General features: G+C 42.5%; 4 protein-coding genes across 6 annotated transcripts; 3 read left to right on the top strand and 1 right to left on the bottom strand.

Annotated features, from left to right (window-relative positions):
* Positions 1 to 1424: 1424 nt before the first annotated feature.
* On the top strand, positions 1425 to 52764 carry ddr2l (discoidin domain receptor family, member 2, like). Of its 2 annotated transcripts, none has more exons than XM_061730620.1 (19): positions 1425 to 1800; positions 30827 to 30928; positions 31009 to 31111; positions 31442 to 31517; positions 33480 to 33632; positions 35051 to 35198; positions 36402 to 36507; positions 36590 to 36779; positions 38675 to 38915; positions 38996 to 39088; positions 39229 to 39371; positions 39987 to 40098; positions 40920 to 41036; positions 44071 to 44315; positions 44399 to 44526; positions 46767 to 46964; positions 47044 to 47278; positions 47394 to 47543; positions 49946 to 52764. In XM_061730620.1, the coding sequence occupies exons 2-19, from the start codon at positions 30865 to 30867 to the stop codon at positions 50078 to 50080; spliced, it is 2637 nt and encodes an 878-aa protein (XP_061586604.1). In that variant the 5' UTR covers positions 1425 to 1800; positions 30827 to 30864; the 3' UTR covers positions 50081 to 52764. The 2 variants fall into 2 exon arrangements, with proteins under 2 accessions (XP_061586604.1, XP_061586605.1); XM_061730621.1 differs by having other exon boundaries at positions 1426 to 1800; positions 38999 to 39088.
* Positions 52765 to 73277: 20513 nt separating this feature from the next.
* On the top strand, positions 73278 to 84558 carry LOC133450973 (protein-lysine 6-oxidase-like). Its single transcript, XM_061729883.1, has 7 exons — positions 73278 to 73813; positions 79858 to 79966; positions 80342 to 80473; positions 80835 to 80991; positions 82250 to 82345; positions 82745 to 82860; positions 83866 to 84558. Exons 1-7 carry the CDS (start codon positions 73303 to 73305, stop codon positions 83870 to 83872), a joined length of 1128 nt encoding a protein of 375 aa, XP_061585867.1. The 5' UTR covers positions 73278 to 73302; the 3' UTR covers positions 83873 to 84558.
* A 3475-nt stretch (positions 84559 to 88033) lies between these two features.
* LOC133451243 (fructose-1,6-bisphosphatase isozyme 2-like) lies at positions 88034 to 115517 on the top strand. The gene is made up of 7 exons (XM_061730213.1): positions 88034 to 88356; positions 88880 to 89042; positions 93775 to 93867; positions 106194 to 106334; positions 109104 to 109241; positions 112964 to 113083; positions 115153 to 115517. Exons 1-7 carry the CDS (start codon positions 88034 to 88036, stop codon positions 115330 to 115332), a joined length of 1158 nt encoding a protein of 385 aa, XP_061586197.1. The 3' UTR covers positions 115333 to 115517.
* A 4274-nt stretch (positions 115518 to 119791) lies between these two features.
* On the bottom strand, positions 119792 to 125321 carry ctsla (cathepsin La). Of its 2 annotated transcripts, none has more exons than XM_061730618.1 (8): positions 125199 to 125321; positions 124116 to 124253; positions 123914 to 124036; positions 123573 to 123725; positions 121826 to 122050; positions 121548 to 121716; positions 121308 to 121425; positions 119792 to 120234 (listed from the first exon to the last, which is right to left on the bottom strand). In XM_061730618.1, exons 2-8 carry the CDS (start codon positions 124236 to 124238, stop codon positions 120135 to 120137), a joined length of 1011 nt encoding a protein of 336 aa, XP_061586602.1. In that variant the 5' UTR covers positions 124239 to 124253; positions 125199 to 125321; the 3' UTR covers positions 119792 to 120134. The 2 variants fall into 2 exon arrangements, with proteins under 2 accessions (XP_061586602.1, XP_061586603.1); XM_061730619.1 differs by having other exon boundaries at positions 124116 to 124250; positions 125199 to 125282.
* Positions 125322 to 127097: the final 1776 nt, after the last annotated feature.

Here is a 127097-nt window from a genome sequence, read left to right as displayed (position 1 = left end):
TTTTTCCAGTGATGAGTCTTGTTTTAAGTGTAATGAGATTTTGTTTTACTAAAATGAGACATTTTAACTAGAAATAAGACAAATATTCTTGTTAAGATTTTGAGTTTTTCCATTTTACTTATCCTGTGAAGGACAGAGGCATATTGATAAGTTCAGAAAGCTGTTTTTTATTTTTGTGTTTTGATGTATTTGATGTAAGCCCAGTGGATATCTAAAGCTTACAGAAGGCTGCATTTAACTGCTGCTATGTCATTCCTGCAGTATTTCTGCAGGTGTTTTGGTCAGTGCTATTATTTGTAATATATTATATTATTTGTAATCAGCACAAATTATCTGTCCTCATATGATAAAATCCACCATCCCCCCTGAATTCTTTTTACAACTCGAGTACTGTATATATTATATATATATATGTATATATATGTATATATATATATATGTATATATATGTATATATATATATATATGTATATATATGTATATATATATATGTATATATATGTGTGTATATATATATATGTATATATATATATATATATTTATATATATATATATATATATAGCCTATATATATATATATATATATATATATATATATATATATATATATATATATATATATATGTGTATACTTACGTACGTGCATATGTGTGTGTGTGTGTGTGTGTGTGTGTGTGAATAAAGTCTAATAAACCCATATTTTATTCCCAGTAGAATATAAACACCATATCAGATGTTGAAACTGAGGCATGTTGCAATTTCATCAGAAATATTAGCTCGTTGTGAATTTGATGGCAGCAACAAATTAAAGAAAGTTGGAACAGGGTGAAGTTTGTTCTTTTGCCTGTAAATGTTTGGGAAGTGAGGAGTTGCTGGTGTTTTTTAGAACAGTAAATAAACTTAGGCTGAATTATGGTTCTGCGTTAAATCAATGCATGTGTCGCTGCGCAAACTAACTTAAAATGTTGCAGTTACCTTTTTCAACCGGTGGGGGTCGCTGTTTCGACCTTTGTGGGACGTGTTGCTGCCATCAAAGTCAAATTGAGCTAATATTTTCCATGAAATGTCTCCGTTCCAACATGTGGCGTGTTGTCTGCGCACTGTTGCAGATAACATTTGGGTTCATGACATCTGCAAAAGCATTGCCTTGTTTTAATTTACACCCGACAGAGAGCATTGCAACGAAGTTGGGAGTCGAGGACGTTTTAAATGACGGACTGAAAGTTGGTTTTATGGTGTTTAAATACTTTAGAGGGCTGTTTGATTCAGGAGGAAAGACTTTCACTTTAACCCTGAGATAGTTTGAGGAGGCGGACACCGCCTCCTGCCCTCCATAGGTCCCTTTCTTATGGCTCTTCTGCACAGATTTCCTCCAAGTTCTCAGATGTCACCGGTCTCATGTTGCGTCCTCCTCCTCCTCCTCCTCCTCCTCCTCCTCCTCCTGGTCGGAAACGGGATGTGATGTAAATACACAGAAACTTTTTTCCCCCTGTCCCAGGTCTTTGGAGAGTGTGTGGATCTTCTTCCACCAGCAGGGTCCCGAGCTGCGACCACAGTCGGACTAATAGAACCAGGAGACATCAGGATAAAGGATAATAAAGCCTCTTTATTCCCTCAGCCATGATCCTGTGAGCTCCAACCACCCGACAACTTACCAGAAACTCGAGCTGCCGCACTGAGAGACTCCGGAGAGGGGGGGGAAGGAAAAGAGAGAGGGAGAGAGGGAGAGGGAAGAAGAAAAAAACGGGTCGGACCGGGCCGAAGCGCGCTGCTGTTGGATCCGGGGGAAACTGCGGACAGGTAAGCGCATAAATCGACGCAGAGCCTACGGCGTAGGGTACGCGGCGACACGCACCGTACCGTGCGCGTCGCCGCGTACCTTACGCCGTAGGCTCTGCGTTGGTGTCAGCCTTGAGGCCTGCAGGACAGCAGACATGGGGACATCTCCGCTGTTTTGCAGGAGCCTGCACGCACTTTTCTTTGTTACGTGGAGGAAAATACACGCTCTTTAGGACCCCCCCCCCCCCCAAAAAAAAATGCGACCAGGAGTGTTTTAGAAAAGAAAGGTGGGGGCCTGGTAGGGCTGCACGATTGAGATCAGAGATTGTGAGATCACGATTCTCTCACGATTTTTTTCCAATATACAATTTATTGCACTCATTACTTTAACTTTGCAACAGCTGAACAAAAATATAATAACAATAAACATCTCTTGTCTTCTTTACACAAACCTTTGAATAATTTAAACAATAATAACAATTTTGAACAATATTTGTTCCTCCCTGAGTTGAACACCCTTTCAGAAAGGGGACTTGTAACAGATCCTGTAGTTCTGGGGCAACAAATTATTCCTCTGGCTGGGATGAACCCCCCATTGCCTTTTGCTGCTATTAAGAAGCTGCCGATACAAAAGGTAAACGTTACAAAAAATATGATGGTGCCTGATAAAAGACTGGCATCAACTTTGTAACAGCTGACATTGAACATAAAAATAATAAACATCCAAAAAAAAAAAAAAATTTAAATCGTCGTCATTTGGAAATGAGATTGCGTTCAAGCATGAATCGAGATCGCGATTTCTTTAACGATTAATCGTGCAGCCCTAGGGCCTGGCCGGATTAACAGGACGTCTGTGTGGAGAGTCAATGAAATGTTGTCAAATAAGATGCAAACGGAGCCCGTGACGTCATTTTATGAGTTTATTTTTCATTTTTTCTGTTTCACATGGAACAGTTTAGTTTAGTTTAGTTTATTTTCGGTCATGACACAAAAAAATAAATAAATAAAAAACCAAGAATAAAACTGACAACAAGAAAACGTTCAATTGTTCAAAGAAAACATAACAAAGAAGTTTCCAGGATACAAATAAACAAATAACATCTAGACCGAAAAAGGGGTAGGCTGAAGCAAAGCTTATTATTTGCCTACCCTCAAAAAGATTAATTAAATTAATAAAATTTAATTAAAAAGGCAAAAAGTAAGAGAAAGACTGCCCGTAAAACAAATTGCCTCTGTAGGGATAACAAACATTCCTCAAAAAATAAAAAAGATTTTTAAAATAAAGGTGCAGTCTACATGTTACCTTCATCCTTAAAAAATCAAAGCAAATCACCAATTAAATAAATACCCAACTCAACATCAAGCCACTCATTAATTTAATATAAGGAAATCATCCTTCTTTTCAATGTTTTTTTAAATAAAGTTAAAGTTCTACATAATTTCAAATCTATATCTAATTTATTCCATACATCTCAGTTTAGACAGTTTGAACATACCGTCCTTAAAAACCCCAAGTTCAAACCTCCTCTTTTAATCCTTTGATTAATTTGAATTATTTTTATTTTACTTTAAACAAAATTAAAATAAAAAAGTGCCATTATTTAATAAAATGGGAAAAAAATGATCATGTGGGCACTTCCGAGTAAGGCTTCCTGCTTCCTCGAGATTTAGGAGCGTAAGGTGCTTTGAGGTGCTAACATCAGCAGACCTCTGGGAAAACAGATGTTTTATCAGTAGTTGGCTGCTCAGCACGTACAGATGTGTCAACACAACGCCAAAAGGGACAGACACAAGCAGTGGAGGAGTTTTGTCACGACTGAAGTTTGCAAAACTGCATCTGAACAGAATCACAAGACCTCTGGAGCAAAGTCGTCCGGATGGATGACAAAGAGTTGTAGGGCCTCAATGACCAGCGCCGGGTTTGGTGAAAGTGTGAAACGGCGTTTCGACAGGTACACCTGAAAATTTACATCTTATGAGCGGAAAAATAAAAGAAATAAAAGAAATTAAAAAGAGTGGACCAAAGTCCTTCAGAACCATGACAAACAGAGATAAAGTACAGGATGAGACCACTTAAGGCTTCTCTTCTGGACTCATTTTTGTCCAATAAACAAAGACCTAGTAAAAAACAAAGAAAATATTAAAGCCTCCTGCTACCGAGGGATTCTTTATTTAAATTTTTTTTTTCATGTTTCTACACACACAAGCCATTCAGGGAAATAATTATGTTCGCCCTGAAGCGGTGATATTTGACATCACAACCACCTCAACCTGTTTTCCCACCACTGACGAGGATCTTTGGGTTTTCAATGCTGGGAGGACAGAAAAAGACTCTTTTTTTTATAGTTGCCGACTCTGGAAACCGTTTTTAATTGGAGGATCCAGAAACAGTAACTCATGATCCGTACCGTACGCGTGTTTCTCAGCTGGGAACCGTTATTGTCTTTATAAGATCGGCCTGTGCTATAAATGAGAAACACAGAGTGGCTTTTATGTCGAAATCACTGACATAAGACACCGTAGATGTTTTAAATTAGGTTAAAGATCTCCTTTTAAACCACCTTGGTTTGGGTCGGTTGACCTGAATCCCTGTGCAGACATCAGCGGGGAGTTTAGAGGTGAACTGCTGGGCTCCAGGACCGAGTGATGATGCGTGTGTTTCTAATCTGGAGACGAGTCCTCCGTCTGGAGTCGTGATGCTGTGGATTATGGGTCATGGTTACGTGGTTGGCACCTTCACATCTCCATCACGAGGACACATTCACAGCTCTAACACTGTTTAATGGATCTGTTCCCCCCAGTTTGGTTTGTTTTGAGATTTTTCTGAACTTCTTTTGCACTTTTTTTTGTTTTTTCGTGGCTGTCAGATTTCATCACATCCAGCTCTTTTACTGTCTACGATGATGCAGCATTCCAGTATCCATCAGTTGAGAAACACTTTTTTGAAGTTTCCCAACAAAAACATCTGCTGATGATTCTCACAGCTTCTTCTGAGCGATGGATGTTTGTTTTGGTGTGAGTCTGTTAAGCTGTTCCCCGTTTCTCCGAGTTGATGTTGGGAACTGGAACCGAGAGGTGCAAATTACACGGTTTGTTCAGTTAATTTCAGCTCAGGTTGATTTTAGTTTGTTAAAGCTTATGTGACAGTATAAACAGGGTTGTTTCTAGACCCCCTGGGGGCCCTGGGCAGGAGAGACCATGGGGCCCCCGAGAATTATAATTAATGAAGTCCAAGACCACAGATTAGCAACAAAATATTTTATTAAACAATTAAGATATACAAATCAATGTAAAATAAATAACAAACTTTACATACATACTAACTTATTATGGGGCTATCAATGTCATTGCAGCGTCTAAGGGTGTTTCAAGTTGTGTCACTGATATGGAGTGATATAGGCCGTCTGTCGGGGCCCCCCCTATTATCAACTAGCCAGTGACAGCTTGGGAAGGGCCCCATGAGGGGCCTTTCTGATGTGTTATTGTTGCAGCGTCTAAAGCAGTTCCATTGTTGTGTATCATTGCTGAGTATCATTTATGAGCACGTGCAGGTATATAATACTGAGTTAATGAGGGGACGGTTCGTCTCGTAATACCACTTTAGCCCACTAGGTGTTTTTTACGGCCGGTGCTGACTCATGGACCGTGTTTAAACTTCGTGTTTAAACATACGCAGTAGGGCTGTTCGATTTTGCCCAAAAATAAAATCTCGATTTTTTTCTCTCAAAATCCGATTTTCGATTACGATTACGATTATTTTGTGAATTGACAAAAGGCAAAGAAATGATTTCAAATATGCTGTTTTTTTATTGAACATTTGCCCCATTGGGCTTTAAGTGCAAACTTTGCTCTTATTAAACCAAAAATGAATGTGTGAAGTGCAAAACTCTGTAAAATAAGTTGAAAAAAAGTTTTAAAAAATATAATAAAATATAAAGTTTTATCTCTGAAAAAAAAATCAGCAAATCAGCACTTGCAAACATACAGTATGTTATATTTCCAATTAAATAAAACAAGACATTTTCTAATTAAACTAAACTGGGTCTTTGCATGCTAAATAATAATGCAACCCATGAAGGAGGTAGAGGTGTGTAATGTCAGTCATTACATTTGCTATTCACATTTGCAAGTTTTTTGCAAGGAACATGAGCCGGTCTACGGCATCTGGCTTGAGGGATGCCCAGTGGCATGTTACAACGCCTCCTGCTACACTAAAGAGCCTCTCTGATGGGGCACTTGTCGCAGGTATTGAGAGGTATTTCCATCAATCATTAATATGTGTGCAGACAAGGTTAAAAAAAAAAAAAAAAAAGTGAAAAATCGATTTTACGATTTTCACGTTTTAACATCGTTCTAATTACATAATCGCGATTACGATTTAAAATCGATTAATCGAACAGCCCTAGTACGCAGTGACCTTATGTACGAATGCCGTCCCGTTTGTGGTCTCCCCGTAAACGACGACCCCGACCTTCGTCCTTCGGCTGTTTCACTCACCGCTTCCTACGGGATAGTGGAGGGTTTTATGCAGCCAGGTGCTGCTCTGGAGGATTCACCTGTGGGTGTTAATTCAGTGCTAAGAAGGAAAGACATAAGCATAAGTGTTAGAGAAGAAAATTGAGAAAAATGATTCATAGGAGAAGGAAACGTTCAAGACTGTCGTCGATCTTCTCATGACACGTTACAGCAGATTAACTACGAGGTCAGACTTTACAACCTTCAAAGAAATATGACAGAAAACCAGCGCGCTACATCTCAAGGTTAAAGGTTCACAAATATGACAGCACAATCGGAGGAAAAAGAAATGGTTTGCTACAAAGAGTTTGTTTTGTATTTGTTTGGTGTCTATAAGACCCACTATGTCCAGATTTGATTGATTGAGATTGATTGATGTCTTTAATTTCGAACATAAGCACAAATAAATAAATGAATAAAACAGCAGCACAATAAATCAATAACATAAAAAAGAACAATAATAATAAATTTTAGATGATTTTAGATGATAAGTAGTAGATTATTTTTCAAATTATGTTTTAACACAAAAGAAACCAGAACATAACTCAGGATTAAAAGAGAGGGGGAACTTAATTTTCAACGATCGTACAGGGTGACAGAGCGTCTGCATAAATCCAGGGATTTGAATTCCAGCCAATGAGGCTCCGGAGGATAAATTACCGGTAATTATGATAAGTGGTTAATTGTGGAAATTACTTTGCAACCAAGAATGTGAAGCCATCTCCAGCTCCAGCTCTGATAAATATGCTGGTTCATGTCACGGTGCAGCAATGTTTGGGGAGCGGTGGGTCATCGCGCTGCTCGGCGGGGGGTCCTGATGCTGCCCGGCTTGATGCTTGGAGTGAATCCAAAGCAAAGAAGAAGTCGTTCCCGAGACCCTGTAGCAGAGTCGGGCCCCTGCAGGTACATCTGAACAGCTTCATGTTTGAGATGTGAGGTGGTCAAAAACAGCTCTATTGTCTCTGGAAGAGACTGAGAGAGACTGAGAGAGCAGCCTCGGAGCCTCCGGGGGATTTCACAACAGCAGCTGAGTGACCGGGTCGTCTCCAGCGCTCGGTTCACTCACCAAACAAAACCGTGGACGTCATGTCGTCTCACCGCTGCCACCCAGCTCTGGGTTTCAGGTCAAACCCACAGCCTCTCAACAATGCAATACAGGACTGTTTCAGAAAATTAGAATATTGTGATTTTCTGTAATGCAATTACAAAAACAAAAATGTCATACATTCTGGATTCATTACAAATCAAGCCTGTTATTATTTTAATATTGCTGATCATGGCTTACAGCTTAAGAAAACTCAAATATCCTATCTCAAAAAATTTGAATATTCTGGGAATCGTAATCTTAAACTGTAAGCCATAATCAGCAATATTAAAATAATAAAAGGCTTGCAATATTTAAGTTGATTTGTAATGAATCCAGAATGTATGACATTTTTGTTTTTTTAATTGCATTACAGAAAATAAAGAACTTTATCACAATATTCTAATTTTCTGAGACAGTCCCGTATATGCATATTATCACCAGAAGCGTAGATTGCATTTGTCTGTGACTGGGTGACGAAAAAGCCGTTGGCATCCAGAACCAGGACTTCCTGCTGCTGCTTGGTTTTAAATTTCTGGACACGATCACATGATGTCCCTTGTTCTCGTCAAGACATTGATTTCTGTTAGTCTTTGAACCCCAAACCAAAGCAACAGCTCAACTCCTCGGCTCTCAGTGAGAAAACAGGGTTACGACTCATTTATTCAGATACACAAACTCCAGCTATCTGCATCGAGACTAAAAAAGGTGGATTGGTGCATCGTCAGTATCGAGTGTGCAGACTGAAAGGAAACATTTGCCGTCAGCTGATTGGTTGACAAAGGATTGTCTCTTCAGAGTGACATGGAGATAAAGAGATGCTCCATGTTGGAGACTTTCTCTCACAAAGCTCAACTTCTTCTGGCTGGATTTCTTACAGTGCGTTGGTCTTTGATAGGGGTGCAACGATTGGTCGACGTCCACAAAAATCAGTGATAAAAATAGTCACCGACGACTTGAATTGTCGACTATTGTCAGCAAAAAATATAATAATTAAGAATAAGGCATCTTCATCTTCATATCTGCTGAGAATTGCATATGCAATTGTCACCACGCAGGTTTTTCAACAGAGTGAGGCATCTTCCTGCCTTTCTATCTCTGCTGAGAGTTGCACATGCGCAATAGAGTACAGCGCCAGGTAGACAATACCACGGCGACTGTTCATTAAAAGATGTATTTTTGAATGAAGAGTCCATCTTTAATGTCTTTAGTTTATAATTAGCACATCGTTTAAACAACCTTGTGCAAAATGTAAAAGCTGGGAGCTAAATAAGAGCCATTTCATAATTTTGAGAGTCATAATCCGATTAGTCGACTAATCGACTATCAGAATAGTCATTAGTTGCAGACCTAATCTTTGATTTTGCACTGTCAGGTAGCAGACGTCCTTAGAGCCGGTAGTTTTAGTGTGTTCCTGCGATGCAAAGACGTGGCACAAATTCAGATATTTCTGTTATCATAGCCAACTTTTAAATACAGTAGGTATCCGATCTAGTATTATATGATGAAGTAACACAATTCTGATCAGAAAATCTGAACTCACATTCAGGTTTCTATGTTCACATGGCCCTGGAAGAAAAAGAAAACGTAAAAACAGGTACGAGTCAGCTCTACGGCAGGTAATGTCTGGCAGGTATCCTCCATGTAGTCTTGTTAAACACATTTCAGCACAAAATGCATAAAAATATGCTCACAAATGTTATGACTCATTATTTCTGCAGTTTTGACTTGACTTCATGAGTAACACATCTGTGGGTTAATCCCTCTATGAAGCAATTTCCTAATATTTGGAGTCCGTCCAATTGTTAAAGACAGGTTTATCAAGCAGCAGATTTACGGCAAGATCAAACCGTGCAACGCTCCGAAAAAAGCTAAACCAAGACAGGATTCAGATGGAGTACAGTCTAATTATATTTTCTGAAAGAAAGTACAATCATAAAAGTCTTTTTTTGCTTCTGATTTAATAATGTTTTTAAGGGCTGCCAGAAGAAAACCTCTTCTCTCTTCTCTCCCCAATGTTAAGCACGGTGGTGGAGGGGTGATAATGTGGGGGGGGGGTGTTGGAGCCTCGGGACCTGAGCACCTTTTTAGGCTGAGGCAAAAAGCCCAAGGGGTTATACGAGGCCTCTACCTATGTAAAATATAGCAAAAAATTGTACAAAGATTTAAACTATGCAGAATACATGATTGCAGTCTAAAAACAAAGACAAAGCAAAAAAAAACCAGCAGCATGAAAAGAATACATGGTATCTACATGATTAAAGAAAAAAATAACAAATCTAGAAATATCAATATTTAAAGGACGTTGTTAGTGATAATGAAATATCTGTTTATAGAAAGGAAAATCCACTTAATAGTAGGTCTAATAATGGTATTTTAAGCCTTTTAAGCCTTCCGATCACGTGATGGTGTGGACATCGTCCCCACAGAGGAACCAAGGTCATTTCAACTCTGTATGTGAACAGAAAATGCATAAAAAGGACTGTTTGTTGTGGCTCGTATCAAACTGGATATTGATGACAAAACAAGGAAGTGATTGAGGCGGAGACCATGGGCAGCGGTCGGTTGTCCGCTCGCGCTGACGTGTAACGAGGTGGCGGCGATCGCGTTTGGGATACAGCATGGGCTCTAACTAACGATGCACTCATACCCCTTTTCCAGCAAGGGCTGGTTCTGGGCCAGAGCCGGTGCTGGTTCACGACTCGTTCAACTTGCGAACTAGCTGAGAACCGGTTTGCTTCTCCGTTGCCTGGGTGCTAAGGGGAGCCACATCAGTTACGTCACTGTAAACGTCAGTTACGTTGTTGCAAACGCCAACGCTCTAATACGGACTTGGTCCATGTAGCACCCTCCGTGGACCATATCGGTAAAAGACATGTTGTTTCCTCCTCAGACCACGGTTGCTTCACTGCATCCTTATTAATTTGTCGCTTATTTGAAAATGTTGTCATTAAAAAAAAAAAAAAGAAAATGTCTCTGTCTCCCAGTCTTGCTATTGCCGTTGGTCTTAATAACTCCGCCCCCTCCACTTACGTAAGCGGTTCTTTCCTCTAGCCCAGCAAAGAGTTGGTGCTACTTGGAACCGGCTTTTCTAGCCCGTAGCCAGTTCTTTGTCAGTGGAAACAGAAAGCCCGGTTCCAGACCCAGCACTGGCCCAGGACCAGCCTGGAACCGCTTTGGTGGAAAAGGGATTTCAGACCTTCTCTCCTCTGGGTCTGCGTCGTTCATGACGTCTGTCGTCTTTACTATGCTAATGAGCACCTTCGGCAGTGTGGACGGAAATCAGAAAACAGCCATTTCACAGCTGCATAGTCTCTTATTTTACTGATGCCGTGAGCTCGACGAGACCGGGCTCGGAGGGGTGAAAGCTGACGGGAGGATGTTGGTCTGTCTTTAAGAAACTTAATGAGCAGTTCCCTGATGGGAGTGTGCACACTATTAGATCCAGAAACCCTCTTAAACATATCCACCTCTATCTGGAGCTAATAAAGGCATCTGTCGGCCGGCTTTCTTTCTTTCTGTCTTTCTTTCTTTCTTTCTTTCAGCCGAAGAAGGAATTATTCAAGAGAAAGTATAATGCATTTACAGCAGACGTGCAGGAAGACCTGAAAATTCAACCTCCTTCCTGCAAAATCCTTCTGAAGTTAGAAGAATGTCTCCAAACAGATTTCACCTCGGGTCATTAAGTCACCACATTGAAGTGTTTGATCCTCCTTATCATACATTTGTGAGATGTGAAGCTCCCATGATGCTTCTTGGTATAAACACGCCTTTCAGTTAAGGAAAAACACTTGCGGGAAACAGTCAAAATGGCTCCTGAGTGAGTATGTGCAGATAGTAGCTGTGGTCGGAGGGGAAGGAGTTGATCGCAGATGAGCTTAAATGAGCGAGTGTGTCGAGTTTCCATCCACAGCCTCATTAAACCTTTAAGAAACCACATGGAGCATCTGTTAGAGTCGATCTGTTGGAGGCATGTGAGGCGGAGAGGACGGCTGCTGAACATGGCTGCCGCTGCTGAGTGAAGGCAGGAGTCGTCGCAGACTTTTGCTTTAACGTGAGCGAGATGAGTTCTGGGCAGTTTGGGCCGGACCTTTTCACAGATCCAGACTACAGCCAAAGCCACATCTTTACAAGTCAAGAAATCTTTTTTACGTGCTTGAAAAGTGCAAACTTAATGTTTGGATGCGTGTCGTGTCTTGAATGCTTTCCAGCTCTGAATATATCCGTTGTACTGTATAAGGTTTAACTCCAAACTGTTTGGATATGGTTTCATAATCATTTTCAGATTGATGTGGAGCAGTAACTGCTTGTTTATTTCTTTATTTCTTTATTTCTTTAACCTTTTATTTAATCAGATGAGAACAAAATTGTCATTAATAATGAAAATGTGGCCAACAAGAAGCACAAGAGACGGAGACGGGACATTAATGACATGAAGGAAAAGAAAACAAACAGTTTTACAACATATCTGAAGAAAGTATTGTGGACAGTAAATATAGGAACATCTTTTAAATAAAAATCACTGCAAACAACTGCTACGGTCGGTCATGAGTCTCTGAGGTGGTGAGGGGAACAAACGAGCTGAGATTTGGGGTCTGTTGCAGATGATTCCAGTTGTTTCCAGCAGAAAACTGAACAGAAGAGCAACCGAAGGAAGTACGGGGTTCGGGATCAGGAGATTAGTGAATTACTGGAACGTAAACTGCAACTTCACTGATGTGAGACTTGAGAAGTGACTGTAGATATGACCGGGTTTTGTAAATGAACAGCAACCAGTGAGTCCGTCCACGTGAAGGGAGTGAGGGCCAGTTCACTGCGGTAAATAACAGCCAGTTTTGGACGTAGACCTGTAGACTACATCACCAAAATACAAAACTGGGAACAGCTGTCACTTTATGCAGAAGTTGCTTTGCAGAATATGTCAAGTAGGATTTTTAATGGTGGCATTGTGGTAGCACACAGTGTTTATAGAGGTCTGCACACGATTAGCTGCACCACCGTATCCTCATGCCCTACGGAAGATAGATTTTTTTACTCCAGTTAGCAACACAGGAATTCATAAATGCTCACCGTCCGGTTTGTTGGGTACACCTGGTGCACCTGGTGCACCCGGTGTACCTAGTGCACCTAAGATAGTGATAGGTGCACTCTCTTTGCTCGTAATTCACAGCTCAGATGTAAAGTTAACAGAAAATGAGCTTAGCCGCTAGGTGATGACAGGAAGCCGTGAAACTGCCCCTCGGTGCAGTCGTTGTGGAAGTGAAATCCGTTTTTTAACCCAAACTGTAAATATATATTTATTTCAGCTGTGAATTTGGGCATTTTAACTTGGATCTTAATGGAGACCGACTCACTTTTGTGGTAATTTGAGGACCTGCTCGTTTCGGCACGTCCTGGACTCCGTCACTTTAGCAGGAAACGCTGGATGGTGTTTAAACAAAGCTCCTCCTTTGCATCAATTTTTGCAGTTTTTGTGCTGTTATCACGTTTACTAAACCACCGATGTTGCATGCATCAGTCTTGTGACAGACTTGTGATCTCAAGTGCATGCTGGGATGTTTTACAGATGGATGCATTCAGAAAATCAATCCCAGTCCTAATACCAACCGGCCACAGAATGTTTGCAAGCAGTTGGGTTCACTTGTTGCGTAAACCAAAGCTGATTGTTAATGCTGGATGTTGTCATGGACGATGTTCTCGGAGTGTCCTTGAGCCTCAGCGTGTGATAACTCAGTGAGCGTCAGAGACAGGGGAGCTGCTCTGCTTGCTCCAGCTCAACCCACTGCTTACTTGCTGGGATGTGCAATAAGCTGCAGGCCAGTAAAGATATACTGCCGTCTGAAGATGTGTGGAGAGGCCCCAGAGACGCCTGCCTGAGTCTTGAGGGGGGGCTTTGACGTCAGACCAGTTACCCGGAGTCTACCAGAAACAAGATGTGAATGAAATACGACAACAAATATAAACCGATTTCACAACCGTAGCTCCAGAGAAGTTGGGACGCCGTGTTAAGTATAAACAAAAACAGGATGCGATGAATCGCAAAACTCAAGTATTTTTTATTCAAAATAGAATATAGAAAACATAGATGGAAATAATTTTTGTTTGGATTTGTTTGCTGCAGACATCTTCTAACCATGATCCATGCAGGTCTGGGAACTGAGGACACCAGTTTCTGGAGCTAGACCTAGAGGAAGTTCATGGATGGCTGAAAACAGGGATTTCCAACAGTTCAGTTTGACGGCAATCTTGACCTCTCATGAGAAGTTCCTGGAGCATTTGTGGCAGTTAGCTGGAAATGTCATAACTTTTATCTTGAGTATTTCTTGCTCTGGTTTGCTGGTCTTGAGGATTCCCTCAATTTCAGACGATGTGGTTCTGTTGGTTTCGCGGAGCTGCGCTCTTCGGCTCTGACCGGCGAGGCTCCCGGCCAAGTGTGAAGCGGCGGGGATGAGGGTCAGCGCCTCCAGATCTGACAGCATGAGCCTCAGTCGGAAAGGGTGGAGATCCTTCTCCGGGGTGGGAGGGGAGGAGCTGTCTCAAACTGTAGAGTTCAAGTATTTTAGGGGGGGGGGGGGTTTGTTCACAAGTGTGTGAGGAATGGGCCGGGAGATTGACAGGGAGCCACAAGGCTTCACGTGTTCCTGATAACCCATGGTTATGACCTGTTGCTGATGACTGAAGGGATCAGATCCCCCTCTTGGAGACTAAGGTCCCGATTTACTAAGATCCTAAATAAAGAGTACTAAATTGCGTGTGCACTGAAAAAGTTTGCGCGTGCTGTTGTTGTGTGTTTTGCGGGTGATCAACTAAGATTGCGTGCGCAATTGTTAACAGGTGCAAACAGCAGTATTTAAATGAGGTGTTGCGTGTCTTACGGTTTGCGGCGCAAACTTTGCGCCATGGAGAGTGGATGGAAAGCAGGATATAGTCGCAAGCGCGCAAGCGAGTTGGAGTTATAGAGATATTAGTGGGGCAAATTGTTGTATTCAGCACCCCTGCCGTGAAAAGCACCCCCTCGTATATTCAATGATAAGTAGACCAAGAAAAAAAAACAACACACTGACACTTCAATATATTTATATATACACACTCACACAAACACATACTTAGGAGTTTATATTATATATATTTACAAATATTATGGAAGACAACACAGTAAGCAGGCTATTAATTAATGACATCAATAACCATTTACCCGATTTTTTTTTTTTTACCCGAATCCATGAGCGCATTTAAACATGAATCATTAACACAAAACTGGACGCTAAACAGAACATGGACAGAACACGGAATGAGAATATAATTTTTGTCAGACGAGGGGGTGCTTTTCACGGCAGGGGTGCTGAATACGGCACAACACCGGGGTATGACTGCAGAACAAGTATAGGCGCACAATAAGAAACACTTTTTTTATTTATTATCACAAATAAAAAAATGAATGTGCCTCCTGTGGCAACCTTTTGCTGAATAATACTCGATTTAACATTCAAATAAAATATTTCTCCTTTTGCATGTGGAGATTAGCACCTTCCTTTCGAACGTATTAAATACAGACGCAATCACAATACCCGCAAAAACTTTCAGGCTTGGTAAATCTCATTGCGCGTGGTAAATGGACCAATTGGCATTTTCCCCTCCCAGTATTTAGGATTTCTGGCGGGTACGCCCCATATTGATTATTCATCAGGGCAAAAGTACTAAATGGATTGCGTGTGCTATTTTGCTCATTTGAGAGACGCAGTCGTCTTTGCACGCTGTTGGTAGATCAGCTGGCACTTTGGTTTGCGGGTGCTGTCAAGTTTGCACACGTTTTTACACACGCAAACCTTTAGTAAATCGGGCCCTAAGAGTAAAGCCTCCTCTTCCACCTCAAGAGGAGCCAGATGAAGAGAAAACCTCCTGCTTGCTTACCTGGGGAGGTGCCTTGAACAACTGGGAGGAGACCCCGAGACAGAGATGATTCATATTTCAGACTTTCTGCAATGAATTCCTGTATATAAACCAACATTTGTGCCAACATCTTAAACAGGTTTAGCTCTTCTCCAGAGGCTATAACCTCGTCCTCCTTCAGTGAATCTGTTTGAGCTCCGAGTGCGATGGAGGTCCTGTCATAATCGGCCATAAATATCAAGCAGGGACATGGTTGCACTTTAGGTTCAGCTCTCATCCATTACCTGATGATTATAATCTGCTGCAGACCCTCCACAGGGGTCAAAGGAAGATACTCCATCCATTTTTTACTTTCCACTCCCCTCCACCTCGTCAGCCCTACGTGAAACCGGGCGACTCCTTGAAGCAGATGAATAAGAGCATTTCACGACCAGCTCCTTTACTAAGCTGCAGTAGTAAAAAGAAGGAAAATCCCCACCTTCACGCCATCGGGTGTGTTTGATTGCGTTTTCCTCCGTGACTCCTGTCAGGTCAGGGCTCTGCATGTCAAATCAAGCGCCTCGCATTCTTCACATGCCCGCGGCTGCTTTTTTTAAACCAGCTGCTTTTCGCTCCACTTCACGCTCGCGGCGGTCACCTGCTCTCCGGTTTCATCGGCACGTCAGCGTCCTGCTGATGCACTCGTGTGCTTTTAGCCAAAACTAAAAATGGCAGCTCGACTGTGAACATCCAGCTGAGAGCTTTGAGCTGAGGGAGGTTGGCAGAGACGTACTGTACCTGTCCAGTCTCCCGTTTTGGCCGGGAAACTACCGTATTTTACCCCTTTCTCTTCATCCTCCCGTATTAGTATTTTCCCGTAAATTTCCCATTTTATGATATAATAATTTTTAAACTGCAAACTGAATTGCCACTAACCTCGCGAGAACTGCCACCTGCAAGCTTAGTGGCAACAACGGCAGCAAATTTGGAACAACAAATCAGAGATGGATGGATGTAACGAGAGAGAAGATATTTCTGCCCAAAAAGCGAAGACTTCATGTAAATATCTCTAAAAATGGGATACCGAAGTTACTTTCCTAAAGATGAGCAGGATGGGGCTCAGTTACGAATTCTGAAAGATTTGTAACTGCGATGTTAGTGTCTCACGGGGGAAAGTCCGTCAGCAGCACCAGCGCTGTGTAACCCAGAGCCACATGAGTGAAAATGACAAATTAAAAGAAAATGTAAATGTTTCACTTGAAGACAACCAATGTGTATATAAACAAAAAATATTTAAAATAAATAAGTGTGCTTTAATTCCCCTTTGTGTTTTCATTTAGGCTGTATTATAGGAATTACACACATAGGAATGTCCACAGCATTTCAGTGTCAACAAAGGTAGAACTATCAGATTCTGAGCACATAATTGTAGATTGTAAGTGGTTGACAGGTAGTTATTTTGGATTTCTCGTAAATCTGTCTTAAAATGTAAGATACTGGACCTCGGTTGGGCTGGTGGGACAGTGTATTTTTAAATCCAAAACTTGACAGGTATGGGCAGAGATGCAGCAACAAAATAAAGCTGTAGGCCTGCAAGAGTCGTTGTTTGTGTGGGGCTTACAGCTCATCAGTGGGTCATAAACCCGGTCTTTACTCGTCCATCTAGGCATTTTTTTGAAGGTTTTCTCTAGTTGGCGGCTTAAGCCAACATTGGGTGTCGTATTGGGAGAAGCTGGCAGCTACGTTGTAAAACGCCGTTCAGAGGAAACACAAACTGGTGAAAAAATGCCTTCACGGTGAGCAAACATCTGGATTTGGTTTCTTACGCTCATGTGGTCGAGGGTTGATAAGGGAATCTGTTCATGTGTCTAATTATGGAAGTTTAATTCATGTTGCAGCCGGTCTGCCGTTTCGCTCGATAAGCAGCTGGAAGTCTTTATCATCCGACCGTGTTTTTACTTGAAACCGCGCTCGATCGCTGCATTTGCTTCTTAATTCGTCGTGTGTTTATAATCAGATGGGCAGAAAGGCGCCACATTGGTGCAGCTGATATGGAAGTTGTGTTCCTCTGCCACAGTATTACTGTTAAAGGCAGGGTAAGTGATTTCTGGATGATGTCATGTCACAGACGTGTGCACAAGCATGGATCGTCCCCTTGTCAGTGATTGGCAGGAGCAATGTTTGCTGTCATTTGGGGGGAAGGGAGCGGGGGCTGCGTCCCAAGACCATTTTAATGATGTTTGTTTTTGACTGATGAAATGGGAAGCTCGTGCACGGTGAGTGAGAAATCACACATACCTGCTTCCCAAACCTTTACAATAGGTCTGTAGCAACATTTCATGATATTACACTGTATTTCTTAATTCTAGTAAGATAGATAGGTAGAAGGATAGAGAGAGAGAGAGAGAGCTGGATAGAGAAATAGAGAGAGATAGAGAGAGATCTAAAGAGATTTTGTAGTCATAGAAGTCCGGTATAAATACAATAGAAAAATAGAATAAAAAAACAAGAAAATAATCAAAACTGAGGTTTGTGTTTGAAAAAATACAAAATAAATAAAGATAAATAAATAAAATAGGTACGGTGCTACGGCAGATTCAGTCCAGGGGCCTCATGTACAAAGAGTGCGTGGATTTCAACGTGAATCCGTGCGTGGAATTTTTGCGTACGCAAAAAAAAATTCAGATGTACAAAACTGTGCGTACGCCCGAATCCATGCAGGTTTCTTCAATCAGCGTGGATTTGACATGCGGGAGCACAACACTCCGCCCTGTCTCCTCCCTCAAATATATATATTTGAATATGATAATGAAGATAATTATCCATTAAAACACACTCATCCTAACAAGGAACTTGCAAAAACAAGTAAAACAAATTAAAAAAACATCGGCTGTGAGCTGGAAAAAATAATTTATTTGGGGGCATTTCTTCCGATTTAAGCTGCAATGCATTACAGGTAATGCTGTTCTTTGCTTTGTGTTGCATTCTGTGAAGAGTTGTGGTTTTATTATGATCGTAAGGATTTGTGAATGTTTATGGGCAGCGTTAGTGCATCATTACACTCTCCTTTTCTTGTTTGTATTTTAAGAACCGACACCAGAACTTAAGTTGGTGGATGAAAAACGGCTCCTCGTTCTTCTTTATTGTCACGCATATTATACTGACGGATTAAGCCCAATGTACACGTTTATTGAGTCTTACACATTGTGGATGTCCGGGATCACCTCTCTCATAAGTATAACAATGTGAACAATATACATTTATATTTAAAACATGAAGCATCACGATCTTATTCCTCCACTGCAGAAAGACAACTTATGGCGACGGGATTATCGAGATGCAAACGTGAGAAATAAAGAGCAAAGTTGCTGTAACTCGAGTGTTGCATCCGCAGAAGGAGAGACTGGTCTGGGTCCCGGTCCATCACCGGAGAAACACTTTCTGGATCCTGCAGCACCTGCAGCCGACTCCATATCAGACTCTGAAAGTTGCCTAAACATTCAATTAAAACTTCTTTCATTCAACTTCATTCATTCATTTCGGAGTCACATCAGTTCGTACCAACCAACCTTTCCGTGACATCTTAGTTTTATTTTAAAAGACAACTTTACAGAACCGGTTCTTCGCTGCAAAATGTATTTTAATGTTTTTCTGTCCAGACATAGTTATGGGATGTTTTAGGATCTGGCTTTAATCTCCAGTACTCGTCCCATACGGTCGTCATGGTGACAGAGATGTCCGACCTGAAAGGTTCATGTTGGTCTGAACCGGAGCAGCTGGTCCAGTTCAGGGCAGAGATCCAGAAGGATCCTCTTGGTGCCTAAACCAGCAGGTGGTCCAGCCTTAGTCCTGGACCAGCAGATCGGTGTGATCTGATCATCAGCAGGTTCCTCTAACGGAGCCAAAGCTCCATCAGGATTTGCAGGTTCCATCGTTGAGCTCCTGCCTTTAGTTGTTTGTTCAGAACATGTGGTTGATTGTGAGATTGTTGCAGCTCCACTCTTGTGTAAATTATCTGGTGATGTCGGGACTGTCGTGTCCTTCACGTGGTCGTGAACTTATTGCTGACGTCACGATTCCTCATATTCTGCACTTCACTGCATCACCAGTGAGAGTCTCAAATTTCTACGTTCAAATCATTCTTTGTATATCCGACCGTGAGCGTAGAAAGTGGCATACCACGTTTTTTGTGCGCCGCACGTTTTGTACATGAGGCCCCAGGTGTGTGATTGTGGTTCTGACAGGTGGATGAGTTGTAGAGTTTAATTGCAGCAGGTAGGAAGGATTTCCTGCATCGTTCCTTAGAGCGGCGAGGATGGATGAGTCTGTTGCTGAAGCTGCTCTTCAGCTTGTCCAACATCCTCTCCTCCACCACCTCTTCCAGGGTGACGAGCGTAGAGCCAACAACCTACTCTAAGGGTTGCAAAAAGGGTGGAAAAGTGTACTGAAAACTTTCCATGGAAAGTGAAGCTGGGAAATTTAGAAAGAGTGAGAACTTGGAATCAAATAACACGTGCGGTATTTCTTTAAAGCATGTGATGAGAAAACACACGCACAGGTGTGTGTATTCAGATAAAGAACAGGGCTCGGGAATGTACCTGGGAATGTCAGCCATGTTAGTGACAAAACCACAGTTTAGTACAGTTACAATTACAATTTAGTACAGTTACAATGCAGTATACAGGATGAACGGCCAGTTGCATTGTTTTCTGGGATATATGTTGAATTAAAATGTTCAAAATTTATTTCGACAAAGCTGTGAAGAAACATCCCACCCGGGGAGATGGTTTCTCTGCTGGTGACGATGCGGTAAACTGTCCACTTGTAACGCAGACACTATATTTCAACGCGCTTCGTGAGGTTTGACTCTTTAGACGCCAAGTAGATGGTCAAATTTAACATCTCGTCGCATCAGATTTCGTGGCAGCTAAATTATAAATATTTAGTCATAAAATTATGACTAAATATCGTCGTCAACAAAACTTTATCACCTGATGAAAACGAGACAAGACGAGACGCAACGAAAATGCTGGTCATGTGACGATAACGATAATTAAATATATAATGCAATATCGTAGACAAATAAAAAACGAGACTAACATGTAGATTACAAAATAAAAACTCTGCTAAAATGTGTCTTCATTTTCGTTGACCAAAACGAGACGAAATGTTCTAACAAAGATCCTTAATCTCCATGTTTTAAGTAGTTTCCTCTGGTTTAGTTCTGCTGCTGGGTGACGTCACGTCCTCAATCCCAGTCGCTGCAGCGGGGAATCAGATCCAGAAGATGCAGCTGCAGGTTAGAGGCTGATGCCGTTAACGCAGAGCTCTGGGTTCACGTCAATTAAAAACAAAGTTACATAGAGGAAGGGACCGATGGCCGGCCACGCGGGGATCTTCTCTGGGGCTGGGAGAAGAAGAAGAGAACATCTTTGGATACACTTTCCTACATAGACGTGGAAAAGAAAACCGAACGTGTCATCGAAAAAGAAAAAGATGGGGAGAAATGCGGAAAAATAAATATGTTGTAAACTCAAATTAGAGTCTTCTGTTTCTGGAATGAATGTATTCTTGAGTATATAAGGTAACAATAATATAATAATAAGATAACCTTGTTTGAATTGTAAAATGGGTTTGGCTAAATACAATCTTTCTAGACTAAAATCGTCCTGGACAATTCTGACTAAAATAAGACTAAAATGGTCAGACTTTTAGTCGACTGAAATTGACACGACTAAAAGGAGAATGAACGTGACTAAAACTAATAAAAACTAAAATGAGCTTGGCCCAAAGACTAGACTAAAACTAAAATTGAAACAGGCTGACAAAAACAACACTAGTGGCAGCCGTGATGCGTACATGTGCTTTCATAGCCACTTTAGTCGACTGCAAGTATATTCCAGGCCTGAGGTGTTGAAAATTAAATTTTCCGTTAATTCTGCGTTAATTGGGTAAAATTAAAGCGAAGAATTCTCTTTTTATGAACCAATTTAGCTCAGTGGTGGCGTTCACACTGGGGTTTTTGTTTCCCGCAGCTCAGAACCAGTGCAAGCGGTGCAAACTCATGCCAACTGGGTCACACGAGGTGAGGGACGATGGTCTGCTTGAAGTTTGGTTTAATCACTGGAAACGTCACGGAGGCGATTATAATTTTTATGGTCACCATTTGATGGGTAAGAGGCGACGACATTAGACCTCGTTTGCATGTTTGAACCTTCATAGCGGAGAACTTTCCCCCTTAGATTTATAATCGGTGTGTTCAAACATGATGGTTGATTTGGGTTTTGTGTTAAAAACAAATGTTTTTGCTTCTCCTCCGTTGATTTCATCCGTGTGCCGTGCAGCTCTTTTCTGTTTTGCTCTCATTGAACTTTGTCTCATTCACCCCGTCAACCAGAGAGCGAGGGACTTGCAGATTCCTGCAAGCAAAAGTCAGAGAGAGAGAGAGAGAGAGAGAGAGACAGATAGAGAGAGAGAGACAGAGAGAGAGAGAGAAAGAAAGTCGGACTGGGAAAAAGGCATGTGGATTCCTGTGTGTTTGCGCGAGCGAGAGACCTGGGCTCAGACGGGAGGAGAGAGAGCTACGGGTTGCGTTGAATGTTAGGAATGTTGAGGCTTCTGGCCGACGGAGGAGGAGGAGGAGAGAAAGAAGGAGGGTCAGAGGGAGAGGAAAAAGAAAACAGACAGAAGAGATGAGTAGAGAGTTTGAGAAGGAAAGGAAGGCCGAAATAAAGAAATCACTCGTGAAGGAGGAGAATTTAGAGGTGATAAAAGTCGCCGTTGCAATTGTTGCACCAATTAATGTCATATCTTTTCTTTTTCTTTTTTATTCCCTGTAAATGTCTCAAGACACAAACCAAGATGCTCTCACTGATGAAGCTCAAATGGCTCGTTATTTAAAACCCCAACGTCAAACAGCAGTTAAATCTTAAACCTTTTTATCCTCGTCCAAGCAGTATAAAACCGTCTACATTGTCTTCCTCATCTACCGATATCCTCCCACCACTTCTGAGCAGCGCTTTGATTTCAACACTCATACCCCCAAGAGCGGGGCTCAGGGATCAGTCCAGCTCTCAAGAGAGAGGACAACCCACTTTGTCTTTTGATCCACAGCTGGTGGGGGGGGGTAATCCAGGTACTTTCCCCTGTAAATCTAAATTACACCGAGAGGAACCAGGCGAGTTCTTTGTATCACAGATGGGGCTTTTCCACCAGCTCGAAGTCGGTGCCGGGGCCAGACCTACAAAGAACTGGTCTGCTTTTCCACTGGCCGGAGAACACCGCACACCCAGGACCCTGCGTCGTTTGTTACGTCACCAATGGGCAAACAGGAAATCCATAAAAAGAGCGTGAAACCGAAATATCTCAGAGAAAAACCTCTAATGGAAACGCCTCTAATTGGGAACTAGCGCCACTTATCGCAATAACCTTTTTTACGCTGTCATGGGGTGATCTTTCAGACATGTTGATGATTTAGTTTAGCACAAACGTGTAATGGAAACATTTTTTTTGCATTTCCACGTCTCTGGTAGCGCTGGATGCGACGTAGCTGGTCAATCTAAAGTCATCAAAATCTAGTTTCCAGCTGTTTGTGGCCTCATTAATACGATGTAGTTGTGCTGCAACGCGACTTAATCATTCTGGATAATCATTGGAGTGATCATCTGCTGCCGTTGTCTTCTATTTACTACTTTTGCACCACTGGTAGCAGCGATCACGATAATTTGTCTAAGAACTAAAGATGTTATTGTCCATCTTCTTCAAAGTTGAGATCTTTTTTTCGTTGTTTTGAAGAGAAGTCTCGCAGGACAAGATACGGAGAGAAAACTAGGAGAGTTTCCCTCATAAAAAAAAAAAGAAACACCCTTCAATGGAAACATCGATCCCCTGCAGCGGTTCCTTTATTTTTTTGTATGGAAAAGCGACTAATGGACGCTGAGCATCATGCAAGTTTCCAGTAATACGTCAACAGTGTTTGTTTGGGGAGTCTTTTAGGATATGATACCTCACCAGACAAGATCATTTTAGCCGTTGTTTGTCTATTTAAAGTGCACATGGCAGGATCTACTGACCCAGCAAACTTTCACTCCATACCATTTGGTTCACCAACCGACAATAAAATAAAAGTAGAAGACAGCAAAGAAGAACAGAAAAGGAAGAAAAACCAATTAGAACGATGAATGAACTTTGTAGGAGCTTAATGTCTGCTTTTATTTTCAGTGTTTGCATTCTCAGTATTGACAACTAGAAACAGTGAGTGGGATGAATAACGCCACCTCCTGCTGCTGGTAGACCCACTCATCATGCCTACTGGAGGTATAGGCCCATTTGTCTTCACTGAATCCCTTTATATTTGACTCTCCCTCCGTTTTTCCCCCTGCTTCGTTCCTTCTCTTTGCGGTCATGTGATTTTGCTGTAGAGATGAGCAACGGTGCAGGAATCTGATCTGCTGCCAACACATTACATAAAGCTCCCTCTCTGCCTTCCTCCCAAATCACTGCCAAGAAGAAAAAACTGAAAAAGACAAGAACCAGTTTTGCAGCCGAGGTGAATGAACTCACTTCCTGAAGCTCCAACAGAGTTTTACATCAGAAAAAAAGAAAGACGGATTGTTTCAAGGACCGACTGCATCCTCCAGTGTGCAGGCAGATTTTATGTGAGGAAAATGGTGTCACTTCGGCAGCTGCTGATTGTTCGCCCGATCCAAGAGCGTTCTTGTCAGCATTCCCGTCCGTCTATTCATTGGGATATTTCCCAGAGGCTCCCGGAGCTTTTAAGTTCAGATTTACAGTCGAGCACCAGATTTCTCCCGGAGAAATCCACACAACACCACAGCAGCTGTCGACAGTGTTTTCCTCAACGCCGAGATCCACAGTGACGTTGGGAAGCTCAGTCTTTGTCTGAAAAAAAATATCCATTTATGTGGTTTTGTGCATCTGTGTTGTTTGAGTTTCAGTACATAGAGAAACGTGTTGGAGGCCAGCGAAAGGTCAGAACTTGAGGTTTTGCCAGAAACCTGTGACTCGTTCTCGTCCCGCTTGTTCCTTACAGAGATGATGAGGAGTCTGGATGCTTTCAAAAATATAAAATGTAGGGCTGTAATCTCCCAGTCGACTGGTCGATTTAGTAGTCGATGCGGCCTGGCTCGACTAAACTAAATTCATTTAATTTAATTTCATTTCAAGTTCTGAAGGGGGTGTTTTCAGACCTCCTGTTTTTGGTATCTCTCCTTTGATATAAATAATATTGCTCCTATAAATTTTGAAGGCTGTAGTGTGTAAATAATTTAAGTACCAATCATTAGAACGATTTAATATATAGAAAATCAACGACGACGCCCCCCCCAAATAGCCTTTTAGTTGAAATTTTAGTCAAAACCAAGAATTTATTTGGTTCATTGCAGCCCCAATAAAATGTATTGTTTGCAGTGTTTTGTAACAGTGTTTTTCGGGTTATGCAAAAAAAAAAAAGAATATACGGACTGCAGGAGGTCGTGGAAATCACAATGTGCTTGTTTATTATGAAAAACAAACAGAAATGGTAACTTGAACCGTTCGCCGTCTGTGTCACACATGACGGCAAGCTCCAAACAACCCAAAAACAATGTTACTGAGGAAAAAAAAGAATAATGCACAAAATTAAAGCGCTCTCACAAAAATGCTGTTCCATACCTGCATGAGCCAGATGTAAGAGAGAGAGCTACGCGGCCGGCGCTGCCTGATGACATCACTCAGTCCCTGATTTCTGCAGCTGGAGTTGGGAGTTTAGTTCTGATTGATGCTTAGAACTACAAGAAGGTGCATATCCATCATGTGAGGCCGTCAGGGACGTGTCTGACTGCCGTGTGTAGGTATCTTAGGTACGTGGAGGAAGTAAACAAGCCGAAGTGGAAACACGGGTCTTCACATCAAACAGGTTGACGATGCCTGAACATAAATAGATTCACATTATTAGTAGTTGTTGGGCAGTTATCTTGGAGTTTGAGTTGATGCCATTTAATTTTAAAAGAACTATTTTTAATTTCTAATTTGTCAACGTCAGTCACATAACGTCATCAGCCATATTCATTTGCCTTCATCGCCAATGACGCTGGTTTTACCTTCGTGCTTGACATGTGGCGAGAAGATATCCAACAACAAAAAATGTAAAGTTGAAAGACACTCTGACAAGACCTCTGCATTTGCTGAAAACTACCCAACTGAACCAGAACTGCTACGAAAAGCTGAAGAAAGCAAACTATCTTGTGGATTACCTCCCCACGGTCGACTAGCACGGCTGGTTTTGCGGCGGCTCTGGAGGTCATAAAGAGGGAAGCCGTCCACAGACGGAGAATATATGAAATATTCGCTCGTACAAATATCAGAGCATCTATTCTTTTATTCATCTATTATTTTATATTTATTTTTAAAGCTGCAGCTACATTTTTACTTATGTTAAAGTTGGAGTAGTTTTTATTTTACTTTTATGCAAATATAGACTTAAATAGGCCTACAGTTCAGTTTAATTTATTTCAAAGTACGCCTATAAATGCACTGCTGTTGTTATATTTAGTGGTTGTTATGGCTAAAATAAATAAATGATGAAAACAATTTTTTTTGTAGAAGTGGGGGCAAAATGGCTCTTTTGATGATAAAGGCAGACACTCCTCTAAACTCTTCAATATAAATGCTCTACGCTCATAATGACAACACAACATCATCATCGCCTCGTGACTCCGGATGTTCTGGATTTTAAATATTTGGTTTTCTAAGAACAAGTTAGTTTGTACTTCATGTGTTTGTTTCCTTTTTCAAGCTCCAGGTTTCAGATCTTTAGCGTCTGTTGTTTATAGCATTTGCTCTGCGAAGAAAGAAAGGGAGTGACCTTTCCAGGCGTCCTTTAATGAGTTTTAAAAGTCCTAAAGTTTCACTCCATCGCTCTCTTCTTCCGTTCTTTGTTCTCTCCACCTTTCCTCTGTCTTTCCTCTCCATGTTTTCTCCCTCCCCCTCCTCTGTTTTCTCTCCCGTCCTCCTTATCAGCTTTCGGCCGGCAGCCTGCGTTCCTTCTTCCTCTCTTTGTCTTTCTCCTGCTCCATTTTCTCATCTCTCTCTCTCTCTCTCTTATTGCTTCTGCCCATCTATGTCTCTCCGTCACTTTGCCTTGCACGTCCAGCTGTTTTCTGCAGTCGACTTTCATTACTTCAAAGCCGAAACGCGACCGCTGACAAACCAAACAGAGTTAATGCTGGGAATAAAAGAGGAGGGATGGGTCACGGCAAATATTTTCATGTGTAGAACTTACACATTTGTTGTTTTTTTTGTGTGTGTAAAAACATAATAAAAATCCTTTAATCGTCTCAGTTAAACCTCAGATTAACAACGTTTCTTCGTGCCGTTCTGTGGAATAAAAAAAAGAAAAGAAAAATGTGGGCAATAAGCTCCCAGAGGAGTAAGATGGTCAGCCTTTGGTGAGTTGATCATCAGCAGGAGCGCCGGCCCTGATTGATGGTCTTTGTGTTAACACAGTGCAGAGGGAAAGACATACAGTAATGTTCTTAGAGAGACAAAAGTAGGACATTTCACAGCGAGAAAGGTTTAATCCGCATGTTGGAAACATTCCCAGACCTCACCGGGAACGTCAACTGTGCAAGTCCATGACAGCACAGTAAGGTTTGTTCGGAAGAGGTTTCCAGGACAAAGTGTCTTCTTTCTCAAAAGAACATGGAAGCAAGACTGAGGTTCTCAAAACTGCGTTTAAACAAACCGCCTCACACCAACTGTCAGGTACGGTGGCGGGGGTGATGATTTGGCCTCGACCTCAAACCTCTGTTACCCCTTTTCCCCCAAACTGGTTCCAGGGCTGGTTCTGGTTCAGTACTGAGTTTGGAACCGGGCTTTCTGTTCCCACTGACAAAGAACTGGCTCTGAGCCAGAAAAACTGGTTCCAAGGTAGCCAACTCTTTGCTGGTCTAGAGCAGGGGTCGGCAACCCGCGGCTCCAGAGCCGCATGCGGCTCTTTAGCGCCGCCCTAGTGGCTCCTGGAGCTTTTTTAAAAATGTTTCACCTTTTTTTTTTTTCTTCTTTTTTTCCTTTTTTCTCTTTTTCTCTTTTTTCCTTTTTTCTCTTTTTTTTTCTTTTTTTTCTTCTTTTTTTCTTTTTTTTCCTTTTTTTTCTCTTTTTTCTTCCTTTTTCCGTTCCTTTTTAATCTCGACACTTTTTTCTGAAATTTTGACTTTTTTCTCGACATTTCAACTTTTTTCTCGAGATTGTACTTCAACATTAATCTCGACATTTCAACTTTTTTCTCGACATTTCAACTTTTTTTCAACATTTCGACTTTTTTCTCAACATTTTGAATTTTTTCTCAACATTTCGACTTTTTCTCGAAGTGCATAATGAAAAAAAAATGTTCCCACAGTTATAACTAATAAAGAAACATGCAGCATGTGTTGCCTTCATCCTAAGGCTTATACAAGACTTTTAATTTTTTGCGACTCCAGACACGTTTGTTTTTTGTGTTTTTGGTCCAATATGGCTCTTTCAACATTTTGGGTTGCCGACCCCTGGTCTAGAGGAAAGAACCGCTTACGTAAGCGGAGGGGTCAGAGTTATTAAGACCAACAGCAATAGCGAGACTGCGAGACGGTGACATTTTCAAATAAGCAACTAATTAATTTGGATGCAGCAAAGCAGCAGTGGTCTGAGGAGGAGACAACCTGTCTTTTATTGACATGGTCCACGGTGGGTGCGACGTGGAGCAAGTCAGTATTAGAGCAAATATGTTGTTGTTGGTTCAACTTCTGCGCTAATCCAAAGCGTAACTAACGTTGGCAGTGGCGTAATGATGTGGCTCCCCTTAGCAACCGAGCTTTGGAAAAGTAAAATCAGTTCTCAGCTGGTTCGCAAGTTGAACGAGTTGTGAACCAGCACCAGCTCTGGCCCAGAACCAGCTCTGGAACCAGTTTGGTGGAAAAGGGGTATGAAAAGGGGCTTTTCAACCAACTTGAAATCAGTGCTAGTTCCTGGTACTGGTTCTGGAGCCAGTTCCAAACTGGCTCTACAAAGAACTTGCTTGCTTTCCCCTCTGGCCAGAGAGCAGCCGAGAGACGAGACCCTACGTCAACAAAGCGGGAAATCCCTCAGAACAACAACAAGTCGGTCGTGTCTGAGGTTCTTTAGCTTGTTTGTGATCTTGTTCCACGCTACGTTGGATCCTTGCCAGCGGCGAGTATTGGTTCTGTCCTGGTCGCCCCTTCAAGCCGAAGAACAAGGAGACGATCATTTCCACTTCTGCTTCAGTTTAGGTTCCACCGTTCTGCTCTTTGCTGCTAAACTCTGAGAAGTTGTTTAAATAAGCCGGTTGCTCTGGTTACAGTCGTCACCGTCCTGCCGTGACGCACCGGTTCTCGCATCTGGTCTAACGGGGTTTTTGGGCCTGGATCTGTCACCGGGTGAGTTCTGGTGCTGCTCTGGTGCTGCTCTGGTGGAAAAGCACTATTTAACAGGTAAAGTTTGGCACCAAACAGAACAATGATCCCAAACATCTTGGTTCTGGAAAGACTGAGGAGGGAAGTTTCAGAGAGATGCGTCCAAAAACCCCCATGAACTAAAGCCATGTTGTTCAGAACCAAAAACTCCTCCACAACCGGACTCTGATAAACTCTGGGATACGTGTCCTTCATAGCAAGATTAATCGTTCTCAGATAAACTTTTGTTCAATAATTCCACAGAAAAGGAAATAAAAAAGGTTAATGTTGTTTATCTGGGGTTATGTTTGTCACTACAATCACATGATTTTAATATGTTTATACAAAAACGGGGGAACTAGGGGTGTGTGTGTGTGTGTGTGTGTGTGTGTGTGTGTGTGTGTGTGTGTGTGTGTGTGTGTGTGTGTGTGTGTGTGTGTGTGTTACATAACTTGTGTGAGTGGGCTGCTGTTTGTGTCCAGTATTTATAAACTGCTCTGTTTCCTCGGCAATAACATTGTGAAATCACACAGACACACACACACACACACACACACACACACACACACACACTCTCATATGCACACACACACACACACACACACACACACACACACACACACACACACACACACACACACACACACACACACACAGCTGTATAGGTCGGAGACGGTTGACCTTCTACAGATGAGACGAGGATGTTTGTTTTCATAGCAGCAGATATCAGAATATTTGTGGGTCGTGACATGGGCTGCGTTTCTGTCCGCGCATCTTTAAACTCCTGTTGAACTTCGGTGTGGAGAGGTCCGAGCGTTGCTTCATCGGCAGGACGTTATCATCTCACAGCGGCCCAGTGACTGAATGTTCGAAGAACGCTGTGTCAGCTTTAGATGGGGGTTACAGGACAGTCAGCACCTTCTGACGGTGGTTTCTGCACCGCGGTGCATCGTGGTCCACGCAGGTTAACAAATAAAATTGAATTAAATTGGACTAAGTCAAGTTTTGTCACCATTCGGGGAAATTAACTCACTTTGATCATTATTCAGTGTTAAAACAATATAAGTCAACAAAGTAAATAATTCATTTCTGTTGATGGACAGAGAAGTTGTTGTTTTTTTTTGTTAAATTTTGGTGCAAAACTATCTTTTCTCAATTGTATTGAAAAAACATGACAACGTGGCTCTCTGAAGGGTTTTCAGCAGCAGGTTTCTTACGTGCACTGATCCGAAAACGTCCCAGTAAACCCGAACCTCCAGAGACTCTTCCTTCAGTGTTTCCTGAAAATTTCAAACCCTCTCAAGTTGCTGTATGACGCTCGTCTTTTACCTGCCTCATTTTAGATTCTCATGACTTCAGATTTCAACTGTACAGAAGAAAAAATAAAAATTCTGAGAAAAACATCAGAATTCTGACTTTTTTTGTTGTTTAATGAAAAAAAATTCTGCCTAAAATTTGTTTTGTTTTTAGGCCTCTGTAAAAAGTCAGAATTCTGAGAAAAAAAGATTTTTTTTTTCATTTCTAAAAAAAAAGTCTGAATTTTGACTATTTTTAGAAACAGAAAAAAAATCCTCTAAATTTTTTTGTTTTGTTTTTAAAGTCAGAATTCTGAGATTAACATCAGAATTATCACTTTTTTCTCAGAATTCTTCTTTTTTCTGCAGTGGTCCTAATCCTTCTCTGTAAAATTGATCTCCAGAAAATCTTATTATCTTCTCTGAGCAACAAAGACTGAGAATGACAAGGAGGCGGCACTTCCTGAAAACCAACAGATGTAACTCTGGTGTTTACTGATTGGTTGGTTTCCTGGAGCCTTCCCAGTGGGCGGGGCTTAATGGTCATGAACCAACATCAGGTATATATATACCGGATGTTCGGGGTCAGACAGGTTCCTTACAAAGCATGTTGATATGTTTTAGACCTCACATCCACAGAAAAACAACCTCATGATCGTGTCACCAAACTTATTTTTATTCCACAGTTGCTCATTTTTAAAGCTTTTTTCTTAAAAATGTGAGATTCTGCAGCTGAGGTCACTGTACCCACCATGCTCGCACTAAAATGCACAAACTCACACTCTAGATGATGATGATGATGATGATGATGATGATAATATTTCCCCCCTCTCTCTCAGAGATGTAGCGTGCGTGCTGGTGAGATCGGTGGACCATCATGCACCTCTTCCCGCTGCTGCTGATCCTTCAAGCTACAGCAGCTATCGGACAGATTGACCCAGGTACGATTACACTGAAGGGACTGAAGGGATGAAATTAGAAGTCAGAAAAGCAAACGAAGCAAAACCGTAACTGTTTTCAGGGCGCTGCCGTTACCCCTTGGGCATGGAGGATGGACGGATCAAGAATGAAGACATCTCAGCATCCAGTCAATGGTACGAGACCACGGGACCGCAGTACGCCAGGTCAGTACGGTGATCTCCGTTACCCGCTTTGGATCAAAGTCCTCTGAAGCAACGAGCCAGTCAGACCCGTTTACCTCTCAAGTATTTGAACGGACTGGTTCAGATGTGTTTACTTTAGTGAGGAACAAAAGGTCCGGGTCGCCGTATGGCTCCTCTCACACCCCCCACTCCCTCTGCTGCCTCGCCTGACCTTCAAATAAAAGCTAGTACTGCAAAACTTACAGAGGCGATGTAGGACACTTTTACTTGTACTAAACTGCGTTGTATCTGCATCTGTTACCAGGAAATTCTGGTTAAAGTTAACCATGTTGTTGGTTTGTATGTTTGCAGGTTGAATCGTGAGGAAGGAGACGGCGCCTGGTGTCCCAAAGGACAGCTGGAACCTTCAGACAGGCAGTACCTGCAGGTCCGTCCATGCTTAGAGCTTTACAGGAATAAAATAACCCTCTCCGGCAGGTTGTTAACCATTCAACGGTGTCAATGTTTAATAGGAGCTGCAGGAAGAAAACAGGAGACAGTTTCAGGGTATAATGTCTGTTACAACTTTTTCTGCAGGCTTTCAGAGCAACGAAGAACAATTTGATTTTATACATTATGGTGAAGATTTTTATTTTTTTTTATATTAAGACTTTATTAGTTTTCAACATCATCATAAGAGGACTGACAGATCCACAATATACATATCATACACGCCTCCCAGTGTTTCACACACACACAAAATTACGGGAAGAAGAGCATTAACACAAATAATAATAATAAAAAACACAAACAGAAGGAACAGAAAGAAAAGTAAATAAATACATAAAAAAGGGAGGGGGGGTACAGTACAGTGATGTAATATGCTTTCTTTGATTGTACATGGCATTTAACATGGTTCTATTACACAAGGTAGCAGGTAGCATGTAGGAGAGGTTATCAATATTACAAGATCATATTGGTGTAATGCTTGTTTTTGTCCATAAATGTCCGTACAGTGTCCCAATGTCCTTGAATGCCTTGGTCAAGGTCTAAGAGCAGATTGGTGGCACGTTCCATGTTTAAAATATCCAAGTAGTCTTTAAGCCATTCAGATAGAGCAAAGCATGTGGGTTGTGTAGCCTCCAGTTCATGAGGAGGATTCTCTTTGCAGAGAGGAAGCCAAGGTTCATAAGATAATGTGTAGAGTTAGATCTAACATGTTTAGGTATCTGTCCAGGAAGGCATCCAATAGGACAGATAGGTACTTGAACCTCAAGCATGTCAGTTAGGACCTTTGTTATACCGAGCCAGAATGACAGTCCCATAGGAGATGTAACAAGGATCCATGCCCCCCACAGTTATGCCAACATTGGTTGACAGCTCTTTATTTATTTTGGGGTCATATAGGCTATGCATAATATCTTGAATTGTATGATCCTGTATCGGACATTGTGACGAGTTACTATTAATTACCGTAATAACAGAGCTGAAGGAAGGAAGTCTGTGTGTAACTGCAAGTATCTCCATCTCGGTATCGGTAGCAGAAGAACTGATTACAGTCTGGATGCTGCTTTTCTTTTTTGTCCTTGAAGACACGGTGCTCCACATCCTCCTTAAACAGATCTTGAGTTCAGTTTGGTCATGTTTTCACTGAGCGACGGTCCCGTCGACGTCGGCTGTGGTCGGGGTCGAGCCGAAGCGTCAGGGTTGTATTGTGAAGTGGAGCTTGTACAACCTTCATTTTGGTTGTGTTGCAGGTCTGCAAGTATGAAATTAAGTTGACAAGAAAAAAAGGATGAAAGATGTTGGGTTTATAGTGTCCAATAAGCCCTTTCCTGTTTCATGGGTGTTGACAGTTTTTTTTCGTTTTTTTTAATAATATTTTTATTAGGGGGTAAGGCACAGTAGAACAGGAATTAGTGACACCATAAGAAATACTCTTTATGGGTTCAGAAAAAGAGATACGGTCTACCTCCTAGGATGTTTTTCTAAATTGATGGACAAAACATTACCGGTACACAATTCAACAAAAATAATATCAATAATAATGATAAATAAATAACTGAAAAATCTATAAGGTAATAATTAAGTATTAAAGTTACACAGTATAAATTAATAAATAAATAAATGAATGAATAAAAAACAAAAAAAAGAAAAACAGAATAAGTAAATCAATAAATAGAAAAGAAGAAGAAAGAGAGAGGGGCGTCCGTCAATCAGGGGGCAGGGACTGGTGAGAGTGGAGAAGAAAGGGAAGCCACTTATTATAACATTTATTAGAGCTTCCTTTCACTGAATATCTGATCTTTTCTAGCTTCACCGAGTGCTAGAGGAGCCTTAGTCGACTTCCAGTGGAGAAGAAGTGTTGGGGTGTTGACAGTTTGACGGGAACCTGTTGGTTGTTGTTCAGGTGGACCTGGGCAGACTCACCTTCCTGACGCTGGTCGGGACTCAGGGACGCTACGCCGGCAGCCTGGGGAAGGAGTTCGCCCGAGCGTACCGCCTCAACTACAGCCGAGACGGCCAGCAGTGGAAGTCGTGGAGGAACCGGCAGGAAAATGAGGCGAGTGACCCCCCCCAATAAATTAGTCAAAACAAAGCAGCGGTGGACTGGAGGCAGGAAGACGGTCCAGTCTGCAGAAAACCTGGAGAGGAAACGTATGACGGAATGATGGAGGGATGAATGAGAGGAAAAAAGAACATGATTTTATTTCCCTCTTCTTTCTCACTCTGAGTGCTTCTGGTCATTCTCAGTCGTATCGAAAGGAAACGACACTCACCAACCAGCTTCCTGTTTGCGTTTGAGCTCTCTGGTGACTATGGCAACCCTGCTGGGAAACGGTTGAACACCAGAATCATCCTTTTAGTCAAAGACCTTTACAGTTAAACTTAGTCGTTTCCAGATGTTTGCAGCTGGGGATTTAAAAAACATGCTAAAAATCTGTCTGAGAGAGAAGAAAAGTTATTTAGGGAGAATCGGACTCGATTTTTTAAAGTTAAACATATGTGCATGAAGGTAAACGTCAGCTAACACGACTGTTTCACCAACGTACATGTTTTGTCGCTCCACACTCTCACATCTCTCCCCATCCCAAACGTATCATACTGTAGGTACAAAATGACCGTATAACAACATGCCATTTAACTTGACAACCTTTATTAATAATAACAAATGTACTCTAAGTATAGATACAGTTTGACTATATGAGTCAAATAAAAATGTTAAAAAGTTCAACCTGAAATTAATAAATATTAAATTGAAAACTTCAACCTGAAATAAAAAAATATTGAATTAAAAAAAATCAATCTGAAATAATAAATAAAGATTAAATAAAAAACTGTTAAAACTGAAATAAAAAAACAAATAGCGATCAATTAATCATCAAAAGAAAATTACCTCCACCACCTCAGTCCCACAAAAACCTGAATGCAGATCTGAAATCAGAACTAAACATGCACGTGTGCCATTTATAGATGCACACATCTCTATTTTCTGGATGCAAAGTCATCAATGAGGTTGTGATGTCGTTTGAACGACATGTTGAAATCTCTCCCTTCTGCAGCTCTGCCAGGGCTGCACGCGCCCCTCTCTGATTGGTCAGAGGTCGAGTGCCGCACTTAGATTACAGGTCTCTTTTCCCTCCTCCGCCTCACAGTAGCGCATATGCGCATCTATTGCGCACATGCTTACGCGCCTCCGTCATACAGATAAGCATCCAACCAAACCTTGTGGTGACTACTAGTTAAAAATATAAAGTTTTAGCACAAAAGCCCTTAGATCTGGCTTTGGGGAGCACTTGAGGATGAGAGATACGGGATTAAGAGAACATTTCCAGAAAATCCATGTTTCAGGAATGTGGATATAAAGTTCCTGTCAGGTAAAAAAATAGTTCACATCATGACTCAGACGAAGCGTTTATTGACCAATATTGATGACTGACAGCAGCTGGTCTCATCTGTGCTCCTCTTATCTGCATGCAGGTGATTCCAGGCAACGACAACACCTACGCGATCGTCTACCGGGACCTTCATCCTCCCCTCATCGCCCGCTACGTCCGCCTGATGCCGGTCACCAAACCGTCCACCACCGTCTGCATGAGGGTGGAGCTGTACGGCTGTCCGTGGGACGGTAGGTTCAGTCCATGAAGAACAGCTTTACTTACATATACCGTATTTTCCGCACTATAAGGCGCACCGCATTATAAGGCGCACCTACAATGAATGACGTATTTTAAAACTTTTTCCATATATAAGGTGCACCGCATTATAAGGCGCTACAGTAGAGGCTGTGGTTACGTTATGCATCCATTAGACCAAGGGTCGGCTCTTTCATCCTTATACTGTGGCTCTGAGTGGCTTGGGAAAATAAATTACAAAAAAAAAACTAAGTATTTAATTGAAGTGTATTTTATTTGTGTTAGTTCTTTAATATTTTAGTTCTAAATTGGAAGATTATTGTGATCTTGACATATTAGAATAAATATATTTTATTGTTTTTCGTCGCTCAAAATAAACGTCATCCATTCGTCGCGACTTTCAACCCCAGCAAGGCCAAGTATGGAGAAATGTAAGGTACATTCAATGATGCCTGGGCAGATTCATTTGCATTTACCTCTGATGAGAATGGAGGATTTGGAACTGCTCGAAGTCGTTGGAGTTATTTCTGCACTTTCCCATCTTGACTGGATGTGCAGGGGAACCAATGAGGTCTTTGGAATCCGCCCACTGAGTTTGACGAGTGAAACTGACAGTTTTACATTTACATTTCATGATTAAGCAACACGAAATCATGAATTAAATGTGTCATTAATTAATTAAATCCAGTTTTACATTTCATGATTCACACGCAACACGAAATCATGTCATTAATTAATTAAATGCTGAGATAATAAATATATATTTTTACTTAAAATGAATTGTATTTTAATTAATTAATGACATATTTAATTCTAATTTTAATAAATTAATGACACATTTAATTAATTAATGATATATTTCATTCCCATTTTAATTAATTAATTATGTATTTATTTATTTAATTTTGGCACAAAAAATCCTCCATAAGTGGCCTACCAGTATGCCTAATTTGTGAAGAAAAACTGTCTAACAATAAAGGGTCAAATGTCGCAAGACATTTCAACCATACACACAGAGCCTTTGCTGAAAAATATCCTGATATATAAGGCGAACCGGATTATAAGGCGCATGGTCAGCTTTTGAAAAAATTGAAGGCTTTTAGGTGCGCCTTATAGTGCGGAAAATACGGTAGGTTTAAATCTAGCCCTCCAGTTCTGCTTAAACGTGGCGTCTAACCCGTCTTCTGCTCCCGCAGACGGCCTGATATCCTACAGCACGCCGGAGGGTCAGAACATGGTGCTGCCCGGCTATCCCGCCGCCAGCCTCAACGACTCCACGTATGACGGGGAGCGTGAACGGAGGCCAGTCTCTCCGACTCTCGCTTCATTCTTTACGCCGCCTTCGCCGGCTCTCCGTGGCTCACAGCCGTCTCTCGCCCGACAGGAAGCTGGTGCGTGGCCTGGGCCAGCTGACGGACGGAGAGACGGGCCAGGACGACTTCCTGATCACCCACCAGAAGAAGACGTGGCCGGGATACGACTACCTGGGCTGGAGGAACGACTCGATGGGAACTCAGGGATACGTGGAGATGGAGTTTGTGTTCGACAGGCAGAGGAACTTCACCTCCATGAAGGTTTTTCTTCTTTCTGCTTTTCATTCATCAAACCTCGCCAGTCTTTTCCTTTTTTACGCTTCAATCCAGATAGTTTAGTTCTCCTACAATAAGTGGCCATAGTCTTTTCTAATTGACCTCTGACACCAGGACTACAGATCAATCTTTGCAAATTTGCAAAATGGATTAACTGGAGTGAATCGTTTTAGTTTTTCTTTTCTTCTCTACAACTAAATCGCCCTCTTCCTGTATTTGTGGCTTAAACTGGAGAATTTGCAGAACACGTAGGCTGGTTTAAGTCTTATTAAAGGTTTATATGCAGCGATTAGCTCAACTAGAGCTTCGTTATTTGGATTTTTTACTCTGACTTTTGAGAAATTTGCTCCATAACGTGCATCTTGAATCTAGGTGGAAACTACGATGTCGGTTGTGACTAAAGTAAACATGGAAAGATACGTTCAAACGCTCCTCCGTAACCTCGGCCGGGTCCATTCCAGAGATACTGAAGCATCTTTTTGTGAGCAATAACTAACAGAAAAAAGAATATCAGATGAAAAAGGAGGCTGCAGTTTATGCATTAGTAGTTAATATGACGCTGAACATCAATCTCATTAACTCAGTCTCACTCTTTTTTTTTCTCAACTTTATGTTTATTGAGCAACATTTTCTTATATCACTCATGTTCCAGATGTTACACAATCTCTTTTTTTTATTTTATATTCTATTTAAAAAAAGAAAAGGAAATGATAGCAGCAATACTAAAAACTGACTCCCTGACTCCCATCTCATCACCAGTAAGTCACCTGACGTGTAAATTGGTCAGATATAGATTTTTCCCATCTGCCTATCACCGTTTTTCCACCACCACTTCAAACAAAGGTGCCCATCGGTCTGTAAATTGTACATTTTGCAGTCTCAATATAAATGTTATTTTTTCCATTGTATAAATTCCTTTAACTACTGACTGAAATGTGTCTGATGTTGGGGAGTCTTTTTTTAAGCCAGTTCAGGGTCATTGCCTTCTTGGCTGCTGCCAACAATATATGCAGCAGGTAGATCTTTTTCCTGTTCATTCCTTCTTCAGGAATGACCCCAAGGATGGCCATTAGTGGATCTAGTCTCACTCTTTTTTAATAGTTTCTTGATGAATAAATGCAAATGGTTCATATACATATAAATAATGTGGGGTTATACTAAGTATTCCCATGATTTGATCACTTCCAGATCTGCCTTTAGCAGCGATAATTTGACCAAATCAGTCTCTAACATAGCTGCCAATTATAAAAGCAAGTTTTAACTACCGTATTGTCCCGAATATAAGACTGTTTTTTGCATTGAAATAAGACTGAGAAAGTGGGGGTCGTCTTACATTCAGAGTCTAGACATTATACCCATTTACAACGCTAGATGGCGCCAGATATCTTTAAAGTGAATGCCGAAATTAACTCCCCAGGCCAAAGCCAACCCCTGTCACCAAGAAGAAAAATAAAAATAGCAGTAGCATGAAGAAGAAAAATAAAAGAAAGCGGTAAGAAAGAAAAGAGAAGAAAATAACAGAAGAGATAACAGAAAAGGAGAAACGTAGCGACAATCTGGAGAAAAGTGGGTCGAAGAAGTTATGATGCAAATTTCAAGATCATGATTTGAATGAGGCAAAATAACATGCTTTTCTCTCAAATATATTGTTATAATCATTTGTTTCAGATGTACTGTAATTATTTTCTGTATAAAAATTTAATTTGGTGTTTAAAAAGTATTTTTTCAAATTTGAGTCTTGAAAAAGGGGGTCGTCTTACAATCAGGGTCGTCTTATATTCGGGCCAATACGGTAGAAAAACTAAACAAAACTGGAGGGTTTTCACCAATTGTTCAATAATAAGATGCGTTGATGAACTCCTCTAATCTCTTCACTCCAGGTTTACAGCAACAACATGTTCTCCCGCGACGTGAAGATCTTCTCCTCCGTGTCGTGTTGGTTTAAGCCCCGCTTGAGCTGGGAGCTGGAGCCGGTGGTGTTCAAGACGGTGCTGGACGACCGGAACCCCAGCGCCCGCTACGTCACCGTGCCCCTCAACCGCCGCACCGCCAAGTCCCTCCGCTGCCACTTCTACTTCGCCGACCTCTGGATGATGTTCAGCGAGATCTGCTTCCAGTCAGGTGAGACGCCGCGGAGACGCAGGTCCCACTAAAATCTGCTTTTGAGGAAAAGTTCAACAGCGTTCTGTCGTATTGATCAGCAGAAGACACGACGACGGTGATGACAGGAGTGGTGACCTCCACCTTGGGCTACGAGGACGTCACCATGACAACCACACTAATGACATACAACAGTAAGATACACCAGCCTTGTCTGGTCCCTTGAGAGCTTTTGCAGGAAACTGTTATCTGACAGTTTTCCTGCAAAGTTTGAGTCTCGAGTCATTTATCGGACGCCGTCGTCAGACCTTTAATGTTCCTTCGTGCTCTGCAGCCGCCGTCCCGTCTGCCAACTCCACGTCCGAGGAGGGGAACACGCCCGTCCTGATCGGCTGCCTCGTGACCATCATCCTTCTGCTGGTCGTCATCATCTTCCTCATCCTCTGGTGCCAGTGCGTCCGCAAGGTGTTGGAGAAGGTGAGAGGCCTCTCGTCTGGCCCCGGCGAGGTTCGGGGGGCCGAGTCGCCGAGTCGGTGGTTTCCTCCACAGCTGGCGGTCGGAGAGCAGAAATCTGGAGCCAACGTGCCCACATGTGTCTAACTTTTGGAAATACCCACGCTGACCTTGAGACGTGTCATCAGGGGACACAACATCCCTTTATTGCTGTGGCTGTTGTCATGACGACACCGGGACAAGGAACTCACTGTATTTTAGATACTAAAGGAGCCATCTAATGTTTTTAGTTTTTACGCTCAAAACATCTGGAATTGACTTTCAGTGGGTGTTGGAGGAGTTGAAAATGTTGATGTGTGTGTGTGTATATATATACTTTTATATACAGTATAGACCAAAGGTTTGGACACACATTCTCATAGATACTGTATATATATATTTATATATATATATAACATGAGCTTAAAATCGCTTTATTTTATTCAAGTAGTCTTGTATATCGGATGTTTTATCACTTTTATTGTCTATAATGATTTTATCATTGACATTATTCTTTAAATAACAATTTTTTTGAATGTTCCTGTTTTCTGCTGTTGAAAGAGTTTGATGGATTTCTGGATGGATTTCTGTCCCCATCAGGCTCCACGTCGAATCCTTGACGAAGAGGTGACGGTTCGGTTGTCGTCCTGCAGCGACACCATCATCCTGCAGACCCCACCTGTGCCCCCTCGCTCTGGACACGCCCCCAGAGGTGAGGGATGGTCCTCCTGAAGTCAGTTACCCCTCTGCTTGGTCTCGTTGCTGGTGAGGCCAAAGGTCGTGGCTGTGGACCGGGCCGTCAGCAGAACGGTCCCGAGTCAACAAAGGACTCACTGCAATAGTTTAGTTTATTACACTCTCAGCGTCGCCTGATTCTCTGTCAACTGATTTATCATTTAATTCATATTTAGAGCTACTCAGAGTTTATACATACACAAAAATATAAATGATTACACAGAAAGTAGAGATGCTGCAATCAAGGTCTGAGTACACTGAGTAAACGTAGATAGAGATGGAGGCTGGACGAGGACTGGACAGGTTTGCTGCTCCTATAAATTATCCAAGGAAAAGGGAGGTTGTAATTCTCTGATCTGACCAGAGTATATATATATATATATATATATATATATATATATATATATATATATATATATATATATATATATATATATAGGGACAGTTAGTTTGACAGTTAGTTTGCATCTCTCTTCTCAAACTTTCATGTATGTATGTATGTATGTGTGTGTGTGTGTGTGTGTGTGTGTGTGTGTGTGTGTGTGTGTGTGTGTGTGTGTGTGTGTATGTATGTAAATATGTATGTATGTATGTATATATGTATATATGTATGTATATATATATATATATATATGCCTCTGGTTTTTACCAACATGGTATTAACCATTAATATATATGCAGGCAAAGTACAAAAAAAAAAGAACCGCTGGTAAGGTTCCTGCACTGAGCTTCATCTCTGAAGTGGGTCTTTTATGTGCTTCTTCGTCTTTGATTGAGTTGTGATGTTCTTGTCCTCAGGCCCCGCCAACACTGACCCTCACTACGAGAGGGTTTTCCTGCTGGACCCACAGTACCAGAACCCGGCGGTGCTGAGGACCAAGCTGCCCGAGCTGTCCCAGAGCGCCGAGACCTCCGGTAAGAACCCGCCGGAGACACGTGTGAACCGGGGAAGCAGATGTTTTTGTGATTTAGCCTCCAAAATGCTCCAGATGCATCAGTTTCTACACATTTAGGCCAGTGGCGGCTGGTCAGTAGAGGGCGCTAGGGCGCCACCCCCATCAAATCAAGAGATGAAACATAAAAAACATGTAACATGCACATAATTATTAAAAGAAGGTGTTATTTCAGTCTGTGGGTGACTGTCAATAGTAATTAAATGTTGTTTACATTTTTATTTGGTTCCAAAATGTTTTTTATTTAATTTTATTCCGGAAGTAAGGGGCGCCGGTCAAACAAAATCCAGTGTAAGCTCTCCAACATTTGATAAGCACGTGACATGAGGATCTTTTAATTGATTTGAATTAGATTTCTAAAGGGACGCAGTCGTGTGCGTCCCAGAAACTCAGTTATCAGCAACGAATCAGCAATCAGTATCGTGACGAACTCGTATATTGTTGTTTTTTAATCTAATGTGATTAGACAAATCATTCCCCGTCTTTTTTAGAAAATCAAACTGAACTACACAATCCAGATTTTTATGTTTGTTTTAAATAGGTTAAATAACACTTGCTTTTGAAATAATATTTGTTGATCAAATAATTGAAAGAAAGGAACGTTATCTTTTCAAATACCGGTAATGTAAATTCCTGACAGAACAATGGAAATGTTCATGTTTTTCTTCTCTCTGATGTGTAAAATAAACTGAACCCAAACCAGGAAGAAAAAAACAATACAAAATAACAGTGGATTTGTTGAAATGATAAACCCCGACTTTATGTTCAGTTTTCTTTTTCCACTGCAGCAAAACTGAACTGCTTCACTAAAACTTATCTCCAATAAGCCATTGTTGGATGGTTACATTTTTCAAAATTAAGGGACCAAAATATTATTTTCTACCTTTCTTTTTTCCCCCATTGTACCAAGCTTGTACCTAACCGTGACTTCTGTGTACCGTTACACCCCGATGTATGCCAAGGTAGATTGCGCCCCCCAAAAAATTGTTAGCACCAGCCGCCACTGATTTACGCTCATCGGACCGCTCTTCCTGCGGAGCGGTGAAGGAGGGCGGTCTGCCCCCTGCTGGCCATGTCAACAACCTCCGACAGAAACTCACCTGTCAATCATCTGTTCTGTCTCTCACTAACACTTCCTGAGTGTGGCTCTCTCATTAGTTTCCTCCACACGTTCATCGGTTTTTTCCCTCGTTTCTCTCTCTGTTCATGTGTTGGTGGTGATGCTGGACGTGCACGTTCATTCACTATGCAGTGTTTCTCCTCTCTTCCTCCCAGCTCTCTCTGCCTCTTTCCTTGTTTCCCCCTCCTCCAGCTCTCCTCCTCGGTAACCCCCTCTATGACCTCTTCCTGCTGACTTCCTGTCACATGACATCAGGCTGGCTGCGTGGTAAGAGCTGAAAGACGTGACTTCAGATGTAAAGTGAATTTTTAAATCGTTAAGGCCACAGCAGATACAGGACTTTTTAAAACAAAAACCGTTTCAAGAGTCCAATTGTTTTAAAAATATATAATTTTGTCTGTCTTTTTAACCAAAAACCAAAGTTCTGCCTGTTTTAGCTTTTGCAGCTTCGTCTCATTTCGATTGGCGTATAGATGCAGATTGTTAGCTCCTGTAGCTCATAATGTGTCTGTGACTGTGTGAGAAGAACTGGACAACCACTCCGCCGCATCACCTGCGTGTTTATTCAAGACTGCTTTTGACGTCAGCAGTTAAATTAACGGCACATTAAAACTTATTCTCATTTAACCTGTTCCCCCCCCGACGGACCCGGTACCAGGTCCAGCAGTTGTGTGCACCAGTTCATGTGTGGAAAAAGTTACTAAAGAGCTGCCAGGGTATTTTTCTTTCAACTGTTTCTCAAACAAGAAGCCCTAAAGCCAATATGTCAAAACTCCAAGTATGTTTTGTCAAACAAAGTACTTGATTTATAACTTAAAAATACATATGCAACAATGATGGCGCCCCCAACACGAGCAACACCCGCAACAAAACGCAACAGAACACAAGATCACATTTTTCCACCCCAACGTAGTGGGTATCATATGAAACTAGTAACGCTACCATTTCAGATGATACCGAACATAATCTTTTCTGGGCCGACCACTTCGTTGCCAATCTCAAAACAAACAGAAAGCCAAAATTCACATTTCACAGTCCGCACATCAGATTGTTCATCATCACACACTACGTCAGCAAATCCCCAAACTATTCTGACCAAAAGCGGTATATTTTATTTCCTTACCGTTTTGTTGTCAAAGAAGCACCGAGAGACCCGCACAGAGCAAAGTGATTTCTGTATTGAGATTTTTAATTTACGAAATCATGTATCATCAAATCATCAAAGTATTGTATAGCCACATTCCCTTCAAAAAGGGTAAAAAAAAAAAACACATTTGGCACATTTTGGCACAGTATAGGTAACCGAGTGCCCAAATAGAGTCTGTCTTGTACTATCCACACTAAAATCTTCTGCTAAATCTGTGTGCTTTAAGCTATTCTCAACTTGGTACAGTTGTAGTCAAGGAGTTCCTGAATCCAGGCAGTGGTGTCTTTATAATTATATGCATTGCTATCATGGTGTTTTCCATTGTGCAAACTAAAAACAGAGAATAAAAATTTCATTTTTTGTCTTTTAGTTTATCACAATTTGCTCAGGCATGTGAACATTCACAATTTTTCTGACACTGGCAATGAATGCTGTGAAGTCTTAGCTATCCATTGAGACCAAGATTATGCATATTGTCCTTATAATTGTGGAAATATTGTTGATTTAATTTGGATAGGCCTGTTCAGGCAAAATTCACCTCCACCATCCCTCGGGGGTAACAGGTTAAACACGGAGGTCAGTGGAGGTTGACTGACTCCTGCAGCTGCCCCCAGTGGTCGGTCGAGGAACTGCAACCTCTCTGACCACCAGCTTTAGTCCAGAAGTGTTGACACTTGGTCCGTAGATAGTTTAACTTGTATACTTAATGAACCCATGTGGCTCCAACAGCATGCGGCGGAGGCTACGCCGAGCCGGACGTCACCCAGTGCACCCCGCATCAGGGTTTCCATAGCAACGCGCCGCACTACGCCGAGACAGACATCGTGCGGCTGCAGGGTGTCACCGGCAGCAACATGTATGCCGTGCCCGCCCTCACCGTGGACTCCCTCACCAGGAAGGACATCTCGGCCGAAGAGTTTCCACGGCAACAGCTGATTTTCAGGGAAAAGCTGGGGGAAGGGCAGTTCGGAGAGGTGGGCGTGGCTGTCAGTGGACGGTTTGTTTGGTTAAAATTTTAAAGCTGAATAACATTTCACCTCTTCCACTTCCGCTGTAGGTCCACCTGTGCGAAGCGGAAGGACTCCCAGAATTCCTTGGGGAAAGGTCGCCTCTCCCAGACAGGGAGGGCCGTTCGGTGCTGGTGGCCGTGAAACAGCTGAGGGCCGACGCCACCAGCCAAGCCAGGTACGTCTACAACCAGCAACGTCACGTTGACAGTTTATACACTTAAGATCAAAAACATCGTGACCGTGGGAGGGCACGGTGGCGCAGCTGGTAGTGCAGCCGTCTCACAGCAAGAAGGTCCTGGGTTCAATTCCTGCCAGGGACGCTGTGGGTGCTGTCTGGTGAAAAGAAGCGGCCTGCTCAATCCTCAGGTTAAGAAGGAGACCTGAGCTCAGTGCAGGGCCCTCCCAGGGTTGGTAGAGGGAGCAATGCCCAGGACTGTCACTTAGGTAGGATCACTGGGTGATATAATAGGGAAAAATAGGGATAAAAATATTAAAAAAAACAAATAACATTAGCGTGATAGCGTGATGGATCACATCTAGATGGGTGGAGGGTCTGAAAACGATCCAATGGGACGGCGCCAATTTACCAGACGCCAGTTACCATTTGTACCTTTGGTTCCTGAGACCTTGCTGGCCGACATGTCTCGTCATTTTATCGGAGTAAGCCGGGATTCACGACCACCAAACACCAGCTGGCACTGGTACCCCTTTTCCACCAAACCTGGTCCAGTCACAACTCGTTCAACTTGCGAACCAGCTGAGAACCGGTTTGATTTTCCATAGCTCTGGTGCTAAGGGGAGCCAAGTCATAACGTCACTGCAAGTGTCAGCTACGTCGCTGCGTTTGCGTGAAAGTTGAAGCAACAACAACGTATTGAAAATTTGCAAACTTAAATTTGGGAAGCTGTTTTATGTACATGTACATGTACAGTACATATTAAACCGTAACGTTATTGACACACAGGAAGTGAAGAAACGGGGAGACTGTTTAGCCAATCAGAATGCAGAACACAATGCACAATGCAAATCCCTGAAGCAGCAAGACCGTGAAAGGTGTTCCAGAAACCGCGTTATAGCGAGGGAGTACTGTATCTTGTCCTACGCGTGAATCATCCCGTGCATTTGTGACTCTTGAGACTGTTCTAGCTGCACACTACCGCCTTATGTTCAAATTCTTGAACCGTCGATGCCAAAGCCGACTCAGAGGACCGCTACTCCTCAGCTGCAGCCATGACGACAACGCCTAACCCAAACCCAGAGACTCGCTCTTCAGGGATGGTTGATGAGGTCCACCGGGTGGTAGCTAGACGTACCTGCAGAGCAGATTTAAACCTGCGAGCGGTACGTCCAGAGGGTAATAAAGAGGAGGTTGTCCGTCTATAACCGTTCCCTTCTCTCTCACGAAATAGGTTTGGTACCCCTCCCATTCAAAGCAGGTTCCACCGGTACGGAACGTACCGAACCAATCGCTGCGGGTTGTGGAGCGGGGTTTTACTCGTAAAAAGGGGCCTCCTAGAAAGATGCTGTAACTCAGGGGTGTTAAATGTGCGGCCCGCGGGCCGCATGCAGCCCGAGAGAAGTTTCCAACGCAAAAAAACGAAATGTTAATTTACTAAAAAGGAAGGCATAAATAATTGCCATGAATCGCAGCATATCCGATAATATATTTCTTCTACAAATCCATCGTTATTCCACAAAGAGAGCAGTTCTCAACATTTTTTTTTGTTTTCTAGAATGCATTTGCCAATTTTATTTCTTTCTCGGTTGTTTATTTTTATTAACTGACTACTATTATATATTTTCACAGGAAAAATATCACTGTTAAAAAAGATGATAGAAGATATTTATTCTGAGAATTTCTGTTTGGAATACGAGGATAGTGACACAGTAAAACAGTTAAAAAAGAAGTGCTGACTTTTTCGGCACACTGGTGTAAATATCCGCGCCAATTTTTAAATTTTAAATTTTTTACTGGAAAAATCCCAAAATCACAAAGAAACACTCTCGGATGTAATAAGAAAGATTTTGCTTTTAATTAAATTTCCTATAAAAAAGCGAAATATAAAAAAAACATACTGTTTTATTGTTTCTGTTTATCTTTGTAAAATGATACTAAAAGTATCTTACATAATTTGAAAAAAAACAAGAAATTTCAAGAAAAGATCCTGAAGAAATATATTTTACATAATTAGAGTGTAAACAAATTGCATATTTCCTTTAAAATTAACTAAACTGATATTGGATTAGATAACAATAGAAAAAAAAAAAAGAATTATAGAAAATATTTTCCGCACCGTTTTTGTTATTTTGAGCGTGCGGCCCGCGAGAAAAAAATTGGTCAAATCCGGCCCGCCAAGAAAAATGAGTTTGACACCCCTGCTGTAACTGGACTCTTCTCGTCTGTTGGTTTGTCAGGAACGACTTCCTGAAGGAGATAAAGATCATGTCCCGCCTGGACGACCCGAACATCATCCGGCTGCTGTGCGTCTGCGTGTCGTCTGACCCGCTGTGCATGGTGACCGAGTACATGGAGAACGGGGACCTCAACATGTTCCTGTCGCAGCGGGAGATCGAGAGCACGCTGACGCACGCCAACAACATCCCATCTGTGAGGTGGGTGTCACCCCGGGATCAGCCGGCCTCGGCCCGCCGCCATCGTTCCTAGCCTCTCTCTCTCCCTCTCTCCCTCCAGCCTGTCGGACCTCCTCCACATGGCGGTGCAGATTGCGTCGGGGATGAAGTATCTTGCGTCTCTGAACTTTGTTCATCGCGACCTGGCGACCAGGAACTGCCTGGTGGACCGCCGGCTCACCATCAAGATCGCCGACTTCGGGATGAGCCGGAACCTGTACAGCAGCGACTACTACCGCATCCAGGGCCGGGCGGTGCTGCCCATACGGTGGATGGCCTGGGAGAGCATCCTGCTGGTGAGCGTGCACAGGGATCCCGTTGCCTGGCGGCTTTAATACTTCAGTTATTTTCCCGGAGTGAAGACAGAAAACAAAGATTTAAACTGTGAAAACATGAACTGGTTCCCTGCAGGGAAAGTTCACCACGGCGAGTGACACGTGGGCGTTCGGAGTCACCCTGTGGGAGATCTTCACCCTGTGCAAGGAGCAGCCCTACAGCCTGCTGTCCGACGAACAGGTCATCGAGAACACTGGCGAGTTCTTCAGGAACCAGGGCAGACAGGTGAGACGGGTCGGACGGGTCGGATGCTGCTTCCAGGGCGCCGTTCTGACTCACTTTAACTCGGTTAAACGGCCGCTGCCATGGAGTTAGAGGGTGTCGCTGGGACGGTAATTTGATAATCAGGAATGAATTGGTAAATAAAGACATAGATTATAAATTAAGAACCTAACGTGCAGTGGTGTAAAGTAACGAACTACAAGTACTTCGTTATTTTACTTAAGTAAGATTTTTGAGAATTTGTACTTTTATTGATACTTTCATTTTTCTGTACTTTTACTTTTACTTCGTTACATTTTCAAGGAAATAATCGTACTTTTAATCCGCTACATTTAAAATTGGACACGTCGTTACTCGCTACAAATTAAAGAACAGCACAGCGGGGGCTGATTTATGGTTCCGCGTTACACCGGCGCAGAGCTACGGCGTAGGGTACGCGGCGACGCACACCCTACGCCGTAGCCTACGGCGTAAGGTGTGCGTCGATTTAACGCGTTCAAAAGTCTCATCCTTTATCAGCTGGGGTTGCTTAATGTTGTCACTGCATACTACAGGCTGGGGGTGAACCTGTCAGCGGGGCTAATGGGGAACAGCAGCAGTGATGAGCAAAGGGAGAAATTAAAATGGGGTAATGGAGACAAACACTAAAGGGGTCAGAATAATATCACCATTACTTAGAGTTGTAAGCAAATTCTTGGATTCTTCATTTCTTTGCAATCCTTTTAAAAATAATTTTGTACTTTGAATTTTGTACTTTGTACTTTGTACTTTGTACTTTTTACTTTTGTACTTAAGTACATTTTAACCCATGTACTTTTTGTACTTTATTATATTTAAGTTGAGGTACTTTTATACTTTTACTTAAGTAATTTTCTTAATGGGTACTTTTTACTTTTACTTAAGTAATTTTCAAGCAGAAAATTTGTACTTTTACTTAAGTACAATATTTTTGTACTTTTTCCACCTCTGCTAACGTGGCCCCACATGGCGGTCGTGGCAACGTGATGATCCCTTTTGATGAACCCTAAAAAGAGAAAAAGCTCAGTGTAGGGCCTCCCGGGGCTGGTAGAGGGAGCAATGCCCAGGACTGACTTAGGTAGGAGCACTGCGTGATGAAATGGGGAAAAAAATCGGGATAAAAAAAAAAAAAATGTAATAAATAAAAAAAGGAGAAAAAGTACATAAGCTGCACTTATCACTTCCTCCACCAGGGGGAGCTGTGTCATCCATCTCTTCCAAATGATGTTAAGAACCAGAAACTGTTTTGAGTGTTTGTAACTTCATTCTGATGGACTTCGGACATGACCAGGATGTAAAATACTAAAATATGCACAAATATTGTGCTTTAATTGAATCTATACACACTTTATTATTAATAATATTAATAATAATAATAATAATAATAATAATAATTGTAGCGTCCCAGTCAAGATAAAACCAAGCCTGGACGTAAGAGCTAAATCAAAATCAAGCCAACAGAAGGCAAAACAATATCCATCCATCCATCCATCCATCCATCCATCCATTTTCCACCGCTTATCCGTTACCGGGTCGCGGGGGCAGAAGCCTCAACAGAGATGCCCAAACTTCCCTCACCCCAGACACTTCCTCCAGCTCTTCCGAGGGGACTCCGAGACGTTCCCAGGCCAGCGGAGAGACATAGTCTCAAAACAATACATTAACTTAAAATCTGTTAGCACCAAAAGTTGGACAACAACTCAAATAAACGTAAAACTTTTAGAGGCAAATAAATAAAATACCTTGTTGCCCTCTCGACTGGAGCTATAACTCCTGCTATACTTTCCCCTTTTGTCCTTCTTTTATCTTGTTTATTTTATTGAGCTCTCTAAGTTTTTCTTATCTTTTCAAAATGAGAGCACATTCAAGTTAAAAGGAAATAACAAAATAAAAGCAGATAAACAATATAAAAGCAAACTGCACATGTGAACTACTGCATACTGTGCGTTGTGGTCATTTACAATAATAATAATAATAATACATTTTATTTATAGAGCGCTTTTAAAAGGGTACACAAAGACGCTTTACACACAAATGTTGAAATCAGGTTAAAAGACAATAGCAGGATTTAAATGTGCCAGAGGAGATGAAGGGGCGTACAGAGTTACTTATATAAAAGCATTTTTGAATAGGTGGGTTTTTAGTGAAGTTTTGAAAGTGGACAGATTGGTGCAGTCTCTGATGTATTTTGGGAGAGAGTTTCAGAGATGGGGGGCGGCGACTGAGACGCCTCTTTATCCCCAGGTTTGGTGCTTGGGCCTCATTTCATTTTGCCCTTAATTTATTTTGAAAAATAGTCAAACACCTCAGAAGTTTGAATCTGTTGTAGCTCATAAAATCTCGTTGTATCCGTCAACCTGAGTTTTCCCCTCTCGTTTCTCCACCAGATCTTCCTCTACACCCCCCCGCTCTGCCCACCCTCTCTCTTCGAGCTCATGATGCGTTGCTGGAGTCGCAACATCCAGGACCGCCCCACCTTCGAGGGACTCTACCAGGCCCTGAGGCCCCACGTCAACCAGTGACCCGGTCCCGCTGGGGGGGGTCACGCTCCACAGAGCTGTCGGAGGGGACGGGGAACCCGGCAGAGCCGCTTTGTGACTGTTTTTGAGAAACCGGGTGAAGATGGAAGACAGAAACTTTAGTCTGTAGACGTTAAAGATTCTTTCATTGCTGATTTCTGCAGCTTCTTCGACCTCTATAAAGCTTAAACCACCTTTTTTATTCTTTCGTCTCCGGGTTTCACTGTTGCCCGAAACTTTTGCTTTTTTCGAAGATGCCAAATACTGGACGGACGTTTCAGTCTCATCGTGTCTCATCGTGTCTCCCGTCTCCGTGGTTTTCATTTCAAAGCACTGTTGCTGTGTCTCCTCGTTGCTTGTGTTCAGATATTAACCCACACTGGAGTTAAAATGTAGTGATGGCTTTTGGTTTTGATTTTATTTTTTTGATTTGAGGTGTTTGTTTGTTGTTTTTTGTGGACATGAATGTTGTTCAGCTGAGGTTCACGTCACGGTGCCAAGAGGCTGCGTCTGAAACCTGTGTGGCCCGCGGACTGAAACCCGTCTGTGGGAGCTGTGGGAGCTGTGGGAGCTGTGGGAGCTGTGGGCGGTGGGGCTGAAACCACATCAGAGGAAAAGGAGCTGAGCTGTGCCAGTTGAAATGTGTCCAAAAACAAAAACAGATCTTTATAAACACGGTGAGATTGTCCTGGTGTCGAGAGAAAGATGCTTTCCTCCTGTGATGGCAGGGTCCGGGTTTCCTGAGTCAACGGTACCGTGGGTTCTGGGGTCTGCAGCATTTACAGATATGTTGATGACGGGGCCCGCGGGCCTTCGGGTGCTCTGTTCTGCCTTCATGTTCCACCGTCTCGTTCCCCTGAAGGTTCATCAGCCGGATTCAGAATATTGAGGATTTTTAAACGATATTCAGTTGGAAAATTCAGTAAATCATGTTAATGTCCGTCCAACCGTCTGTTAACTTCTGCTTATCAGAGTTCGGGCTTCAGGGGCGGCAGCCAAAGAGGCCCGTCTTGGCAGCGTGTGTGGCCCGGTCCACCTGCACCAGTCCACCAGTCATATCACTGTAACAACATCACTGTCACGATTGACTTTTGGTACCAAATCTTTCTAAAGTCCGGTCCAGATCGATGTGTTTGAAAAGTCTAAGCATCGTTATTTGAATGTCCTTCATGAAGCGTAACTTTGCAGTTCGGATCGTGGGGCAGAACCTCCCAGGGTGCATTTGGGCCTCTATTGGGGATTTAGATTTAGATTCAGATTAGCTGCTCGGTTAAAGCGGGACTCAGATCAATTGGGTTCGTTTTCTTTCATCATCTGTGTCACTAAACAAAACCATTACATGTTGGCTGGGCTGAAGTCAGGCAGGCACTTCTGGACGAGTTCTGAGCGAAGCATCTGTGCTTCAGAGGCGGTCCGGGTCACTTCAGCGTCCCGTCATCAACGTGAAGGCAGCAGGGTTTTACTCAAGAAGGATCACCACATTTTAGTTCTGCAGGGAGTGACATCATAGTTGACATCCAAAACTTTAAAGGGGACATGCAAAAAGTAATATTTCTGTGGTAAGATACGACTTATTTGGGTTGTTGGAAGTCATCCCCAAAAGTCTGGATCTGTGACATCACAGATCCAGAGTTTTTTCACCAAGACGTCACAAAACTATGCCAGTTTTTGAGAAGAAGGTTTTAACATGTCTGAAACAGGCTCCGCCCACTCCCCTCCGTCAGGACATAAACCCACTTCAGTGATGGTTGGGAGTCGTGCCACTTTGATTAGCATATACAGAAGCAGTCGTCACTTTGATATGAAGCCTCGTGCACCAACTATTTCTCCACATTATTATCACTGTGTCGCCATCGAGAGGAAAAAAGCACATTTCGGTTCAAACTTTCATCGTTTTCACTCCTTTTTTACAATGAAATGGTGTAAACTGGCTTTAAGAGAGGAAGACCACATGAGATGATTTTGTGAACATTTCTGAGTGTTTTGTCATCTGTACTGTATTTCACACTTCTGTGAGTGTGTATAGGTGTGTGTGTAGGTGTGTGAGAGTGAGTGTTTGCAAGAAAATGAAGTTGTGATTTAATGTTTTCAACATTCCTTTTGAGCACTGGGAGCTCGTTGGGACCGACGTGGTTAACTGGAGTTGCTCTGTTGTGCCAAATCACGTGATAAACTGAGAGGAAAACAACAAGAGAAGGAAAACCACTAAACTCAATCTCCCAGAATGCTTTGCTACAGTGAGCCTGTGTGTTTTGTTCTGGTTTCTTCGGAGCGGTCTTTAGTTCCCGTAGTGTACAGTATAAGTGATATATGATACCCAGTGTGTGAATGCAGATTACGTGTGGTAATTGTTAATAATAATTGATTATCTATCAGAATTTATAGTAGCTATTTCTGATCGTTTCTCCTGGGGGAAGTTAAGGGGTTTGTTGTTGTTTTTATTTTCCCGACCATTTTTGCAGTTTCTGAATGAGATGTTCTGCTGTGTTAACTCCAGTTTCACACCCACACTGTTCGATCCTCAGACTTTTTCAGATATTTTCTGTACATAAGCGAGTGGCTGTGTATATTAATATATTGGAAGGTGAAAACGTCGTGGTCCGTGGTCCCAAATCATTTTCATTCTGTACTTCACTGTCATGGTTCATTCTCCTTATAATAAACACTCAAAGTTGTCAAACACAAAAATCAAAATGAATGTGGTTTTTGTTTTTAACAGTACAGCTTGTGGGGGGCACGGCTGCACGCAGCTGGTAGTGCAGCGGTCTCACAGCAAGAAGGTCCTGGGTTCGATTCCCGCCGGGGGACGCTGTGGGTGCTGAAGTGCGTGTTAGTTCTCCCATGACTTCAGTGCCCACACCATGGGTGGGGTTGGCGAAAGGATCTTTCTGTGTGGAGTTTGTATGTTCTCCCCGTGTTCCCCTGGGTAGCTAATGTGAGCTATCCTCACAAAAACATGCACACAGTCCTGGGCTACACATGCCCCCTCTGGCCAGCCGGGGCGCCAGATGGGGTGGGGAGGATCCGGCCGGAATAACGTGATCCTTCCACGCGCTACGTTCGGCCGGAGAAACCCCACCCTGTCTGGTGAAAAGATGCGGCCTGCTCACTCCTCAGGTTAAGGAGGAGACCTGAGCTCAGTGCAGGGCCCTCCCGGGGTTGGTAGAGGATGGCAATGCCCAGGACTGTCAGTAGGTAGGAGCACGGGGTGGTAAATGGGAAAAAAACCGGGATAAAAATATTTGAAAAAAAAAAACAGTACAGCTTGTGTAGCTACGGAGCCCCTAAAGGGACACGGATTTTTATTTTTTTTTTATAATGAGTTTTACGCGCGCGCGTAAAACCTTTAAGTGAGCACGTAAAGTTGTTTACGTGAGCACGTAAAACATTTATGCACTCACTGAAAAGTTTCACGCGCTCTCGCAAAACTTATAAGTGAGCGCCTAAAAGTTGTTCTACGTGAGCACGTAAAAACAAGTAGGCTACATGGGAGTATTGCTGGAACAGGAGACCCTCCAGTTGCGCCCTGCTCTGTCTATGAATGGAAATGACATTACAGGATTTAGCTGAGCTATATTTTAACCTGGGACTCCATTATAAGGACATTACCACTTTGCTTGCAAGTAAACAACTTTACGTGCTCACTTAAAGGTTTTACGCGCGCGCGTAAAGGTTTCACGCGCACGCTTAAAACTCATTATAAAAAAAACAAAAAAACGTGTCCCTTTAGGGGCTCCGTATGTAGCAGTAGCTTAGTCTTGATTCAGTTTTAGAGACCTGGAATGGTTGCTGTTTGTGTCTCTGCCTGTTCCCGTTTCTGTTTGTTTGTTTTCTCTCTTGCAGATTCCAAAGGCTTGTGTGCCCGTTGTTTTTTTTTCCCTGTGTTTCTCTCATTTCAGACTTGTAGCCGATGCCAGCCCTCAACACCCCCCTATCCCCCTTACATATGTTTAAATATATATATATTTAAACCCCCTCAAATTGTCACAATGAAAAAAAGAAGATTAAAATGCATATGTATGCTTTAAGTTTTACCAAACTTGGTATAAACCATTAATATATATGCGGACAAGGAAAAAAACAACAAAAAATAGTACAGCTTGTGAAGTTGTGGGTGTGGATAAGTGGGTAGAGTCGGTTGTCATGGCAATAGGAACCGCCTGCAGCTCCAGTGATGCTGTTGACCAACGGGAGCCGTCCGGAGTGATGGAGCAGCCACACAGACGTCTCCCTGTCATCCCTAACAGCCAACGACGGGATCCTTCGTTCCCCCAAGCCTTGTCCTTTTCTTTGGGGTTCCTCCGCAAGCTCTGTGAGCACCTTCCTCAACTCCAGCGCCCCACAAACCCCCGGAGCTGCTGGGTAGATGTTCCCACGTATGTCTAGGACTGTAGGAGAGAGAGAAAGACCTCCACCCCTGGTGCTGCTGCCAGATGAACTGAGGTTTGCTCGGCTGGCTGCATTTGTCTCCAGGATCGTGGTCCGTCACAGCGTCCTGCAAGCTGGGGTTTGGGCGGCCTGAACTGAAAGCACATGTGGCATAAATCCAACGCATTTTCACCCAGTTCCTGCAGATAAGGGGATAGCTGATCAGTTATCTATTGAGAAAAAAGCACTTAACATTAAAAATATTTGAGTTCAGAAATAAATAAGTAGGTAAACGTTTATTTAGAGAGCACCTTTCACAGACAGACGTCACAAAGGGCTTCACAAAAGAACAAAGAAATTAAAATACAATCAAACAAATGGAAAAAAGAAAATTACAGTCACAGAAGGAATAAGATTAAAAATTAAAACAGCACGATGGTCATAAATCAACCCCTGATCTGCTGTAGTTTGGGAGGAACAAGTGGGTTTTGAGATTGGACAGCTCATCTCAGCTATTTCCTAATCAATGGGAAAGAGGGATTTATAAGACGACTTATGATTGAAAAAACAACCTAAAAAAAAAAGGTAATTGGTTACAAAACATTTTTTTTTTTTTTTTTCAGTTTGGACTCCTCCAACTCACCACTGGACAGACTGTAAAATGTCTTAGGTGGTGTTTGAAGACCAAAGCTCACCCCATAAATAGGGATGGTAATTGATAACATTTTTACAATTATCTGTGTCTGTATCTTAACAATCTGTGGGGCCATGACGGGGCCCTGGGTGGTGGTAGGGGGCAGGTAGGGGAGAACCCCATCTCTCTCACTCTCAAAAAAGGGGGGGGGGGGTAAACAAATAAATAAATAAATAAATAATTAAATAAAATAAATGAATAATGAAAAATTGGAAAGCTTCTCCTCAGTGGGCAGGTTATATGTTATAATATTTTATAAAAATTATGCTATATTAGGATATTACTATATTATTATGCTATATTTATATGATATCATGCTACACCACTCTATATGATAATTATTTATTTGTTTACTCTCGAATTAATATCCTCAATTTATGTATCTATTTTCATCATCTTATTTACACTCACACACGACACACACACACACATACTGATGTTGTCTTTTGTCGTTGTAAAAAAAAAAAAGATTTTTACAATTAGGTTCATTATCAATTTTCATTTGAGAAAAAAGGACAATAAAAGGTCAATTAGCATTACAAATATAAAATAATAATAAATTAAATATTCTTCGGTAGACATTAACAAAATACAACATAAATTATTCTGTAGCAATTCCAATAATAGAAATTAAAATGCTCCTTTTTAAAAAGATAAATGAACTGAACACTCAAAAGTAAAATTATGTCAACCAGTGACACATACAATCAAGTCAAATCAAACGTTGTATTTTGCAAATCCGCAACCCTTAGAAGAAATATTGACTTGGCAGGTATTGCAAGTTGCCCTGTTGTCGTCTTTTTTACTGAAATGTAACCAGACTTTCGAGTGCTTGTGCGCCATGTTTACTATTGACTTCTGGCTTAATCTACGGCGAGTGCATGAGGACGTCATTCGTGCCCACTGGAATCATTTTTGCAAATTTTTCAAACAATTCCAAGGAATTGAAACACTGGGAATCGGTTCTCGATTCCCATCCCTACCCATGAGCCAGGTTTGTGACGGTCCCACTTTTATCAAGATTAAATTCTAGAAAACTAAATCTCTCTCTGAAAATGTTCTCATGTCGTTCATAAGTTCACCACTAGGAGAACAATGAGCAACAGTGGTGTTTAGGGGATGTTTTCATACTTAAACTAATCTTTTCTTTGTATTCCAGCTGTGTAAATGCTTTAAACCCGTGATTCCCAACCCCCAGTCCCTGGACCGGTACCGGGCCGCAGTGCTGTTATTACTGGGCCATGAAATGGCTTGTGTTCCGATCATAATTAGGGCTGCAACGATTCGTCGACGTTGTTGACAAAAATCGATAATCAAAATTGTCAACAATTGTCACCAGACATTTTTTTCCAATGGAGTGAGGCATCTCACTTCACTTCACCTCATACAATCTCTGCCGAGAGCCGCGCAGCACGACAGCGTCTCAGCGCAGCTGCGGGTAAAGGCTGAATTATAGTTCTACTTCAAACCAACGCCGTGCCTACGCCGTTGCCGTGACGCCGTCGTGAACCCTTCGGACTTCTCCGTCACTCCATTTCTCTGCGGTGCAGTACCCCCCGCGACCGCTAGTTTGCAATCTTTTCCTGAATGGTTTATCCGACTTTTTCCGGTGGATACGGCGAATAAAAAGATTACTTGCAAGGTTTGCAAAGCAGACCTTGCTTATCACGGGAGCATGTTGGTAATGCACAAGCATTTGAAGAGAAAGCACCTCAGACAGTTGAACGAAACGGACTCGCCTTGTTAAGATATTAAGCGTATTTTGGCTTTAAAAGAGAGCTTTAATTTTATGCCTGACTGTGCCTGACAAAAGTATTTTAAATTAAATGCATGCAGTCCGAAGATGAGAGCCACCATGGACCCCTTTCTGCAAAAGAAGCAGACGTGTTCCCTGCAACAGGTGACTGCCCTCACTGAGTCAATACTGCAGATTCTGATCTGTGATATGAGCAGCTCTCCATGGTTGATGCTGACGGGTTTCAACAAATGATACACCAGTTCAACCCAGAGTATGTCCTCCCATCCAGAACCCATTTCACCAGGGCCGCCGCAAGGGGTGTGAGAACCGTGCGACCGCACGGGGCCTCGCGCTATGGGCCGTTTTTTTTTCTTCGTTTTTTTCCCTTATAAATATCAACAGTCACGTTCCATTACAGACCTAAATGTGTACTAGTCTGTGCATATCAATAAATATATGTGCAATGATGCGCATGTCTGTTGTTCAATACAACTGATCAGACCAAGCGCAGACACAAGCTGCTCTGATCCAGACGGGTGGAGTTGGAACAAACTGTCACACAATGTCGAGAGAACGATATAAATTCAGGAAATTTCCATCAGGGGATGAAAAAAGAAAAAAACTAAAGAAAATGGAAGAGTTTAATGCCTCTCTGAAAGCCTCGTTAGATAAATTTGTTACAAAAATCACTGATCCGACCGGGTCTCAAGCAGCCGCGGGGCCCCACGTCGAGGCACTCGAGATGATGATGAGGCAGGGGAAGGTATCCAGTATTTTGTTAATTGGAGAGTTAAAATTGCGCATATAGACACCCAATCCGACCCGAAAAACCCCAAAATTTTGCGCGCATGAGCGTAGCGAGCGCACAAGGGCCCCCCCCAGCCATTTCGCACAGGGCCTCGCAAATCTCCCAGTCGGCTCTGACTAGTAGTACAGTATGCGAATTCGGATACAGCCCATATCTCGACAAGAACCATCCAACCAAGTGGCATCGGCTTGGACCAGCAGGGGGCAGCAGAGCGACAGCAGCTTCATAAACTGGCTGCATAGCGAGTATTTTAGTCTTAGTGGACTAGATGTGCTCCTACCATTTACCTGAAGAGATCTGGGATGGGCTCCAGCTGACCCACTGTGATAAGTGGGGGAGGATGTTTACTGTGTTTCTCCATGTGGACCGATCACTGAGCTCCCCTCCATGGGGGTTGCTGTTTCCCTGCTTCAACACATCTGATCGTAGGGAACCATCCGTTAGCTTGGAAGATTGACACGTTTTATAGAAACTACACAGTTAACATGACAGAGGGGCAGAAAACACATCTGGCTCTCCTGCTCGTCTCCAGCTGTGTCCAGAGTCATGTTTGTTTTTTTAACCTCCATTTTTAGTGGTGTAGTCATCCCCACCCAGGAGCCTCGTGGCTGACAAGGCCTTTGTTTACTGTAGGATGAACACAATCATCATGTTACTTACTGCATGATTTATGAATGCAGGGACCCACAGTGATGATCCAGAAATCCATGGGAAACCAATCAGTCGTTTTTTCTTTTTAATCAAATCTAATCTTTACTTTGAAGTGATAATAATAATAATAATAATAATAATAATAATAATAATAATAATAATAATAATAATAATAATAATACTAGATTTTATTTATAGAGCACTCTTCATTTAGGGAATCTCAGAGTGCTTACACAATTAAAACAAGTTAAAACAAGTACAGGAAAAGGTCAGTATCAATAAAATCTTAAAAATTTTAAAGTGAAAAAAACAAAGACTTGTAACTTGTATGTCTGTGGATTATACGGATGTAACATAGATGCCTGCGTACATTTGATCTTGTCTGGTATACTGTAGAGCATTGAAGTTTCTCACAAATCTTCAAACTATTACGCATCATTGCACAGTTCTCAGACTATTCTTGGACTTCTTGCTCCTGATTTATCACACAGAATATTCAAGTTTAGTATACTAGCAGAGCATTTTAAAATCTGATAAAAGTGAATTTCTACTGAATATTTGCAATGGAAAAACAGAAAGGGGGTGGTCCCAGGACCGATCCTTGAGGAACACCCTGGCTACCCTGCTGTAGACTGAGATGAGGCTCTCTACCTAAATTAATCTGTCTCACAGATGATTATCAAACCATCTACAGTTGAAGGGTTTTTACAGACACATCTAGGATAGGTGTAGAGTTGTACCTGCTGTTGCAGACGTTAGAAAACCTTTGCAGCACCTGTGTCACAGTCATGTGACACACAGGTTGTGCAATCGTCCTTGGCAGAACAAAAGCTACGTTTTGGGCGCCAGCTCAAAGCAGAGGTTTGTTTCCAGATGTGGGCTCAGTGACAACAGCTTTCATAAGGGTGGTTCAACAGTGGCTCGTGGACAAAGAGGCGGTCACTGGGAGATAAATGAGGTCCGTGTTTCATTTTAATACAAAGGCTGGATCCTGATGTTGAAGCATCGTGCAGCTTCAGGTATGAATAAAGAAAAAAAATGAATGGAGAAACTAAAAATACACAAATTCCTGACAGTTTCAAAGGTTGTTTTTTTCCCAGGTTTGAGTTTACGCAACACGAGACAATGTGACAGAGGCTTCTGTGCGTGATGGTAGAGTAGAGCCGGCCAAACCCGACCTGGCGGTAATTGCTGGTGTTTCTCTGCTCGATGTTCTTGTGTACAAAGGTGTGGTTGCTTTCCGGAGTATTTTTATCTCCTCTGTGTGAGATGTGTCACGTCTGCAGATCTGCGAGCCTGAGAAGGTCTAAAGTAGAAGTCTATCGCGTAATCTTTGGACATTTGGCCATCGTGCATTTTTATTCACCTGATTGATGAAAAACTGTGGGAAAACGGCAACCGTGACAACCGTAACCTGCTTCAGAGACAGTCTGAACGATGCTGCAAACAAAGACGTTGAAGACAAGATTTCATGCATGACTGTTGGTACAGTCTGGACAAACAACCACCCACACCTAACATTAATATAAAGTCACCAATCACCCCAACATGTGTTTTGGGACAGTAGGAGGAGGCTGGATTAAGATAATTTATGTAAACATGGGTAGAACTATGCCCTCCTCATGCAAATTTACATTAGGTGTTCCTCAATCTGAAGATGGTGCTTCTGCTCTACTTGGTGCCTTTTCCCCAGGAAGCTTCATAAAGCACTCATACACCACTGTTACTACAACAAGGCAAAACAGTGGCGTAACAGCCCTACAAAGAAATGCTGCACTTGAAAAAGTAATTTATTTATTTGCTTTTTTTTTGTTTCTTCTCCCCCCCCAAGTTATACGCTTAACTTTTTCAAGTGTGCTGTGATTCACACAGCACAGCGAGGAAGAAGGACGGCTCTCGTGAGTGGTCATCGTGAAAGGGCCTCTGCACTTCTGATCACTCATCTTTATCTATAAGAAATGCATGTTTAGCCACAACATTAACTATAGTTTGTCTATATTGTGTCTGTTTTCTGCCTTCATGTCTATATTCTTTCGGCACCACGTCAGGTCTCATTCTGACGGGACTGAAAGTGTTTGCCTGTAGTAGACGGGTCCGCGGTAACAATCAGGAGCCCGTTTTCCATTTAAAAGGGAAGGAACTGCATCCTGCTGCGCTATTCAACTCGTTTACCTGCGCACGCTGGATCTTAACGCGCGCGGCATGGCTGTTAAGTGGAGTCACGTGTGTCACGTCTTTTGTTGTTCACCAACAGTTCTGCATGGAGTCTTTGATGTTTTTATGGACCTGGTCCTCCGGGACGAGTCCAGTCTCACATGCAGCCGACGTGATGGGCGGGTGGTGCTTCTGGGGCATCGCTGCAGCTCCATCTACCATTATCTCGGGGTCTGATCTGTGAATGTGATGACGGTGTTGTCGGTGTTTCCACCAGTCTTTATGGGTCCTGTTTGCAGGCGGGCCCTCCAGGCGGCCAGTCCTCATTATGAATCCGTGTAAAGAACTCGGATCAGGCTCACACCTGCTTCTCATTGGAAACGGTTTCTGCGGCCATAAAGTCAGCCTGCCTTTGATCTTTACACAGATGCTGTAAAAGTAAAGCAGCTCTCGTTCGCGCGGATCACAGAAGAATTGCGTAAACTCTGCACACGTGTCGCAGCTGCTTGGCTACCTGCAGTTATCTACGGTAAAACTGAAGTGCTAGCATTTCTCCCGCCAAATCAAACCCTGGTGCACACTGGTGGGGACTGAGTCCAGCACCAAGCACTGTGCCGTGTCATTCTTTTGGTCATTTACTGTAGTTTGTGAACATAAATGACGATCGGAAAAAGGATCGCATCCCACTAAACTCCCCCTTGCTCATGAACAGGACTCTGAGGCACTCGAGCGCCTCCACTCGTACTAGTGCTTCACGCCCCTCCAGGAGACGACTTTTCACTTTTCTCCAAGTCATCACCTCCACAAGTCAAAGATAGCGAAACGCTCCGGTGAGGGCCGGAAAGTTCAGCCCGATCACACCAACCAAATCACATCACCTGAGCGCAGCGGGAATCCTAAGACCACCAAACCAGGCTGCCGCCACTTCCTGGTCCGCACCTTCAAACTTCAAACAGTTCTGAACAGAGTTGGTGATGAAGAGAAACCAGCGCTCACCTGGAACGCCTCCGATTTACTGACAGCAGCTCTCGCTGACCCCCATGACCTTCGCTGCTCCTACAAGCTGGTCATAAAGGTTCAGAACAGAGCTTTCACATACCCCTTTTCCACCAAATCGGTTCCAGGGCTGGTTCTGGGCCAGTGCTGAGTTTGGAGCCGGGCTTTCTGTTTCCACTGACAAAGAACTGACTCCAGGCCAGAAAAACAGGTTCCAAGGTAGCACCAACTCTTTGCTGGGCTAGAGGAAAGAACCGCTTATATAAGCGCCAAATTAATAGAATAGAATAGAATAGAAAATAGAATAGAAAGCCTTTATTGTCATTATACTGGTACAATGAGATTAGGCAGCAGCTCCTCAAAAGTGCACACATGCAAAGACTATTCAATTCAATTCAATTTTATTTATATAGCGTCTAATACAACAGAGTTGTCTCTAGACGCTTTCCAGAGACCCATACCCAGAACATGACCCCCGAGCAGTTATTACATAAACAATGGCAGGTAAAAACTCCCCTAGTGGGAGAAAAACCTTAAGCCAAACAGTGGCAAGGAAAAACTCCCCTTTAGGAGGGAAGAAACCTTGAGCAGGACCAGGCTCGTAAGGGGGGACCCTCCTGCCGAGGGCCAGACTGGTGGGTCAGGGACGGCAACAGCACAGCAGGCAGGTGGAAGCAGCAACGGGATGACCAGGGGTGGGGACCGCAGGCCAGCACGCAGCTCCCGAAGCTCCGGCCCAATCATCAAGTCCCAGGTTGGGGTGCAGGGTCGGGGAAGGGTTGAAAAGGGGCAGGGCCAAGGAGAGGAGTCTTGACGGACAAACCTTCTCCCCCGCCCAAAAGGGGCCGTTACCCTGCCCCTCTCACTCCCAAACTGCAGGTTCCGGTGTCCGGCAAAGGATGCTGCAACATGGACAAAAGAGAGAAAAGGGAGGAGAAGGGGGGGCCAGCACAAGAAACTACAGGAGCGACTCTGACACACTAAAGTTTACACTACCTAAAGATTTACCAACACCAGCTAGAGGTTCACTAAACACCAACTATAGGCTCTACTAAACAGAAATGTTTTAAGTTTAGTTTTAAAGGTGGAGGTGGTGTTAGCCTCCTTAACCCAGATTGGAAGTTGGTTCCATAGTAGTGGTGCCTGATAGCAGAACGCCCACCCTCCAAATCTACATTTGGATACTCTAGGAACTACGAGTAAACCTGCACTCTGAGAACGGAGAGCTCTGACTGGAACATAAGGCACTATCAGGTCTTGCAAATAATGCAGAGCTAAGCCGTTTTGGGCTTTATACGCAAGTAATAAAATTTTAAATTGGATTCTGAATTTTACGGGTAACCAATGGAGCGACGCTAACACTGGAGAGACGTGGTCTCTCCTGTGTAAATTATGTAAACAAACAAACTGTGTAAACAACAAAATAAGAAACAGGAAACATAAATATATATACACTATGAAAATGAGTGAATGAGAGAATAATAATGCACATAGAGAATAATAATGCACATGGATATGGATGCAGCAAGGCAGCAGTGGTCTGAGGAGGAGACAACCTGTCTTTTAGAGATGTGCTACGTGGACCAAGTCCGCATTAGAGCAAATACGTTGTTGCTTCAATTTTCGCACAAATGCAGCAAAAAATGTACCTTTCCATGCCATCTTCTAACTTTTCATGTCATCCATTTTCTTTGGTTTGTTTTGTTATTGATCAGTAGTCATATTTCATGTCAAATACAATATTCATGTCCAAATAATTATTACTCATCTTTCAAATGCATTTAGTCTATCTGCCATCTTCATTTTGTATCATACATGTGGTCTATAAGTTTCTCTAGTTGCGCTTGGTGGACCACGTGTTCAGAACAAAGGACATGTGAGAAACCAGGACAGAAGGCTGGGGGTTGTAGTTTCTCCTCCTCTGGTGCCACCTGATTTAGTTTTTTCCCTTTTCCGGCGGCACCAGATTGGACGAGGAGACGAGCCTCCAGGACCAGCCAACCACAGAGTGGCAAAGTCTAAACCACGCCCTCTCTCCACCTGTAGCATAAGTGTTTACGTTAGCCATGCGGTCGGCGTCTTTTTTGCTTTTGAATTTCATTTGCTGATTAGTCACTGTTAGATCCTTAATATCAAGTTTTCTGGACAATAAATTCTAGTCAATTTTGATCAAATCAGTTCCTTCTTCCAATTTTTGAACACACGATCAGATTTTATTTTAATAGAATTCTGACACTTACTACCAGCAATGTTGACCTCATTCTTGTTTTTAAAGGGAACTAATGGGCCGTACCGACGGAACCGGCATCTTAAACTCCTGGAGAACCCGAAGCACACATGGACCGGTTGGGCGATCTCTGGCGGTCGCTCTATGACCCTGGTGAGTATAAGAGCGGGTCCAGCGTTGCACAGCCAGGATGGCACCCAGAAGGTCCTCCTGGATCCGGTTCAGGTGTCCTCCAGCATCCCTGCACGGACGGTACCAGACTCACCTGTAGCTGGACAGCGCTTACACGACTTTGGCTGTGTCCCAATTGAACCCCTCGCCCTCGTTTTCTTCACTAACCCTAACTTTTGCGCGTTCCCGTGAGGGTAGTGGTGTCCCAATTCCTCTTTTCACCAAGGGGGAGGGGGCATAACGAGGGCTAGGGGCTGAGAATAGCCCCTACGGATCGAGGGTTTTCAATAGGGGTGTAACAATATATCGTGCCACGAAATTTCGCGATACAAAAACGTCACAATACGTGTCGTGGAGGTGACAAAGTGTATCGCGATATTGGGTTATTAATATTAATCTATTGTGTTGACTAGAAACCGAAACGCGCATCCGACCGCAACCGCGGCCGCGACCGCACCTCGACCCGGGAACCAAAATCTTACTCCGCTCAGAAGAAACTAGTCCCGTCTTGTGGTCCCGTTTTGAGCTCTGAACTTTTACTTATGTAAGGCTGGTGTAGAGTTAAGCCTTACCTTATTAAATTAAACCTTTTTCGGGTCGTGAGTAGGATAAACACGCAGGCAACTTCTGCTGAGCTCCAGTGTACTTTAATGTCCGCTCAACAGTAGGATTTTAGAGCATCAACACAGCACCTAGTGCTGTATCACTCCGCCCAATCTAAAACATATTAACAACTACAGATAAACTGACTAGTGTCATTATAGTCCCTGATTTACATAAGAATATAAATATATTTATAAAATAATGAACCTTGAATTACCAAAATAAACTTTTTAACAAAAATAAATGTCTTACACTTATAAGGTGAGCATGAATCAATCTTTTTTATGATGCAAAATTGTATGTATTTATTTACTTTTATTTATTTATTTAATTTTAGTTGTTAAATTAGAAAGAAAAAAAGTCAAATCATACATGAGAGAAACTATTCAGTTTGTGGCAAAATATGTTTACTGAAGATGCATAATGCAAACCTGACATTTACTTTTAGTTCAGTTTGTGGAAAATGGTTGGCCTGGCTTTCTCTTTAAAACTTAAACAGTTATAAAGCATTACAAACTGTAACAATAAAACTTAAACAGTTATAGAGCAAACGTACAGCATTGTTTTGTATTTTGTGTCTTTCAAATAAAAGACAATTTTTTCCAGTCATATGTTCCTCATTCAAGGTTGTTAAAAAAATACTGCTATAATATCGTATCGTATCGTTATCGTGACCTCAATATCGTGTATCGTACCGTATCGTGAGATTAGTGTATCGTTACACCCCTAGTTTTCACATGCTCACTTCGCGAGCAAGGGGGTATGAAAATTTCCCAGAATGCTTTTCGTCGTCATTTGCGGACTGAATCAAAAAAAAAAACATGGCGGACATTTCTTATTTTTTTGTGAATAAAATCAATATTTTGAGTTAGTTTCTGCATAAAAATGCGTTTTGATTACATTTGCAAACCAATATTTTACTTTCATAATATTCACTCAGTGAATGTACATAATCCCTTTTTTGTCCGTTGTTCGCTAAGATCGCGCCGGAGTAAAGGCTGTTAGGTTACGCCGTAGGCTACGTAAGCTACGCCGTAGGCTACGTAAGCTACGCCGTAGGCTACGTAAGCTACGCCGTAGGCTCTGCATCGATTTGACTCGCCGACCGAAGGCAAACAGGCAGACTCGTCTCAGAGAAATAGAGAGAAATAATCCTGTGACTTGTCAGATTTGTTTTGGATGTTTCTGATATAATAGTTTTCAGAAACCACAAAGTAATCCAGCTGTTATCTGGGTAATTTACACACTTTCAGATAAAGTTGCCGAAGATCACGCCAGAATAAAGGTATTTATGGTTCCACGTTACACCAATGCAGAGCCTACGGCGTAGGTTACGTAACCATCGCCGTAAGCTCTGCGTCGATGTACGCGGCGGCGTGCGCCGTACGCCGTACCCTACGCCGTATCCTACGCCGTAGGCTCTGCGTCGATTTAACGCGGAACCAAGCTCCGGAGCCGGCAGACAGAAATCTCGAAATTTCGGAGCAAATTTCTTAACAGGCGTTATTTGGATAAACTGAGCCCCGGTTGCGGATCTTAAAGGTTACCTTTATACCTGAAAAAATATTAAAACTTAATAAAGTGCCATAACAGCGCTACAGCTGAAATTAAAACAGCTTTTGGCTCTCAGCTTCCTGATCACGGTGGGGATGAAAACGAGGGGGAGTAGGAGAATGGGACAGGCACCTGGGCCAAGTGCCCTAGATCTCAAGTGCCCTAAAATCTCCCCCTTCTTTTTTAGGGGTAAGGGGAGAAAAGAAGGGCGAGTGGAGAAAAGAAGGGCGAGTGAAGTTGAATTGGGATTGGGCCTTTGAGTTGATGAGGTTTGAATCTTTGAGAAGTGTTAATACTTTTCATGAAATGATAATAATGTCTCTTTCACTTTTGTTTTTTTAATGTTTTTCTATGTCCTATTTTGAATAAAATATTAGTTTATACATTTTTTTTACCTTTGTTATACAGCGTCCCAAGCTTTTGGGATTGGACACAGCTTCTGTGTTTTCTGGGGGTTGCCATGGTAACACTTCAACTGGAGAGTTCACATCCCCTCTAGAGACTCGCTCGTATTTGAAATGTCATTATAAGCTTTAACCGTGTTTTTCGTTCTCACTTTTTTTTATTTTAGGTGAAATCCTTGAATGAAGTGTAAAGTGTTATATTTCCCCTCAAACGTTTTTGTCTCCATCGCAGCTTTCAGAGAGCCGTGATTCATGTAACATGGTGAAGAAATCACTCAACGGAAAAGTAGAATTACGTCTGATTTGACCTGTTTCTGCTGGAACGAGCCGGGTTTTTGCTCTGGGTGGCAGCTCATGTGTTTTACGAAGCCCTTAGAAGAGCAAACGCCAAAAGCCTCTGCTGGTAAATCCTTTTTTACTGTAAAGTATCCTGAGCTCTCAGCAGGTGACAAAAGTCTGTTTTTTTTCCAGTAACACTAAAAGAGTTCTGGAGTGGAAAGTAACCTTGGTTTGGCTGAAAATACTTCAAACAAGTGCTTCTGGTATTTCTGGATCAGAACTGACCAGCTGAGTCCCTCAGCTCCAACGCATATGTAGGATGTGTGGTGTGAACGGCCCTCCAGGGGTTCATCCACTGCATCTGGGGGTCCGAAAGGTTGATTCTGACTTCTGAAGCCATCCTGTGGTGGACTCATCCTGCTGCATCATTTTATATTTACTACGTTTTTTCTCGTGGGTCCTTCTTTAGCTCTTCAACAGTTCTGGGTCTTTAGTTTGAGTCACCTTCACCAGACAGTTTGTCTAACTGTGGACAGACTGAGGTGTAAATATGTGGGTTGCATATACATGCTGGAATAATGCTCGATCTCAAGAGCTTCAGTTCGGTTCGACTACAGCCTGGCTAAGGCGTAAAAATGGCTTTTAAAACTTCGATATCGGTCGGATTAAGGCAACAATTTGACTTTCTGTTAGTGCATGTAAACAGGTTAAATCAGGGATCCCCGTTCAGCAAGGCTTCCTCTCTTATCAATCGGACTGCTTCCAGACTTATTTCATCAACTAGACTCTCTTTAAGTCTTCAATAAAGACGTGAAACATTAAAACTCTTTGTGTTTCACTGTTATGACTGAGATCACGTTTTATGAAAAAAACTAGTTACATCTAAGGGATTCACATGTGGTCTCTATATGATCGGAGCAGGAGTTTGGTTCGCATAGCCGGCAGTAAATCCAACTTGTTCCCGGTGCATGTTGGACTCCGGCAGGGCTGCTCTTTGTCACCGGTCCTGTTCATAATTTTTATGGACAGGATTTCTAGGCGTAGCCAGTGACCGAAGGGGATCTGGTTTGGGAACCACGGGATTTCATCTCTAATTTTTGCGGATGATGTTGTCCTGTTGGCTTCATCGGACCGGGACCTTCAGCATGTGCTGGGGCAGTTTGAGGCAGAGTGCGACGCGGCAGGGATGAGAATCAGCACCTCCAAAACCGAGGCCATGGTTCTCCACCGGGAAAGGGTGGCATGCCTTCTCCGGGTGGGTGGAGAAGTACTGCCTCAGGTGGAGGAGTTCAAGTATCTCAGGGTCTTGTTCACGAGTGAGGGAAAGATGGAGCGTGAGATTGACAGACGGATCGATGCAGCGTCCGCAGTTATGTGGTCGGTGTACCGGACCGTTGTGGTGAAGAAGGAGCTGAATCGAAAGGCGAAACTCTCGATTTACCGGTCAATCTACGCACCTACCCTCACCTATGGTCATGAACTTTGGGTAATGACCGAAAGGATAAGATCGCGGATACAAGCGGCCGAGATGAGTTTCCTCCGCAGGGTGGCTGGACACTCCCTTAGAGATAGGGTGAGGAGTTCGGTCACCCGGGAGGAGCTCGGAGTCGAGCCGCTGCTCCTTCACATTGAGAGGAGTCAGCTGAGGTGGCTTGGGCATCTGTATCGGATCCTCCTGGACGCCTCCCTAGGGAGGTGTTCCAGGCATGTCCCACCGGGAGGAGACCCCGGGGAAGACCCAGGACACGCTGGAGAGACTATGTCTCTCAGCTGGCCTGGGAGCATCGGAATTGCTGGAGGAAGTGCCTGGGGTGAAGTAAGTCTGGGCATCTCTGCTGAGACTGTTGCCCCTGCGACCCGGTTCTGGATAAGCCGCGGAAAATGGATGGATGGATGGATGGATTCACATACTTTTTTTATGGTCTGTGTACTTTTAGGTCAGAATCCTGCATCTTCAGACCTCAGGGTAAATATAGAGAGCAGCTCTGACCACGGAGATGCTGTAATTAAACGACATCTCAACCATGGGGCCGAAATGTCTCACTTCGTACAGCGAAAAGGACACAATGGTTCAGAGCTCCGAGATCCAAAAACAAAGACGGCGTTAAAGCTGCAGGCTTTCGTTGTAAATCATGTTTTACTGTAGGTTTAGCGCAAAAAGTCTTGCCTGACTCATGGCTTCCTCTCTCCCTGACATCCTCCGACTTCTGTTGTTCAGCTTCTAGTCCGTTTTGAATTTAAAAGTTTATAGTAATGCATCACAATGCATTTATGGACTCAGTGAAATATGCAGATTATTATAAAATCACAGTTAACCTCTCAAGGTTTTCAGAGATGAGTCTGCTTGATCTCTTGATGTGCAGTTTCAGCTTCAAAGGTTTCAGTTTTGCAGCGTTTTATACATATATACATTATCTACTAAGGTCTGAAAAAACAAAATTAAATCTTAACAATATACAATTACATCTTGCCACCAGTCCAATATTAGGTGGCAAAACGGTTGTACGTGCGTACAAATATGCTAAAAACCACCTGATTTAACTGAGTCTCAGTATTCAGCCAGTACAACTTCAGACATGCAAGAAATTATGGAAAAAACAACACATAACCTTTTTCAACGTGCTATTATTAATTTAATAGAAATGAAGCCAGAAAAGAATTCTAAAGCAAACTTGGGCAATACTAAGTATCCCCTCACAGCTTCCACAAGTTCAGCCCGGTTCTGCAAATCACCAACTCTTGATGAATCGTTAGCAGTTAGGTTAGCAGTTTGAAGGTTTGGAGCATTTGGACTTTAAATCTTAAAGTCCATCACAGCACAATTAGAAGAAGGTTGAACATGTACTGTATGGTTTGTTTGGACGGGTTTCCAGGAGAAACTCTTCTGTCTATTCAGAACTTGGAAGCATGGCTGTAGAAACACTTCTGGAACAAGGTCGTATGGACAGATGTGACCAAAGTGGACGTGTTTGGTCTTAATGCCCAGCGCCATGTTTAATTTGAACCAAACGCAGCATTTCCGCAGAAACTCCACCCACCATCAAAAAGGGGAAAGGTGCCTTGATTCGTTGTCATTTTGCACATCTGTCTATGTGATGCTGAGATAACCAAAGTGTTTCAGAACAGAGTCACTGCAGTAGGCGAGGCAAGGCGAGGCAGGGCAAGGCAAGGCAAGGCAAGGCAGGGCAGGGCAAGGCAGGCAAGGCAAGGCAGGGCAAAGCGAGGCAAGGCAAGGCAGGGCAAGGCAAGGCAGGGCAAGGCAGGCAAGGCAGGGCAAGGCAAGGCAGGGCAAAGCGAGGCAAGGCAAGGCAAGGCAAAGCGAGGCAAGGCAAGACAGGGCAAGGCAAAGCAGGGCAAGGCAAGGCAAGGCAGGGCAGGGCAGGGCAAGGCAAGGCAAGGCAAGGCAGGGCAGGGCAAGGCAGGGCAAGGCAGGGCAGGGCAGGGCAAGGCAGGGCAGGGCAAGGCAGGGCAAGGCAGGGCAGGGCAAGGCAAGGCAAGGCAAGGCAAGGCAAAGCGAGGCAAGGCAAAGCAAGGCCAGTTTATTTCTAGAGCACAATTCAACAACAACGTAAATCAAAGTGCTTTACAAAGACATTAAAACATAAATAAAAAGCAGATTTAAAATGTAAACAAAAAAGAAAGAAATAAGTACAATAGATAAAAATCAGCAGTTAAAATATTATCTAAACTCAAGTTTAAAAGTGCGGATTTGGATCTTCATTACGGTCCAGTTGAGAACGGGTGAGTCTTCAAACTGGACTTAAATAAGTGTTTCAGCTGATCAGAGGCTTTCTGGGAGTTTGTTCCAGACATGTGGATCATAGAAGACTGGTTCTGACTCTGGGAACTGATAAAAAAAAAAACAGGTGACCTGAGGGGTCTGCAAGGTACTGGGTCAGGATGTCCCTGATGCGTTCTGGTCCTGGACCATCCAGATCTATATAGACCAGCATCAGAACTTTAAAGTCCTCTGAGGGACCAGCAGCCGGTGTAAAGACCTCAGAGCTGGACTGATGTGGACTGATGTGGACTGATGTGGTCCACTTTGTTGGTCCTAGTGAGTTCTGGAGCAGCAGAGTTCTGGATGAGCTGCAGTTGTCTGACTGACTTTTAAGGTGGACTGTAAAGATGCTGTTACAATAATCAAGGTACTAAAGGTGAAAGCGTCTCCAGGTTCTGCTGAGACACCAGATCTTTTAACTTTGATATATTCTTAAGGTGGTAGTAGTCTGTCTTTGTTGTTTATATGTTCTTATGGTGGTAGTAGGCTGACTTTGTTATTGCCTTAATGTTTTTTCCCCAAATTGAAGCTCTGTGGTGACCTGTAATCTCTATGGCTCCAAAGACAATCACCACCTTTGTTTTGCAGCTTCCTTCCCTTTTACATCATAACGAACGGCTGTTCTTTGTCCAGATGTGCAATGGATGATACAATAACCTAGAAGACTCACTTTATATTAGACAAAATAGTTGTGATGGAACATCACACTGTACGTGTTGATAGTGGGACAGTGATAAGAACATTTCAGCTCATGAACCTCATGAGCTGCAGATTAAACTGCTGTAAACGTAAATCAATGACTATAATCTTCTGTGGAAGAACTGCTTTCCTGACATGTTTCTTAGCACCCTCTTATCCCCCTTTAGCACGTGAGAGGTTCAACGGTACGTGGTCTCTCTCGGCCATGCCAGTGACAGTGTGGATAAAAGGCACGTTGAGCAAATGTTGAGGGAATAAATGTAAAAAGTGATAGCAAACATGGAGGATTGCAGCAGCTGGAGGTGCTGAAGCCCTACGTAGGCATCACTGGACAGCTTCTCTGTACCAGATCCCATCTCTCTCACAGCTATAACTGGGTCAAAACTGGATCCCGCAACAGGATAACGATTCAAAGTACAAACAAATCTACATCAGAATGACTGAAGAGGTTTGGGAATGATCGAGTCAAAGTTAAAACCTCAACCCAAGTGAAATGTGGTGGGACTGCATGAAGCCGTGCTTCAGTTAATGACCAAAAACCTCCATCGATTGGAGAGGTGTTTTCCTGAAGAAGAGTGGAACATAATTCCTCCACAACTAAGTCAGAGACTGCAACAAACACAGGAAATAATGACCTCCACCGAAGTTTCACCGACTCATGGAGGTACTTAATATTGCCCACATGTTTTGTTGTTCTTATTAGAACCCAAGCACTTACAGTGCAAAGGCCCTATTGTATCTGTAGGAGTTTTTTTGTTTTTTTTATCCTCGTTTTTCTTCCAACAAAATGAGGGCCTTTTTGCCCCCCTAAACGTGCCCCAAAAGTCACCAAATTTCGCACGCAAGCCAGGCCTGGTGAAAAATTTCATATTTCATGGTTTGCATTAATGGGCGTGGCCTAATGGCTCAACAGCGCCCCCTAGAAAACTTTGTGCCTCAAGCCCCACCATACGGTTTGACGTACATGCACGAAAATCGGTACACACCTGTATCATGTCACTACTTAAAGAAAAGTATTTTGGCGCCATGGCCGAAACCGAACAGGAAGTTGGCCATTTTTAATTAATCGTGTAATTTTGGCGCAATTTATGTCATTTCTTCAGCAGTTATTACGGTCCGAACCGTAACATGCACACAGGTGTGTTATACATCAAAATGTGCGTCTCCATCCTGCGACAACGCGCATTACTTTTCTCTTTCAAAAGCGTTACCGTGGCGACGCTAGACGCCAAAAAGCGCACCCCCCCTTCATCTGATTGGTCCATATTTGATAGTTCCCCAAAAGTCACCAAATTTTGCATGCAAGCCAGGCCTGGCGATAAATGTGATATTTCATTGTTTGCATTAATGGGCGTGGCCTAACGGCTCAACAGCGCCCCCTAGAATACTTTTCTCTGCCATATTATTGGTATTGGGTACTTGACCAAAATTGGTGCAAATTAGCCCCGCCCCTTATTCTGATTGGTTGTCCCTATTTTCTGCTATAACTTTTGAATGGTTTGACATAGAGAGTCGTGGGTGGTGTGATCGGACTCTGTATTGAATCCTTGACCTTCATTGGCCTGAATTAGCCCTGCCCCTTCTTCTGATTGATAATAATTCTTAATATCTGAAATCTTGTGCTGCCTCTTGGCCAGGACACAAAAGAGTCGCAAAAGAGATTTTTAATCTCAATGGGTTTCTTTTCCTGGTTAAATAAAGGTTCAATAAAAAATTTTTTTAAAAAAGTAAAAAAAAAACATCTCTTGAGATTAAAATCCCTTTTACAAAAGAGACCTGGCCAAGAAGCTGCAACAAAACACACAAATTAGATTACACATTAAACACAACCTCCGTTTATGCGCTTTTCTCTCCCTAGGTTTAAATTCACCCGAGCTGATTCTGACATTTTCAATTCTTGCTGAATGTTCCTAAAGGAAGGAGCGATGATACATGAAGAGTTAAAACTCAGATATGATATAACTAACTACTTAAAAAAGTAGTGAGCCACACTCCTCCCCCAGCAGAGGTGGGAGCCGCTGGGCTGCGACAGTTGAGGAAAGTCTTCAGATCCGCTGCGCCTCCAAAGGAAAAACGCGTCTCTTAATTTATTTGAACCATGAAAGCGCTCTCCTTCCCCCGACTGGTAGTGTCCTTTGGCCATTTATGTTTCCTCGGTGGTTTCTTGGAGGAAGCTGGCGCTCAGGAGGCTGCTGCTGCTGCTGCTGGTGAGGATGCGCTCCGGAGGGGGTTGACATGGCAACACAACGGGCAGGTCTTCAGCATCCTGAGCCGCGGGTCTCGGTACAGGCCGAGCCCGAGGGGCCAGAGCGGGCCCGGCCGCGGGGCCCCCGTGGTCCTGCTCAGCAGCTCCAACGACACGGTCCCCGTCGGAGCCCCGCGCGTCCCGGCCAGCAGCAGCTCCGCGCAAATACGCGCCATGACGCGGCCTCTGCCCAGCGCTGGCGCCGCCCTGGTCAACCGGGAGGACATGATGGTCGGAGACGATCCCTACAACCCGTACAAGAACCACGGGTACGACCCCTATTATAACTACTTTGACTCGTACTACCGACCCAGACCCCGGACTCAGCCCCGGCACGGATACGGCACCAGCTACCACCAGAACGGTACGGCAGGCGCTGTTTACCTGACTTTTGAAATATTTACCTTGCTGTCATTTGCAATAAAACATGCAACCACCTATACCCAGTACTCGAGTTGTAAAAAAAAAAAAAAAATCAGGGGGGATGATGGATTTTATCATATGGGGACAGATAATTTGTGCTCATTACAAATATATTACAAATAATAGCACTGACCAAAACACCTGCAGGAATGACATAGCAGCAGTTAAATGCAGCCTTCTGTAAGCTTTAAATATCCACTGGGCTTACATCAAATACATCCAAACACTACAATAAAAACAGTTTTCTGAACTTATCAATATGACTCTGTCCTTCACAGTAAAATGGATCACTGCAAAAACTCAAAATAAGAATATTTGTCCTATTCTAGTTAAAATGCCTCATTTTAGTAAAAAATGTTATTACACTTAAAACAAGACTCATTACTGGAAAAAAACAACAATTTTCACCTGTTTCAAGTAGATTTTCACTTGAAATAAGTAGAAAAATCTGCCAGGGGAACAATATTTTTTTTGCTTGTAATGAGAAGATAAATCTTGTCCCACTGGCAGATTTTTCTACTTATTTCAAGTGAAAATTTACTTGAAACAGGTGAAAATTGTCAAATAAGTTATTTTTATGGTGTTATTTTTCTGGTGATGATTCTAAATGTTGAAATAGCAGTTACACCACATTCATTGATGAAATGACATAAGGGATGGAAAGGGGGGATGGCAGTTTTACAGGGGGGATGATTTTTACTGTTTTTATTTCAGGGGGGATGCCATCCCCCTCATCCCCCTTCAACTCGAGTACTGCCTATAGCCTACCAATCATTGTGAGACAGATTATTACGACCAAGAAACTGTACAATATCATAAAAGTACTAAAAATGTGCCTGAAAGTCTGGCATGGGTTCATTCAAGTTTTTGGTTCAAAAGTTATTCCTTATCGTTTGTGCTACTGTAAAATGTCTTTACACTGTGGGTAATGAAAGTCTGGATGCCAGTTTTTATTGGCTCATTATGCTCACAGTTCAGTGAATGAGCTCTTTAGCATAAAGGCAGACAGATGTTTCCGCTCTACATGTCTGCCTTAAAGTTCATGGTCCCAATATTTCCGTTTTCTTAAATCATAAATAAATAATTTAGACTTTATTGTTCTCTTTCATTTCGTGTCAATATTCATTAGTTTTCTTTTATGAGCCAAAGTGAACAGTACAGTTAAAAGATTAAAGCTCAGTAAAAGACTAAATTTGGTAAGAGTAAAATTAATTGAACTAATCAGCACAAACACATTTAATACCAATAGATGAAATTATTTACTTATGTATTATTTTGTAAGCAAAAAGGTTTTTGGTGGAGCAGATGTGGCCCAGATGTCATAGAGGCTTTGACTGTGCCACGGAGGCCAGACGTCCACAGGCTCAGAAGAAGATGTGGATGCAGTTCATTATCCGCTGGAAATGTGTCCAAGTTTAGGGATCTTCACCATGGATCAACAAACAAAACAACCCCACCCCCCAAAAGAAAAAAATGTAGTCATGTGACTGTGATAAATGGACATAACAGGATCGCCTGTTTCAAACGTCGTCATGTGAAAAGTAAAGCAGAGTAAAGCTTGGCTGTAGTTTGATGACATCAGATAAGATGCTGCTACAAGGTGTTCGTAAATATTTTCCGTAAAGCGCTAAAACCATGGTGGTCTGTGGTGCAGAGAATAAAGTCGGTTGTCCTCTAATTGGAAGCCAGATTGATCCCCAGTTCTTTAAAGTGTATCAATTCAATTGAATCAGTTCATCAGAAAGATTTGTGAGTGAATCGGAGCTCCGACTGCATCTCCAACTCACTGGACGGAAATTCATAATTCCAGCAGTGCTGCTTTGACAAAACACACAAGACTCCGCTTATACAGTAAATCATAATATTTTAGAAGTGTCATTTGTTGGAGATGAAGCTCATTTCAAATTATTTTGAGTATTGTTTACTGATCTACAGTTCAGCGTTGGTCTTGGACTTTTTGACTCTGACTTTGGCAGTTTAGGCCACTTTAACTAGAGATTCACATTCACTTTGAACCAGTAGGTTAAAGGTATAGTCTGTAATCGTATTCAAAAACATTTATTGTTATACTGGGTGAAATGGTCTTTCCATCCTGAGAGTAGCCAGTGAATAATGTGTTCAGAAAAAGGAAAGAAAAAAATCCGACCTCTCTGACAGCTTTAATCCCGTAAAAACTCTGACCAATCTGTTTTTTGCGCACCGAGTGGCACGGATTGGTCAGAGGACCAGAGGATTGGCAGGGGGGAAAGAACCAACCAGATGCCTTCATTTTAAGTCCCGCCCTCGCCCCCCCTCCTGTCCCATGCGCGCACTCGTCACGTTGAAAATCTTCCCGGAAAACTTCACACACTCGAGTCACGTTTGCTGAAGAATGGTGCAGAAAACGAGAAAACGCAGCCAAAAATACCACCTCCAGCGTTACTTGTAACGGCTCGCCCTGCTAAAAAGGCTAAAAAAAGAAAGCCAAAGGGCGATTCTGCGGCGCAGGTTGTCCGCTACTGGGGGTCTGCCACGGAGCACACACTGAAGGCTGAAGGCTGATTTATGGTTCCGCGTTACACCAACGCAGTATGGGGGTCCGTGGGGATGGAGGCGTCTCCAACCCGGCGAGGGCGGAGAGCGCCGGTGCGGTGGCAGTGCCGTGGCGGTGCCATGCAGGCTCTGTTGCCACGGCTACGCGGCGACGCGCACCATTCTGCGTTGGTGTAACGCAGAACCATAAATCAGCCTTCAGTGTGTGCTCTGTGTGCTGTTCTGAACTTCTCTGTTGTGCTCATTTTGCTGGGAAGTCGGGTCCCTCCGCCGAGACACAACGTTTGCGGTATGCGTTCATTGTTGTCTAAAAATTATGCACAGTGCCCACCCAATCAGAAACGGTACAGATATTCTGTGATATTTTTTTATATTTATAAAAAAAATTAATTATAAAAAAATAAAGGATCCCCATAACTTTGATTGGGTGGGCAGGAAGCTCTTTTAGGTGGGCACAGCTCACTCCTGCCCCCCCCTAAAACCGGCCTCGCTTACAGGTGAATGAGACATGGGGTAGTTTTGTTGAAAATGTGCTGTCCAAAATGTCCTGGAAAACTGGACTCTTGCAAATGCGCGTTCCCCAAAGTTTGTGGGGTCGTGGCTTTGGACGGTGCGCTGACGGGAGGGGGAGGAGGGGGTGGGGCTTAGAGGAGGTGCCACTTTCAAATCTTGCTAGCTCTCCAACATTACAGACTATACCTTTAAGTGAAAGCATCACTGAACATGCTGATCACACAGGTCCAACTCTGTATTCATTTGCATTGTTATTTATGAGAAAGTTTAAACCAGCAGAGAGCTAGAAGGTGAGTGTTTATTTTCATAAACACCTACCGCTATCACAACTAAGTGCAGCTGAACCATAACATCAATTACTTGTTTTATTAATTGATTCGGTTTAGTTCGCTCACCCGGAAGAGTATTTCTTTCAAATGAACTGTTTGGTACCAACACAACACTGAAAGCACATCATGTTACCCCGTTGCCCCAGCAACTCAGAGTGCCGGTGCCAAGCCTGGATAAAGCTGGACGGTTGTGTCAAGAAGGACATCTGATGTAAAACCTGTCAAAGTCAGGAACCTTCCTAACCAAAAGCCGGAATCGGCCTTGTCGTTTCGATGTGATGGAGCAGCGATTCCACCCCAAAGGTGGACATGTTCACCCTCTCTCACATACCCCTTTTCCACCAAACCGGTTCCAGGGCTGGTTCTGGGCCAGTGCTGGTGCTGGTTCACAACTCGTTCAACTTGAGAACCAGCTGAGAACCGGTTTGTTTTTCCATAGCTCGGGTGCTAAGGCGAGCCACGTTATTACGTCGCTGCAAACGTCAGTTACGTCGCTGTAAAGGTCAGTTACGTCGCTACGTTTGTGTTGGCGTGAAAATTGAAGCAATCACAACATATTTGGACTTGGTCCACGTAGCACCTCTGTGGACCACATCTCTAAAAGACAGGTTGTTTCCTCCTCAGACCACTGCTGCTTTGCTGCATCCAGATTAATTCTTATTTGAAAATGTCGCAGTCTTGCTATTGCCGTTGGTCTTAATAACTCCGCCCCCTCTGCTTATGTAAGCGGTTCTTTCCTCTTGCCCAGCAAAGAGTTGGTGCTCCCTTGGAACTGGTTTTTCTGGCCCGGATCCAGTTCTTTGTCAGTGGAAACAGAAATCCCGGTTCCAAACTCAGCATTGGCCCAGAACCAGCCCTGGAACAGGTTTGGTGGAAAAGGGGTATTAGAGAGAGTCCAGCTACACCCGGAGGAATCTCGTTTCGCCTGCTTATATATGTGATCTCCTTGTTTCAGTCACTACCCAGAGTTCACAAGCATGGGTGAGGGTTGGACTTGTGAACTCTGAAGATTACACGTCGATGACTCCAAGAGAACCACATCATCTGCAAAAAAGCTGACACAAAATCCTGAGGTTGCAAAGCTGGACCCACCCCTTGACTATACCTAGAAATCCTGCCTCTAACAATGATGGCAAAAGGCAGCAATGATGGCGTTCCAGTCTCTCTGGAAATGAATCTGACTTTCACTCGCTCGATATCCATGTATAGACTCCTAACAGCCCCCCAGAGGATACGCCAAGGGACACATGCCCTCTTAAAGTCCACATGCAGACCAGTTGAGTAAATTCTCATGGCCCTTCTAGGACCGTAGAAAATATATAGAGGTGGTCCAGGGTTCCACGGCCAAGGCAACACTCCCCCTGTTCCTCCTGAATCTGTGATTAAAATATCAGTCAGATTCACTTCCCCAACACCCCCGTACAGACTTCATCAGCAGACTGTGATTCCCCCTCAGCCTTCCAACTCAGAGAAGGAGGAAAGCAACCAAATTCTGCAGTGTCTGTACAGCCGCCCGGATGAGCCATCCAGTGTAATGACATAAAGACGGGAGCGATTTACATAGGTTGGCCTCCGATGTGTGAAACCACGCCCACAACTAACTCTGTCCGGAACAACAACAACTCCGCCAGCCGGAACTTCCGCCATTTTTTCGTAGCGGTGTATCGTGATGGCGTCTGTTCGAGCTAGACATGCGAATTGCTCTGTTGTTGGTTGTAAAAACCAACACTTTGTGCCCTCCCCTGCTACGCGTCATTCAGGCAGCCAATCAGCACAGAGCCTCATTATCATAGCCTCCCCGCCCACTCAGAATCCTGCATAGATCATGAGGTTAGAGACTTGGATGCTGCAGACATGGCTCAGAGGTTGAATTTCTAATTTATTTAGCAAAAAAAATCAAAAGCTTGTTTTTAAGACATTCAAGGCCTGTTTAAAATAGGTATTAGATGCCATAATAGGTCTCCTTTAAGTTTGAGTTAGTGTGAGTGCAGCGTTTTAATGCTGAAGCTCGACATGATTCCCGATCTCTGTAACAGTTGCAAGAGGTGTGACATGGTGTGGAAGAGGGCATGTAGGCAATGTGTGCACAATGTATGCACAGTTCCTCGTGATATCATTGAGCAACACAGCAGCCGATGCATTGATGATATGTTGAGCCTTCCACATTGGAAAGACTGGAATCTGTTGGCACCAAAGTCCTGATGGAAATGCTTCAAAAACCAGGGCTACTTTGGTCAGAAAATGAGGATGAGGGGCGCTGGTTGTTGCAGGAGCGACAACCTCGCTGACCCCCAACTGAAATGTGGTGACAGTTGCAGGGAAGTTTGAGCAACATTTTCCAGGCTCAGTTCAGGAAAAAGCCTGATACATTGATCTTATTCAACAAACCTGTGATGTGGTTTAAATCTCCTCTCATTATCTCATCATCAACTTTAGCGTGTTACAGGTTTTTTTATAGGGGCCCAAATGCAGCCAGCTGACCTTAAACAAGCAACAACAGGAGTCAGTTTTACGTCTATCAGGGTATCAAAAGTGGCCAACTATCCTGTTAAGCTGTTGTGAACTATTGATTGACATAAATCTTCACCTGAACCTCCTCTGTTCTCTGCAGGTCTTCCAGACCTGGTCCCTGATCCGTATTACATCCAGATCGCCACCTATGTGCAGAGGTCCCCTATGTACAACCTGCGCTGTGCTGCCGAAGAGAACTGCCTCGCCTCGTAAGATACCCCAGGTTCTGGTTCTGCTAGTCCCTGTCATGGTCCTGATGCAACTTCACTAGCAGTCGTGCAAAAAAGAAAACTTCAGATTCACATGGCACATTATTAAACCATTTCATTGTTTGTTTTATAAAAGCTGATAAAAATGCAGAAGACCTGTGTGAAATGGTGTTTTTTTGTGTAGATTTTGTCCTGATGGTTATTTTTTATTTTTTATTTAACCTTTATTTACCGAGGGGAGCAATTTAAGAACAAATTCTTATTTGCAAATGCAGCCTGAACAAAGAGCATAAGCACTTTGAGGGGAGAGGGGAAGGGGAGTGCTAGAAATGTTTGCGTTTATGCCGAATGCCTAACCTTGAACCTCTTTTCCAGTTCTGCTGCTCACGTTCATGATTACGACACCAGAGTCTTGTTGAGGTTCCCTCAGAGGGTGAAGAATCAGGGAACAGCCGACTTCCTGCCCAGTAAACCTCGATATGCCTGGGAGTGGCACAGCTGTCACAAGTAGGTAGTGTCTTGTCTTACCCCCATCCTCCCAAATGCTAACACTCCCTAACAAAAGTTTGCACCCTTTACTATCCAATAATAGGCTGAGAATAGTTTCAACTTCAGATGTTTCTTTCTTTACCTCAAACGGCAGGATTTTATGTCATCAGAATTAAACGCAAAATATACCTTGGCCCTAAAATAGAGCTCTGTGGTACTCCACAAGTGATGGAGATGGATGGGGTAATTTCAGAGCAGGAGGTTGATATTTTCACCGACACGAGCAGAAGTCTGTACGCATGACTTTTTCCACCCTTGAAAGTGTTTTGTGCTTCACCCCCCCCCCCTGTGTGTGTGTGTGTGTCGCGCTGTCGTGCAGCCACTTCCACAGCATGGACGAGTTCAGTCTCTACGAGCTGCTGGAGCATCAGACGGAGAGACAGGTGGCGGAGGGTCACAAGGCCAGCTTCTGCCTGGAGGACACTTCCTGCGACCCGGGTTACTACCGCCGCTTCGCCTGCACCTCACACACTCAGGTACACACACACACACACACACACACACACACACACACACACACACACACACACACACACACACACACACACACACACACACACACACACACTCACACTCACTCACACTCACACACACTACCAATGAACACACAACTGAAGAAGTCTTCACAAAAGCAAACTAAGCCAAGACTTTCTGACATCGTTTCAACATTAAATGTTACCACTTTGTCATCATCATCATCATCATCATCATCATCATCATCATCATCATCATCATCATCATCATCACCCATTATACAATAACCACATTTTAAATCATAGAGTTAAACAAACATATGACAAATGATGTTCTCAAGATCAACCACAGTAGGGGTGTGCAAACAAGGGTACCTCACGATTCGATTCGATTTCGATTATTGGAGCTTCGATTCTTCGATTCTTCGATTATAACGATTGTCGATTCGATTCGATTATTGGTGCCACGATTCTTCGATTATTGTGATTTTTAATGCTTTTTTCCATACAAGATTGATTTTGTCTTCATCTGTGGCTGCATTTGTAAATAAATAGCCAATCAATTAACTCAGTTCCTCTAACAACACTCATTAAGTAAATAACAAGGTTTTTTTGAACATTTGACATGTATTTTTCAAAGACACAAAATAATTTATTTTATGACTATGTAAACATTTGCTCTTTGACTTACTTAACTTTGACCAGGGAAAGCTGCACTTGCATGAGAGCGCCCTCTATTGGCGGAAAACACTGAAAACGGTCAAGCCCTGGATTTAATGAGTTCATTAATTCAAGTAAACAAGATATGTACTTCCATCAAATTTATTTAGTGTAAACATATCTGCCATATTTCAAGTGAACAATAAGAAATGTGCATTCTTAGCTTATTCAGTCTGGAATCTGGATAGGATAAAAAAAAATATATATATATATGTATATATATATATATATATATATTTTTTTTTTTTTTTTAATAATCGATTCCAAATCGTCACGTGACGTATCGCGATGCATCGACACATCGATGAATTGCACCCACCTCTAGCGGGAAGTACTGTGGTGGAAACAAACTATTTCAGCGTACTTTAGTATTCACATTTACTGCTTCATGCACATTATATAGGGAATTGTTGAACTTCCATCATGTGTCAGACAAAAAGCAAGCCAACTCAGTGAGCAGCATGAGAAGAAGTTGTTTTTAAGTGCCAATAAAATGGAAAGTTAAATAAATATTTGCTGAATTTTTCCCGCTTGTGTTCAGGGTTTGAGTCCAGGGTGCTACGACACCTACAACGCCGACATTGACTGTCAGTGGATCGACATCACCGACGTCGCACCTGGAAAATACATCCTTAAGGTCGGACTCATCTTCAATTCAGCAAACTTTTTCATATAAACAGGCATCAAAGCCCAAAATGTTTTGCAATCTTCCACCGAAACTTCACATTTCTCTCTGTAAAAATAATCAGACTTGCAGAGTTTGTACCAAATAACAGCAGATATGTTCCTTTACATCAAGATCCATTCACTCCATCGTTGTCTTGGAAGATGACGTCACAATTGGGACACACAAAATCACCTAAAATGCACAAATACTCGTCAGAACAACAATATTGAGGATACTCCACTGCCATTGCCCAAACCATCACATGACCACCTCCATGCCTCCGAGCTGGGATCAAGCCGTGGAGGTCGACCTGTCTCCCGGCACCGTGCTGATGACGGCTGTCGCTCTGTTGTGTTGTGTTGTCTTCAGGTGACAGTAAATCCCAAGAATCAGGTTCCCGAGTCCAACTTCAACAACAACGTCGCTCGATGCGATGTGCAGTACACCGGCACCGCGGCGCACGTGTCAGGATGCACCGTGACGAGGTGAGAAAACTTACAAAGATCTTTGCAGTGCGCTGTTGACGTTTCCCCGATATATCCAGGATTTCTGCCAATCGGATTTAATTCTTCATGTGAAGTAAATAGATCTGCAGAAATGATTGCGTCATCCAGCACACCGAGGCAATAAAAACCCATTCAAAGTTGCAGATTTCTCATCTATGAGACACCAACGCGTCCAGGGTACATGAAATAGGACTGGATGTCCCTTTAAGAAGATACAGAAGCACAAATAATCCCTGAGAGCAGGGGCGCCACTCCCTAAACGCAGAACACATGGTGTGCGTAGGGCCTCATCTTCCAACGTGGGCTGCATTTTGACGCCACTCAACATCTGACCAATCAGAGGAGTGCGGTGTGACTCGGATTTGTTTAATTACTTCAGTTTAAAGTTTTTTATTCAATATTTATTTATTATTTCAGGTTGAAATTTTTTATTTAATATTTCTTTATTTCAGGTTGAAGTTTTTTATTTAATATTAATTTATTATTTATTTATTTCAGGTTGAAGTTTTTTAATTCAATATTTATTTATTTCAGGTTGAAGTTTTTTTTTATTTAATTTCACTTAAACAGTCAAACTGCTGTATCCATACTTACAGTACTTTTTTTTGTATTAATAAAGGTCGTCAAGTTAAATGGTTTGTTATTATACGGTCATTTTCTACCTATGATACATTTGGGATGGGGAGAGGATGTGAGGGTGTGGAGCTCCAAATAACATTTCGCTTAGGGCCCCAATTCAGTCAAATAAAATTACTTAATTTATTCACACCGTAGAGCAGTCAGACACTTATGCAAACTCTGTCAGTGTTGTGGACCCGACAGCTCGAGGCGGGTTCAGAAAACCTCAAGTTCAGGGTTTATCTCAGGGTTCTCCATCCCGCTTTGGGATTACGCCCCAGATTTAGTCTCAATTCATCTGTTCGCTTGTTTGTTTTTGTTGAAACCTGCCGCCCACCAGCGTCTGACTGTCTCCTCTTCCTGCAGCTACTGAGCGGCGGGTCACCGTGGGCCTGAAGAAGACCGAAGAGCTGCACCGACGACGTTGTTCACGCAGCTTCAGTCTTTTACACACAACCAAAATACATAAAAACACAAAAAACAGGGAGTATATGCTGAATGATGGATTAACACATTTTGAAGGTACTGTTACATGTTTATAGTGAATGCTGTTTTAGTTCTTTATGTCACTAATCGTCCTCAGGTGAAGGCGTTTAGCTGCGGTGGCGCTGTATTTACCTGAGTCACTGCTTCCTTACCTTTTCTTGCTTTGCTTTTAATATATGAAATTACTGAAAGATGCTAAATTTGAGTAAATCTATGAGATGAGACACATGTTTTCTTTGTATGTGATAAAAATTTAATTATTTTAGGTTAATTGTTGAATTACATTTCCAGCTTTAGAGAGTTTCTGAGTATTTCTGAGATAAAGTGTTGCAGCAGTTCTGTTTTGCCCTCCTTCGTCCTTTTACATCATTGAGCTTTTATTTTTGTTTTTTGATTGGTACTGTAGTGGATCTTTGATTATTGGTGCTATAAAACTGAGTTTCACTTTGTGCCATTTGCGTCCTCACTTTGATCTTGAAAAGACAAAAACAAGGAACCCGATGAGCTCCTGTGGAAACCTGTGGAAACTGAGACATAGGAGTGAACGTGTGTGTGTGTGTGTGTGTGTGTGTGTGTGTGTGTGTGTGCGTGCTTGTGTACATGACTGACAGCTTCCAACACATCAGCAGAGCTGCTTAAAGGCGAGCGCTCGTCTCCTGTTGTCATCCTGCTTCAGAAGAAATCAATAAAGTTTGCTTGAATGGGAATTTGTTCTTTGTGTCTGAATGACCGGCTGTTTAAGAAGAAGTGGACAACCCCGCCGTGACATCACCCGGGGTTATTAGACTTTGGTTTAAAGCCCCGTGACCCTGCATAGCATTAAACGGGTATAGAAAAACGGGTATAGAAAAATGGATGGATGGATAGTTTGAAGCCTAAATTTTTGATGTTCGTGTTGATTTAACATTGGGCAGTGCTGACTCCGCCCATTTCTGGTTCGTCAAAAAAAAAAGAACTTTTCTCGTCTCCTGCTGACCTGTACGTCTAACTAACACTACCTCAGACATCCTTAGACTTCTGAAATGAGCAGTGGCAGGTCAGAAATGAATCGCTCTGTTATCGCTCCACCGACCACCAGGCGGCAGTGTCGGTTCCTTCACTGGAGCTGCTTTTGCTTACATCCTGTTTGTAGCTCAGAAATAACAACGGAGCAAACAAGGTACGTTTTACGTGAATTTGAGCTCATAAATGTTGAGCGTCAGTTTTTACAGACAATAAAGCAAACTACCCTTCTACCCGACTTGAAAACAAAGAAGTCATAGCGGTGCGAATGAAGAAGGACAAACCTACCAAGGAAGATGATTCGGGTTGAGGGTGCAGAAGAGAGACTTCCAAGTAAATAAAAGACAGCCCACAATGTTTAAACACCACACAATTCATTTAGGCTAATGTAAAGCAGATATTGTAGACGGGTACATCATACCTAAAAACACCTTCATTTTGGAATTTAACATGAATATGCAAAATAGGTAAAGCAAATAAGTTTAGTGGCTATAATACCTTTAAAGACATCTATCAAACTTTTTTCTCTGTTCTGTGTTTGTGTGTGTTTGCTTTTTTGTCGTTTTTTTTTTTTTAGGGGGGGGTACCTCAACCTACTCAACTGATGAAATAAACAACAGCTTGTATTAGTAGAAAAAAAACCCAGAAGCGTGGACCTAACAACACAGCTGATAACAAACCAGCATTTACCGAGGAGCTGCGGTTATGTTCAGCCTCCTGCAGAACTCCAAACACGGATGACGCTCAGGTGTCGGATATAAAATCTTTCGTGTTTATAGCTGCACGATTGTGTCTGTGGACATTCATCAATGAAAGTCGTGTCTCTTCTGTGGACCGTGAACGTATTTTTAACCTCTGGAGAACGAGCAATCCGACGAGGCCGCTGATGTTGGCGGTCAGACACAACTGTACGAGTTAACTTTGAGCAAAACTCGTGAGGCTGCCGCCGTTATCTCAACGATTCAAGCTAGCAGGCGGAGCTTAAACATGTGAGGTTACTTCGTATGATGTCTGATAACCACAATGCACAGCGTTTTGAAAACTGTATTCAACCACCTACATTGTGTATACAACAAAATCAACGTTTTGGGAAAAAATGTAAGACGTTTATTTTTGCATTTACAGTAATCCCTCGCTATAACGCGGTTCACCTTTCACGGTCTCGCTGCTTCACAGATTTGCGTTGTGCATTGTGTTCTGCATTCTGATTGGCTAAACAGTCTCCCCTTTACAGTTCTCAAATATAATCGATGGTGGCATGTCGGTTCATAAGGATCTTTTTGCCCAGAAGAAAAAAGAACGACAACAACTACCCATAATTATGTTCTCTCGAAAAAACACACCTGCACCACGGGCTTTAGAAGAAAAAGACGCTACAGAGTGGTGTCAGGATGCAGCGGCAGTCAGAAGAGCAGTGAAATACACGCAAGTCACAATTTTTCCTACTGTACTTATTGAATTGTTTTTCATAATCATTTTTCATTTTCTCCCGTTCAAATCCAATTACTCGGGTCGCGGTGAGCGGTACTGATCTCCGCAATTTGAAGCCTTGTATAATAAGTGTAAGAAAAATAAAGGTTACTTCACGGATTTCACCTATCACGGCTTCTTTTTGGAACGTAACCCCCGCCAAGAACCAGGGATTACTGTACTCCGTTTTTCTTTTTTTGTCAACTGGTGGCGGTGCTATGACACTAATCCAGCAGAGGGTGCAGCACCCCCAGAACCCCACTTCCCACGGCTATGGTGTTAGCAGCTCAAAAGCTCGAATCTGCTTCTAGCTGCTTAGCTAAACTAAAGTCTGGGAGCGAAGCTAATGTAAGGAGCCGAAGCTTCACTAAACGCAGCCAGTTCTGCTGCAGAGCTGGGCCTTTTAACACGTGAGTCGCTGGAGGGTAACTCGCTTTATTGTACTTTCATTCTACTTACTGAATCACTAACCGTGTATTTATATTTTTATATTTATGGTAATTCATATACTGCTAATCCCATTACTTGTTTTTATATTGTGTATACTGCTATAAATGTTACTGTTCCATATCTCCATATTTAGAAAAATCTGTTGCACCAACTACCCCAAAACAAATTCCTTGTATGTCCAGTAACATACTTGGCAATAAACCTTTCCCTGATTGTGAAGACTGCCCCTGGTGGTGGTTCCAGGAACTGCACCTCCTAGCGCCTCCTGGATGGGCCTGATAACCCGGATGTTGCCCCTTGGCGGACGACAGTTTTTACTGCCACCTACCGAAGCTGAGTTACACGAGGGTCACTGATGTTTGCTCTTGAACACAAAAGTTTCTCATATCTGTTTTTTAATATTTATGTTGCACAATAAAAAATATATAGGCTCATGAACAACAGCAGAATAAAATTTAAAAAAGAGGGGAAAAATGGACATTGAGGCCCAGAACAACAGCGTAATGGATTTGAAATATAATAAGATGTGACGAAAGTTGAATTTTTCATATTTAATTTAAAATGTTTCACAAGAATATGCCGGGGGGGGGGGGGGGGGGGGCGGCATTCACTTCTTGTTTTTTACTTTCTTTAAAACTTTCTTAGTGGGATCAAAATGTTACACGACAACCTGGTTCTGAATGTTAAGAGACACTTTATCCAGCGGAGTCGACCTTTCCGGTAAAGGTCAGCCAGGACTCGAGGAGTGCCGTTGACATTTAAAGCCCCTGTGAGCTGCTGTTGTGCTGAAACACGGCTGTTTCTTCTAATCTGACAAATTAAAGTCACATTTCTTTGATATCTCTGATATTGTAGCTTAAAAAAAAAAGAAAAAAAAAAGAAATGTCAGAGCCGGCTGAGTCAAAGCTGATTCATTCCTCACATTTGAACCTGCAGATTAAAGGTTTTTTCCTCCTCAGAAAGAGCGGCTTTGAAAAGAAATGAATTTCCTATCTGATATGAAATAAGTTGCAAACTTTTTGGGAAAGTGAATTAAAGGAGCTGATGTTTATTGTGCGGCATTAAACCCTGGCCGTCTCAGCGGCCGACACCTGACACCGCCGACTCCAAATACACACACACACACATGTGGAGGCGCTCACAAATAGATCCCCTGGCTGGGCTCGGCGGCTCTGGGAATGACACGGGCGGGGGCCACCACTTTCAGTCCATCCTCCGCCAGCTCCGCAGCGCAGCCCGCAGCTCACCAGGAAGACCGGCGGAACCAGAAGCCAGCATGTCGGACCAGTCCGCCTTCGACACCGATGTGTGGACCCTGACGCGGTTCATCATCGAGACGGGCCGCCAGGCCAAGGGGGCCACGGGGGAGCTGACCCAGCTCATCACTGCCATCCTGACGGCCATCAAAGCCATTTCCTCAGCCGTGCGTAAGGCCGGCCTGGCCCACCTGTAAGTAACGAGGCGTTCAAAGGTCACGGGGTCGTGTGAAGTGACAGAGTTTGGAAAGAAAATAACAAAATCATCAGCTGACCTTTGCATGACTCGTCTGACTTCCCCACAAGTTCAGTTTCCTATTTGGGGTGAATGTTTGACTTTTTGAGTCCTGAAGCTCCTGCAGAAATGTAATCATGAACGCAATAAAAGGCCGTGCACCTCTCTCAGATGAGGATAAAATGGTCAGCTTAAGAAATGTTTTGAATGATTTAAACTGATTTGGGACTTTACTTTTGGAGAGTTTCCAGTTTTACAGGACATGACGATCCCAGCTGAAGCTTCACATAAAAATCAGAGCTGCGGAAACGCTGCCAGTTCATGAAGAATGATCCATTATTCAAAATGATGTAACCGAACAAAAGCCGGCATTGTCTTTTAGCTGAATGAAGATGACCGGCTCCAGCAAATGAGCCGCTTTTGAGGTCCGGTGTCTCGGTCTGTGCAACTAAAGTCTGTGCTGCTTGGTTGGTCCACGCAGGCAGGGCCTGGCGGGGTCCGTCAACGTGACGGGGGACGACCAGAAGAAGCTGGACGTGCTGTCCAACGTCCTGTTCATTAACATGCTGCAGGCGTCCTACGGCACCTGCTGCATGGTGTCCGAGGAGAACGAGGAGCTCATCATCACGCCCAAGGACAAGAGGGTAACTGATGTTTGAATTTGAAAGGTTTTTTTTATTGTCTCGTTTTTCTAAATCACAACGATGCTTTACGAGATTAGCCTTTAGGGTAAACTTAAACTTAAACTTAAACTTTATTTATTTGTATAGCGCCAAATCATACAATATAAAATGCAACACATGGTGCTTTACATGCAGAATAAAATAACAATAAAAAAACACAATTTAAAACATTCCATACGACCCCACCCCCCACGCGTACACACACACTCACTCACACTCATATACCTGTGCACACACTCACACGCCCACACCCACACACACACACACACAATAAGTGGACTGGTGACATGGCTTAGCACTAACGATCCAGGTGAGGAAAACACTACCTATGGGTACCATGATTCAGTCCATTTACAGATCTTAATTAGACCGACCTGCAAAGACGTATTGGCCCTGAGACTCTAATACCCCTTTTCCACCAAACCAGTTCCAGAGCTGGTTCTGGGCCAGTGCTGCATAGAAGGAGTTTGACATTCTTGCTGGGGGGCGCAAAAAAATATAGAAAGTTTCCAAGCTATCTAAGCCAAATACACCATGTGAAGCACACCAGAATCCATCATGACTCATATGCTGAATAAACCTCATAAAATTGAAGGTTTAACTTACTGGCAGCATGCGAAGCAGAAAACTGCATCCTTTTTAACTGAATACTCAAGCTGCTCAATGTTGGAGTAGTTGAGCTGCTTTTCTCACTTGTCTCCTTTCAGACATCAGGACGTTTTAAAATAGAATAGAATAGAATAGAATAGAATAGAATAGAATAGAATAGAATAAGCTTTATTGGCCAAGTATGAACGTGCCAGACAGGGAATTTGTTTTAGTTTTTTTTCGCTCACGAAGCCAGATTTAAATAGTTACAAACAGTAATAGACTTCCTAAAAAATCTTCATAATATCCATATTTTTTGTTGTAGTTTTATATTTATGTGGATTAATTGTAAGTACAAAACTTTTAATGCATACCGTAGTTAAATCACTGCACAGCAGCAGAGAATCGGAAGCGTTTCAGCTTACAGCCGTCCTCAGCGAGACTGTAAGATGAAACGCGTCCGATTCTCTGCTGCTGTGCAGTGATTTAACTACGGTATGCATTAAAAGTTTTGTACTTACAGTGAGTGCTGTCGGATTTGTATTTTTTGACATGTTTTTTGGACTGGCACCCGGTGACACACTTTTGGTCTTTTTGAGTGAGCACGCCAAGTCTGCCGATTACCATATTTATGTGGATTAACAGGCCTATATGATAACAAATTATGACTAGCAGATTTTGTTTAAGCTATGACGAGACGACAGGGGTCACGGGGAGACAGATTTTTTTAAATATTTTTTCACAAGAATTAAGTCACTGTGTGTGTTTTATGTCACGTAAAATGTTTATAAATTATATTTATTATATTATATATATTATTTGTTATTTGAGAAAACTGTAATGAAACAGCTGAGAACCGGTTAGCTTTTCCGTAGCTCGGGGTGCTAAAGCGACGTCATCACGTCACTGCAAACGTCAGTTATGTCGCTATTGCCGCGAAAATCGAAGCAACAACAACATATTTGCTCTAACATGGACTTGGTCCACGGATGGAGCTAAAAGACAGCTTAGACAGGTAAGAAATCTTTGGATGAAGATTTAATTTCCTCTTGTTTCCTCCAAAGTTTACTTAAAGAAGAAAAGTTTTCTTTAAATAATGTGCTGCTTCATTTTCCCCCATACTGGTCAAGTCTCCCGTTTTGGCCGGGAAACTACTGTATGTACCCTTCTCTTTCCCGCCGTCCTCCCATATTAGTATTTTCCCGTAAATTTCCCATTCTAAAATATAATAATTCTAAACTGCAAAGTGAATTGTCACTAGCCTCGCGAGAACTGCCACCTACTGTAGCCTGGGCGGCAGTTCTCACAAATCAGATATGGATGTAACGAGAGAGAAGATATATCTGCAAAAAAAGCTTAGACTTCATGTAAATATCTCTAAAAGTGGGGAACCGAATTTACTTTCCTAAAGAGGAGCAGGACGAGGAAATGTTACGAGTTCTGAAAGTTATTTCAACTAGAGGCACAGAAAAATGCGTCTGTGTCATCAGTCATGAATGCCAGAGAGCCACATGAGTGAAAATTACTAATTAAAAGAAAATGTAAATATTTCACTTGAAAACAACCAATGTTTATATAAACTAAAAATATTTAAAATAAATAAATGTGCTTTAATTCCCCTTTGTGTTTTCATTGGGCTATGTTATAGGAATTACATACATAGGAATGTCCACAGCATTTCAGTGTCAACAAAGGTCAGTCGATCAGATTCTGAGCACATAATTGTAGATTGTAAGTGGTTGACAGGTAGTTATTTTAGATTTGTTGTAAATCTGTTTTAAAATGTAATACTGGATCTCGGTTGGGCTGGTGGGACAGCCCAACCTGTATTTTTTAAATCCAAAACTTGACAGATGTTTTCCCCGAAACTGTGAAAGTTCACAGTTTTCTACTGATGGATCGGCCTCTTTTACAGCAGTCTCCACCGCAGCAGCTCCTTGTTTTGGGGTTCACGAAAATCTGTTGTGATAATAAAGCTGCTGGTCTAGCTAATCGAACTGGACGGGGTCCTGGACTGGTCCAACGTGAAGGTTCGAGGACCCGGGACTGCTCTGAATCACGCCATCGTTGTCGCCCCCTAGTGGCCGCTCAACGAACTGCGCGTGTTTCATATCCCTCAGTGACGTTTTAGTTGTTGTGGCTCCTCACTGATGGCAGTTTTTAAACTTCGTTCATCCTCCTGTAGTCGTGAGTTAGGAGGTTAGTTCGCTTTTACGACTCTGCTGGTGATATACAGTACTCTTGTTCTTGTTCTTTATCTTTCTCTTCCGTTCATTACTTTTCTTGAGTATTTAATCGCTGGCGTCGAGTACAAAGTCACTTTAGATGGTTTTCACTGATAGCAGGGATTTGATGACACCTCTAAAAGTGATCAAAAACTGCATTTTTTTACAGATGTTTTCTCACAGGAATTAATGGAATTCCAGATGTGCCGCTTCAAAGGTCAATACTAGGCCTGTGTTGAAAAAAACGATTTTCCGATTCTAGATTGATTCTCTTATTAATTCCTAAAAATCAATTTGTATGTCTAAAGATCAATTTTTATTTTATTTTATTTATTTATTTTTTCATCATTACATTACAATTTTGGTATTTTTTTGTTTATGCCCAAAATAGGAATGTTTTGTTGGACATGAGACTAGAATTGCCTTTAAATATGTTTAAAGGTATGAAAACCACAACATTTTCAGTTATAATTGCATAAATTGTCTATATTTCAATACTTTATATACTGTATTGGGGTTACGTTTGCATAAAATGCTAAAAACCAAATTCTCAAAAATTAAAAACCGAAAAAGACAGAAAATGGAAAAAAATTAAAAACGGAATTTGGTAAAAAAAATAAAAGCGATTTCATATGCCCTCTGTTTGCTGCCCTGGATCTGTTTGATGATTCTGCCCCACACGATGTTTCTGAAAGCAGTTACTGTATATCAGCATTCTGGGAGGTGATTGGTCCTTACAGCCATCATTAGCTGCCAATACTTGCTGTTGGATCTCAATATAATACTAGTATTAATAAGTTGCATAACTACACAGTCATAGAATTTATGCAACAGCTCAAAAAACTGTTTAAATAACACTAACCCAAATCGATATCAGAATCAAATCAAATCTTGATAATCGATTCTGAATCTTTTTTTTTTTTATCAAAGTCTTTTTATTAGTTTTTTATCATTAAAACAGGACTGTACAGTCAAACAGAAAAGAGAAACAAAAACAAGAAAAATAACCCCCAAAAACCAGACAAAAAAAAAAAAACATATTGCCAGATCACCATCAGACACAGGACCAACATAAATGAAAATGAATGAAGACTCCTACATTATATTATCAGCATCCATACCCTCCACAAAGTTCAGGAAAGGCTGCCAGATCCTATAAAATGTCTCAGTGGATCCCCGAACAGTGTACCTGATCTTTTCTAGTTTGAGATGAGCCATGACTTCCCTTATCCAGTGATTGGATGATGGTGGAGCAGAGTCTTTCCATTTAAACAAAATCAGTCTCCTAGCCAGGAGGGAACAGAAGGCCATCATGTTGGTTTCCCGCTGCATAAGTAGAGGAGAGTCCACAGGAGCCACGCCAAACAGAGCAATATATGGTGACGGCACGATTGTTTTCCCACATATTGTAGAAAAAGTCTCAAAAATGTTCTGCCAAAATGAAAAAAGTTTAGGACAAGTCCAAAACATGTGTATAAGAGTAGCAGGGGCCCGGCTGCATCTATCACATGTGGGATCTATGTCAGCATTGATCCTTGAGAGCTTGACCTTAGACCAGTGTAAACGGTGAACAATTTTGAACTGGATGACAGCATACCTTAGACATATGGAAGATGAAAAAATATTCTTAATTATTTTCTTCCAGGTTCCTTCTGGGATTGCCTCATCAAAGTCAGTCTCCCACTTACCTCTAAATCGATTCTGAATCTTAAGAATCAGAATCAAATCGATTCTTGATATTTGTATCGATCCCCAGCCCTGGTCAATACTACCAAATGTTAGGAAAGTGGCTGATCTGAAGACATGAGAAGCAGTCCCACATGAATGCATGTTTTACAACGTTGAACCCTGACAGTTGGTGTGATGTTCTCTTCCCACAGGGGAAGTACGTGGTGTGTTTCGATCCTCTGGACGGCTCCAGTAACATTGACTGTTTGGCTTCTATCGGCACCATATTCGCCATCTACAAGCGGGTGAGTCTTTGGTTTTGGTTTCCACTGCGACTCTGCGAGCCAGTTTCATTGGGGTAGCTGTGGGACACAGCGGCATGCAGCGACACGCTGTCGTCTCAAAATACAACCGTAGGCGAGCGTCCAAAGCTACTGTGGCTGGTGCAAGCTAAAATGGGAATGAACACGTTCTGCAATAAAAACAAACATTTACAATGCAGTTAAATTCTTCACGAGTCACAATAATAATAATAGTAATAATAATAATAATAATAATAATAATAATAATAATAATATTAATATTAATATTAATAATAATAATAATAATAATAATAATAATAATAATAATAAGAGAAAATGCTCTTTTTGGATGCATCTGTCTGCTGCATTCAGAGACTTCACATTAAAAAAATGTGCAGTAAGCCCATAAGAGGACATGTGACGCCATCCTTTGATCCCTCCATCAGTAAGGAAGAAGAGCAGATGTCCCCCCTTCATCTCTGAGCTTCGTCGCGGTTGATGTACTTTCCTTCAGTCAATGTCATTGATTTATAAACAATGGCAAACGTTGATGAGTTGGGAGCGTCACTGCTGCTCAAATATGAAACTTCTCTACTAAGGAAACTCCTCGTTTCTTTCTGTCTCAACTATGTAAGGGTGTTAAAGGAACATTTTGGAAGTAAAATTAACCCCTGAAAATAATGTGAATCAAAGCAGTTTTGAGTGAGAATGACCAATAAATGTCAAAACACAGATTAAATCACTATTTTAAGACTCACAAGACTAACAAAAATCGCATTTAAACTTAAATAATAGGGCTTCCGGTTGGTGAGCAGATGGAGTAGACGTGTTTTGCGAGTGCTCCCGTGAGTGCCAAACTTTTTAAACCACCAAGCCCCAAACTTTCAAACTTTTACTTTAAAAAGGATTCCCTGTCTTTTTTTGTCTTGAACGAGCCCTCTTACCTCCGAGATGGCTTCGAAAAGCGGCAAGTCGGGCAAAAAAGACGATGCTAGCGCTGGCTTAACCCTGGCGGCCATTACCACGCTGCTGGAGGAACACCGAGCTGCCCTGGCCACCGAGTTCAAAAATACTTTCAGTCAGCTCGACTCCAAACTCGACCAAACGCGGCTTGCGGTCGAGGACCATGGCCAACGTGTTTCATCCCTTGAACTCGCCACTGAAGACCTCAGCCAGCGAGTTACGGACCTTGAAGGCATCTGCTCGACTCTACGAGATGATAATGCTCGGCTAAAGGCTAAGGTGGTGGATTTAGAAAACCGAAGCAGGAGGCAGAACATACGTATCCTGGGTTTACCGGAGTCGACTGAGAGCGGGTCTCCTACGGCTTTCTTCTCCAAGCTGCTGTGTGAGGTGTTCGGGAATGATACGCTGCCGTCACCGCCAGAAATCGACAGAGCGCATCGCTCTCTCGCCGCCAAGCCGGCCCCCGGACAGAGACCGCGTCCCGTCATCCTCCGCCTGCACCGGTACCATACCAAGGATCTCCTCATCAGGGAAGCGCGGCGGAGAGGGAAACTGGAATATCACGGCCACCCGATCCGGGTCGTGGAGGATTACAGCCCCGAAGTTGCCAGCCAGCGAGCGGAATACAGCAGAGTTATGTCCGAACTTTATAATCTGGGTCTGAAGCCGGCTCTGCTCTTCCCCGCCCGGCTCCGTCTCACGCTGTCCGGGGGAGCCAGAAAGTGGATCGGCTCCGTGGATGAGGCGCGCAAATTCATTGCGAGTCGCAGCAAGTCTCCAAACCCGCCGTAATGGGACTGTTGAGCGCTTTCACAGCTCCACTCTGCAGCTCAGTATGGTTCACTGGCGTTCACTGACTTTTTTTTTTTTTTTCTTTCTCTCTTTTTTTACGTGAGTTATTATAATAATCCTGTGGTGTGGGTGAGTACCCCCGCGACAACTGTTTTTGTTTTTTCAGTCTTTTTTTGCCTGAATTCTTTTCGTGGTTTAGTGTGTTTAGAACTTTCTTTTCTCTGTTGTTAGTTTGACTGCCCCTTTGCAAATGTTATTAATTTGCAGTTCTTTTTGGCTATTTAAAAAAAAAAAAAAAAAAGTAATGGTCATTGTGCTCACCTCCTAATTTTTCTTCTTAAATATTATGAATAGATACTTGAAGCTGGTGAGCTGGAATGTTAAGGGTCTGAATCACCCTGTTAAAAGGAAGGGTCTTCTCACATCTAAAACATCTTAAAACAGAAATAGCCTTTCTACAAGAAACTCATATTCGCAGTTCTGATAATAGCCGCCTGTTCCCGAGGTGGTCAGGGCAGAGATTTCACTCCTCCTTTCAAGCTAAGGCCTGAGGAGTTTCAGTTCTGATCAGTCAGGATGTTTCATTTGAGCAGCACAATGTGATTTCTGACAGGTTTGGTCGCTACGTGATCGTTTCTGGGAAATTATTCAATTCATTGGTCGTACTTGTGAACGTTTATGCCCCTAATTCAGATGATGCAGTCTTTTTTGAACGACTGTTTTAACTGCTCCCTGACCTTAATACATATTCTCTCATACTTGGTGGTGATTTTAATTGCTGGCTCGACCCGGTTCTGGACCGATCCTCTACCAACCCCGGCACAGGAAGTAAGTCAGCCCGTTTTATTCAGGCGTTCCTTTCTGACTACGGTGTTTGTGATGTGTGGCGTTCTTTACATCCATGTGACAGAGAATACTCCTTTTTCTCACAAGTGCATCAAACATACTCGAGGATTGATTAATTTTTTTTATTGATAATCAACTGATTCCCCTGGTTCATTCCTGTGCTTATCAGAGCATTGTCATTTCCGACCACGCTCCTGTGGTCCTAACCATGTCCCTTCCTGACCTACCTCAAAGAGACAGACAGTGGCGATTCAATTCAACTCTGCTGTCGGACAGAAATTTTGTTAAATCAGTGGAAACGGAAATAGCGTTTTTCCTATCCACGAATATGACTCCAGGAATGTCTAGTCTAACTGTCTGGGATTCCCTCAAGGCTTATCTCCGGGGACAGATTATATCCTACACTGCTAGGGTGAGGCAAAAATCTTATAGGGAGCGATCAGACCTCGCCCGCCAAATCAAAGAGGTCGATGAAGAATATGCTCGGACTAAATCCCCAGATCTTTACAAAAAGATCTGGGGAAGATCTGCCGGGACCTTGCGTGACAATGTCCCGGCAGGGGTCTTCAGGAACTGGAACCTGCATGTCTATGTCTTAAGGGGACATGAGGCCAAAAGCAATCTGCAAGGTGTCAAGTAACCAACGTGTCCTAACTGTTCTTTAAACCAATCAAACAAACTTTGTCTCTGTGGGGGCTGGAAGTCTCGGCAGGGATGCAAGACGCCGGACCTTGCGTGACAATGTCCCGGCATGGGTCTTCAGGAACTGGAACCTGCATGTCTATGTCTTAAGGGGACATGAGGCCAAAAGCAATCTGCAAGGTGTCAAGTAACCAACGTGTCCTAACTGTTCTTTAAACCAATCAAACAAACTACTTATGACAGGTGTATGTAACATTTTGGCAATATCTTTCAAGTGATGCGTTATTTCTTGGACTGTGGCATTGCGGGTATAAATGTACAACATTCAGTTTTAATGACAGCACAAGTTCCCCCTTGAGAAGCTAGTAAATCCATCATCCCTACAGCAGTCATTTCTTGTGAGAGCATAGGCATGCCTTTTGCAGTGGTGTTTGCTAATCTTCAACTGCATGGGATAAATCCCTTATTTGGTCCAAAGCTGCAATGACTCCGTAATTTGGAACGAGGGCACAAAAAAATCTTGTCCATGGTGTTTGTGTGTGTGTGTACAATTCTCTTTTAACAATGCGAACTTTTGGTGGTACAGTAACGATTCTTATGGCTGGCACCACATGGCCCAGACTACATATTCCAGACCAACCGTTTGGAAGATATTCATAAGCCCTCATGCCACAAATCCAGTAAACATCCTTTGGTAGAGGTATGGAGCAGCAATTAACCATTGTAGCAAGGTAGCTATAATCCTCAATGGAATCGGGCAGTGGATTTTGGCTTGTTCCAGGCTCAACAAGCGGTTCCTCAGAAGGAGAGCATGTGGAGTCACAGTTTGGCCTGTGCTGCTCCCCTGCTCCCCTGCTCCTCTGCTCCTCTGAGGAGGTCCCGGGTGCTGGAGCTCAGCTACTTCCGGGCAGGAAGAAGAAGGAATCGGCTGGTTTCCGCTGCATGGTCGAGGAGTTGTGTTCTTGCAGTGGGATGCGTGGAACCAGGTTAGCGCCCCTCACACTCGAGTGTCGGTGGTGCAGGACGTGTTGAGCCTTGGACCAGCGAGGTTTTCTCTGACACAAACCCAGTCTCCGGGTTGTGGCATGGTTTGCCACTAGGAAGAGACTGGACAGCTTTTACTTTTCTGTGGATTGACTGAACAGCAGAAGTTAGTAGAACAGAATGATATCATGGATTCATCCATGGCATGGAAGTCCATCTTCTTCATACAGAACTGAATTACTTGGTATGGTCATAGGTCTACCCATAATCCTTTCATGAGGCGTGAGTTTGTGCTTCCTAATGGGTATTGACGGTTGTCAACATTGTCTATTTAAGACAAGTTTAAAATTCTCTACACATACAAGAACATTTTCATACAAGAACAATTTCATACAAGAACAATTTCATATCCCTCACATAATGTCTATTTGCAGAGCTTCAAAAAAGTCACGGTGGGGGGAAGTGTTGATAATGTTTGCAATATTTTTATAGGATGCAAATCTTGGAGCTTATCAGTCTTTCAACACTATCTGACACATCCCCCCTTTTGCTCATCTGTGATTGCTAACTGTGATCAGCTATGCGACATGCATGCCATTCACGGGTACAAGGATGTGGGTTTCACAACGCGGCCGTCGTTGCTGACCCACAAATTATTTACATTTTTACAACCATGGGAATGCTACAATCCGTTTTTCTTCACCTCAGTAGTCTCTTGTAGGAGGGCTACATCATTAGGAGAAACCAGGTCGTTAGCGGGTATAGAAGGGCAAAGTTTTACATAGACAGGTAAGCCAAATTTGGCAGTTTCTTTTGCTGCATGGTCAGCTGAAGCATTGCCTAGTGAAACAGGGTCCATGGACTGGGTGTGGGCTTCACATTTAACAAAGCAATAGATGAAGGTAGTTGACAGGTTTGTAACAGTTCACCAATCAACTAACTACATTTAACGAGTGTCTCCGAGGATGTGATAAATCCTTGGTTCGCCCACAATATATAAAATTGTGTATACAACCAAAAGCATATCTGGAATCCTTATAGATTGTAACAGTTTTACCTTTTGATCAGTGTATATAGTTTCATCTACTTGGGTGGAGCTGGAGGAGGGCAAGGCGGCGCTTTCAACAATTAAGAATTGTCACAAATTGTATAACCTGCGTATGGTATTCCATTTTTATAAGCAGAGCCGTCAGTGAAGAAAACAGGAAAGGTCAGGACGAGTGTTAAAGACAGAGGTGTCAAAAGTATTCACATTCATTAATCAGGTAGAAGTATAGATATTAGAGTTCAAAAATACTCCTGTAGAAGTTGAAGTATCAACTCAAAATCTTTTCTCAAGTAAAAGTATAAAGTACTGGTTTCAAAACTACTTAAAGTATAAAAGTAAAAGTAATATAAGCGGGGAAAAACCATTAAGGCTAAAAGCCATTGAAAATGAATGCCTCTTAGTATAATGCAAATATATTAAAGAACCATATATGTGCACTATTGAGCATTGACATGTGTTTCAGAGAGCAGACACGTACAAACCAATTATGTTTATACTTCTCATCCAACCACAACCAAATTCACTCTATCCGGATGGCACAATTTAACTGGATAGTTTTTTAAAGGCCGAAATGAAATAGAGTAAGGCTGTTTTTAAAACGTAAGGAGTAAAAAGTAAAGATAATTGCGTGAAGATGTAAGGAGTAAAAGTAAAAATCGTCTGAAAAATAATTACTCCAGTGAAGCATACACAACCAAAATTTCTACTTAAGTAAGGTAATGACGTATTTGTACTTCGTTACTTGACACCTCTAGTTAGAGATTAGTTTTACATGCATTCAGAGACGTTATAGTTGGCTCACAGACATATTTCCATGCAATTAAATTATGAAGTTACCATAGGCAGGATAAGATTATGTAAATTGGGATGCTCTGATTTGGCTCACCACAATGGGAGCCGTTCCCATTTTCTTTGTTTGAGACGTGTGTGACATGTGGATTGGTGTGAATGATCATTGGCTGGCTCCTCTGCGCCTCCTCTCAGCGCTCAACCTGTGTAGGAAACATTAGTATTTTCATACATTTCAGATTCTTTTTTTTTTTTTTTTTGCGTTATCCAGCCCTGCCCTTTGTTGAGGGCAATTAGCAAATATATATTTTGCATGTACCCTGGAGGAAATCTATCAATCTGATCTTGTGACAGACCACAATTCTCTTTTGCTGTCAACCCTATTTTAGCATAAAGTTCCCTGGGATTATCAACTACTTCCCTTTTTTATGTTTTATGTTTATGGAGACAAATCTGACAAATTATTAGCCAACCAACTTAAAGGCTCTAAGGCTAAACAAAATATTTCTAAGATTCGCTTACCAAATGGCCATGTAACTACAGATCACTTACTCATAAATGAAGCATTCAGGGACTTTTATACCCAGCTATACACCTCGGAATCTCAGACTGATCGAGATGAGATTGCAGACTTTTTAAATAGTCTCAGTATTCCCAGTCTTTCACCAGATCTAAGGAAGACATTAGAAGAACCGATATCCCTGATGGAGATAACTCGAGCCATTTCTTCACTGCAGTCGGGTAAATGTCCTGGCCCTGATGGCTTCCCGGCGGAATTTCTAAAGAAATTTTCTACTCTACTCTCTAGACCTTTCCAATTTTCCCTTTAAAATCGTAAATGACAAATTCTCCTATTTAGGCATATCTGTGACAAGGAAACACAAAGACCTGCTCCAAGAGAATCTTATCTCATTGTTAAATGAGACCAAACAAATCCTTACACAATGGTCACCCCTGTCAATGTCTCTTGTGGGTCGCATCAATTCAGTTAAAATTACCATTTTACCTAAATTTTTGTACCTTTTCCAGACCTTACCACACTTTATTCCTGGTTCTTTTTTTCAGTCCCTTGACTCAGTTATATCTTCATACTTATGGCGGGGTAAACGGCCACGTTTGAACAAGACTCACCTTCAAAAAATAAAGTCTACAGGTGGTCTGGCCCTCCCAAACTTTCGTTATTATTATTGGGCTGCTAACCTGCGCTGCCTTGCATTCTGGTCCTTCTACTGCGACGGCGCTGACCGCCCTGACTGGGTGGCGATGGAGTTACATCCAACTGATGACCTGTCAATTCCTGCCCTACTCGGCTCCTCACTTCCACTTCCTTCACTTAAATCAATCAAAAACCCAGTGGTTAAACATTCTCTTAGAATTTGGGCCCAATTTAGGAAGTTTTTTGGTTTTCACAGCTTCTCTCTTCTTAGCCCCATTGCATCAAATCACTTTTTCAAACCATCCCGTGAGGACCCCACCTTCCAGGAATGGCACAGGAGGGGTATAATTCGTTTTAGAGATATGTTCATAGACGGCACCGTGGCATCTTTTGAGCAGTTAAGTAGTAAATTCAGCCTTCCAAAATCACATTTCTTTAGGTATCTTCAGGCTAGACATTTTGTTCTTTCCCAGACTGGTGCATCAATAGGCTTGACCACAGTTGACAAAGTTCTTGCCACAGACCCATTCAAAAAGGGGCTCATTTCATCTTTCTATGGCATGTTGCTGGATCTTAGGAGTGCCCCTACAGATAAACTCAAAGCAGCATGGGAGAAGGACTTAGGGCTTCCCTTATCGGAGGATACCTGGGAGTCCATACTCAAACTGGTTAATACAACCTCCCTGTGCGCACGTCACTGCTTAATTCAGTTTAAAGTGGTACACAGGGCTCATATTTCCAAAGCAAAGTTATCCTCCATGTACCCAGATATTAGTCCATACTGTGTAAAATGTAAAGTAGCAGAAGCCTCTCTCATCCACATGTACTGGTCCTGCCCATGTCTAAACAAGTACTGGAGGGAAGTATTTCATACTCTCTCTCTGGTGCTTAAAATCAGATTAGAACGAATTAATTGGGTTTGTTAAAAATAATAAAAGATCATCCTCATAGAGAGCTAATTTGTGCTCATCTGCACCAAATGATATACCAGTAATGGATGGGTTGGAGCGAATGGCAATGGCTAAGGGTTCAATAGCAAGTGCGAACAGCCCAGGTGAGCTGGGACATCCCTGCTTACATCCTCTAGAAAGCGAGAAGACGTCTGACAGAAATCCATTGGTTGCAATCTGGGCCTTAGGGGCATTGAAAAGTGTTTTTATATATTGTATAAATCTATCACCAAAATGCATAGTCCTAAGGGTCTGCAAAAGAAAATATGGTTCTATTCTGTCAAACGCCTTCTCAGCATCCATAGACACAATTAACATTGGCTGTTGTCGTTTCTGTGCAGCATCTATTATGTGAAACAATCTGCGCACATTATCTGCTCCCTGTCTGTTTTTGACAAATCCAGTTTGATCTGGATGGATTATTTTAGGAATGACTTTCTCTAGTCTTAAAGCAATTATTTTAGATAAAATGTTATAATCAGAATTAAGAAAGCTGAGAGGTCTATAGGAGCCAATTAATTCTCTCTCCCAAATATTCGAGTGCCTTAAGGATTATAGTTTTGTATCTGGTTACAAAATAAATTTTTCAAAAAGTGAGGCTTTCCCAATTAATGTAGCGGACAGTGATACTCGTATTATTTCTGGATCCTTAAAATGTTGCCCCAGTGGTTTTAAATACCTGGGTATTAATATATGTGACTCCCCTAATAAAGTGTATTTAGAAAATTATGTAAAGCTGTTAAATCATACTAAATCAGAACTCCAGAGGTGGATGGATTTACCATTGTCATTAATTGGAAGAGTCAGCACAATCAAAATGAGAGTACTACCTAAATTCATTTATTTATTTCATTGTATTCCTTTCAAAATCCCCATAGATTTTTTTAAACATATTAACAAAGCTATATCCTCATATCTATGGAAAAAGAAAACCCCAAGGGTTAAACTTCTTACCCTTCAGGCTCCATATGCTAAAGGTGGATTAAATCTTCCAAATTTTAGACTGTATTACCTAGCATCTCAGGCTCGTCCACTGTGGATTTGGCTGCACTCAAACAACAGTGATTTGAGATGGGTCTCAATAGAGAAAAATTAAATGAAAACTATCCCATTAACATCTATCCCCTACTTGGGCTCCATGAAGAAACTGGCTAAGATCACAACAAATTCAATTATTTTTAGCACATTTGGCGCATGGCAGGACTCTCACACATTATTGAACTTAAATACATGTTTACTTTTGAATACTCCTCTTATCAACAATCCTAACATTTCAAGTCATATTGCTGACAGAACTCTACAAAGTTGGACTGAGAAAGGTATCAAAACAATTGATGATTTATATATTAATGATTTATTTGCCAGTTTTTCTCAACTATCTGAATTATTTGACTTATCAACACATAATTTGTTTAAGTATTTTCAAAAAAGAGACTGGATCAAAAATCAATCGCTTGACACATTCCCCAATAAACCTGTAACATCTCCATTGGAAAAGCAATTGCAAAATCACATCTATAAAAGGAATAACATCTGTAATCTATAATATTCTTATCAATAACCTACCACTATATCACAGACCTCCAATGAAACAAAAATGGGAAGCAGACCTGGAATGTTCTTATGAGGACAAGGATTGGTATACTCTTTTAGAAAAAACACACACTATGTTAATATCCACCAAACACAGACAAATTCAATTCAATATTTTACATCAAATTTACTACACTCCCTACAAATTAAATAAATTTAATAGTGCGGTCTCTGCCATGTGCCAAAGATGCAAAATAAATACTGGAAATCTGCTCCATATGCTCTGGAACTGTCCGATTATAGATGCTTTCTGGAAATACGTCATCAAAACAATTTCTGACATTTTAAAATCCCATATTCTTGATCCTAAAGTTTGGATACTGGGAGATATTAGTTCATTAAATATGACCTATCATAAAAAGTATTTCATTCTGCTTGCAGGCACCGCAGCAAAAAATTGTATTTTAAAAAACTGGAAATCGGAAAACCCCCCAGGACCCAAACAGTGGATCAATGAGCTTGGATCATATTGTACTCCAGAAAAAATATTGTATTCCGTTAGAAAAAAAAACAGAGACTTTGACCTTATTTGGGGACCTTTTTTGGATTTTTTGCTTTTAATGGACTAATGATCTGAATCATCTACTATGTTAATGAATGTGTTTACACAGGACTTGATTATTTAATTTATTATTCATTTTTGTTCTAGTATTGATAGACATATGTTAAATTATTTTGAATGATGTAATCTATTGACCATATGAGGGAGGGAAGGGGAGAGGGGTGTGTTGTTGTTTTTTTATTTTTATTTAAAAATTTTTATTTTTTATTGTATTTTTTTTTATTTATTTATTTTTTTTTAATTATTATTATTATTTATTTATTTTGGTTTAATTAATGTTATGAAAAGTTAAAAAAAAATAGAGAAATATTGATAATTATATTGTTATTGTAAATATTATTTCTTTTTTTTATGCCCTCAATAAAGATATCTATAAAAAAAAAAAAATCAGATTAGAACCAAACCCACTGACTGCCCTGTTTAGGGCCATGGAGGGAGGAAGGAAGTTAACCACTGCACAGGGGCACACTTTGTCTTTTGCCTCCCTTTTGGCTCGTCGGGCAATTCTGTTCAGGTGGAAGGATCCCTTCCCTCCTACTCGTGCACAATGGCTGGAAGACATCATGTCCTGCTTAAAACTGGAGAAAATTAGATACTCGCTTCAGCAATCAAATAAGTTCCAGAAAGTGTGGGGACCTTTTCTAGAAGCATTCCAGACCCTGTGAACTATACTTCATATTTCTTTTGTATTCCTAGTGCAGGCTTTTGATGTTAGAATGACCTCATATTGTGATTAGTATTCTGGCAGTGACAGGGGAGGGATTAGTTTGGTCTGTAGTTTGTTTTTGTTACTGTTTTATTTTTTTTCATACTGTTTAATTGTTTTTTATATTTTGTACACTGGTGTATGCTATGATCAACATGCCCATGCCTACTCAAAATATTTGTAATTAACATTCAGCATTTCACCTTTTTTACTTTGTGAAAATTTCAATAAAAAGATCTTGAATTAAAAAAAAACTTAAATAATAGTGAGGAAGATTCCCTGTAGACAGATTTAATTTTGTGAGTGTACAGAAAGTGCTCTGCTTCCATAGAACTGGATCAATACTCATATATTAATGATTTAATAGGAAGTGGGGCCATAATAATTGATTTATTAGAAATCTCATAGCTTGCAGAGTTAATCTGAGGGAACTTTCAGTGGACGCCAGAAGATGTCCAAATCACAACCACTCAAGTCAACCTCTTAGTTGCAATCTTTTCATGCCATGCATAGAACAACAACAACAACACTCTACCCAACCACATAATGAATTTTAAGAAAACTGGTGAATAAATAATAATTCAATAAATAATAAACGACTTTTAGTAACCTTTGAAGAAGATATATATATATATATATATATATATATATATATATATATATATATATATATATATATATATATATATATATATATATATATATATATATATATATATATATATATATTGGAATTATTGAATCTGTAATCTGTATGTGGAGTCCTATATTAAATGAATATAAAGCTAGAAAAACGTGCCGTGAGACAGGTAGATCTATATAAATGAGGTCGTCTGTACATTCATTTTCATTTTGAGGTGCAGTACCACGCTGCTATCACCAGAGGGCGGTGTTGTCGAGCTAATGCACATTTAAAACGCGCAGCGAGATCAGCAGCCGAAATGTTTTTAATCTCATTACTGTGAACAAAACTAACGCATGACCACAGCAGTCTTTATTCAATCCATCTCTTTTTGAGATTGATTGAGGTTAAAAACTTTGTCGATTCAAAATGTGCATTAAAGCGACAAAACTACCCTAATTTCATGTCTTTTCTTCTCTAAATGTGTGTTATGGTTTTGCAGTTGATACAACTAATTTGACAAATAAACTGAAATTTTGAGCCCTTGTTTTTGTGTTGTTCAATGCCATTTCCATATTTTATTGAGCTGTCCGGGGAACTGACAAGTTACAAGAATACCACTCTTCTTACTTTATTTATTTATGTTTTACTTTGAATTTTTGTCATAATTCAGACAACAGAAGGGGAGCCCACAGATAAAGATGCCCTGCAGAAAGGAAACACTATTGTGTGTGCAGGATACGCCCTGTACGGCAGCGCCACGCTGGTGGCCCTCAGCACCGGAGCCGGGCTCAACTTCTTCCTGCTGGACCCGGTGAGTACTCTTAGATTAGATTAGATCAGATTAGATTAGATTGTCCTTTATTTCTCCCTTAAAACTCACTCTGTGCAGCAGCAGTGCACTTATCACACACATGCAGGGGAGGGGTAAAAAAGTAAAAAATATATAATTATATGTATATAAACAGTATATACATTGGAATGAAAATAAAAGTAGTGCAGTACGGGAAAGAAAGAAGTAGTTCTCTTATGGCGCTTTTATACTAGTACCTACTCAGCGCGACTCGACTCGTCACGCCTACTCTCCTCCACTCGCCTTGTCCTCGTTTGTTTCTAGACACCCAGATGAGAAGTAGGAGGTTGGAGCGAAGCTGCTGTGACGTATTTCATTGTGTGATCTAAACGAAGAAGACACTAAAGATGTAGAAAATGGAGGAGATGATATATGTGCTGCTGGGTCTGTGGCTTGTGTTTGATATCAAATTAAAAAATGAGAGTGAAAGAAGCTTCAAGCAGCAACGCTTTTTTTTTTGTTTGTTTGTGTCGGTGCTGCTGAAAAGTCAGCTGGGAGCTGCGAGCGGCTGAGAAGTGACAGAGCTCCTGGTAGATCTGGTCGTTCCTTATCGCCCGTCTACATCCCTTTTTAATTCTCTCCTCAGCCACCAGGTTTATGAACATCTGCACCTCAGAGTTGGATCATGAAACAGATTCCCGCTTCCTGATTCAAACGTCTGACGGCCCCCCGACCAATCGGTGACGTGTATTGTGATGACGTCAGATACAGGGCCGACTCAGCACGCTTAGAACCTCGGTAGAATAGATACAGAAAAAGTATCTACTCGACACACCTCCACCTGCCTCGGCCTGTAGTGTAAAAGCACAAAACTGGAGCGAGGCGAGTCGAGTCGCGCTGAGTAGGTACTAGTGTAAAAGTGCCATTAGTAGTTCTACCTCCGATTGCGCTTCCCTTCAGTCATTTTAGATAACGGAAAGAGTGCTCGTTGGCTAGCACAGTCTTATACTGTAAATGTAGTTTTAGAAAAGATGGAAGGCAACACTCTGCAGCCCGTTTTTATTGATTATATTGATTTAGCTGTTGATAATGCAGTTGCTTGGCTTGAAGATCATTTATCAGGCAGATGTTTGTGGATTCAGGTAGAAGGTTTTACCTTTAGCTACCTCGGTGCATCTAAGGGTGTTCCTCTGGGGTCCATCCTGGGGCCCTTTCTGGCCCTTTTAGTTTAGTTTTGGATGTGTAATGACATGATATTTTGGGATGTACAGTATAAATAAACATATTGCAGTAATGTTTGCTTGAAATAATTGCTGCTCTTATCTACTGCCCGTCTTGGCCTGGACACGGTCCCAAAGAAAGATCTTTAATCTCCATCTCAGCTTAAATGGCGTCCGTATTAATGGTGCCATCGGTGTAAACCGGAGTCAAGTTCTCTCGTCTGATTTATGTCTGACCTGACAATAAAGCTTTTTCTGATTCTGAAATGGCACCCTCTTTGTGTCTCTCGGCTTTTTTGCTTAGTTTTTTTTTTTAAAACCATTTTATGTTTTAATTGCCCTGTGAATGACTTTATTTGAGAAAACAGACTTGATCTTGTAAAACATTGTCACATGCAGCGTCTCCACGGCGTAATCAGGGATATAGACCGTTATAAACACTCATAAAATCAATATATTTGAAAGAAAAAAGCTTCTGCCACCTTTTTTGTTTTAGTAAAATTCTTTTTAATGTTAAAAAATAACTTATATTTATGCTCCAGTGTTTTTTTGTTTTTTTATCATTATGTCAGATTTTATGTCACAGTTGTTTTTAGACATTTTTCTCTTAGTACAGTCGGACATTAACTGACTTACCGAGCGACTGCAAGAAACATAATCTGCATTTTCCAGATTCTTGTTTACCCACTTAAATAAAAATTTATTGCAACATTTTCCGGGAATTTGCCTTCGGATAATTTGCTTTAGCTATTATTAGGACGAAGCCCTTCGGTGCGTGTGTGTGTAAGTAGTCTTGTTGTTGTTAATAATAATTGAGTCTCCTGATTCCCCCGCTGGCCGCTGCTGACATTCGTCCAGTCTCCGTCACGCTTGACCACAGCTGCTGCTGCCAAGTAAACTGTCATTAGAACCTCCTCCACATGCTTGCAGAGAAACACACCTCTCTCAACAGGTTCAGAGATCCGGCAGCGCTTAAACCTGTCAAAGGAAGCAGGCTTTACACCTCGTTTCCTTTTGCCCTTGTTCTAGGGGGACACGGATCCTGCCGATGACTTAATTTGTTTCTGGACGGATCTGTAGACTGTAAAAATCAGTGAACGAAGCATCAGGACACATATGACCAAGTGATTTCCGAAGAGCAATTTTGGAACCCATTTTTCTTCGTAAGAGGTGCAGCCATGTTTTTCTGGGAGCCAATGGGAACACGCCAACTGTATGTCAATCAAAGTTAGCTTCGGCTACCAGCTCTTTCAGTGGATCCTGGCCGAAATACCAAAGATTTACAGCAGAATACACCGTTTAACATGTTGACTTGACAGCAAAATCAAAAACTGTCTGACTGCTGCGTTTAGCTGACGGAGGGTTTGCGAAAAAGGCTGGTTGCTTCGCTAAGCGAGGTAGCATGGCGATCACAGATGAAGACGTGATAATCGCTAGTCACTTATTAGAAATACGTCACACAACAACTTAGCCGGTGAAAGTGCCCCTAAATAAACACGTCAATGGATTTAGTATTTTCTTATACTTTTGAGGGGATTGTGTTTTCTGAATGTGAAGTGTCTTCCGCCAGGCGATCGGCGAGTTCCTCTTGATCGAGAGGAACGTGAAGATCAAGCCAAAGGGAAAGATCTACAGCATGAACGAGGGCTACGCCAAGTACTTCGACAAATCCGTCAACGACTATATCCACCACAAGAAGCACCCTAAGGTGAGCACGAATCAGCACAGAAGCACATCTGACACTCACGACCCATCGCATCGCGATGCGCGGTTTTAAATCTGATGCCTTCAGCTCAAGCCGTAGAGTAAGAAACAAGACTTGCTGACCCTGAAAAGGATCTCCCTCCATCCATCCATCCTTCATGCATCCATCCATCCATCCATCCTCCTTCCATCCATCCATCCATCCATCCATCCATCCTTCATGCATCCATCCATCCATCCATCCTCCTTCCATCCATCCATCCATCCATCCATCCATCCATCCATCCATCCATCCATCCATCCATCCATCCATCCTCCATCCATCCATCCATCCATCCATCCATCCATCCATCCATCCATCCTTCATGCATCCATCCATCCTCCATCCATCCATCCATCCTTCATGCATCCATCCATCCATCCATCCATCCTTCATGCATCCATCCATCCATCCATCCATTCATCCTTCATGCATCCATCCATCCATCCATCCTTCAGGCATCCATCCATCCATCCATCCATCCATCCATCCATCCATCCATCCATCCATCCATCCATCCATCCATCCATCCTTCATGCATCCATCCATCCATCCATCCATTCATCCTTCATGCATCCATCCATCCATCCATCCTTCAGGCATCCATCCATCCATCCATCCATCCATCCATCCATCCATCCATCCATCCATCCTTCAGGCATCCATCCATCCATCCATCCATCCATCCATCCATCCATCCATCCATCCATCCATTAATTCATCCATCCATCCTTCATGCATCCATCCATCCATCCATCCATCCATCCATCAGTCCATCCATCCATCCATGCATCCATCCATAGGTGGATTGGACAACTGTGAACATATTTCAAGTTCAACCTCCAACTACAAACGCATTGTTTATTTGAATCATGGGAAGATTAAAGATTAAAGAATTCAAAAATAAAAATTACGACTGTAGCACGGCGAGTGCTACGGGGCCCGACCGACAGGATAGAGGAGGACACGGAGTTTTGTGCAGAACCCTTTATTGCCAAACACCCAGGACACACGTGCACCAGCACAGCTTCCCTCAGCAGTTTCAGCTTCAGTCTGACCCCCCAGTCTCAGCAGCAGCTTCTCCTCTTTTATAAGGCTGGCAGAGTGGAGAGGTTGACTGGCCACACCTGTGTCCCGTCAGCCTGAGTGGCTGCAGCTCCTCCACTCTGCCACAACAACCCTTCACCGTCTGAGCCAAATTAAACGGTATAAAAGCAATTCTACTAAATATGAACCCAGTAAATGTAAATTTCCACCTTCAGATAAAACAGTGAAGACAGCTGGTTCCGTTTTTCTAAACTATTACGTTAACTTGTAGTTACAACGATAAGTTTATTAAGGAACAAACGAGCTGAACATGCTTAGTGCAGCAGGTGATGCAGCTGAGCGGCCAGGAAAGGACTGTGACCTGAAAGCAACGCGTGATCGTCAGGACGTGACAGTTCGGTCAGACGGGACGAAGCAGCAGCAGTTCGGTCAGCTGAGCTGCAGGATGGCGACACAGTTACTCCAAGAAACATCCTGTTCTTCAGGAAACTGCAGCTTTGTTTCTGGAAACTACAATGCACACTCATGCACGGTCAGCACTTCTCCAACCCGGTCACGAACATGAGTCTGACTTCCTGCTTGCTCATCAGCATCCTTCCCATCACCCATGGTGATCACAGCTCTGGTGGTTCAGTGTGATTAAAAATGGCTTGAGTGATCTGTGTCCCGCCGCTCAGAGAATTAGCCGTGGCAGTTAAGAAGTTAAATAACTCCTTGCTCGTACCAAATGCAGTTAAAAATTATTATCTTTGTTATTTTGCTGTAAAGACTGAAATCATTGTGTCACTTTACTTTTCCTTACCCGTTTCCATCCGTGACAGCGTTAATGACACAGCACGTGTCAGTAACCACGGTTACTCACCTCTGTGTGCTTACCGCATTGTGAAACTGTACAAACTCTCATCACAAGGTCAGACTGGGATGCACGCATCACTAAAATGCCCTGCGAGTGTGTTTTCTTTTTTTTAATTTGATAAAAAGTCCTGCAGGTCACTTCAAGCTTCGGATGATTTATTTTCACAATGAAAAGTCTTGTCAATGAAAATGAATGAAGAATAGTCAAATCAAAAGATGGCGTTGTTGCTCGCCAGCATAGCTCAAGAAGCCTTTTACACAAAATAAATTACTTCTACAGCGCTGCAAAAAAGTCTTTTCTGAACATTTTTTTTTTAAAGCCTTGTTTCAAGACAATTTGCCTTTAATATTTGTCTATTTTTAAGAGGTCTCACCATGAAAACTTTTCTGACCACATTCATGGATATTTTTTGCTTCATATCAGACAATTTGACCTGATTTAGGAGCCTTAGGTTAATGCCAGAAGGGCTGTTTTTGCAGTTTGCAGTATAACACACACACACACACACACACACACACACACACACACACACACACACACACACACACACACACACACACACACACACACACACACACACACACACACACCCTTCCCTTTGTGACGAGTGGTTGTGACTCGGGGAGCACATGACCAGGTCACGTTGCATCGGTCTGAACTTGTATCTCACTTCACGGCAGCTCAGTTAGATTCTTTTGCTCAATAAAATGCTTTTTTGTTGAGTAGCTACAAGGTTTCGCTCGTTGAACATGGAAGTGAAGATAAATCCTGACAAAATGAGTCAGAGAGACATTATCCAGCGGGATCAGGTTCCTCTCTGGTCTCTGCAGCCTGTTTACTCGCCAGCACGTGAACTTCATGTTCCAGTTGCTGCAGGTGGACTCTGACCCACCTGTTGTTTGCTGTGAACACAAACAGGTGAAACAAACATATTTCACGGGGTTTCTACTTTTTTTTAAGTCTTTTTAATTATTTTAAAAGTTTCTGTTCTTACTTAAGTTTAGATTAGTTTAGTTCGGTCTTCTGTTTTTTTGTCTTATTTTGAAAGGGTCTCTCTTGGCGTTTTGGGTCGGGTCTCTTCAGCCCCTCTGACTTCATATTGTCGTTTTGTCGTCCTCATAGATTATAAAAAAACACCCAAACTCTGACGTCAGCCACAGGTTTAGCTGCTTTTTTGATCTCTGGTGGAAACTGGGAGGAACCGAGAGGCCCAGCAGTTAAACGGGCCATGCCCACTGCACCTCCGTTACCATGACTTTACCTATGATATAAACCACCGCTATCTTTCACTTCTTTAAATTGGTTCATTCAGCCTTGTTTCAGATGTTGTTTTGGTAGCAACATCTACAACGTATGGACGACCAGGAGTGTTTCATTTTCATTATTGATCGGCAAATAAAACAAATGTTTTCTCAATTGGATTGTGAATTAGTTCATAAATAAACTGACTTCTATAGTGACCCCTCTCTCTGTAGCGTTCGACCTGCTTTTCTTTGCTAAAATGCCACAAAAAAGGAAAAAGAGAGGCTAAATAGTTTGGAAAAAAGGATTTAAAAATACAAGGGGGAAAAGAAAACAATAAACATTTAATAGGAAGTCACTTTAGAAATTAGATTTTTTTTTTTTTTTTTTACTTATGAACTAACTTGCAATTTAATTAATATATATGTTTTTATCTTCCAGTTAATACCTGGTGAGGAAAAATCCTGATTTCCATTTGCATGACACGTAAATATTTTTCTTAACAAAAGCTTTCCACACTAACATTTACCGACTCCTGCAGGACGGCGGCACCCCCTACGGCGCCCGGTATGTGGGCTCCATGGTGTCTGACGTTCACCGCACCATCGCCTACGGCGGCATCTTCCTGTACCCCGCCAACGAGAAGAGTCCCAAGGGAAAGGTAACCACGTGATGCTGCAACGCTCTCCGGCGTAAACAATGACATCACGCAACAGCATGCAGTTTTATCTTGTTGTGTCTTATCTCAGAAGGTTACAACATCTGCCTCCTGGTAATACAGACTTTTATTTTAAATAAAGTTAGCTTTAAAGGCACACTTTGCAGCCATACCGCTCCTGTCCAGAGGGGGGCAGCGACAAACAGGAAAGAGTAAAGTAACCCCTCCCCCGCGCTGTCGTTTGATCGTCCAACGCCTCATTTGATGTTTGTCTTCGTCTGTTTTAGTGAAGAATCACACTACAGTCGGTGCAGAAGGTTATCCAGATGTTGTGCTCAGAAAATAAGAATGAGGGGAGAGTAAAACACACCATAATGTGATAAATAAAGCTTCGGGGGGGGGGGGACTGGTTGGAAAGATCAGCCGCAGACGCTCACCTGCTTCCTGCCGTGTGAAGGATTTCAGAGGAACAGAAATCAGCTCGTCTCGCCGTGTCGAGTTTTCAGCTTCCAGCCCAAAATAAATCTTTGTTTCTCTCAGACGTCAGTTTGCAGCTACAAGCTGCTGCAGGCCGACGCGCTTCAGCCAGTCGGAGGCTGAAGTGGAAATGAAGCCGAGTAGAAGCTCCAGGGACGGTCAAAAGTCTGACCTGTTCTCATGTTTGAAGAGATAATTGACTCTGTACGTTTACAAGCACGTTAATCCGACCGATATTATAGTTTTAACAGCCGTGTTTACACTTCGGCCGGGCTGCAGTCAAACCGAAATGAAGCCTTTGAGATTGAGTTTTTAGTGCCAGATAATGCGTCCTAATCTGAGTTATTCCAGCAACCCATGCTTAGCCAAGCTAGCGATGGCCCAGGGACCCCCCCCCCCCTTCTGGTACGTGAAGACACCACGAAAGCCAGAATATCAACACAGTAGGAGAAGAAGAAGAAGACGAACAACAAAGAAGGAACCGGAAGAACGGCAACGTGCGTGTGGCGCCACCTAGCGCCGCGGAGTCGAACGCACATCAATCAATAATCGATTGTCTTCTCGTGCATGTTTACTAGGATTTCTGGGAAACTCCAGTTTAATCTGTAGCTAGATTGAGTCAGATCTGTCAAGCCCCGCCCCTGTTGCTAGGTCGGACAAAATTGTCATCTCTCCCGTCCACTTCCATTGTAAAAAAGGTGATTTACATCACTTTATTTCTAATTATTGGACCAAAGAAAATCAACAGCAACTAGATATAAATAAAAAGGAACACTTCAGGTACCGTGTAGTGAGGTTAAAAAATGAAAACAACATCTATGATGAGTTTAGCTGAACACACGGTGGAAGGTGCGGCCGTCCACGTAGCTTTATTCAAAGCAGACATTTTTCATAATTTACCGTTGGTTTTGGGATGAAATGTATTCCTGTGATTCTCTCTTTTACCAGCGCCCCAAACACACCGCTTAACCATTTTAAGATAAATAAATAAAAGCATTCACGGTTGTAGCTATGGATTGTAGCTGCTGCCTAGCCAATTTCGTTTTGGAAGTACGGATCGGATTTCTGCCAGTTTGGGGATAAAAATACGCTGCACCTCACAACCCTACAAGTGTTCATTTTACTGATACAACGTTTAAAATAATAATCCAGTGATTTAAACTTGAATACAAGGAAAGTAAAAACTACTCTTTTTCCATCGATGTGAATGAGAGAGACGGCTGTTTTGTCCAACCGGATATTCTGACCCGGACGGACCAACAGAGAGTTATTCTTCTGATTGGTCAGTCAGGGATCAATCAGAAGGGTCAATTGTTGCCAATAGCTTGATTTAGATGTGCATGTTACGGTACTGTGTTGCTTACATCCTTCCCTCTTGGCATTATGTTAATGAATGCTGCAGACCAGAAAACCGCCAGAACGTCTGCTGGTATAAAGGTCTGCATGCATGATGCTGGTTCTTACACCAGGATGGAGATTCTGATCCCCTAAAGTGATCCTTTAACAGTCCAGAGGGTGATGTTTGAAAAACGGTTGAAAAGCTAAAAAGGAGTATCCGATCTGAGTCCTTGAACTGAGGTGTGTTCTGTCCCCAGCTGAGGCTGCTGTACGAGTGCAACCCCATCGCCTTCCTCATCGAGCAGGCGGGCGGCATCGCCACCACCGGCACCATGAGGGTTCTGGACGTGCAGCCCGAGGGGCTCCACCAGCGCGTGCCCTTCGTGGTCGGCTCGCCCGACGACGTCAACGAGTACCTGACCTTCGTCAAGAAATAGTCCTGAAGCAGCTCCCGCCCCCCGTGAAGCTGGGAGGTTTTCCATGACCACCACCCAGTTCTGGTTCTTTTTAATCATGATATCTGAGTTACAGATTCAGTTTTTATTGGAAAATGTTCATATTTGATTAATTAGATATGTATTTGTTCTTCTATGAGTGAATAAAGCAAGTTTCTGCAAGTTAACAGTTTTATTTTCTAAACATTATTTATTGATCTGCTGACTTTATCAGTCGGATCAATAAACTTTAACGTGGCAGCATCTTTCTAAAGAGCAGAACTGAAGTTTGATCTCGACTAGTTTGGTTATTTTGAGTTTATTTCCACAGAGAAAACGCTCTGTTTCTTTATTATGAGCATCTTTAAGAGGCTGCACCTGGGGGCACGGTGGCGCAGCTGGTAGTGCAGCGGTCTCACAGCAAGAAGGTCCTGGGTTCGATTCCCGCCGGGGGACGCTGTGGGCGCTGAAGTGCGTGTTAGTTCCCCCATGACTTCAGTGCCCACACTGCGTGTCAGTGCGTGTTAGTTCCCCCATGACTTCAGTGCCCACACCATGGGTGGGGTTGGCGAAAGGATCTTTCTGTGTGGAGTTTGCATGTTCTCCCCGTGTTCCCCTGGGTAGCTAGTGTGAGCTACCCTCACAAAAACATGCACACAGTCCTGGGCTACACATGCCCCCTCTGGCCAACCGGGGCGCCAGATGGGGTGGGGAGGATCCGGCCGGAATAACGTGATCCTTCCACGCGCTACGTTCGGCCGGAGAAACCCCACCCTGTCTGGTGAAAAGATGCGGCCTGCTCACTCCTCAGGTTAAGGAGGAGACCTGAGCTCAGTGCAGGGCCCTCCCGGGGTTGGTAGAAGATGGCAATGCCCAGGACTGTCAGTAGGTAGGAGCACGGGGTGGTAAAAAAAATGGGGAAAAAACCGGGATAAAAAAAAAAAAAAAAAAGAGGCTGCACCTCCGACATGACGGAGATTTATAAAAATCTGCTCGTGAAAAAGACTAGATTATTTTAACAGTAGCGTAAAAAATTAGACAAAGTAGGACATTAACACCGGTGATCGATCATATTTTAATCATTAAATGCATCATTAGAGGAAAATTCGATGGTTACATCCCAGTTGTTATAGTCCAAGCTTATATTTGGGTGAACTGTAGCTGCTCTGTCCTTCTTTGCTCCCTCCGTCTGCTGTCTGATGTCCTCTTTCCCAGATTCTGCAGCTTTTGTCCTGCAGCAACTGTCTGAACTGAGGGATGTGAAATAATATGCTGCACTAACATATTTAAATTACCGTCACTCGAGAAACCACCACGCTTTTTTCATTTAGTTTTCATCAAGTATTCTTCTAGAAATATTTGAAATTATTGTAAGCTATGATAATCACTCATAAGGGGAAAAATTTACTTTGAATTTAACTTTAATGATGCATATGGTCTTTATAACATTTACCACGTAGAAAATATGATCAAATACAAACAGCATTCCCTTAAAAACATGTGTTTTACAATCCACAACTGTTAGATAAACATTTCAATATATCTGCAAGGCTTTCAGGAGGGTCAGTGATGTCTGGAGGTGTGGGAACGCTTCCTAAAAGAGTTCTAAAAGGGCCCAAAATGTCTTAAAATGTCCTAAAAGAGTTCTAAAAGGCCAAAACCAACCCAGTTATTTTTCCATCTTCTATCTCAGTGGTTCTCAAATGGGGGTACGCATACCCCTGGGGGTACGTGAAGACACTCCAGGGGGTACGTGAGATTTTAAAATATACATATATTTAAAAAGTAGCATCCATGCAAAAATCCTTTAAAAATAATTATTTCATAAATAATTGAGGAAAATATAAGTCTAAATTCATAAAATGAATTTTATCTTCAGGAGTAGGCTATTCAACTTATTATCCTAAAACCGCAGAGTCTACCCCCACACCAGGATGGTTCCACCTAACCTGTCAAATGCCACCTGGCTTCACTTCACCTGTCAATCACTTGGACCAACGATGGAGTCGTGGTTGAAGCGTAACAGCAATATTTTTATGTTTAATAAATCAGTTACTGATGGCACAGTGCTCTGTTTTAGGTCTTTTTTTTACAAGCAAAAGTGCTTTGCGCTGGTTAGGGGGTACTTGGCTGAAAAAATATTTCACAGGGGGGACATCACTGAAAAAAGATTGAGGACCACTGTTCTATCTGATATGTGGTCTTCATTCTGGAGCCTACCCGGATAAAGGTCCAGACCTGAAATGGGTTTCCAGAGATGAGCATCACTTCAGCTCCGGACCTTTATCCTCCGTGCGGGAACCGCTGGTGGTTTTGTCTTCTTTGACACATGTAGCCATATTCATGTTCGTGTTATTTCATGTAATTCTGCTCCTCGCCACCAGGGGGTTGTATTTGCTGTGTGCTTCAGCTGATTCCAGGTCAACTAGGTTATTTCACTTGGGGAAACCCAACACAGGTGTTGCTGATTGGAGAAGCAAACACTTTTCCACTGTGCCTAGAGTGTGGCTAATTTGTGCTTATGTGATTTTGGATGTGAGCAATTCGGTTTGAGGTTTTGGTTAAGTATTATGAGTTAAAGTTAAGAAAATTCAACCTTGAATCAAATCCAACCAGACTTCGTTTAGGATTTAGTCCGTTTAGGTCCAAACCTGCTTTTGTTCGGATGACCGAGCATCAAGAGGAAGCGAACCTGTCACACAGTTAAATGATGTGTTCGCGTGGAAACCCGGGATGTGAGGTGTGCAAATGTTTGGAGATGCGAGTCCTGATTGGATCAATACCAGAGCTGCAGGGCCAGCCGGAACCAGCACCTTCACACCGTGACACTGTTCATCTCAGCCGGCCAACTGGGGTATGTGTTGATCAGCGCTGATGTTATAAGTGGCCGTGGTGATCTGTGTGCACACAAACGCGTTGGTAGCAGACGTGCAACCGTCTAAGAATAACTTTTTGAGAATAGTTTTGCGGGCTTCTTCATTATTAAGCCAGTTCACGTTGCAGAAGAGACACTCATACCCCTTTTCCACCACACCGGTTCCAGGGCTGGTTCTGGTCCAGTGGTGGTTCTGGTTCACAACTCGTTCAACTTGTGAACCAGCTGAGAACGGTTTGTTTTTCCACAGCTCGAGAACTAAGGGGAGCCACGTCATTACGTCACTGCAAACATCAGTTACATCGCTGACGTGCAACCGCCTAGGAATAACTTTTCTAGACGGGTTTTGCGGGCTTGTTGATTATTAAGCCAGTTCACGTTGCGTGGCCATTATGGCCGAAGAGGAAAAGGGCCAACAAGGTCTGGAGACGGAACTTGGTGTTGGTGCAGGGGTCCAACCTGTTACTGGAAAACGTGGTTACATTAACATCCAAAGCTTGGTGGAGGAAAAAAAGCATTTTAGACTGAATTTGGTAAAGTGTCTAAAGTAAAACACCATATTGCTAAATTGATGGGTGATAAATAGCATGTAAATGAGGTTGAAAATTAATTTAACAAGTACAACGCATTGTGCGATACGGCAGGTGCCTATATGTCTTTATTAGGTTTATTGCTGATGAAGCAAACAAACAGGAAATATGGTTCCAAGCTAAACGTTTGAATATCAACGAGTTTATTGTGGGTACAATTCACTGGTTGTCTGACATTTAAGCTTGTCCAGCTATCAAAGTGGGTGATGGTGATTTTCAGGGTCAAACTCAAACTGTCCAAAGTGAAAATGAAAAAGAACGAACAGAAACACACGGTATTATCAACCAATACTAGACTTCGTTTGGGACTTAGTCCGTACAAACACAACGTTCTCTTAAAAACATGTTTTACAACCCAGAACTATCAGATTAAACATGTCCATATATCTGCCAAAACCAACCCAGTTATTTTTGCATTTTCTGATATGTGGTCTTCATTCTGGAGCATATCCAGATCCAGACCTGAAATGGGTTTCCAGAGATGAGCGTCCCTGGAAAACCCTTCACTTCAGCTCTGGACCTTTATCCTCTGCGGGACCCGCTGGTGGTTTTGTCACGTTTGACAATAGGACTAAACTCAAGATTTATACCAATAAATGTTGAAGCACCAACAACGTCAGTGTGTTGGATCGGGAAAAGTCCGGATCATCATCCAATCAGAGGGTCACAAACTCGTGCCGCCCACAGACGCGCCTCATCCTCGGGTTTCCAGGTCATTGAAGTTCTACAACGGTCGTTATTCAGCTCAAGAATTGATTTCAGCTTTTAAGAATCAGGTACTTTCCCCCCTTTTTTTATTAACCAAGTAAAAGATTTGACTTTCTTTCAGCTGTGAAAATTACTGCTATAATATAAAAAAGGTGTTTTTCTGAAGCTTCTTGTCCTTTCACCTCAAACTATCTTTAGTCACAATTCAGTGATCTTTGAAGGTCTTGTAGCTTCAGATTTGTCCAAACCGTTTGAAACCAACCAAATCAGTGAAATTCCAAACACAAACTAGTGTTTCAATTTTTTTATTGATCACAGTAAAAGTAGAAAAAAAAAAAAGAAAAAAGGAAGGTAATCATTTACAATGACCAGAGCAAGTGTTAGTGACCCACTTGCCTAGCCGCATACACATATTTACAGGAGGATAAAACACTCAAACTACAATATTGGAAATAAAATAAAGTGTTGTAGAACCAGCCAAAACGGAGTTTTCTCCGACTGAGACGCTGCAGGATCTCCTGTGGAGGCGTCGCCGACACGGGACATCGTCCTTCAGCCGTCCCGGCTCTCCAGCCAAACTACTGCGGTGAATAAAAACATCACTAACGGAGGTGCTGCGAGAGGGGGCGCGGTCAGACCAGCGGGTAACTGGCTGCAGTGGCGATTCCACAGTGGTTGTGTCTGTCTTTGGCCATGTAGATGTAGCCTTTGTTGCCCCAGTTTTCACTCCAGCTGCAGAGACGAGGAGAAGAAGAGTTAGGTTTTACGCCACCATCCTACAGAGTTTGAGCATCTTCACACGTCCAGGATAAACTTTTAAAAGTACACAAAAACACAGATACCCCTTTTCCACCAAACTAGTTCCAGTTTGGTTCTGGGCCAACCGGGCTTTCTGTTAACCACCGACAAAGAACTGGCTCCGGGCCAGAAAAAACGGACCAACTCTTTGCTGGGCTAGAGGAAAGAAGCGCTTATGTACGGGTGCTACGTGGACCAAGTCTGGATTAGAGCTAGGGCTGGGCGATATATCGAGATTTTAATATATATCGATATATTTTCAAACGCGATATGGTACGAGACAATATCGTTTATATCGATTTAAAAAAAAAAAAAAAATTTGATATAGCTTATTTTGTGACAAATTGACTTGAATGTTTTATTTGAGATTTGCACAAATGTTTTGTTATTTGCACAACTGTCAACCTCAGTGGAAAAGTCTGCCTGTTACTGTCTACATTGTATTAATTGCACAGTATTTTAATTTAATTGTTATGCAGGAAAGGGATATTTGTTTTATTTTATTCAAGAAGCATTTTTATTCTATATATGCAGGCAGTTTATTTTTATTTCATTTGTTTTATACATTTTGATATTGTGCAGACCTCTGTTAATAAAAGGTACCTGTGTGACATTTGGCACGACATTGTATTAAAACTGACTGTTTTTTTAAGGGTTTGCCTCAGAAAAAAATGAAGCTAACAGAGATGCTATGCTATAATGCTTTGGGGGAAACCCCAATTATGGCACAGAAAAAATATCGATATGTATTGCCATTCAGCTAGAAAATATCGAGATATGACTTTTGGTCCATATCGCCCAGCCCTAATTAGAGCAAATACGTTGTTGCTTCAAATTTTGTGCCAACGCAAATGCAGCAACGTAACTGACGTGGCTCCCCTTAACACCCGAGCTATGGAAAAGCAAACCGGTTCCCAGCTGGTTCTCAAGTTGAACGAGTTGTGAACCAGAACCAACCCTGGAACCAGTTTGGTGGAAAAGGGTTAAGACTGGACCGCCGTTCTGACCTGTTCTTGACGATCCAGAACTTCTTGCCGTCGACGTCTTCTCCCTCGAAGCCGTAGCCCACCACCAGCACGCCGTGGTCCAGCTCCTCGCTGCTGCACTCCTTCTCGTAGTAGATTCCTAAAAAAAAAAAACAGCAAGAGCCACGTTAAGCAGAGCGAACGCCGGGTTCTGGAGACGTGTCACATCAACCCGCTCGGGTCAGGCCGCCGTCTGGACGTCTGCTAACCGCTGAAACCCACCTGATTGGTAGAACTGGAACGACTCGTGACCGGCGTCGATGGCAACGGAGACCGGGCCCACGGCGGCCACGGCCTTCATCAGGGCGTGCTCCTTGCCCGCGGGCACGTCGATGAAGCCGGTGTCGTTAGCAGCGCTGAACTTGGGGTCGTAGTGACACGGCTGGTCGTCCTGAGGGACGAGGAGGAGACACGTTTAGTAAAGTCACGACCGAGACCGGTTTCTGCATCCGGCTGCATTTAAATGACTGTCTCAAATCTGTTTGGACCGAGAAGCGTACCGTGCCGCTGTAGGGGTAGGACACCTCCGAGTCCAGACCCTTGTTGTCCTTGACGTACTGGAAGGCCTGGTCCATCAGGCCACCGTTGCAGCCCTCGTTGCCCTCGGGTCTGGAGCAGTCCACCAGGTTCTGCTCGCTCAGGGACACCAGCTTCCCGCTCTTCCTGAAGTTCTGGCCCTCCAGAGCGCCGGTGGTGCTGAAGGCCCAGCAGGAGCCGCACTGACCCTGAACACACAAACCACAGTTCACTGACCCATAACTAGTGTTGTTTTTGGCAGCCTGTTTCAATGTTAGTCAAGTCTTTGGGTCAAACTATCATTTTAGTTTTAATCACGTTCATTCTCCTTTTAGTCGTGTCAAGTTTCAGTCGACCTAAAGTCTGAGCATGTTAGTCTTATTTTAGTCAGAATTGTCCAGGACCATTTTAGTCTAGTTTTAGTCAGATTGTATTTTACAATTAAAACAAGGTTATCTTATTATTATATTATTGTTACCTTATAGACTCAAGAATACATTCATTCCAGATACAGAAGTCTCTAATTTGAGTTTACAACATATTTATTTTTTCCTGTAATTTTGTGGCCGTGACTGGGATTGAGGACGTGACGTCACCAGCAGCAGAACCAGAGGAAAATACTTAAAAAATGGATATTAAGGATCTTTGTTAGAACATCTCGTCTCGTTTTGGTCAACGAAAATGAAGACATTTTATCATAGTTTGTATTCTACGTTTTAGTCTTGTTTTTATTAGTCTACAATATTGCATTATATATTTAATTATTGTTATAGTCACATGACTAGCATTTTCGTTGCATCTCGTTTCCCTCAGGTGATAAAGGTTCATTTAGTCATACTTTTCGTTGACAAAAGCAACTTTACCGATTAACTTAATAAAAGTATAAACTACAGCTGCAGGACTTATTTTTTCTTCTTCCGACAGACAAGAAGAGACCTGGATCTTTTTTTACGAAGACGGTCTGAATTCTTGACGGCGGCATAAAGGTTCCTCATTTATTTGCATTTATCTAACGGGTAAATACTGTTGGAGCTTTATTTTGTGAGGTTTTGACGTGTGTGGTGAGATTTCTTCAAACCCGGCCTGGATCACAGGCAGCTGGTCGGACCGGTCGCGTCTCTCAGGGCGTTAATGTATGTCGGGAGAAAAACAAGTGTGCAGTCTGGGAGGGGAGGGGGGTGGGGGGAGTGTAGCACACAGATAATGAGGAACCACACACACTTATCTCTGTCTGAGCAAACCATGTCAGCGGCTCGCTCACGTGCAGAGATACAAGTGTGTACAAAACATTTGCAACAGCTGACTTGAGGCTGCGTGTCGTGTGACGGCCAACGGAACCCTCTAGATACGCGATGACACGTCGCCTGCAGACTCATGCTGACGGATGGTTGTCAGGCGTGACAACATTTATAGAAGCACGTGTTTTTTATCACCTATTTATTTATCTATTGGTGTTTTTTCAAGTGTCCTTTCTTTTCTCCCTCCCCCTTTTACTTTATTGTATTTATACCGGACTGCTATAACAAAATTTCCCCTTGGGGATAAATAAAGTAAAGAAATATTTGGATGGAACTGATGAACAGCTTTAATCTGAAATCTGAAACCTGAACCCCCCCCCCAAAAAAAAATCGACTAACAAGTTGAGCAACGCGTCAATAGATCAGGCGTTGTTGTCAGGTCACAAAGGTCGCTCATGTTCTGATAAAGACAACATTACAGACGGGCTGGTACCTGGTCCTTGACGGGGGTGACGTATCCCTTCTCCCTCCAGTCCACAGCAGGGGGGGCCGTCAGGAAGTTGGGCTCCATGAACAGGGACCCCTTAAACTTCCTTTCCGTCGGGCGCTTGTAGCCGTTCATGACCTGTCTGAACTCCTCGTGGGTCTGCGGAAAGAAGAGAGAAACTTTTAAAGATCTGCTGTCTTTTATTCCTCCATCATCCCCCACCTCACCTGCCTCCTCTCCAAAAACATGGGAATGCTTTATTCAGTCACGCTTTAAAATGATAAGCCAGCTATCAGCTGGTTGCCACGGCGCTGCAGTGAGATAAGAGAGTTGAAACTGCGTCTCACCATGTCCCCGAAGTGGTTCATGCCCAGCCGGTAGGAGTGTTTGCCCATGGAGTGCTCCAGGTTGTGCATCTCGATCCTCCTCAGGTTCTTCTCCCAGACCATCCGCCTCCAGCCCTCCTCTTTCTGCACCAGACACACACACAAGGTCAGACTCTCCTGCAGAGTCAAAAACCTAAACAAACGAACAAAAGCAATGCATCACCTGGTGGTAGTTTCGACTGTGCCAGCTCTTCCACAGGTCCCAGTGCTGATCCAGTTGCGGGTCCAGACTGGGAGCGGCCAGAACCGCGGTCAGGATCACGGCAGACACGGCTACGAGCAGCATTGTTGAGAAGTCCTGCTGGGAAAAACACAGTACACAACAAGCATTACCACAACATGACGTCATCATCATGCAGACACGAGTCACCAAAATTGACCTATATGGACATATATGCAAATAAAAACACCCTAAAAAAAACAAAAGCCCATATAAAAAGTGCAGTGCCATAAATAAATGACGTAATCAGTCACTAAAATGGATCCAGGCAGAATCCTGCAGCAAACTGGACCGTCATTTCCAGGCTTTTGGACTCGCAGCTAGTGTATATGTTAATAATTGGTGGTTTTTACTGGTTGAGCAGCAGAACCGGGCCGGAGTCCATTGAAACGGAGCGAGCCTGGTGTTTGGTTTTGTGCTGAGTCAACCCTGAATTATGGTTCCGCGTTAAAACGACGGCGTAGGGTACGCAGCGTCGCGCCACGTACGGTGCGCGTCGCCGCGTAACCCATGCCGTAGGCTCTGCGTCGGTGTAACGCGGAACCATAAATCAGCCTCCACGGGATCAGCTGCCTCGGCAGGCAGCCAGGAAAACCGGCCACGACCGAAACCGCAACCAGGAAAAATCCACCGAAAAAGAAACCAAAACTTCGCACGGAAACGTTTTCCATCTGGCAGATGTTTTCATCAGTACCAAAAAAAAAAAAAAAAAATTAAATAAATCAAAGTAAACAAGGATTCTCCTGAAGAAAAGAAGACGACGACGACGGCAACAAGATGGCTAAAGCTCGAAGATAACAAACCATTACTGGAGCATTTCTAAGGGATAAATTAAAAAAAAAAAACACTCAGTTGCAAATAATCTAAAACAAGCAATTAAAAACGGAGTAAAAAAATAAAACAGTAAAAAAAAAAAATCCCTAAGGCAAATAAAAATGCCATTTTCTTGTTTTGCAGTGAATCTAAATACAATCTAAACGTTTTTGTTGTTGTTTTTAATTAGAAAAGAAATATTTAAAAACTTACTGCAACCCCTCTACGTTGTGAAGGATGGGAAAGTAGAAAATGTTGTCCTGCAGCAGCAACACAAAGTTTATAAAGGCCTGAGCGGCCGCTGGGCGACGTCACACCGAGCCCTCTGATTGGTCAGCTCGGTGTTTGTGCCACCAAGACCACGCCCCTAAAGTGTGACGCAACGCGGAAGCACGTGATTCCCTGTCCTGGAATGGTGACGGAGAGCTTGTTGTTTTCTGCGGGAGTTGCAGCTTCAAACTCATAAACTCAGCATCGATAACTGATAAATATTTGTTTTTGACTCGAAAACACCCGAATGTGCAGTCACACTTTTATATAATGTAACATTGTGCTCCTAACTGATGTGAAATGAACCTTTTAATCAGAAGATTTCCCATGTAAACAAAGAAATATGTATATTGTTAAGGCAAGGCAAGTTTATTTGTATAGCAAAATTCAACACAAAGTAATTCAAAGTGCTTTACATCAACATTAAAAGAGGCAAGACACAATTAAACATTAAATAACAAATAAAATGAAATAAAATTATAAGAAAAGAGGTAAAATAATAAAAAGCACAAGTTGTACAAAAAGTAAGGGCAGTAGAGTCCAGCAGGTAAGTATTTAATTTAAGTGTACGCTTCAGTAAACAGTAATGTTTTTAGGCCTGATTTAAAGGAGCTGACAGTTGGAGCAGACCTCAGGTCTACAGGAAGTTTGTTCCACCGGTGAGGAGCAGAATAACTGAACGCTGCCTCACCTTGCTTGGTTCTGGTTCTGGAACCACAACAAACCAGATCCAGATGAACCTCAGGGGTCTGGGAGCTTCATAGTGGACTAACAGCATTCAGTGCTTTGTAGACCAGCAGTAAGATTTTAAACTCTATCCTTGGAAGCCAGTGTAGCGATTTCATGACCGGTGTAATATGGTCCAGTTTCCTGGTGTTTGTAAGGACTCTGCGTTCTGGATCAGCTGCAGCTGCCTGATAGATTTCTTGTTAAGGCCTGTAAAGATGCCATTGCAATAATCCAACCTACTGAAAATGAATGCATGAATACGTTTTTCAGAAACCCCTTAATTCTAGCAATGTTTTTCATTTGGTAATGTACAATATTATTAAAGAATGGGATTATTGAAACATACATAATTTGTAGTGGAACATGTTTGACTTGTTTCAGTTTATGGGGTTAATCTGTAGAATGTTTTGGAAATTGAAATTAAAGAGTGCAGTACATACCAAATATTAAAAAAAATATTGAACAAGAGGCTCATGATCATATTGTTTGAGTGTTTATGTAAGTGTCAGAATTTAAATATAGATATATAATATGTCTATGCAGTAAACAAACGTATATGTAGGAGCTGACAGAAGTTGATTATAAAAGGATAGTCGTAATAAGCCAAGCTTCATTCTACACCTTTTCGGTCTTGCTTTGTTTATATATTTTGGTCTAATGCAATATTAGCATTAACTTCATGTTTATTTGTTGGTTTCTTTTTTCATTTCTTTTGTATTTGAATTCTTATTTTGGAAATTACCGAAATAAACAAACAAAGAAGCAAATTTGTTGTTCTATCCTGAGATAAAAGCAAGTGACTTGAAACATGTCAGCACAAAAACTTTATCAGGACTCCGCTTGCAGGATTTCTGTTTTTGTAATTCGTTATCTTGAGGACAGATGATTTTCCTCGGTATATCAGTGCGTGACCACGGTTTCCCATCGTCTGTGAAAGTTTCAGTGAACATACTGCTGTGATAGCAGAAGTGAAAAAGCTTGTTAAAAATAAGTCAGTCAGTTGAGGCCTAAATAAGATCTGCAGCACTTGTCTAGGCAGCTTTACAGCAGTCAGGTGACTATGACGTGCTGGTTTCCTAGTGTGAACCGTTTTCCTGCCTCCAGGTTAATGGA

Source organism: Cololabis saira, chromosome 9, assembly GCF_033807715.1.
Source record: "Cololabis saira isolate AMF1-May2022 chromosome 9, fColSai1.1, whole genome shotgun sequence".
NCBI lineage: Eukaryota > Metazoa > Chordata > Actinopteri > Beloniformes > Belonidae > Cololabis > Cololabis saira.
The sequence above is the reverse complement of the archived record's forward strand: the minus strand, read 5'-3'. Positions and strand labels throughout refer to the sequence as shown.

Bases quoted from the DNA above. Each gene is read 5' to 3' on its own strand.
- LOC133450973 (XM_061729883.1), top strand. From the start codon at position 73,303: ATGAAAGCGCTCTCCTTCCCCCGACTGGTAGTGTCCTTTGGCCATTTA. The intron at 79,967-80,341 runs GTAAGATACCCC...CCTCTTTTCCAG, and splicing joins GAAGAGAACTGCCTCGCCTC to TTCTGCTGCTCACGTTCATG. The intron at 80,474-80,834 runs GTAGGTAGTGTC...GCTGTCGTGCAG, and splicing joins GAGTGGCACAGCTGTCACAA to CCACTTCCACAGCATGGACG.
- LOC133451243 (XM_061730213.1), top strand. From the start codon at position 88,034: ATGTGGAGGCGCTCACAAATAGATCCCCTGGCTGGGCTCGGCGGCTCT. The intron at 88,357-88,879 runs GTAAGTAACGAG...TGGTCCACGCAG, and splicing joins AAGGCCGGCCTGGCCCACCT to GCAGGGCCTGGCGGGGTCCG. The intron at 89,043-93,774 runs GTAACTGATGTT...CTCTTCCCACAG, and splicing joins TCACGCCCAAGGACAAGAGG to GGGAAGTACGTGGTGTGTTT.
- ctsla (XM_061730618.1), bottom strand. From the start codon at position 124,238: ATGCTGCTCGTAGCCGTGTCTGCCGTGATCCTGACCGCGGTTCTGGCC. The intron at 124,037-124,115 runs GTGATGCATTGC...TGTCTGGTGCAG, and splicing joins ACAGTCGAAACTACCACCAG to AAAGAGGAGGGCTGGAGGCG. The intron at 120,235-121,307 runs GTCAGAACGGCG...TCGTCTCTGCAG, and splicing joins TTCTGGATCGTCAAGAACAG to CTGGAGTGAAAACTGGGGCA.
- ddr2l (XM_061730620.1), top strand. From the start codon at position 30,865: ATGCACCTCTTCCCGCTGCTGCTGATCCTTCAAGCTACAGCAGCTATC. The intron at 39,089-39,228 runs GTAAGATACACC...CGTGCTCTGCAG, and splicing joins CACACTAATGACATACAACA to CCGCCGTCCCGTCTGCCAAC. The intron at 41,037-44,070 runs GTAAGAACCCGC...TGGCTCCAACAG, and splicing joins CCAGAGCGCCGAGACCTCCG to CATGCGGCGGAGGCTACGCC.